The sequence below is a fragment of the Pongo pygmaeus genome, chromosome 3, assembly GCF_028885625.2.
Source record: "Pongo pygmaeus isolate AG05252 chromosome 3, NHGRI_mPonPyg2-v2.0_pri, whole genome shotgun sequence".
In the NCBI taxonomy this organism is placed as follows: Eukaryota; Metazoa; Chordata; class Mammalia; order Primates; family Hominidae; genus Pongo; species Pongo pygmaeus.
Window position 1 is genome coordinate 197,733,980 of NC_072376.2, and position 140,342 is coordinate 197,874,321.

The 140,342-nt window shown below is 44.2% G+C and overlaps 1 protein-coding gene, 1 long non-coding RNA gene and 1 other non-coding gene across 28 annotated transcripts; 1 reads left to right on the forward strand and 2 right to left on the reverse strand.

Annotated features, from left to right (window-relative positions):
* Positions 1–13,069: 13,069 nt before the first annotated feature.
* On the reverse strand, positions 13,070–16,885 carry LOC134739496 (uncharacterized). Its single transcript, XR_010126189.1, has 2 exons — positions 16,638–16,885; positions 13,070–13,648 (listed from the first exon to the last, which is right to left on the reverse strand). It is a non-coding gene; the product is annotated as an uncharacterized LOC134739496 (long non-coding RNA).
* Positions 16,886–22,223: 5,338 nt separating this feature from the next.
* IRF2 (interferon regulatory factor 2) lies at positions 22,224–111,468 on the reverse strand. 26 transcript variants are annotated; one of them, XM_063664344.1, is made up of 12 exons: positions 111,228–111,418; positions 92,881–92,962; positions 89,637–89,712; positions 88,512–88,633; positions 63,323–63,415; positions 53,858–53,957; positions 52,924–53,100; positions 52,559–52,605; positions 42,600–42,717; positions 33,367–33,525; positions 25,190–25,236; positions 22,224–23,546 (listed from the first exon to the last, which is right to left on the reverse strand). In XM_063664344.1, the coding sequence occupies exons 5-12, from the start codon at positions 63,407–63,409 to the stop codon at positions 23,238–23,240; spliced, it is 1,044 nt and encodes a 347-aa protein (XP_063520414.1). In that variant the 5' UTR covers positions 63,410–63,415; positions 88,512–88,633; positions 89,637–89,712; positions 92,881–92,962; positions 111,228–111,418; the 3' UTR covers positions 22,224–23,237. The 26 variants fall into 26 exon arrangements, with proteins under 26 accessions (XP_063520414.1, XP_063520416.1, XP_063520402.1 ...); XM_063664346.1 differs by having other exon boundaries at positions 92,881–92,965; XM_063664332.1 differs by lacking the exon at positions 92,881–92,962 and adding an exon at positions 68,356–68,458 and having other exon boundaries at positions 33,367–33,531; positions 111,228–111,416.
* On the forward strand, positions 66,274–66,357 carry LOC129035959 (small nucleolar RNA SNORD79). Its single transcript, XR_008502436.1, has one exon. It is a non-coding gene; the product is annotated as a small nucleolar RNA SNORD79 (small nucleolar RNA).
* Positions 111,469–140,342: the final 28,874 nt, after the last annotated feature.

Sequence of the window (140,342 nt, forward strand, 5' to 3'; positions counted from 1 at the left end):
CACTGCCACTTCTCAAAGGTGTTACATGAACTAGGGCAGCCTGAATATTTTTATATATTAACAAGTACAATTCTGAAGCATAGGAAACAAAATTAGTGCAAATTGGGGTGACAAGGACTCAAGCCCACTTGAGGTTACTGTTGGGGCAGATTTGAGTGGGGGATGGTCACAGAAGTTTGGGTAGAGGGCAGGACCAAGTGATAAGTCTCCTGTCACAGAAGTGGGAGTGGGGAGACAGATAGACAGATGATAGATAGATATTGTCTTGGTCTATTCCTGTCACTACAAAGGAATACCTGAAAGGCAATAATTTATAAAGAAAAGAGGTTTATTTGGCTCAGAGCTCTACAGGCTGTACATGAAGCGTGGCGCTGGAGCAGTAGGTGAAGGGTAGCCGGTGTGTGCATATCACATGGTAAGACAGGAGGAGAGGGAGCGGAGGATGCTGCTAGACTCTTTTTAGCAACCGAATCTCTCAGGAACTAGTAGATAAAGAACTTGCTCATTACCACAAGGATGGCACCAAGATGGCCATAAGGGATCCGACCCCACAATCCAAACACCTCCCACCAGGCCTCACCTCCAACACTGGGAATCTAGTTTCAACATGAGATTTGGAGGGGTCAAACATCCAAACTGTATCAGATATTCAGTGCCTTCAGCCAGTAATCAGCACTACAGGGTGTCTTGGGTGAGCATCTGCATCTGCATGCCACAGTACCCAAGAGAGCTGACCGCATAGGCGTGGGCAAACAGCAAGGCCTGTGCTGCCTTCTGGAAGCCAAGAAGATCAAAGGACTTCATATACTGATAGACCCTCAAAACTCCCAGACTCCTATGCCTGGGAGTCAAAGCCATACAAATCTGTGACTACTAGTAGGCTCTTATTTCAACCCACCCTCCTTCCCTCCCCCACCATCACCACCAGTAGCATAACCCAGGAAACATGACTTACATCTGGAGTTCTGGTGGAATTTCTTACCAGGACTATAAGTTTCTTGAGTCAAGATCATGCTAACTTCAGACCAGTATCCTCCAGGAACTCCTATAGTGCCTGATATATAATGGCTGCTCAATCTATATTTGTTGAAAGAACAAAGGACAGGGAGTTTCAGGACACAGTCACTGTAAAATTCGGTGCATCATATTCCCTCTGACTGATTTCTGGCTCCATACTAGTGTGTGCCACCCAGTTTGATGCTGTTGCAGGGCTGAGTTGCTCCCAGGGGGCTGAGACATAAGAGAGCTGCCACCACCCTCGACAGTCATCCTGGGACACCTGAGCACTCTTGACTCAATCTCTGCCTGACATAGCCAGTCCCTTTGGTTAAGGAGCTGGGTCTGGGAAGTTTGACAAAATACATGAGACAACCAAGGAGAGGAGAAAGTAGCACAGAAATTTGAATGCCATGGGCTCCATTTGTTTCTTCCGGCCTTGGGTGCAATTCAGTTTGGAGGTAAGTGTGGACTGGGTGATCTCTCTAATTCCTTCATCTCATGAATGATGTGTCAAAGGAGAAGTCACGGTTTGGGGGTTTTGCTGGTAGGCTTGGCCACACACTTTTAATTTCATCTACAAGTTCCAAGAAACCCAGCTGTGAGATCCATAATTTTTAATTAAATGTCTTCTCCCCGTTTAGCCAGGAATTACAAAGTTCTCTTTTTGACATTTATTCTTGGTAGCTGGCTAAATGAAGAGCTAACATTTAAGTGAACTGACATAAATGCCTGTTGATTTACTGTATACGAATTCAGTAAATGTTTGTAAGCAATAGCTATGCTCAGCTCAATGTATCAAGGGACTTTTTAAAAGGTCTAGGATACTAGGGCCTTCCACTAACTATTTAGTTAGAAAAATGGAGCAGAACTCCTTTGGGAAAATATAGAAAAAAGCTAGTCAGGGTCTGATCAGGAGTCCCAAGAGTGGCCCAGTCATGATACCGGTGGGCTGGGCAGGTCCCCAAACACAAGTGGGACCTTGACCCCAGCCGGTGCCCAGGTGCTTGATATCATTGGGAGAAGAAATTCAAGGATGAGTCAGAAAATAGTGAAAGTATAGAGATTTGTTGCAAAGTGAAAGTACACACTCAAGATAGGGGAGGGCAGGCGGACTCCAGAGAAAGTTGTGCACAAGGGTGTTTGGGGCTGCTACTTTTATGAGTTTCTTTAACCAAGGGGTGGAATATTCATGAAAATTCCTCGAAAAAGGTGGAGATTTCTCAGAACTGTGGTGCCACCCACTTTTACACTAAATATGGGTGTTCCTGGAACTGTCACGGCACTGGTGGGTATGTGATTTGTATGTTAATGAATAAATAATGAGGGCCTAAGAGAAATCTCAGTCAAATCCAGCACCATGTTGGGTCTAGTCGGTCTTAGCCAGCTTGGCCTACACCCTAGTTTTTCAGGGTCCTATCAGTCCCTAGCTCCTGTGGCTATTTCAACAGCTTCCTTTTGCTAGTGATGTGAAATGCCTGCCTAGAATTTTCTATTCTTCTGTGACCACCGTGTGTTATTCCTGCCTCATTTCTGATAGAAGAGGCAGGAGGAAGACTGGAAAGGCTGGGTAGATTAAGTGAGAAGAGGAAAAAGGGGAAGGCATTCCAAGCAGGTAGAACAGCATGAGCAAAGGCTTGAAGGTAGCATAGCTGATAACCCCAAAATGTTTCTGTTATGAATAGAAATCAGAAGGAAGTAATATGAAATGAATTGGTTGGAAATAGATGAAATGCTCTCTAGAAGAATATGTGCTTGATCACGTTAGGGAGGAAAAATTTTCTTCTGTCCCGTAAGTTGAATGGCTGGAGCCTGTAAATTTAACTGGCACAAGACAGGTTAACCGGAGAAAAAGAATATAAATGTATTCATATTTTTACATGCATAGGAGTTCACAGAAAAGTAGTGAAATGCAAAGTGATTAGGCTCAGGGACATATATATCATTTTAACAAAGGAAAGGGATGATAAATTGTGGGAAAGTGACTAGGAAATACATGGGAGAGATTAATGGAACAAACTTTAAAAAACAAAAGTTTGTTTATGCAGACTCATCTCAATGCTGACTGTCCATCTTTGATGGTAAGAGCTGCTCTACACTTCCTGGTATGGGAGTCGAGGAACACCTTCCACATAGGGAATGTTATGCCCTGGTTTCAGGTAGAAAAAGAGAGAGCAGAGGATTAATCCTGCATCTGCTCATTTTCAATCGCTTTCAGCCCAAAATAAACCGGATGTCATAGTGGCATATTTTGGTGTGGCATATTCTGGACCCCTTCAATCATGTAGATCAGTATTTGCCAAAATAGCTTCACTGGAATTCTAGCCTTGTAATCTTTACTTGACCATAGAAAAAGAATTCCCATCCATCTGCCCATCAGGCAATTCAGAAAAGCTCTGAGTCCTGCTGCAGTAGAGAAATCTGTTTAACTTGGTTTCAGCCCTATTAAACATGAAAAGATCAACATCATCAGTAATTAAGGAAGTGTAAGTTGAAAATACAAACACCTATGAGAATGGCTAACATTAAAAAGAAAGAACTGGCAATACCAGGTGTGAATGAGGATGCTGAGACCTCAGCTCTCCTGCATTACTGGTTGGAGTGCTGTGGGGAGGTCACCAGGAAACTCAGGGTAGACAAGGGTAAGGTTTGTTATGCAGAATTAAGTCAGCACCTGCTTCATTGACAAGAGTCTCCAGTGACTTCCACGCATCCTTCTTGCCGTGATACTGAGAGGGAGATACTCTTACAAGCAGAGACTTCCTTTATAGATACAGATTTCCCCTGCACAGGGATCTGTTTTCAGATTAGAACTCCTGTGTCTGCAGTTTCTCAAAATAATCAGCTCAAAATAATCCTTATGCCCAAGAAGCATATTTTGGGGTGGCATATTCTGGTCTTCCATAGTCATATTTTAAGATGGGATATTCTGGTCTAAATGGTCAGAGAAGACCTCACTGACAAACTGAAATTTAAGCAAAAACTTGAAGAAGATGACGAAGAAAGCCATGTGGCTATTTAGGGGAAGAATGATCTGGGCAAAGAGAAAAGAGGTGCAAAGGCCCTGAGGCAGGTACATGACTGACTTCTCCAAATGAAAATCCATAGAACAGGGGGCTGGACACCTAGGATCCTGTCCTAGCTCTACAGATCATTTCTGCCATATGAGCCCATTTTCCTCATCCATTAAATTAAGGCATTCAACAAGGAGGTGACCAAGATCTCTTCCAGCTTGAACGTTGGATTCTAAATGCCCTCTTCTTTTGAGACTGCCACTTGCTTTTCTGCCCATATGACCCACTGGTCATACTCACAAACCCAAGATTCACCATTTCTCCATCCATTCAAAATAAGTTGAGGGAACCTGGCCTTTGCTGATCTTTTTTATCTGCGCTTGACTCTGTTATGGTGATTCTATCTCATCAGCACCTTTTAAAAAGAAATCCAGTAATCTCACTGATTTGAAATTACCACCATCCCTTCAACCCTCAGTTGCTAAGTCAAGCAGCCTGACAAACACTCTATTTCCCCAATTCTAAGATACCATCAATTATAAGATACTCTATCAATTTAATAGCAGCATTTCAGTGGGAGAAAGAAAGAAAAGAAGGAAGGAAGAGAGATTAGAAACAAAGAAGGGAGGGGCTGGGTGCGGTGGCTCACGCCTGTAATCCTAGCACTTTGGGAGGCTGAGGCGGGCGGATCACCTGAGGTCAAGAGTTCAAGACCAGCCTGATCAACATGGAGAAACCCCGTCTCTACTAAAAATACAAAATTAGCCGGGCATGGTGGCACATGCCTATAATCCCAGCTACTCAGGAGGCTGAGGCAGGAGAATCACTTGAATCCAGTAGGCAGAGGTTGTGGTGAGCCAAGATCGTGCCATTGAACTCCAGCCTGGGCAACAAGAATGAAACTGTCCCCCGCCAAAAACAAAAGAAAGAAAAAAGGGAGGAAAAGAAAGGAAGAGACAGAGAAAGGGAGAGAGAGAGAGAGAGAGGCACATCTTACTGTGTGTCTTCTTAAATGACTTTAGAATTCACTTATCCATGCCATTATATGCTGCTTTCATTACCAAAGTTTAACTCTGGCCTGTTTCATTATCAGAGACTAAATATATTCTTCCACATGATTTTGGACACCCACAGTTACTCACAGCGGTATGGAGAATGCCACTTTCCAGCCATGCTTATGAGTTTGGCCTCGTCAGCACACTTAAGATTGACAATGTAATTTGAGGGCATCATAGAGAATTCTAGTGGTTTATTGGCATTTCCTCTTCGGCTAAACTTATAATTCTGTTTTTCCTTATTTTAAAGATAAACATTAAGCAGCTTCTTTTGAAAATCACTAGAAGCTTTTAAAGATTTTGGAGCCTGAATAATAGTTTTTTTTTCTAATGGTGCATGGAGTAGTCACACCAATTTCCCCTTGCTTTGAAAAGTGTGTCATTTACTCTGTGCAGTGGGGCAATGCTTAAAGCCTGGCATATGCCAGGCAATCCTTTGCACACATGGTGACTTTTGCTCCAATACAGTAAAGCAGAGTTATCTTTGTGAAAGACACTTTCAGTGGCAATTAGGGACATGAATCTAAGTTAACAGTGTGCTGCACCACCAATGAAAATAACAAAACAAAGTGACAAAATGGATGAACAGATAGTTCCACGAAGCTGGCTAAGGAGGTGTGGCCACAGGCGAGGCAGGCCACGTTGGCGTGTCACTCCTCTAAATGGCTGCTGGAAAATTTTTTTGACAGGGCATACATTACACATCCCAATTTCATAAATGTTCACATGTGAGAAAATATAAAATGAGTCTTCAACTAAAGGAAATACGGCAGTTTTCAAAAATCTCAAGGCCTTGGGAGTTTCAGTTAGCCTGCAAAGCTGGGGCCAAGTCCGTCAGCTAAAAATGGGTGTATTCCTCTTCTCTTTCTGTCCTTACAATTCCGTCTCCAACCCTAACCCTGGAGATAAGAGAGTTCAAATCCCAGCTTGGAGGGAAACCAACCTAAAAAGGAAGAACACAACAGTTAAGCTTATTTTAAGCTTCCTGCCTGAACTGCCATTAGGTTAATTTCTTCTAGCTCAGACGTCATTTTCTGAAGGCTTACAGGAAAATGCGTATTTTCATGGCTGTGCTAAGAGATGGACGATTTCTTTCCCAAGGCCTTGAACTTCCTTTGAATTAGTAATGATGTGGCTATTGTGAAACACCAACTTGAATCTAATCAAGGAATTCGAAATTAATCCTATCCAAGAATTTTGCAGCTTTGTGTGCTCATGTGTGTGGTTATTTTGCTTTTTGGAGGGAGGTTTTCCCCTTCTTTTTAACAGTTATAAAGCAAACAACCTTTTCATTGTGGTTAGAAGTCCCCACGCAAACGCCCTTCCCTTTCTGTTTTACCAGTAAGAGCTGTGCCTTGCCGCTTCTGAAACAATTCCCACCCAGCCAGTCCTTTAAAATGAAGAGTAAATGCCCCACTAGGAAATTCCGGAAATAAATAACAAGAACCTGTACAGGAGGGCAAAGCCAAGCCGCGCCAAGATGCAGATGTCTCTGGAAGAAATTTACTCAAAGCTCTGGAAGAAAGAGTCACCACATCTGGGCTCAGTGTCACCCTCGCTCAGAGCCCCAGGGTGAGAGTGAGCATGACCCGTGTGCGCCTCGGGCAGCCAGATGCCCCCGCCAGCGCTTGCAGCCCTGCACACACACTGAAACCAGAAGATAAAGCAAACAGGACTTCAGGCCTCTGCCCCTTAGCCCTCGCCCTCCCTTCTGGAGCCACTCTGCTTACTGGAGAGTGAAGAACAGCATCCCTGGCCAGGCGCGGGGGCTCACACCTATAATCTCAGCACTTTGGGAGGCCGAGGCGGGTGGACTGATTGAGCCCAGGAATTCAAAATCAGTCTGGTCAACATGGTGAAACCCCGTATCTACAAAAAATACAAAAATTAGCCGGGCATGGTAGCGTGAATCTGTACTCCCAGCTACTCCGGAGGCTGAGGTCGAAGGACTACTTGAGCTTGGGAGGCGAAGGTTGCAGTGAGTCGAGATAGCGCCACTGCACTCCCGCCTGGGTGACAGAGTGAGACCTTGTCCCCTTCCAAAAGAAAACAAGAATACCACCCCCCATCCCCGCCTACTGGGTCAGCTAGAAGCCCTTTCCTCTCATTTCTGGCCGTGAAATCCTCCACCTGTAACCCCTCTCTCAGCACAAAGGCTTTCAGATAAACCTGACTTACCTGGGTTGATTTCCTTTATAGGAAAAGGCCTCATTTTTTACATTGCGGAACATTGCTGCATGGCACACAGAAGGCCTGGGTTTTTCCACCCACCGTCAGGCCCATCAGTACCCGCAGCCCTTCCCTGGCAGCCACTATTGCAAGTGGGAAAAATGCACTTGGAAGAGCGGATGTCTGATTAAATAAGGAGCCGTCACTGCTTCACAGTGACATGCAAATGCACCTTTCGTATCTGTTTGTGTTAAATACCCATCTTCCAGCACAGTCTTCTTAAAATAATGACTAACTTTTGAAATAGATGCTGATACTTCTTTAGCAGATTTTGTCCACAGGTTTTCTTGAGGTCAGTGATATAGCCACAGTCCCTGTTGGATGGCAAACGTCTTCAAACATTTTGTGCAAATTACATATTTATTATGAACTTCTTGAGTGCCAAAAGACAGTAATACTTTTTCATTGAGCATGCATGCATTTTTTTAAAAGCTCATTTTGCCAAAATTGTTTCTCATAAAAGAAAAAAGGAATTACTAAATAACAAAATAAATGGTGTGGGTATATACTGTATTAGCGTTCTCTAGAGGGACAGAACTAATAGGAGATATATATATATATACACACACACCTACATATACATATATGAAGGGGAGTTTATTAAGGAGTATTCACTTACAGGATCACAAGTTCCCACATTATGCCGTCTGCAAGCTGAGGAACAAGGAAGCCAGCCTAAGTCTGAAAGCTGAAGAACTTGGAGTCTGATGTTCGAGGGCAGGAAGCATCCAGCACAGGAGAAAGACGTAGGCTGGGAGGCTAAGCCAGTCTAGTCTTTTCACATTCCTCTGCCTGCTTTTTATTCTGGCAGTGCTGGCAGCTGATTAGATGGTGCCCACCCAGATTAAGGGTGGGTCTGCCTTTCCCAGCCCACTGACTCAAATGTTAATCTCCTTTGGCAACAACCTCACAGACACAACCAGGATCAATACTACGTGTCCTTCAATCCAATCAAGTTGATGCTCAGTATTAACCATTGCATATACTTTATAATAAACGACATAACCGTTGTAGCACAAGCAGCAGTACTTTGTGCATGCTCTGTGGAAGGACTGCTCAGCTTTCCTTTTCTGCACATATTTCATATGCAACTAACCTATCATTTCTCATGTTTCCCACTGACCCTGCTGAATAGCCATGTGATGACATTGTACATCTCACAGGCCATAGCACGGAACACACAGCCCAGCTGACTGGCACACCAAATGGCTTGCAGGAGCAGAAGCATCAAGTATTAATACCTCTCCAACTAGGCCTGCAGACATGAAAGAGTTATCTATCCCTTGAAACATGTGTCTGAAAGCACATTTTATTTGCAATCATCCCACATCCTGTGCTTAAAAAGGAGATACTTGTTATGCTGTGTCTGGAAAAGGTCAGAGAGAAGAACTTGTCAACTTTTGGATTTAATCACACATTGAAGTGAGAACTGTTTCACTTGCGCATGAAAAGACCATGGCAGAAGCTAGAGTAAAAGCAGAGGTCTACCAAGCCTATCCAGGTTAATTTAATGCAACCATAAATACAAATATATGATGAATTTTCTTTTTAAGATAGGGTCTCACTCTGTTGCCCAGGCTAATCATGCAATGCGTGATCACACATCACTGCAGTCTCAACCTCCTGGGCTCAAGCTATCCTCCTACCTCAGCCTCCCGAATAGCTGGGACTGCAGATGCACACCACCACACCTGGGTAATTTTTATATTTTTTTGGTAGAGACAAGGTCCCACTATATTGGCAATCTTGAACTCCTAGGCTTAAGTGATCCTCCTACTTTGGCCTCCCACAGTGCTGGGATTACAGATGTAAGCCACCATACCTGGCCTTATATAGCCAGTTTTTCAAAATGATCAATGTATATTTGAAAAGAAAATACATTCTCTATTATTAGGGCATAGTGTTGAATATGCATAAGGTCTACTTTATTATTGTTATTTAAACAACTTTGTTTATTTTCTTCCCATTCAATCTGTCTTGTACTGGCTGTGATGTTAACGTCTCCTATTAATGTGTTTAATATTCTATTCCTATTCTCACTTTGTGTGATTTCTGTTTTATATTGGTGGTTGCTGTGTTATTTGGTGCATAGATAGTCATAATTATTGTACAGGAACTGTGAAACCTGGTTTTCAGTATTGCATAGTATATTTCATTGTCTCATTTAAGGCTTTTTGGCCTGAATTAACTCATCTGATATAATAATCACTATCCTACCTTCTTATTGTTTTTATTTTTCTGGTATATCTTTGCCAGTTTTTTATATTTTTGGCCTTTTAAATCACCATGTTTGATGTATGTCTATTAAATATAGCATGAGGTCAGGTTTTGCCTTGTGGGCCAGTTTGAGGATTGGCTTATTCATCACTATAACAAGAAAACAGAAGAAACCAGTGAAGCCCAATCCATTTATTGGTATGACTCATATATTTGGTCTCAAGTATCATATTATTTTATAATTACTGCATGTGTCATACTTACCATATTTCCTTCTTTAATTGCCATATTGTATTTGCTATTTATTTTTTTCATTTCTTTTGGCATTTCAGAATGTTTGTATGTTTGTTCCATACAAACATACAAACATTCTGAATGTTTGTATGTTTGTTCCAGTGGTTGTATTTATTCCATTTTAATCCCTTCTAACTTCCTTTTCTTCTAACTGAACATTCTACTGTCTGGTATGACCATTTATACTCTTCTCCTTCACCCATTATCTATGTAACTATTAATCCTACTTCTCTGCTTTCTCCTTTCTTTCTCTCTTCCCCTCTCTTTTCTTTTTGATTGCATAATTTTTGCTTTTCAGAACATATAATATATATATACTACTCTTTAATCCATGTCCTCGCCCGTGTTTTAACTATACAATTAAAAATATTAAATTTTCACCGTGCAATATACTCTACCATATTAGCTCATTTCATGCTGTTATGAAGAAATACTTGAGACTGGGTAATTTATAAAGGAAAGAGGTCTAACTGACTCACCATTCCACATGGCTGGGGAGGCCTCAGGAAACTTACAATCATGGCAGAAGAGGAAGTGAACATGTCCTTCCTGACATGGTGGCAGGAGAGAGAAGTGCCAAGCAAAGTGGGAAAAGCCCCTTATAAAAGCATCAGATCTCATGAGAACTCACTCACTATCATGAGAACAGCATGGGGGAACCGTCCCCACGACCTAATCACCTGCCAGGAGGTCCCTCCCGAAACATGTGGGGATTACAATTTGGATTACAATTCGAGATGAGATTTGGGTGGGACACAGAACCAGGCCATATCAACCACAAAATATATTTTCACCACCAGTCCTTTTGCTAAATTTTTTCTAGTTTTGCTCAAACAAAGCTCAACCTCTAGGAGAGTCCTACTGTACGTGTGTACAGTATCCCTGAGTTATTGCATGTTGAAACTGTTTTACTTTAATCTTGTTACTTGAAAGAGCCTGGCTGGATATAAAAACATTGGCTCACACTCTGTTCATAAGTCCTTTAAAAGGCTGTTCCATTATTGACTTGCTTTGTCTGTTGCTTATGAGAAGTCTGATGCCAGTTTAGTATTCTTACCCTTATAAGTAATTTGAGCTCTTTGCCTGGAGGCCCTGTAGTGGATTGAATAATGGCCTCAAAAAGATACGTTTATGTCTAAGTCCCTGCAACATGTGAATCTTACCTTATTTGATAAACCAGTCTCTGCAGATGTCGTTAAGTTAAGGATCTTGAGATGAGATCATCACAGATTATCCAGGTGGGCCCTAATTTCAATGACAAGTATTCCCATAAGAGAAAGGCACAGGGGGGATTTGAGAGAGACAATAGAGGAAAGAGACAGGGATAAAGAGGAAAAGTGCATGTGAAGACAGAGGTGGCGTTTGGAGTCATGCACTCACAAGCCAAAAGAACACCTGGAGCCACCGGAAGCTGGAAAAGGCAAGAAGGGATCCTCCCCTGGAGGCTTCGGAGGGGACATAGCCCTGCTGACACTTTGATTTTGGACTTCTGGCCAAAAGTGAAATAATACATTTCTGTTCTTTTAAGCCATGAAGTTTGTGGGCATTTGTTACAGCAGCCACAGGAAACTAACATAGGCCCTGAAGATTATCTCTGTGTGTGTGTGTGTGTGTGTGTGTGTGTGTTTACCTTTAAAGCCTCATAGTTTACTAAAAATATCTCAGTTATTCTCTCTAGGTCAGTTTTTCTAGATATACAGTGGGCCTCTTCAATACATACATTATATTTTCTCTTCTTTCTGGAAAGTTTTCTTGAATTACAGTTCCATTCCATGGCTTTGTTTTTCTTCTCCAGGAGCTCCTATTATATGTATGTTGGATCTTATTTGCCCATCCTCATTCCAATCACTTGTGTTTAACCCTGTTTACATCCTTCTTTACTCCCTTTGTTATTTTACTGCCCCTTTTCAATGTTGAAATTCTTCAATGTTCAAATCTGTTATCCTTCAGTACCTTGTAATCCAGCCTTCATTTTTGAAATGATTTTGTATTTTTCTTGAATTTCATTCCATAGCTCAATCAACTCATTGCATGTCTTCCTATTTTGTGCCCATTATGGCCTTAGTTATAAAATTTCTGTTTCCGGGTTTTTTTTTTTTTCTAAATATGTCCCTTTGAAGATAACTACTTCAGTTTGGAATGTTGGGTTACAGTTTTCTTCTGCTCTTTGGTTGGTTTTGGTTAAGAATTCTCATCAGTTAAACTGTAATGATTCTCATTTTTGTGTGTATGTGTTCTTCTAATAGTAGCTCTTTTTGGAATTAGGTTGCTTTTTAAAATTTATTTTAAAAATTTTTGGACAGGTTCTTAATTCAAGAATATCCTTTCCTGTCAGTGCAGTGCAGAAATGGGTAGTAATGGGGTAGTGGGCCATTATGTCTTATTTCTCTCTAATTTCTGCAAGATCCTCCATTTTTCCCTCTTAGTTCCTTCTTCCTCATCACTGTCAAGTCTCTAAGGGGCACTACTGTTTCTTAGTTTATCTGATTCTCCCCAAGAAGCTATGCTTCTTTGAAGCTGCTACTTCTGGTTCTGCTTATTTTCAATCCCCTTCCCTTTAACTGCGCTGTGAATGTGTCACTTAGCAGTGCAACTTTTACTTTCTGGAGCTGATTTTGTTTATGCTATGTCTAAGTTTTCCCTGCCTCTTTCCTCTTTTTTTCCTGGGGATTTTAAGTCTTCTTTCTCCCACTCTCTGCACGCAGCTTACGGTGGGTATAGGTGATGGGAGTTCATATGGAATATGGTGTTTGTTTCTCTACTTATTGCTCACTTAACATTTGTGGTATCCTCCATCTTCCACTAATGCTGAAGGCATGGACCACAGGTGATTATCTTGTGCTCCTGTTGAATTTAAGGGTTTTGTGAGGAGGTTCAAATTCAGATGGCCACAATTATTCTGGAAGCTCCCTTGGATTAGTGTTTCGTAACCTTTGTGAATCCATTTTCTCTTCATCAGCAAAAAAATAACATACATTACTGTTATTTTTATAAAATTCAAAATAGATGAAATATTATAACTAAAAACAAATCAAACCAATGAGACAAAATAACATTTTCTTTCTAGACACACATTCTCCCCTCCACAGATTCTGATGTGTAAACATTTCTTTACCTTCTTCTCCAAATCACTGAACTGAATAATTTTCATAGGCATAATACTGAATCAGTAAAATTTTGCCATAGTTGTTTTGATGCATAAGTATTTCAATACCTCTGAATTTATATCTTTTATAATACCTTTGTCCTTTTTTCTTACTTCACTTTTTACTGTCTGTTCTGTTCATTTTAAGTGGTATAATTTAACTCACACCCAATACCTATAAAATTGTAAACAATATTATTTTACTTTCCCTCTTCTTCCATATTAGTTAGTTGCATTCTTTCTACTTTATGAGAACATATCATATTGACTTAGTATAATTCCAGCCATGTTCCCTGTTTTAGTCTTAGTTATATAATCAAATACAGCAAATTTTCATCAACAGTCCTTTTGCTGAAGTTTCCCGTTATCTTTTGCTGAATGAAGCTAGTCCATTAGGGAAGTCTCTGGAAGGGCATGTAAGGATGGTATTTATTCATTGTAGGGGCTTTGATGTGAGCAAAGGTGAAAGCCTCAGAGAAGCATTGCTTCTTGGAGGAGAATCAGATTCAAAGGAAAGGGTTGGTACTTCTTACAGAGTTGGCAATGAAGGGAAAGATGAAAGCAAGTTGGGGGAAAATTTTAAGAATTTCTTGATGAAATGAAGGAGATACAGCTTTACATCACAGTGGTCACGTCACAAGGAAAAAACTCTGTTTTTATTATCCAGTTGTAACTTCAATGTCCCAGGGCTTCCCAACCTGTAGATACACATGATGTCATATTACTACTATATAAGCTGTCCCAAACATTCAAGTCCTAACCTTGAGAGCCCAGCCTATGAAACCTCAGGAATTCAATAGTAGCACCCCCTGCTGCTACCATTTTTTTTTTTTGAGATGGAGTCTCATTCTGTTGCCCAGGCTGGAGTGCAATGGCGCAATCTCAGTTCACTGCAACATCTGCCTGCTGGGTTCAAGCGAGTCTCCTGCCTCAGCCTCTCAAATAGCTAGGATTACAGGAACCTGCCACCATGCCCAGCTAATTTTTGTATTTTTAGTAGAGACAGGGTTTCACCATGTTGGCCAGGCTGGTCTCAAACTCCTGACCTCAGGTGATCTGCCCGCCTTGGCCTCTCAGAATGTTGGGATTACAGGCATGAGCCACTGCGCCCAGCCTCCACTACCATTTTTGAGGTTCCTTCCACCTTTAGTATCCAGGGTTTTGTGTGTCAATCCACTAAGTACACTTCTGCCATCCCTAGCCCCAGAGCTGCCACTGCCCGGGCCAGCGGCCTACCTACTGCCTTTCTGCCTTTAGGCAATTTTCATTCCTTAGCTAAGGCTTCTGCTTTCCCTACTGTCTCAGTCAGTTTGGGCTGCTATAACAAAATACCTCAGACTTGGTAATTTATAAACAATAGAAATTTATTTCTCACAGTTCTGGTGGCTGGGAAGTCCAAGATCAAGGCATAAGCAGATTCAGTGTCTGGGGAGGACCTGTTCCTCATAAATGGCACCTTCTATCTGTTCTCACATGGTGAAAGGGGCAAACAAGCTTCCTTAGGCCTTTTTAATAAGGGCATTAACCCATTCATAAGGGTGGAGTCCCCATGACCTAATCATCTCTCAAAGGCCCCACCTCTTAATACTATTGCACTGGAGATTGTGTTTCAACATATGAATTTCGAGGGGACATAAATATTCAGACCATAGCATCTACTGATGCAGTCCTATGCCAGAATGTCTAGGAACTTTTACCGGGCCGTATGCCTCTGTCATTACTGGGGAAGTTCTCATCTTCTACTTGATCTGCCACCCAGGCTCAGGCCACTAAGAAATAGCTAGGGAAAACTCTGCTTAATATAGGTGATATGGTTTGGCTCTGTGTCTCCACCCAAATCTCATCTCATATTGTAATCCCCATAATCCCCACTGTTGAGGAAGGGACCTGGTGGGAGATGATTAGATCATGGGGGTGGTTTCTGTGTGTTGTTCTTGAGATAATGAGTGAGTTCTCACAAGATCTGATGGTTTTGTAAGTGTTTGACAGTTCTGCCTTCACAGGCTTCTCTCACCTGCCGCCATGTAAGACATGCCCGCTTCCTCTTCTGCCATGATTGTACGTTTCCTGAGGCCTCCCCAGCCATGCGGAACTATGAGTCAATTAAACCTCTTTCCTTTATAAATTACCCAGTCTTGGGTATTTCTTTACAGTAGTATGAAAACAGGCTAATACAAGGGGTGACTGGGACCTGAAGTGGCAGTTTTACACTCCCAGCCATTCTCTCTTCAAGGTACACACACCCCTTGAAGCAGGCAGGTGTCTTCACGGGTTCAGGCAGCAGTCAAGACACTGTACCAAGAGCACCTCCTACCATCTTCAGAGCCTAATTGGCCCCATCCTCAGGCTAGATTCTTTTCCTGGGATCCATTCTCTGCAAGCTCTTCTAGCTGTTTTCCCAGGAGCCTCCTCAGCCCCTACGTTAATCTGTTTATGCAAACAGATAACACAGAAGGCCTGGCCCTGCCCTCATGCCTGGTACAGGTTAGGTTCTGACAAAGCATCTGCCATGTAAGCTCCCTCATCCTGTCCTGAGTGTGGGTAAGATTCTAGCATAGGGTAGAAAGATACCAAGAAAGCACAAAAGCTTAATGTTTGTGGCTCTGTTTTATGAATATGTTGAAATATTCCCAGCTTCTAAATTGCTGAGTCAAAATGTCATGAATCCCAGGATCTAGCGGGAATTATAATGCAAACTGGTCCACAAGGGAAACTGTGTCAATGGCCAGAATGAAGCAAATTAGAATCACTTCAATAATCAAAAGTTAATGTAATTCCACTGGGTGGCTTTATAAAGCTTAAAAAGTTTGTTTGAATCTATGTTGTTTAAAAAACAAAATTGGCCAGCCACAGTGGCTCACACCTATAATCCCAGCACTTTGTGAGGTTGAGGCGGGTGGATCACTTGAGCTCAGGAGTTTGAGATAAGCCTGGACAACATGGTGAAACTGTGTCTCTACAAAAAACACACAAAAAAATTAGCTTGGCATGGTGGCATGCACCTGTATTCCCAGCTACTACTCAGGAGGCTGAGGTGGGAGGATGGCTTGAGCCCAGGAGGCAGAGGTTGCAGTGAGCCTGCACTCCAGCCTGGGTAACAGAACAAGACCCTGTCTTAAAAAACAAAAATCAAATTAAATTAACTGCCAGCAGGTTTATATCCCCTTCAACTTCTACCAGAAAGGAATAAATTCTCAGCTCCTTCTATGCCACTTGACAAGAGAATTAGGCTTGCTCAAAAAAAGGATAGCTCAGAGAAGGAGAGACTAATTTTAGCTATATAGAAATTGGGGTCACATGTCTGAGCTCTGAGATCCTCAGTGGTCAAATCTTGAATTCATGGAAGTCTGGGAGAAGATGCGTAGTTTGGAATCAGTGCTCCAAAATATGGATCTTAGCTATTTTAGATGCAGATGGTGTGGCTGATATAACTGAGTGCTTCATACTTTACATTATCTTATCTAATTCTCACCTTGCAAGTAAGGTGTTAATACCCCCATTCTATATGTGAAGAGACTTTTTCTCATAGATACAAAGAGATTTGCCCAAAGTCGTCAGCAAATAAGAGCAGACTGAACCCAGGTTTATCTGATTTCAAAAAACGTATTCTCTTCCCACTACATATGTTGCTTTCCCATCTACACTGGAAGGTATGGGATGCAGATTTCATTCTCTGGATATTCTTACCTTGGATTTTTCACTCCCTTTGGTATTCCTGGCAGGTTTCCTGAGGTGTGACAGACATCCTGAAGAGGCACTCAGCACCCATTCTCAACTCCTTCTGGAGTGTCTTCCTCTACTGCAGAGGCGGGAACTCTGAGAGCCATTTTTCCAGTCTCACTTGCAGCTGGGGTTCTAACTGGGAATTAGGTTCAACCAATTATATGCATTTGCAAGAGATTTGGAAGTCAGAATGGAGGCAGAAGCCACTTCCTACTGATTGGCTGTAAACACTGGCAAGCATGATTGTGGTGACACTGGGGCTTTCTGAAGCCATGTCTCAAAGTTCAGCCACTGATTGCATGGGTGTCGAGAGACATTAAAGTGGTGCTGACAGAACTTTCTAACGAACAGATTTCAGCTAAAACAATGTGTCTTCGGGGTCACTATTCCCAGCGACAGGCTCCTGATTTCCTCCGTTTATGGTGATGGCAGATGTGGAAGCACCCACAAGCCGCCTCCTCCTTCCCAACGTTGTAAATACCTGCTTCTCTCTAGACAATGCCTTTCTGCTTAAAATAGCTGGCGTGGTTTTTGTTTCCTGCAACTAAGCCCCATTGATATATGCTGTTTTCCTTCTTTCCCTCTAACTGCTGGTTTTCGCAACCACCAACCCTGCAATCGATCCTTTAAGCTCTAAAATGAAAGGCTTGAATATCTTCATCACTCCATATCCTGCTTTGTTTTTCTCCATAGCATTGTCACCCAAAGATTGTTTTTATTATTTGTTGATTGTCCACCTTACTAGAATTTAAGCTCCATGAGAACAAATACTTTGTTTTGTTCACTTCTGTAACAACCCTCTGACATTTAGAACAGTACTAGAAAATAGCGGGGATTCAGTACATAGGGTTGAATGAATGAAATCTACCTTTCTTAACCAAACACTACATTAAATTCATGCATTAATAGGGTCATCAACAAGATATCCTCAATAACACCTCCTCATGAAACATTTACCTGGGTTTTAAAAATCCTCCAAAAACACAAAATGTCATTCATGCTATGTAATTCAGCATTACATTTAGGTGACATCCCCTCCCAGTTTTCCTGAGACGTTCCTGGTTTTAGCACTAAAAGCCCCATGTCCTGAGAATCCCCTCAGTCTGGGCAAAAAGATGATTGGTTACGCTAATTAAATATGTTAGTTGCTGAGAACGGTGCTGTAATTACATTACTTTAGATCAATTTTGCAAACAAAAGTTTGAAAACACAAATCCACCTGTGGTCTCCTTCCCATATCAGCTGTGTTGCACAGGATCCCTGGAACCATCAGGTAAAAGCCAAGCAATGGCTTTGGGTTGTATTTTATGTTTTTTACTAAAATTTCTATTGCTTGTACCCTGAATATTTCAGAGCTGAGCCTGTGAAATCTTTTCTGCATCTCAGTTACATTCAAAACATGAGCTTCCCAGAGAAAAGATACTGCAGCATAAAGATGTGCTCTAGAGTCACAGCACCGGAGAAGTCCCCTTGGGATTCAGCAGAGTGAACTCTGCAGAGAATATGGATCAATGTTAATTCTGGGGATGAATAAAGGCTTAGTCATCACCTTCCCCCGATTAAGGAACTCACTCCCATCTCGCTGCTAACATTATCCTGAAACTTCAGGCAGTGAGTTCCGGTGCAATGTGTGGATTCGAAATGTCAATGCTTTTGAACTGGCACATTAGAGAAAATTTGGAGAATAAGAGTATTCTCAGACACACAACCCAAGCTGCCAGAACATCTTGGATATCCTCTCCCTGATGATTCATGTGGAGAGACGTTTGGGTGTTTAGATTTTAAAATGTGCTTCTCAACCAAAAGTGAAACTTAAAGATGCTATCACTCTGGAGTTTTTCTGCACCTGAAAAAAAAAAAAAGTTGTGTTTTTAAAATTAACTGTTTTTGTGACACAGGCTGTTGCACATGATATTGGTGTTTCTCCAGCCACACATGTAAGGGGTTAACTGAGCAGCGGTTGCACAATCCCAGCACACTACATTCCACAGCACCAGCAATCTCTGTCTGAACGTGTTTATAAAGCAGATATGGGGAAACTGACCAAACCTCCAAAGGGCAGTGTGCTTACAGGAACAGAAGCACACACACTGCTTTTCTTCTGAAGAAACTTGGTCAGACTCCAGAGCAGGCTCTTTTCAGACTGTGTGAACTCTGAAATGTGCTACATCTTGATCCTACCACAGCACAACCCAGGTTCTTGGACAGACTTAACATTTTTGCTAAAACCAGCTATTAGGCCTGACCACTTCCTTCCTTCCAGGCACTATTTTCGGAAGCAGAGACACAGTGCCTCTGCACCTGTTGTTCGTGTGGCCACAGAAGCAAACCTCTACAAAACCCTCATTTGTCTGCACAGCAGGACCAGTGATGCCCAAGCCCAGACAGGGAATGGGGATGGTACCAGTGTCCCATGGGGCCAGTGGGGACCCAGAGGCCAGGTAGCCTCACGAAAAAGCATGTCCCCCTGACTCCTGCCAGCTTCCTGCACCTCCTGACATGAAGCTTTACACGGCCGGGCTCTCCTCTCCAGGCCTGTGGCTGGACACATTCCTAAGGGGGCGAAGCCAAGAGTCCCAGCCCTGTTCTATTGACACCGGATGGTGGGGCTCAGGGTAGGAGGAGATCCCGGGGATGACAGCCTAGTAGTACCCAACCTCAATTCACATGTTGGGGTGCAATGAGTGAGAAACAGCCTCAAGAAGCTGATGGTGTCACCCAACTGCCCTTGGGAGAGGTCCACTGCAGCCTGGGGACAGAGGGAGGTCAGGGTCATGTCCTACCGGCTCTGGTCACTCTGGCCCCGGGCACATCATTGTACTGCGGGATGGAGTTTCAGGGTGAGGTAGGAGGCTGAACGGCACCATGTAAAAACCAGTTTCTGCCTCCAAACCAAACTGGCACTCAGACATTAGCTGTTTGACCCCTGAATGCCATGTACTCATCTTGGCTATCTGTGTGTAAACCTTTCCCTAGCTTTTGTCTTTTATCAGGAGAAATCTGGCTGAATAGTGGGGGTTCTTTTTTTTTTAACCTTTTATCTGGGCTTATTTGCCCAAAACTACAATAGCAGGGGGCCTTTGAAGCCTAATGAACACAGGTTACAGAGTGGCCTCAAGCAGAAGGAACGTCTCATGTTCCATCTCTCTGAATTAGGGGCAGGAGGTCAGTTGGGGCTTACCATCTTTCCATTCACATGCAAAGCACTTCCAAAAGCACAAGTTTGAAAACTCAGCCTCCTGAAATCAAATCACTCATCTCCTTCACTTCTAAAATCTCTGTCTCAGTAGTGGTTACATGGTAGTATGGTACACTGTGGATTTGGGTGGGGAAAGGGTATTGTTTTAGGGTTTTGATGTCCAAAGAATTTGTATTCCATAGCCATGTGTATTTCTTCTTTTTTACAAATCCTTTGAAATAGACTAAATACCACCTTTGGCAGTGGTTCATCAAAACACGGACAAAACAGTACAGTTGAGGGTGGATTTATTTAGATACACAAATGGCATTCCAGAAGCCCCTTTCATCAAGGTGTGTGGATGTGCTGGGTGCTTGCAACCTCGAGGCTGGGCAGAAATACATGTCCCTGAATTCACAGTTCACAGCTGTACAGTGAGCCCATTATCAAGGGAGTGACCCAGGTACTGGCTGCAGAGAATGGAAACTATTGTTCCAAAGGCAGTTACACTGAACTTGAACTTGCTATTAAATGCACATGTGCACACACACACCCAAGCCCATCATAAAAGCCTATCAGCTCACACAAATACCAACCAGAAGCATGCGTCCCTGGCACTTCCTCTAAGTGACGACAAGGTCTGAGGCTTGGGTCCATGAGCTACCCCACTGCCTTTGTTTTCCTTCCCCATGTCAACCCTAGGCATCCTGAGACTAGCTTGTTTTCCTGCGTTGCTGGCAAGTATCAGTTAGAAACAATACAGGCTTTCTCAGAAGTATTTTAAACATGATTCTGTTTTTCATGGTCTTATTGGCAATGGAGTATCATCTCTGGAACTTAAATGGTGCATTTCCAAGTCCTGAATTTTCTTCCACTTGATGGGGCTTGGGAAGTCTGGTTACACTACAGAAGCAGGGGGAGGGCAGCAGGAATGGCATTCGGGACCTGAGATGCAGGAAGAAGCCCCGAGTCTGTGTTGGGAAGACGGAAGAGGGAGGAGACCTGAGCTACCTTAAACCCTTTGATAACCAGGCCATGTGACTCAGGGCAACCTTCCGTTGCTGTTTTGTTAATTTATTTAAAAACAGGATGACTCAGTAAAAGGTTTTAGATGTAAGTCTCAAAGAACTGAACTTCTCCATTCAGGACCTGGGGGAAGAGCAGGTCTTAACTGAAAAGCAGGGTGCCAAGGAGCCAGGGAGCATCCGTTTCCTCCTGATAACTCCCCTTCCACTAAGAAACTGAGACAGTCAACGAAGGTGCTCCTTCCACAAGCAGCCCCGCCTCTGTGTGTGGCATTTCAACTACAATGCATCTGCCAGGAAAATGCTCCAGTTGATTTCCATTCAGGGCTGGATAACTTTATGACTGCTAATTATATCTACAGCCACACATAGAGACAGGCATAAAAATAGCCTTTTGTCCTTTCATTAAAGGAACCTCTTCAAACGTTAACTTAGCAATCTCCTCCACAACCCCCCAGAGGCAGCAGGCGGGTGGCGAAGTTTTCATATTCTGATTTTACAGAGTAAGATACTGGGGATGCAGGGGAGGCTGGTGCTGTGGCTTTCTCCAGGCCAAGACTATACCTTCAGACACCAAGTGGCTGATAAAGACTGGTGTTCTTGAAGTCACCCCTCTTATTCCACAAGACAGACCCCAAGTTTTGAGGGCAGGGTCTATGTGTAAGGCCTCGGGTCCTAGAAAGACGAGTGACGGACATGGTGTTAGAGCCCAACACATATTTCCTGTTGTGGAAAATGTCTTATCCATGCACCCCTCTAAGTGACATAAACACAAAACGTTCGTCGTACGTGTAAGCCTAAGGATGAAAACAGGAAAGACACAGAGGTGGGTGAACCTCGCTCACAGCAGAGAAGGAAACCAGTGGCGTGGCTAAAATACTCCCCCTCCATAGGGAATGCTCCCAACACAAAGGAAGACAGATGTTTGAGATAACGGATATGCTTACAAGAAAAAAGACCCCCTTCATAGCACAGAGAATTGAGCTCAACTTGTGCCCAACTTGTGCCCTTGCCTCTTAGCGCCACTATGAGCCAAGTAAAGGCATCTTCACATTAAGTCTTCATTTCCTCCACATGAAATGGAGATGAATGCCTATTCTACAGCATAAGTGTGATGAATGAAGACGGGAAGTCACGCAAAACGCTCAGCACGGGCCCCTGGCTCAGGCGAGCACTCAAGAGAAGAAGTCATCTGCAGCCTCACAGTAGGAACCTCCAGGGTTTCTTGTGGTCAACCGGGAAAACACTTTCGTCCCCAAAAAGAAAGAATACTTTGTCAGTCCTATTCCATGATTGTGCTCTTTTAAAGCAGACACAGACAAAGCCAGGAGTGATGCCCCTTAAAAATTTAACTATATATCATATTCATTTATTATCAATCCACAGGATAATCTGATTGCTACATGAGCTCATAAAAGCTTTCTTCACCTTTACAAAATTAAAAAAAAAATGTGCCACAAGGATGTAATAACAACTGCTGATAAACAAGAAAAGGAATCTTAAAATTATAAATTTGCTGTAGAAAAGATAAAAAACAATTATATTTTATTTAGAATTTTACCTTGAATAAAATATTCCCCTGTATAAAAAATAAAAAAGCTTGCTCTGGTTAGAATTAGAGTATTTTTGTCTTCAAATCTGGGAATTTGCATAATATTTCCATGATACTTTTTCCTTTGTACCGCGTGGCATTCAAGCATAGCAGATTAGAAGGATTTTTTTTTAAAGCAGTCTTAAAATGGGACATCTGTAGAGAAATTCATTTCCTTCTTCTCCTCCGGATGTGGAATGGAAGCTTTGAGGGAAGGAAAAGTAGGAAAAGAGCGGGATGGGATGGGACGGGATGGGATAGGAAGAGAGGATGGGGAATGGGCAGAGAAGGGGGTGCTGAGTGTGCTGTGAGATAGAGCAAAATCACAAGAAGGCCTATCTGTAAGTGCTTTAAGATAAGGTGCAGAAGCAGACTGCAATGTCGCTAGTGCTGCCTATGTACATATTCACAAGAATAAAAAATTCCAGCTAGTTCACATTATCTCGTCCGTTCTGAGGCATCCACTCCACCTTGCTGGCCTTGACCGCAGGCAATGCAGCACCTCCACTGCCCTTGTTGGTCCTTGAACTTGAGCAAGTAGCCCTGGGAGATCCAGCAGGCTCTAGAAACACACGTCTACCAATGGGCTGGAGTCCTGAGTTAAAGAGAAGCTCCAGTACTGGAGTTGGACACAGCAATCAATGTTCTATTGTCAAGGCTTTTTCCCTTAGATTTGTCTAAAATAGGTGTCAGAGAGAAAAAAATAAAATACAAACAAACAACAAAACAAAGCCAAGAAGCCCCAACAACCACCGGGGAGAGTCAGAGGCTTAACAGCTCTTGACGCGGGCCTGGGTGATATCCGATGTTTTCTTGATGACACTGGCCCGGGCCTCCCGGTCTGGCCGACTGCTGCTGGATGCTGGGATCACGGAGGAAGGAAGGGGGAGGTCTTGAAAAGGGGGCCAGGAGCTGTTGTAAGGCACCGGATTGCTCTCCTCTTTGATGGTGACCTGGAGGTCCGGTTTGTTGGAAGTGACGAAGGACGCCATGCCGGGCAGCAGGTAGGAGCCTCGAGTCCCCATGTTGCTGAGGTACTGTTTGCCTTCAATATTCCTCTTCCGCCAGTGTGGCCGCCCCTTTCAAGAAAGTAATTAAGATATGTATTTCCTTCTCCTTCTATTGGATGGCTTTTTTAAAAAATGCATCACTGGCCAGGTGTGGTGGCTCATGCCTGTAATCCCGGCACTTTGGGAGGCTGAGGCTGGAGGATCACTTAAGCTCAGGAGTTTGAGACCAGCCTGGGCAATGTAGTGAGTCCTCATCTCTACAAAACGTAAGAATTAGCTAGGCATGGTGGTGCACATCTTTAGCCCCAGCAACTCGGGAGGCTGAGGCGGGAGGATCACTGGAGCGCAGGAAGTCAAGGCTTCGGTGAGCTATGATTGCGCCACTGCACTCCAGCCAGGGCAACAGAATGAGACCTTGTTTCAAAACAACAACCCACAAAAAAAATTTTAAAATGAAAAATGTGTCACTCCCATGTGTTGGTGCTTTAGCTGAATTTTTTAAGAACTGCAGAATGAACAAAGGCTTAGCACCTCTACATCCCTCAACTGAAATCTATTGCACCCAGCTATTCATATGCCAAGTAACGGTTTTCTTCCCTTTTATTTATTTTTTTTTAAATCAATTCCCATTTGCTACCTCCCAAAAATACTTTCCAGACTACTCTATGAAGGCAGGAAAAGAAGGCAGCAGCTTGGTTTCTGGTTCCCTTGTGCTCTGTGGCTCAGCCCGATTATTCGATAGGTTTCAGGTCACCACAGCCAGTGTGGCACAGCGACTCAGTCCCTCAGTGCTGGCCCAGTCAACCTGAGCCAACCTGCATTTTCAGAGAAAAGGCAGTGAGGAACTTAGTGACAGGCAATGAATGCCCCTTGATTGCTTTCAAATGGGGGCGGCTTAGAGCTCCACAGTGTGCAGCAAGCAGCGGCCTCAGGGCTGGCTTCATTCAGAGAAGGGGCTAGAGCTGCAACCTTGAAGAAATCAGGCCAGGGTGTATGTGAGCGTGTACATCTGTCTTTTCAGAATGCCTGCACTTTTTCTGAAAGTGTTTAGTACATGGGAAACCACTAATTCAAACAACCATGAGTTTCCCTCTCTCTTGCTCCCTCCCTCTCTCTCTCTCATTCACTCAAGTGCAGACCCCCAGCAGGTGGCCAGCAGGAATGCTTTCCATCTCCATTCCAGCCACTTTCTGCCATTGTACATGCCCCATCTACGGGAGGGAGGGAGAGGGGATGGGATCCACTCGGAATCAAGATGGGGCACACAACCAGCTCTGGACACGGGTCACAGAGGGAGGGAACCCACGCACACGCGGAAGAGGCTTTTGCTTAGCATTTTCTGACGTGTACTGGTCACTGCTTTTGGCTGGGAAGGCTGTTCTATTTTTGCCGGTGAAGTAGGATGTTTAAGTGGTAAGAGCATCAGCATTTCCCAGCCTCCACTTCAATTCCCTTTTCCTGCCATCACAGCTTCTCTACCTGATGGTAACATTTAACTCCCTTTCCTCCTTTCAGTTCCAACGCCGAATTTTATAACCCCAAACCCAAAAGTATGGTAAATTTTAGGTGACGCATATTTCACCACCCAAGAAAATCCCAAAGTGAAGCTTGTGATCTAAAGGAAAGGTGCGTAACCAGCAGCAAGGAAAGCCCAGAGCTGGTCGGGAGGCTTTTCCTTGGCAGCATCGTGGGCGGGCTGGGCGGCGGCTTACCTCGGCACTCTCTTCATCGCTGGGCACACTATCAGTCGTTTCGCTTTCTGTTCACAGAGAGAAAAACACACGGCCATCATTCCTGTCCCTCAAGCTGTCCCCAGGCTCGGGCAGTGTTTATAAAAAGGAGACTGAGTAACTAAACGCATCACCTCCCTCCCTTTGTAAAGTCAAACATTCTACATGGGAGAAGCTAGAGTGAATTTCAACTCTGTAATCTTCAGAGAAACCGGGCTTGAGAGCTGTGAGGAGGCTCCCTTGGCCAGGGCTGGGCTGCGTCTACACTGGGCACTACCTCCCAGGAAGGGGCGCTGGTCCCTGGGGCCCTCCTCACTGCAGCTCTGTCCACAATGCCCACACGGGTCCTGTCTTCCAATCCATGCCAACCAATTCATTTAATTCCCAATGCAGAGTTGACCATTTCCAAAAGGTTTTCCTACATTATCCCCATCCCACTCAGATCCTTCCTTTACCTCTCACCCCTTTAGGACTTAGATCCTGGATTTCTAGAGTTGCATCTGCCATGTGGGTTACTGTAGGTGGACAGATCTGGGGTGCTCCCCATGATCCTCACCTCTTCGGATTCACTTTCTTTGGGATTGCCTCCCTTGAGTGTGGATGGAATGTGTCTGCTTCTAACAAATAAGATACAGCAAAGGGGATGAAATGGATGTGATCCTGTGTCCATGATCACATTACATAACACAGAAACCTGCTGGGAGAGGAAACACAATGCCTTGCTGGCCTTGCTGAAGCAAGCAACCATGTTGGGAAGGCTCCTATGGCAAAGCACTAAGGACTGCTTCCAGCCAACAGCCAGCAAGAGACTGAGGCCCTTAGTCCAACAACCTGCAAGAAACTTAATTTTGCCAAAACTACATGAGCTTGGAAATGGACCCTTCCCCAGCTGAGCCTCAGATGAGACAGCAGCCCTAGCCAACACCTCCATGGCAGGTTTGCAAGACTCTGCAGCAGAGGACCCAGCTAAGCCACGCCTGGATTCCTGACTCAAAGAAACTGTAAGATCCAAATGTGTGTTGCTTCAAGCCACTAAGTTTGTGGCTGCATGGTTATGGCAGCCAATCAGTCACCATCCCCATTTGGCCTGCCAGCTGTGAGACACTGGGCAAGTTTCTCAACTTTACTGAGCTGCAGTTTTCTCCTCTGTAAAATGAGGGCACTGCCACCAGCTAAGAGGATTACATGGAGAGTGAGTGAGAGGGTACATGGGAAAGGTCTAGCAAGGGCCTGGCACACAGCACACACTCCGTACATCAGCACTGCTTAACACTGGGTTTGCACAACAGGTTGGATTAATGGAATTGAAGTCTAGTGATTACACATGACCTATGCTTATAAAAAGCTTTTTAAACGTACAAACATTTTGATTTTGTAAAATAAAATATCAATGGTGCGCGATTTTTCCAGTGTCCATAACCATTGAGAAATAAAATCACAGCGGGCAGAGCTTGTGCAATATTTAGGCATTTAGAGATCACTTAGCCTGAGCCATTCGTTTTACAGACAAGGCCTAAAGAGTAACTGCAATAGCTTCTCTTCCTGATGGGAACCTTTAACTGCCTTTCCTCCTATTTAGCTCCAATGCTGAATTTAATAACCCCATACCCAAAAGTATGGTAAATTTTAGGTGATGTATATTTCACAACACAAGAAAATCCAAAAGTGAAGCTCGTCTTCTAAAAGAAGCAAACATTTAGGGAGCCCTATGGGTCAGTGCCATGCCAGAGGCTTTGCATGCAGGTCTCACAGGGGTCCTACGTCAGGAAGCAGCTGCTGTCATCCCCCGTTATGCAGAAGAGCTCTTACGCTCCAGTGCCTTCCAGCTTTCCACCCGGTCCCTGCTGAGGGGCTGGCCTCTGTCTCACATCTTCCTGGTGGCAGAGTTGGGATGAGATGGCTTCAGCCCAGACAGAGCCCTTTCTTCCACCGAGAGCATTAGCCCCAGACCAGGCTCTCTATCAATTAAAGGCAAAAGAACACATGGACAAACTGTGCCACAGGTGCATTCCTTAAACAAGGAAAGTAAGAATGTGGACTGCACTGGTCCCAGCCTGGAGTCTCTGGGTCTGTTTCTCAGCCACCGTTCTCCAGTGACTTCACACAAGCCTGACTGATCGCGGTGGGCTGGCCATGAGCATGCGGAAGACAGATCTCTCCACTCCTCGGACTGGGCATGTTTCCCCAAAACATCCCGTGCTGGGAGCCACAGAGGCCCAGAGAAGCCCTCAGCCTCAGCTGACGACGACCCCAGCTATGAAGATGAGCTGACATTGCCGAGCACAAGAACTGTTTCCACTCAGAAACACATGAAAAACAACAGAAAAAGAAAATTCCCCTCCTCAGAGAACCCTCGTGCTGGCTCAGTATCCCAAGGAGGCAGGAATCGGAACAGCCACTCCCAAGAAGAAAAATGAGGAACAGAGATGTTGAGAAACTTGCCAAAGTTGCCAATTGAGACAGCACAGAGGAAAGAAAACAAAACTGTACTTCTGATTCCAGGGCCTGTGCACTGCACACAGCAGCCCTGCTTCCCTGCTGTTCTGGCCTCTGACAAAATTTCAAGATCCGCTTTCCATTTTATGCTTAGCTTTCTTTGTGCTCCAAAGCCAAGGTTTCTCTTCCTTTCATATGGGTTCAGATGCTCTTCAATCCTAATGACTTTCCATAAATATCACTGTCTTCTTTTCCTTTCCCCTCCAAATACAAACAAAGATACGCCACCAAGCATGCTTTGGGGGCTGGGATTCCAGCACAGCCCCAGTCGCAGGTGCAGGAGGGGCTGGAAGTCAGATCCTGGGGTAAGGCTCCCGGGTAAGACCTTGCACAGCCCGTGAATGTGACCGGGATGCTAACTTCCTTTAAGTACCCAGTTTTCAGCTTCAGGGAAATAGCTGCAGATAAGAAAAGATACACACGCTGAACTTATGTTTTCAGCTGACACAAACGCGAGTTAAAGAGCGTCATGTCTAGATTAAGTTCCACAGCATCTGAAGTTGTCAGGAAGATGCGCCATATTAGGACACTGACAGTTTTAAAAAGGGGCCTTGAGTACCTTAGCTTAGGAGCAGAGAACCCTGACCCTCCCCCTGAGGGCAGAAGTTGTCTCTGCGACCCCAGAATCGGTGGCTCAAAGTGCTTTGTTGGATGCACCGCGCCCCATGTCCTCTGTTTCCTTGGTTTGACTCCACCATTGCCACTTCCACGCTGACTTCTGACACAATGGAGCTGACTGCCGCTGGGCCTCCAGATCAGTGTTACTATCGAACTAGCAACATACGTTGTTATTTCATTTTCCCTTTTGATTAGTTTGGATTTGTCTTTGCTTTTCGTTTATTACTTACTTCGAATACAATGGAATAAAGAAGTCTGGAGTTGCTTCTCCAGCAACCCCAAACAAGCTGAAGAAGCTGAAGGTGTTTGCACGGTACCAACAGGCACATGAGTAATTCACTTAACCTTTCTGGTCTCAGTTTTCCTGAAAGCATCTAGGGTGGGAGGGAAGGGGAGGATTTGGATTAGATGATCTCAAAAGCTCTTCCAGTTCTAGGGTGACGCTGGTTGTAGGTTCACTCTCTATCCAGTCCAGTTTTTAACGCCTCCCTGAGAATATACATATTGTCTAACCAGGAACACTGCGGGAAGGGAGAGGATACATTTTCACCTGAAAGGCTTTTTGCACTCTGACATTCTGCTACACTTTCTGGAAGGCTCTTGTTCAGCAAAGTTTGATTTGAATTTCTTTCTATTGATCATATTCTCAATTACTTTCACCAGGAGTAAACTATTTTCAAATCGGAGTCCTCTTAATCTAAAGCTATTGTGTCTTTGCTCCGCCCAACAAAATGCAAGCCTGGTGTGGTTTCCGAAGGATTGAAAGCCTTTACCGATGGCTGCTGGTCAGCAGGCAATCTCCACTCTCTCATTATAGCCAGTGAGTCCTTCAGACGATGTTTTCTCCTCCAGTCTACTCTCCAGCCCCTCTTCCCCATCCTCCCCCATTATTCTACTGTGTAGGGTTTTCTTTTACTAAAACCGTCAACCACCTAATAAAACTCTGACGCCACAGATCAGGCAAGGGGTCACTTTGTAATGGACCTTTAAACATGGCATGTCTCTCCGCCAGAGCTTCCCAAAGTGGCACTTTGAAATGTCCCTCCCTAGCATGAAAGTTTCACAAATCACACTAGAATTTTATGTTGTCTTAAAACATCCAACGCAAGTACTATCTCTTCTCTTTCTCACCATAATATTTAGACCATAGAGGAGAAGACGGACTTGCAAAACTGAATGTGGTTTTGTAATATACTACTGGGATTATAATTCAATGATCAGTAGGGGGAAAAACTAGCAAACAGCAGCCTCCAAATGCCAGTTTCCCAAACAGATGAATAAAGGTGGTCAGAGGAGGCTGGGCGCGGTGGCTCACGCCTGTAATCCCAGCACTCTGGGAGGCTGAGATGGGTGGATCACGAGGTCAGGAGATCGAGACCATCCTGGCTAACACGGTGAAATCCCGTCTCTACTAAAAATACAAAAAAAATTAGCCGGGCGTGGTGGCGGGCGCCTGGAGTCCCAGCTACTCGGGAGGCTGAGGCAGGAGAATGGCGTGAACCCAGGAGGCGGAGCTTGCAGTGAGCCGAGATCGCGCCACTGCAATCCAGCCTGGGCGACAGAGCGAGACTCCATCTCAAAAAAAAAAAAAAAGGTGGTCAGAGGAGGTTGAAATTCAGATGAACAGCCCAAACAACGGAACTCCATCATGAAAAACAGGCAAATGGCCGACTCTATTGGAGAACATAAAGCAAGACAGGTGAATACACGCAGAAAGCTGCCTTTCCTGGCAGCATGTTATACAATTTCTGACGGAGGAACTAAAATTAGCCACAGTCAGTAACAGGGAAATGTTTTACATCACTGTGAGCTCTAGAAAAGCAGCAGCAATGGAACATTTTGCCTCCAACCAGTAAGCCTCCCTCTACGAGGTTCTGGAGAATTCAGACAGCGAAAACAACGGAAAGAACCAAAGGCCAGGCTGAAAAGCCAGGCTCCAGCAAAACCTCCTGTTGACTGCCATCCTGGCACTGAAATCCTTCCTTTCAAATCTATGCAAATGTCCTGAAGAGGGTAATGAAATGTTCATTTCTCTCTGCATGGATCTGCTGTTCTCCGGAATCTTTTGCTTGAGCAAATGCCACTGCTGGCAGAACAGCAAGAAGAGGTCTTTCCAGAATCCCCAAGAAGACCTCAGAAAAGTCTTACTCAACAGATAAACATAGAAGTCTATTCTAAAGCTCCAACCCCCTAAAAAAAGAAGAGAGAAAGAAAACCACATGGAGTGTAACGATGCCTGCAGCAGCAGGATATAGAAGAAAGTCATGGGTTTTTAGCCATAACTATGTAAATATAAGCAAAGTGGCTGAGTGTTTCACGCTTCAGTTAGCTCTACTGTAAAATTAAGGCATAAACATTCTGCTCTGCCTCCTTTGGTGGGTCCTTGTGAAAATCAAATGAGATCACGGTATGTGGCTGTGTTCTGAATGGCAGAGCCCGTGCAGCTGTCCAGGGCAGCAACACGGGGTGGGGGTTAAGGACTGGCCTTTGGCATCAACGGCTCATGGGTTCTAGCTGTGCTCCCAGTTTTTCCTCCCTCAGACACACTGCTTTACCCATGTCAGCCGTAGATCCATATATATATATATATATATATTTTTTTTTTTTAAGACAGGATCTTGCTCTGTCACCCAGGCTGGAGTGCAATCAGGGCTCACTGAAGCCTTGAACTCCTGGGCTCAAGTGGATGCTCCTGCCTCAGCCTTCCAAGTGGCTGGGACTACGGGCACATGCCACCATACCCGGTTAACTTTTTTTATTTTTTGTGGAAGTGGGGCCTCACTATGTTGCCCAGGCTGGTCTCCAATTTCCGGGCTCAAGTGATCCTCCCACTTCAGCCTTCCAGTGCAGGGATTACAGACGTGAGCCACCACACCCAGCCAGATTCATCACTTTTAAAAACGGGATGATGAGATGCCCAGGCTGACAGGGTTACTCTAATTATAATTAAACGAGTCAACTGTATCATACCAGGCATGGCAGCTCATGCCTGTAATCCCAGCACTTTGGGAGGCTGAGGTGAGCAGATCACTTGAGCCCAGGAGTTCTAGAACAGCCTGGGCAACATGGCAGAACCCTATTTCTATTAACAACAACAACAGTCAACTGTACCCAAGCACTGAGCATGGTTCCCAGGGCACAATAAACTTGCAAAAAATAGTAGTTCTTGTGACTGCATACTGGCAAGGACCAAATAGGGACTGGCATGTATAAGAGTTCAAAATGCATTTGCTGAATAAATCACTGATGACAAGCTTATCCTGTTTGACAGATTATAATCCTCCTGTGGCCGAGGTTTATTCTCACATTCCGCTTACGTTCCTAGCATAAATGCACACTAGGACCTACGCTAAGTGAAATAAGCCAGTCCCAAAACAACGAACACTATGATTCCACTCATATGAGGTACCTAGAATAGCCAAATTCATTGAGATAGAAAATCGGCAGGAGGTTGCCAGGGGCCGGGGTGGAGGAGGGAAAAGAGGACTTAGTGTTTAATGCAGACAGAGTTTCCGTTTTGCAAGATGAAAAACGTTCTGGAGGTGGATGCTGGTGATGGCTGCACAACATTAATGCACTTAATGCTACTAAACTGTGCACTTAAAAATGGCTTAAATGGTAAATTTTATGTTAATGTATTTTACCACAATTTTTAAAAGTGAAAAAAAAAAAAGAAAGTTGGCATTCAGGGAAAATGAGATTAGATTTAATGGCTGATAATTCACAAACAACAGTCCTTTGAGTCAACTCTAATTCCAATGCTGGTCGGAGCCAGTGTTGGGGGTGGCACCTACTGGAGGACACCCCATTTGGCAGTGTGTAAAGAGCACAGGGAAGAATCCCTGAACTGTTTACTAGAGCTGAACTGCAGTTTCCTAGGATGGGGCCTCTGCTTTTTATTTTTAATATCTGCAAGCAGTAACACTGACTCAGAATTTATATTTCCTAATTACAACTGATTTCCACAAAATTCAATGGAGATCATCAAGAAGAGAGAAGAAGATGAAGTAATGTTGGCGAACAAGAGGAGCCATCCTTTTACTCTGTAAGAATGGAAGAACCAACTGGATCTGTCCCTCCCGCTGTGACTCTGCCTGGGCCAACTCCTGTCATTATGTAGCCAAGTCCCTGGGGAATTGGAAATGGGCTCAGTCATCTGGCCTAATTAGAACCTGTACTAGATATAAAAAGAAAGAGAAAATATGTGGAAAGGACAAGTACGCTTGGTGGAATGGAATGGATCTAGCAACGAGCTTGGGGTCTGAAGGCGGAGGTCAAGTCCTGGCCCAAACACTTGCTGACTGTACGACCCGGAGCAAGCCCCTTCCCTTTCAGAAATGAAGGAACAGGAAGAGATCATCTCTAAGGTCCTATCCAGCCTGCTCAAACTGAGAATCCATTAAAACACTCTGCCAAATTTCTAATAACTTGGGCTAATAAATTAGACTCTGATGAACTACTGCCCTAAAGAAATCGTATCTGTAACCATATATAAAAATGTTATGGGAGGCCAGGCACTGTGGGTCACACCTATAATTCCAGCACTTTGGGAGGCCAAGGTGGGCAGATCACCTGAGGTCAGGAGCTCGAGACCAGCCTGGCCAACATGGTGAATCCCCATCTCTACTAAAAATACAAAAATTAGCTGGCGTGGTGGTGGGTGCCTGTAATCCCAGCTACTCAGGAGGTTGAGGCAGGAGAATCGCTTGAACCTGGGAGGCGGAGATTACAGTGAGCCGAGATCATCCCACTGCACTCCAGCTTGGGAGACAGAGCGAGACTCTGTCTCAAAAAATAAATAAATAAATAAATAAATAAATAAAAAATGTCATGGCCAACTGAGTAAAGAAATGCTGTGATCCTGTCCTCTACCTGAGAACAAAAGTATCCAAGAAGATGTTGATCAAGATAATTAAAGTATGAAAAACTCCAGGAAGAATAACTCTTAGGACAGAGGAGAGATGCTTCGTGGGGTGGTGAGATGGTAGACCAAAGGACTGCACGGCCGGTTCCCACACCTCCCGGAGCCGCGTGCTGACGCTTACCTGCATAGGAAGACACGGGGGAGATCTGCAGAGGGTAGAGCTCGCTCATGCTGACCGGCTGCTCATCGCTCTCAGTGGTCACCTCTACAACTTGGCAAATGTCTGGCGGATTAGTAACAATCTCTTGATCCTCAATGTTGCTGTCCAGATGGGACTGTCCTACAACTTCAAAGAAAAGAGAGCCATCATGCAAAGTCTGCTGACCTCACAATTCTAGCACACTTTCTCAAGAAAGAAAGTCTTCCCCAAAAGAGCCAGGTCGCCAGGCTCCCATCACCATCTGTCCCCTGCCATGGGGCTGAAGAACACGCCTGAGCTCTGTAGCTCTGGAGTGATGTCTCCCACGGAGCAGCCGGCCAGCACTTGGCTCCCCAGGTCTGTCTCCAGCATGCCTGCCAATGGCACACACAGTGGCCATGTTCTATCCAGCTCAGCAGAATTCCACAGTCAACCCCGTCACAGCCAAGGCTACAGGACCAGAGGCGGCATCCAGCCCCAGCCCCAGGGCCAGACATGACAGTACTTTGAACCTGACCGATTTCTGCTCCCTGCTCTTGCTCCAAAAGAAGGCGCTGTGCTTATTTTCTGGGTTCTACAATCCAGGGAGACATTATCAAACCTTACTGAAGAGGAAGGACCATGAAAGTCTACCCAATTGTGTCACATCTAGCTGTGTGAATGTTTGTGTTCAGGTTTTGTATGAACATAAGTTTCCATTTCTCTGGGATAAATGCCCAAGGTCCCCATCTAGCTGGAGGGTGCTCTGCTTACGCTCCCAGCTCTCTTCCTGCTCTGCAGGCAACATGTCCAACTGGCTGAAATATCAGCACAATGGAATAGAGTCAGATCTCCAATTCTGGCAAACATTAGTAGCATCAGCTCCCCGGAACACTGATAAGATGGATTCTGACCACCCTGGCTCTGAAAACTGCCTCAATTTTTTTTATTATATTGTTTATTTTGAGATTATTGTAAACTCACATACAGTTGTAAGAAATAATACAGAGAGATCCTGTGTGCCTTTTACTCATTTTCTTCCAATGGTTATATGCTGCAAAGCTAGAATACAATATCGCAACCAGAGTATTGACATTAAGAACAATCCACCCATCTTGTTCCGATTTCCTCAGTTTTACTTGCACTCTTTTGTGTGAGTGTGTACCTGCACCAGGACTAAGTGCAATTTTATCACACATGAAGGTTCACGTACCTACCACCACTGTCAAAACACCAAACAGTTCCATCACGATCAATCTCTCTCATGTTACTCTTTGTAACCATAGCCACCTTCCTTCAGTACCTCCCCATCCATCTCTTTGTCCATGACCCCTGGGCAACTATTAATCTGTGCCCCGTTTCATTAATTTGTTCATTTCAAGGATGTTATATTAATGGACTCATACAGTAGACTTTTGGGGCTGGCTTTTTTTTTACTCGGCATAATTCACTGCAGAGTCACCCAAGTTGTTGTGTGTATCAGCCATCGGTTCCTTTTCAACTGCCGAGTAGTATTCCACGGTATAGGTGTACCAGTGTGTTTATTCTCCCCTCTGAAGGATGTCTGAGTTGATACAAGCCTTTGACTATTACAAATAAGGCTGCTATGGATGTTTGTGTTCAGGTTTTGTATGAACATAAGTTTCCATTTCTCTGGGATAAATGCCCAAGAATGCAATTGCTGAGTCATATGGTAATTTCATGTTTAACTTTACAAGAAATTGCCAAACTGCTTCCCGGAGTGACCGTGCCATTTTACATTCCCACCAGCAGTGTCTGAGTGATCAAATTTCTCCACAGCCTCGGCAGCATTTCGTGTTGTCACTGTTTATTTATTTTGGCCATTCTCATAGGTAAGTAATGATGTTTCGTGGCCATTTTAATTTGAAGGTCCCTAAGGTACTGCCCTAATTTTGAACAAAACTGACCGCATACCAGTGTTAGTTGGAAGAAATGTCCCTGAAAATTAGCTTCAATAAATAAGGTGAAGAAATAATTCCCAAGGTCCTCAAAGCACTTTGCCACCATCATCAATGTTTTACTCATACCTGTATCTGTTATTTTAACATTTTAATCCATAAGGATGACAGAGAAAACATCGTTATCCTGTTATAGATGAAGAAACTCAGGCACAGAGAGGGAGAGTGACTTGTCCAAACTCACACAGCTTGGAGTATATGTGGTGCTCTATGTTGCTGTCATTTTCTCACCAATCGGCAAAGTATTCAGGTTAGAATGCATTCCAGTCTCCTTGAGACGCCAGGCGTCATGGAGAGGCTCCTGTTTTAATCACTCCAAGTATTTTATTTTCTGAAGTATTTTTGTTTATAAACAGGTTCCTGTTTTAATTGCTTTCTGTGGAGTGATAAGCACATTATCTGATTTCTATGCAGGGAAGGTTTTAGAGGGCAGTGGCAATTCATAGGTTCTTTAATAAAGAGAGGAAAGGCACAAAAGAGGCTCAGAAAGGGGATTTGGGGCTGTGATAAGAGTCCAAAAGCCACAGCATACAGAATGGAAGGGAAACCGGATCCTGTTTAGGTTTTCCTGGTGAGGATAAAATTTAAAAAAAGGCAGGCAGGCTATATACGGCAGGCAGACTCCCAAGCCCATTTATTTCATCCTTTGGATTATCCTATTTGAGGGTGAGTACATCAATTATGCAGGTCACTAGACACAGACTGACGCTGACCTACACCGACCTCTCTCAAGTTTTCTCTGCCTCTTCTCGCCAAGTAAAATAAAATGGCAGGAAAACAAGATAATGTCCTGCCCTATCCTAAGTCCTAAGAAGCAGCTGGTGGGTGGAGGTAGAAACCAAACGGGGTGTGTGAGTTTGAGGAGGGAGGGCGCAGCGATACCTTGCATACTAAGGCAATGAAGGTCTTAGATAAATGTGACTTAAGTCGAAGCCATTTTAACTTCCAATATTTCAAAACACATCTCTCCTTTGCATGTTGCTCCTAACAGAAAGACAGCAAGCCAGCTGGGACTACAAACAATGGCAACAGCTCAAGTATCCCCCTAGTCAGATCCCTTTGTTCCAACCAGGAATTCTTTCTCTCACTGCTTTTCCCCATGACGCCCTAGTCGGTTATTCAACTAACAAAGATTTATGGAACACCTGCTTTGCACCTCCTAGCCTTCCAGGGCTAGAAGGAGCAGCGGAAGATCGACGCAGTCAAGGACCCGGTTTGTAAGAAGTTCATATACATGGCTATAGGCCAGCGACTAACCATCTAGAGAGCCAGTTTAAGGCTGTGAACACTGAAAAGAAAGAAAAGAAAAAGAAGGGGGCCATACAATGGAAGCTGGAGAAGTGGGGTGTTTTTTCCAGTTTGAGGAATCAAAGGCTTCAATGAGGTAGTGGCACAGGGGTGGGGGTTGAGCAACAGGCAGCATTCACCATGCACCTGACTTCTGGAGCCCCTTCCTGACCCGCCAGCACAGACTGGCCTCTCTCCCCTGGGTGCCTCTCACTCACTGTCCCCATCACTCAGCGGAAACTACGATGGGCCATGACCTTGTGACACTTCTGGCCTCGTGTTGCTGGTTAACTCTATATACCCATATGGAGCTTTGAGTTGGTCAATGGCATCTCTCCTCAACCAAAGTATGAACTTTTTGTGTCCAGTCATGACACATGCTCACAGCTCCCACCGGAGAGGCGCTCAGGGACTCTCCCCTGAATAAATAGACACGTGACGGGGCCGAGGCTCACTGACTGGAGCCAGAGTCAAGTCCTGCAGGGGATTGTGACCATCTGCAAATACGAGACGTGACAATTAATGTTTTCTAGAAAAACCTCAAGACTTCTGGCAAGTGGACTCTTGAAATCTTTGGGAAGTGATAAAGACAGCCGGCTGTGGGTGCGAGGGCTGGGGGCCGGGGAGCAAATGTGTTGGGGTGATGAAAATGTTCTGTCTTGACTATGGTGGTAGTTACATCACTGAGCGCATCTGTCAACATTTATAGGACCGTACGCCTTAAAAGGGGTGAATTTTACCGTATTTTACTTAATATACATGGCTCGGGGAAAAAAGTAGATAAGTATGTCCATGCAGATTTTAGGTGTATCCTGAATGCGGCTGACCAGGACAGAAAAGTCAGTCTTTGCTTTCTGGGCTGTGATCTGGATACCGAGTTAATATAATTATGTTATCTCTCAGGCCAAAGTCCCCCATAGGAGTGTGTTGTTTTATGTCCTGGTAAGGGACAATGGCTTCTCTCCATTCAAACATCGTGGGTACTTTAGAAACTTTCCAGCTCTCGAGTGAAAAGCCCATGAGAGAAGCAGGGAAATCCCAATATCGAAATGCTCTCAGATGAGCATCAACACTCTCACTAACCAGTCTCTATCTGTTTCTCTCTCTCTCGACATGTGAACTGATTTCCCTGAACCACCAAGCGGCAAAACAGACGGCAACACTGACTCCTGACAGGTGAAAAGACACATGAATAACAAACTTACCTGCTACAGCAAACAGTCAGAAGTGGCACTCTTCTGGGTACCAAAGAGTGTCCTGACTGATAATAATGACAAAACCTGACTTTCTGAGCACTGATCTTTGCCTCTCCCTACCACCTCCCAAGACCTCACAACCCATGAGGAAGGCACAATAGTGATCCCCATTCTAGACATGCTGAAACAACCGTACGAGACAGAACTACATAACTAATTCAAGGTCAGACAGACAATCAGCAGCAGAACCGGGATTCAATGTTAGCCTTACCCAACTCCAAATTTCAACTCTTTATAATATGCTCTTCCTAACAGAGAGAGTTAATGAAGTCCAAACTGAGCTACTGAGGGCTTTCTTGGCCCCTCTCAGGATAAAAACCTTTGAATCTCACCTTAGTGAGTCTCCAGGCTCATAACTAATAGTGACATTTCTTTTCAACAGTTCTCTATTGTGTGCCAGGGAAATTCTCAAACAGAAGAACTAGAAATCCACTAAGTTTCTCCAGTTTATTAAAGTCAGCACATCTGAAAAGAGTCACCCACAGGAATGCAATTTTATCTGAATCTAGTTGCTGAGAATTATAACAATATTATTTATGGCTGGTTACTGATGAACCGGTTTGATTCTTTAAAAGGTCATTCTCACTTTATTAGCAATTGTTGACTTAATGTAGGTCTCCACCTGAGAAAGCAACTTGCTCCCACGCCTCAGAGAAAGTGCTTAAAAGCAGATTATTAGAAACAGAGGGGTCCTTGGAGGTGGTTTGGTCCTACCATTTTACAGTTGAAAAAAGCTGAAACCCACAGCTCAAGCAAATTGCTAAGGTCACCCAGGTAGCTGCAGAGTCAAGAATGAAACTTACTAGCAGGCATATAAAATCAGGCCATCAGCAGAGCATCATGCAGGGAAATTTCCCCCAACCCCTCTGAAAGTTTCAGAAGTTAAACTTCACACCAGCCTTGATGACACAGCACAGATGGAGGCTACTTTTCTTAATCAAATATATTTTAACATGATTTTGGTAATATCAGAATCATAACATATCATTTTACCCCCTTCTAGCCCCAGAGTGATTTATCTGTACATTTCACTTCATCCTCACAACAACTCTGTGAGATGGGCAGGATCGGTATGATTATTTCCATTTTCTATATAATTTTAAATATTTCCATTTTATAATTATATATTATCTCCAATCTATACAGAAATTGAATTTCAAAAGATTAAGGAGTTTGCCCAAAATCACATGGTAAATAAAAAACTTCAGAAGTAGGTCTAGAACCCATGTCTTTTGACTTCTAATCTCGTGCTCTTTCGGTATAAAATACAGCCATGATTTGGTTTAGGCACTCAAGAGCCACGGTGAGAGAGCCAGTCACTGCGGGGCCGGTGATTCCAAGACAGGGATCTGCAGGTGCCTGGGCCAGGCTGTCCCTGACTACAGGCTGCATACACCTCACCAGGGTGACAGGGTGCAGGAGGAGGCAAGAGTGGGACGGGGCAGCGTGCACCTTGCACCCCGTGAGAAAACAGCATCTCAGGCTACTACACAAAGGGAAGCACAGGATGTATCTCAGTAAAAACTCAGCAGAGGCCAGGCGTGGTGGCTCACACCTGTAATCCTAGCACTTTGGGAGGCTGAGGCAGGTGGATCATTTGAGGTCAGAAGTTCGAGACCAGCCTTGACCAACATGGTGAAACCCCATCTCTACTAAATACAAAACAAATTACCCAGGCATGGCGGCGCATCCCTGTAATCCCAGCTACTTGGGAGGCTGAGGCAGGAGAATCGTTTGAACCCGGGAGGCGGAGATTGCAGTGAGCCGAGATTGCACCACTGCACCCCAGCCTGGGCAACAGAGTGAAACTTGGTCTCAAAAAAAAAAAAAAAAAACTCAGTAGATGTAACCGATGTCTCAAGGGTCAACGATCTGGGAGCAGAAGTGTGGATGAGACGCGTTGGGCTGGAGCTATACCTCCTGCTGGAACTGCCACATATCCACCTCTCACTGTGCCCTGTGGACAAAGCCTTTGCAGCGGCTCCACCATAAGGAGACCCACCACCAACCTTACTGTCTCTGTGAGCAGCCACAGGGAGCTTAACTTGTTCAGAGTAATTCAAGTTCAAAGACAGGTATGAAAGTGGTGGGCAGGGCCTAGGTCATGCCAGACCCCGGGGACCTGGGGGAACTCAACTCCTTCTCTTAGGGGCAGTGGTGACATGATGACACTGGCATTCTTTATTTTGTGAGAAGAATAAATGGGGAGCAGAATGGAAGCCCCAGGTGACAGCCAAGGCAGGCCCACACACAGTGTCAGAAACAAGGGGATGGACTTGAGAAGTACGGGGAGGGAAGACGGGAGGAGCTGACAGTTCATTATAAATGAGGCAGCGGCAGCCAGGGAGAGAGGGAAGGAGAAGATAATACATAGCCTCACAAAAACATGGCAGCTTTCTTGAGTAAATAAAAACTTCTTAAGGCTGAAAACACAGCAGCCCAACTCCACTGCCCAGGTCTCTCGGTTGGCACCTGGTGACTGAGGAGTGGCCCCACAGTCTCACCTCAGTGCCCAGGCGCTCCAGGTCCAATACAGCCCAAGAATAAAGTATGTTGTTGTGGGTTCTGTGTCTGAGCATACTGCGATGTAAGGGTTCACATCTCATATGGAGTTTCATCTTGCTAAGAGCAGTCTAGGGTTGTGGATAAAATCGAATGCCTTGTCTCAGGCCCCTTCTCGTAAGGGGTGAACAACTCAGCTTCCAGGAAGAAGGCATGGGCACGGCTCACAGCGTGGGTGATCTCCTAAGAGGTGGTGCCTTCCATCTAAAGACTCACCCAGAGCTACTTTTTATCTTTTTTTTTTTGAGGCAGTCTCGCTCTGTCACCCAGGCTGGAGCGCAGTGGTGCCATCTCGGCTCACTGCAACCTCCGCCTCCTGGGTTCAAGCGATTCTCCTGCCTCAACCTCCTGAGTAGCTGGGACTACAGGCACCTGCCACCACGCCCAGCTGATTTTTGTATTTTTAGTAGAGACAGGGTTTCACCATGTTGGCCAGGATGGTCTTGATCTGCTGACCTCGTGAACCACCCACCTCAGCCTCCCAAAGTGCTGGGATTACAGGCATAAGCCACCGCGCCCAGCCCCAGAGCTACTTTTTATCTTATAAATAAAATTTCTATCTGAAGCACAATAAAATATGGCAAAAAGAAGGGGAAACAAAGGATATGGGAAGAGATGAAGACCCAGGGTTCCACAGCCCTGTGTCACCTCTGGCCATCCTGAAACCACGGCAAGTGCTGGGGCCAGAGTCTGCCAACCTTGAGTTCAACTGGGTGGCCCTCGTGGGGACCCTAACACTGGTCAGTAAGCTGTGAGTCTGCTCTCCTGTGCCTTCAGGAGCCCATGTTGATACTTGGGTTTGCAGGCTTGCCTTAAAAAGCCGCTTGAGTTTCACCATAGATAAAGACAGGCAAGTTTGGAAACAATTCCCAAAAAAAGAATATCCTACAGGGGGCACTTTGAGCAGCCAAAATTAAGACAAAAATCCCAACTCCATGACTTCCTAATTGCCGTATGTCTAGTCACCACAGACTGCTCTAGTTACTCCAGAGTAATGAATAGACTCTCTGGTTTCATAGCTATCTTTGCTTTATTAAAGGGTGGGGCTGTGTTTTATCAAGAAACACAACAGGGTTATAGAGCACTGCCGAGGCCGGTCAGACAGAATGTCTGCACCTGCAAACTTTTTACACTGCCCGGGAGATGGTTTCAACACAAAAAAAGCACTGCTAACCTCGGCAAGAGGCCAGCAGAGGCCTGTCAGGACAATTCAGCATGCTGCTGGCTTCTTCCGTTTCCTAAAAACAGAAGTCACCACACACAACAAAAATTCAATGCTAAAAGAAAGTAAAAATAAAAAGGAGTTTTTTCTTCTCCTTCCCCTTAAAGGGAAAGCAGGCTGAGGCCTTTTGGGCACTACACCTGTGCATCTGGCCATACAGGAGAGAAGGAACATCAGAAGACATGTCTTCATTATAAAGACCCTGCCCTCCTCGGGGGTGGGCGCAGCTAGCTACATCTGGAAGTTGTTCAACTGTTACGAAGGAGGGAAAACACTGCTCCTCTGAGACCTCCAATCTAAATTTGGTGCCTTGGTTTTTCTCTCTCCTTTCTTTTCTTTTGCAGTATTTACCACACATGGTAACACTGCAGTTATCTGGGGGTGTCTTTGTTTACTCTCTCTGTCCCCCCATAAAAAAGAAATTGGGCCTCCTCCATCTATTTCCTGCTCCTAGTACTGAGTCTCATATACAGAAGGTGCTCAGAAATATCTGCTGAATCAGAGTGGGCCCTTTGGCAACATGTCTCTGTGCCTCAGTTTCTCTGTCTGCCAGGAAGCAGTTGCTGAGAGGACTCACGAGGACCATCTTCCCTCTCCTTGGTTCCCGAGTTAAATAAATACTCTTTTGTCCATGTGAACCAAATAGTGAAAGACTGGGATCGTTAGCCACGAGCCGCCGGGAAACAAACATTTTTCCTGGGAGGTCACCCCAGCCTTCTTCCACGGAGGCTGACCCGTCTAAGTTCCTTTATCTGATCCTCAAAAGCCTTCGTTTCTCAGCCTTGAAATCTGGGGGCTGGAACTTGCATTCTGAGATGATTCCAAGACCTCCTCCCACGGACTATGTTATTTGAAGTTCACTGTTTTACAAATTTTAGGCCCCAGGGGGCTGCTGGTATGTATAAAAAATGAGACGTCAAAACAGTTTACCTATGATGTTCACCGTACTATCCACTTCATTTTTTATAGCTGAAGTCAGGACCGCATACTCAGGAGAAAGATCACTTACTCCATTACTAAGCCCCAGAGATGACTCAACTGGTTCTTGCTAGGAAGAAGAAAAGAAAAAAGAATTGAGAACACTTCCTTTCCCCTCCCTTCTCTTAGCTGAAATTCGACCCTCTGCCTACTTTCTTTAATGCTAGGGTCATGTTCAGCTGCCGAATACATTCATTCCCTGCTTCTTTAAACTGGCCTGTTTTAAGCACATTTCTGCCCAGGGTACACTGCTGGGTATTCAGCTCCTTCCATTTTCCTTCAAGGAGACGGTACTGGCCCATCTGGCTTGCCTTTAGGAAATGCTTCCACCTGCAGACAATAGCTTTGGGGCTACGCAGAGCTGCATCATTGTCTCTGTAAAATGCTGCACTGCGTGGATTCTACACTCTCCTCCTCTGAGGGGGTGCTCAAAAGAATCAATGCCTGGCTTTCTCCTAAGGGAGGAATCATGCTACCTCTTTCATAATTATTTCTTAGGAAAAGCTCTGCCTCAGTGACTGGCCCAAGAACAGGAGCCCAAAGGAAGTTGTAGATGAATTCTCTGCAGATAAGTTTTGCCATGGCCTCTGGCCACCTGAGGCCCTGCACTGGATGGCTGGCTGATCACGAGGGCCACACCCTGGCCTGAGTGCAGCCGGGCAACCGCACACCATGGGCTTCACATAAATGCCCTTCAGGTGGCTGAATATCTCATCCAGCCCAAGAATTCTGCACGTGCACACTAATGAAATAATGAGAACAAATTCCTTTCCCTTATTGGAGCTCTAAATGTGTGCTTTATTTCAAGTGCACCAGAACCCTCCACTCCCTTGTGCTAAACAGCTCTGCAAAAGCCAGCCCTAAGGTGCCTGTGGACACTCAGCTCTCAAGGTAAGTTTGCATCTGCTGCTACGATAGCAATCAAGTCAGACAAAAGCCACGCAGGACAGCACCCAAGGAATCCAAAGCAGAAGAGGGTGGAGAGCAGAAGGAACACAGGACTGGAAGCAGAGGATCATGCAAGTAGATGTGACTGTGCTTGGAAAAGTCAACAGTGGTCGGCTCTGAAACATGGTGGGTGTTCTTATCAGCTTATTTATACACTACTTGGAATCAATCCCCCCAAAATCCTCAAAAAGTCACTAACGGAAGGAGGGGAAATAACTTCCTCCTTCATAATCCCACCTGGCAAACTCCCACCTTAATGACTTCAAAGGCGTCGCTCCACTGTACAGCTCGGTTTTTAAATAAACCATACACTGCCTGGTTTACCAGATGTCCCGAAGGTCCAACATAAGGTCAGGCCCAGAACATCCATCCCTGTCGGGCACGATTTTTACTCCTTTCTCCCCCAGCATCTTGCACTCTTCTCTCTTACAAGTTCTAAATAAGAAGTCTGCCCTTTCTTGGGCCAAGCACGGTGGCTCACCCTGGAATCTCAGCACTTTGGGAGGCTGAGGCTGGAGGATCGTTTCAGCCCAGGAGTTCGAGACCAGCCTGGGCAACATAGCAAGACCCTGTCTCTACAAAAAATGAAAGCATTAGCCGGGTGTGGTGGTGCACGCCTCTTGTCCTGGATACCTGGGAGGCTGCGGTGTTGGGAGGCTCTCTTGAGCCCAGGAGTTCAAGGATGCAATGAGCTATGATCATGTCACTGCACTCCAGCCTGGGTGACAGAGTGAGAGCCTGATTCTTAAAGAAAAAAAAAAAAAAAGTCTGCCCTTTCTGAAAAAAAAAAAAACCAAAAAAAAAAAAAACACTTGCCTGTGACCTGGGTGAGTCAGCAGGTTTTCCCTTCCTTCACAACCAAACTTCCGACCCGCTGTCTGCCTTTCCAGACTTCGCCTCTCCACCTGGGCCCCCATTAGTTCCTGCGGTCTTGCTTCCTCTCCACCTGCAGAATCAAGCTCCCAGAAGGGTCTTGAGAGCTCGGGCTTTGGAATCAGAAGGGCCTGGAGCAAAGCCTGGCACCTCCACTCCTCACTAGTTGCAGCTCCTTATTTAACCTCTGTAAGCCACCCTAGGGCACCGCGGACAGTTGTAAACTGAGGACAATAATAGGACCCACGTCATAGGGATAAGGTGAAGATTAAATGAGCTAACTACGTACATGGCACTTATTAGTAAATAAGTACTCACCATTACCAAAGGTCACCAACAAAACTGTGCTCTCCCAAATCCAATGGCCTTTTCTCACATCCCTTCCCCCAGCCCCATATTCTGACCTCTGATGGACCATGCTGTCCCTCCATGGCGGCCTGAACTGTCTGACACTGCTGCAATTCTCCACCTCTCCAACAGCAGCCTCCTTTCTCAATGGCGTCCTCAATGACCCCTGGTCAGTTTCCCCACCCCGAGTCATGCCCCACCTTTCACTATTCCACCTCCATTTCTTCAACTCCCTCAAAAAGAACTAAGCACAGGCCTCTGAAGAAGTGACGAGAGAATTGCTCATTTGTATGGGCTTCCTTTGCTGTCTGGCCTTATTTTTTCAGTCATTCTGTTTCTAGGTTTCTTATAAAAGTAATGAGGCAGTCAGGCTTGCATATATTTAAAAAGCTAAATTAATTCTGATTTCTCCATTGAAGACCTCTAAGTGTTACACATGATCTACAGTTTAATTAGTGACAAGTGATACTTTCATCACTTGAGAAAACGATGACTCAGAGACTAAATTAATTTTCCAAGATCACGCTACTTTTAGCCTGTGGAGACACCAGAACTGAACTCTGTCTTTGGTCACGAAATATGGTTCAATTCCAGGAGCTTTCTGTCTTAAGAAGCCCTTGTATCCTGCCCTAATTCCAGTGGAGACTGAGACACTCTTTTGAACACTGTTCTACTCTCTCTCCATACTTTTTTTTTTTTTTTTTTTTTTGACACGGGGTGTCACACTATCACCCAGGCTGGAGTGCAATGGCGTGATCTTGGCTCACTGCAACCTCCACCTCCCAGGTTCAAGAGATTCTCCTGCCTCAGCCTCCCAAGTAGCTGGGATTACAGGTGCCTGCCACCATGCCTGGCTAATTTTTTGTATTTTTAGTAGAGACGGGGTTTCACCATGTTGGCCAGGCTGGTCTTGAACTCCTGACCTCAGGTGATCTGCCCACCTAGGCCTCCCAAAGTGCTGGGATTATAGGCGTGAGCCACCATGCCCAGGCTTCTACTCTCTCCATTCTTACCCTGTATCCTGCACTGACCACTTCTATAATGGCATCATATATTCCACCGATGGAGGCTGGGAGAGACTATTGCAAACACTGTGTTACTCCCCTTACCCCACTTCAAAAGAAACCCTGTCATTTCAGAGCTATCAGTGCCAATCATCTCACTGACACCGTCACTCTGGACAGACAGTACAGTCAATGGCACAGTAAAATGGAGCCAGCACCTCCTGAAACACCTCCATCCAGGGTGCAGAACAGGCCCAGGAGAGAAGGATCTTCCCTAAACTGGGTCAAAATTTTTGAAATGATTAGAAGTAGGAATATCTAAATCTAAGCTATATTAAAAATCCAAGGATCTCAAATGAAGAAAAGGGGTGTGGAGTTCTCTATGTAAAATAAACACAGAGATCCTGCAGGCCCTGAACACTCTTTGCCCGAAGCCTCTCCTGGACCCCCAATGCCCCACTCCTGCCCTCGCTCAACTCCTCCTGCTTTGCTGCACCATAACCTGGCCCGGTTCATCCTGGCCAGGATTCACATCCCCTCTTTCTGCTCCCTTTCTCACTTTAGATAGAGGCTCTTCTGTAAATCAAGTAACCCATAGCTTTCTTGGCTTTTAATTTTCTCCCCTTGCTCCAAAGATAAAAAGACTCTGCTTGGGTCCAGACTCCTCCACGGTGCATGAACTCCACCAAACATTTACGTTCAAAAACCTTTGCTCTAATTATAGAATCCAAGGGTTGGTCTACATGGGTGCATGAACTCCGCCAAACATTGACGCTCAAGAACCTTTGCTATAATTACAGAATCCAAGGTTTGGTCTCTCGTTTAAGGGATTTTAAGCAAAAGCAAACTGGCACAAGAGAGAGTTCAGGGGCAGGAGCACACTTCTTTAGAGTTGTAAAATAATACACCTTTAGCTGGTCTTGAAACTACACTTGCTGAATGGGCTTGGGGATGGACCAGAGTTAGAGGACAGCAGAGGGACTCCCCTCTGCTCTGAGCCCATGCTGTCTCAACCCTGTGCTAATGTACCTTGTCCCTGAAGCCCCATTTAATGGGCCTCCAGCCCACCTCCCACCTTCCAAAATGCTCTAATTCATCTGTGCAAAGCCAGTCTCGTTGAAGCCAGATTTATCAAATTTAAGGGCATCTCTAGGTCTCTGCTAACAGAACGTGTAGGCTGACAGCTGGACTTCACAAGTAGGTCAGGGAACTGGACCTTGGCGAGTGCACACACCCAGCACAGAGGCGCAATGCCACTGAGAACAGAAGCTCTCGTAAGACAGGCTGGGGACTCCTGCCCGGTCCCAGAACCACCTTCCTTCTGCTCCTTGCTTGGAATAAGGCCATCGTCATTCTCTTCCTCCCTTCTCTCACTGCAGCTTCCCTCTTGACTTTTTCCCTTAGCTCACTTTTCTCTGCCTCTTCTCCGCGGGCCTTTGTCTGCATCTCTTAAAGAAGGCATCAGTTTCCAAAGCTACCAACGCCATTCTCAAGTAAATGACCACACATCTGCCAGTTGGGCACTCACTCGAGTGCTATACCCTCCAACTTTCTAGCTGGCATTTACCTTCAGGGCTCTCTGTCACTTCAAAGGCAGCATGTCCAAAGCGAAACACCCTCTCCACAAAACGACCTCCATTCCCAACACTCCCTTCTGAAAGTGCAAAACGCCGGGGCCTCCTCTTCAGGCCACTCTTATCTGCATCCTCCGTACCCTTTTCCACTTTCTGGAGAAATGTCTCCTCCCTCCATGCCACTGGCACCAGCTACCATCTTTCCACAGCATCTCTCCTGCTTCCCGCTCATTCCCCTCCCGCAGAGAAAGGCCTCCCTTACATATCAATTCCCGCCTGCTCTAAGTGTGCTCCAAGGAGTTCAACTGTGTCTCGTTCCGTAAAACTGTCCCTCGAGCTCTTCCACCATGTGGAAGTGAGGATCCCGGGCAGGCAGAATAAGCCTGATAACCTGCTTCACCCAGGGCATCTCTCATCTTACCTGTTTTTCAAGTGAGTTGCTGGCGTGTGTTTTCATTTGATTAAAGTTTAAAAACTGAAGACCTCTTCCAACGAGTGAAGGGATCACTCCAGTAGCAGCCCTGCCAGGGAGTGTGCCGTGTTTTAATCCAGCTCATGTCACTGTTAGAGCCAACAGCTCTATGAGAAAGAGCAGCCAAACCCCTATCTGCTTGTCTATAACTTCTAACCATAGGTCTGTGCTCAGAACGAATACAGACCAGGCCTGATCTTTTCCAAGCGACTTTGGCAGCCCTTCCCAATTCTGTCCCCTTCATAACACTAACACTTTGATCTGGAAGCACTTTACAGTTTCAAGGCACATATGTTTCAGCTGCAAACAACCCTCCGAAGCAGGAAGTACCCATTTCTATTCACCTCACCTACATGCCTGTATTTCCCATTGTCCTCTCACACAAACTCCTACTCTAATTAAGCCAGTTTCCTGTCTCATCCAGGAAAGACAAACCAACTGTAATCTCCAGGCCTTCATTCCTGATGCCCCTAGTGCTGGGGAAGGACCAGTTTGACCCTGTCCACCCCTCAAGGCCTGGCTTAGGCCCCAAAGGCTACAAGGCACCCGGTGGACAAAATTGGATTCAAATCTCAGCTCTGTAAAGCAATGCAGCCTTGGGAAAATGAATCAGCTTCTCTGTGCATCCATTTCCTAAATGTATAAAAGGCAAATGACCTGCCCATCACAGGGAGAACTCAGTGAGACAATAATCATAGCTGGGAACTTGGAATCAGCTCAAAAATATCAGCTAGCACCCCTCTGTTTTAACTACTTCTATTCTTATTGTTCTTGGCCTTGTCTGAAGTCTCACAGAGCAAACCGTTGCATGATATTTTCTGAAACATATACATGCACTGATGATGTAGAATCCAGGATTTCTCATTATAGTTTTTCTTTCTTTTCTGAGGTGGAGAAGGGGTCCTGCTCTGTTGCCCAGGCTGGAGCGCAGTGGTGCAATCACGGCTCACTGCAGCCTCAAACTCCTGGGCTCAAGCCATCCTCCTACACCTCAGCCTCCTGAGTAGCTGGGACAGGCATGTACCACTGTACCCAGCTGTTTTTCTTGTTCTTATTTCCTTAGATACCCAGTTACCACCACACAGGTGGGGCTTAGCTCAAGGAAAACATGGCTCACTGAGTTTGTAGGGATATGCTCACAAAGTGAAATGTCAGAGGATGCGGAGGCCGTTTCTGCACATACCACACGGCCAATGGGCCTTGGTCTTCAGTCTCGGGGAGACTATTTGTTGGGGGACATACAGCATGGAGATAAATCATAAGTGACCCCAAGAAAATTCCAACACTTGGCCTACATGTTGTAAACATTGTTTGCTAATTAAAACTTCAACTTGGGAAAAGCTTGCTTCAACAGCAAATTTTCACACCTAGTTACCATATGAAAGACAAATTTCCTCAGTAGAAGAAACCTACATAGTGTATCCAGTTACATATTTGGATAGACTAAGTAGGTTTAGTATATTTGCACAGGATATATTAACTCAGTGCTTGGGTGTTTTGATATACAATTAAAAAGTAACATATTAATAGCTAGTAATTGTCCTCTGACTTTCCAATTCCAGACGCCCTGGGGAGTTCACTTTTCAAACACTCTACAGAGACACCGAGTCCACACAATAGCTTGAACAGCCAGGAAGCACAGAACTCGGGAAGCCCAATGGCCTCTTCTGAGCTTCCCTGCTACACTGTAAAGCACAATGCAAGTAGATCTAAATTCAAAAGTTAGGCTGTGTTTAGGCCTAATGAATCACCTGCCTTCTGCTGAAGGAATCAGGTCTTTTCAAGAAAAAAGTTTCAGGTATGAATCATATCTTCATAGCACAAGGATTTCATAAAACACACTTGGCTAAGGTAGGTCTTGACCCACACGGCTGCACCTAACGGGATCTCTCACTCACTTCCCCGGGCCAGGATGGTCAAACCCACCCAGGACCGTGCCTTCCACAACCTGCTCATTTTAGGGCCATGTGAAGACACCGCTAGTGCCGATGTGGCTGTAGAGATCCCGGACAAATGGGACCACCACATGGCATGAACTACTAAGATGTACATTTCCTCGCATTGCCACATCCCTGAAAGAGGACATGCCTTTCAATCCATCACGTGTCATGGTTTCATTGGAAGCAGTTTTTCTAAGAGATACATAAAATAACAGTGCATCTTAGCATCATTGGCATCTGGCATTAGATGGAATACAGTGGGTACATGTGAGCAAAGTGTCCTGAAAAGGCAACATCTGTTACTCCATTCTTATTTCTCCATTAACTGCGATTATGAAATTAAAGCTGCATCCTAATGGAAAACCCCTCACTCCCACCCCACATATCCTACTTATTTATACATCTATTTAGTCAACAAATGCAGATGCATCTATTCAGTTATCAAATACGTATTAGTGATCTGTTCTGGGCCAGGCACTGAGCTAGATAATGGGAAAATAGTAGTAAATACGATTCAATCACACTTGAAATTGTAGCACATTCTCACACATGTGTGAGAAAGCTGTGCTTTTCTGACTAAATAACATGAATCAAAATGTAGGCCTTAAAAATGCAAACTCAGCCAGGCTCACACTTGTAATTCCAACATTTTGGGAAGCCGAGGCAAGAGGATTACTTGAGGCCAGGAGTTTGAGACCAGCCTGGGCAACAGAATGAGACCTCACCACTACAAAAAAAAAAAAATTTTTAATTATCCATGGTTGGTGGCACACACCTGTAGACCCAACTACTAGAGGGAGGCTGAGGCAGGAGGATCACCTGAGCCCAGGAGGGTGGGGCTGCAGTGAGCCATGATTGCGTCACTGCACTCCAGCCTGGGTGACAGAGTAAGACCTTGTCTCAAAAAAACAAAAAAAAAACAAAAAAAAAAACAAACGGTGAGAAATGATATGGCTAACAACTAGGTTTGTTCAATTGTAAAAAAAAAAAAAAATTGTTTTAAGAGGTAATATAGGAGAAACATATACTTAAAAAATACTTAAAAGACATTCAAAAATCACATGTGGATTTTATATGGGTCTTAATTTAAGTAAACAAACTACACGAATGTTATAACATATGTGAAACAACTGAAACTCTGACCACTGGCTGGATATTCACTGATATTGAGAAATTACTGTGAACTTTTTCAGGTACAGTAATGACATGGTATTTTTTACAGAGCACTTATCTTTTAAATATATATACTGAACTATTATGGAAGAAATGCTATGAGGTTAGGAATTTGCTTCAAATTCCAAAAAATAGTTCAAAAAAAGCTGAACTATAAAAAATTGTTTTGGGGCCGAGTGCCGTGGCTCACGCCTGTATTCCCAGCACTTTGGGAGACTGAGGTGGGCAACTCACTTAAGGTCAGGAGTTCAAGACCAGCCTGTCCAACATGGTGAAACCCCATCTCTACTAAAAATACAAAAATTAGCTGGGCATGGTGGCACGTGTTTGTAGTCTCAGCTACTCAGGAGGTTGAGGCAGGAGAATCGCTTGAACCCAGGAGGCGGAGGTTGCAATGAGCCAAGATCGCGCCATTGCACTCCAGCCTGTGCCAACAGAGCAAAACTCTGTCTCAATTTTAAAAAAATTAAATAAATAAATGACTTTTGTAAGTCAAAAATGGTTGAAGGGCTGCAATTTCATGTTAGAAGTCAGGAAACGGGAGGGGCTATTGATGAAGCAAAACTGGCCAGGAGCTGATTAAGGTTAAAATTAATCTGAATGATGGCCTATGGGATAAATTTTACTCATCTGTCTCCTTCCTATGTGCATAAAATCTTTCCACAATGCAAAGTTAAAACAAAATTAGGACTTTAATACAGTACGATATTTAAATTTAGTTAAAAATAAAAACTAGTGAAAGTGAAACTGAAAGCATCACTGCAAAAACACCCTCCGCCTAAATTTCTTCATCTGCAAAGGGAGGCCAGGGAGCTCGACAATCTCTCTGAGATCCCTGGGTCTGTGACCGCAGTGTCTGCTCTCTGCTCAGCCACTGAAGCTTGTCCCCAGTTTTGCGGGGCATATTTGGCTCTTCTCTTACTATTTAACAAGGGCCACCTAATCTATGCACCAAGATCCTCAGACTGCAGGGGAGTTCAAACGACACAGCCTAGTGAGAAGCTGACACACACACACGCGGATCCCATGGAAAACCCTTGTGGGGTGTGAGAGATGATTCTACAGTGGACAGAAGGCAGCCATTGAGAGCTGTGCTGATAGAGTGCTGATGTTGACCACTCTGTCCCCCACCGAAGGGCCTGTGACGAAATGTCTGTAACATACAGTTCACACATTTTATAGAGGTCTATAACATTTAATACATATTAAAGTATATTTAATAGCCTGAAAATATACTTAATAGTATGAGACATAAGCTGTTGTGGAGCTTAGCTGGCACAAAATGACCGCTGGCAACGGCTGTGGTGGCCAGATGGAGGCCTCAGCCTGCCGAGCACAGTGAGAATCTGTGACTTCATTCATAAATTTCCCAGAGAAACGGGATGAGGCAGGGCCCTGTGTACCTATGTCTGCAAGTGGATACATGCCGAAGAGCAAACATGTAAAGCACAGAAGACACAAGCAAAGGAAGAAAGATGACACACTCCGCAGAGGTCTTGTGACTTGTCTTTACAAGGCAGAATATGAGTCATTAATAAGATCCCAACTTTGGCTTTCTCTCTGAATCACCCAAGATTACCTTGATGTGCTTAACTTTGTCTTCTTTTTCTGTCTTTGGTTTCTTTCCTGTGGCAACAAAAATGTAGTTTTGGATTAATTCATGAAGGGCCTCCAGAGAAACATTTCCCTCAAATTAAATTCTTTCTGAAACTCTCAATGAACCTGTTGCTTTAATCTGTACATGGTCAAAATTCCACATGTATCTTTTACTGCCTTTGGTGAATTGAAAGTCTTGTTTCCAAGCCAGGTAGAGGCGGAATGATCCCCTACAGCATGAACTGGCTATTCTACCTGCGAAGTGACTGCAGATGTAGAAATGAACAGATCACGAAGGCACGATGACACAAATTGAGTGATCTTATTTTAGTCTGTAAATGCCTTTACCTTTCTTAGAAGGCCGCTCCGATAGGGGCAGCATTCGGTAGACCCTGAAGGCATTGTTTCCTTTCTTGATGCTTTTATCCTTGACTTCTTCAATATCAGGCAAGGAATTCATGGCGCATCTGAAATTCGCCTTCCATGTTTTGGGATCAGGTTTATCTACTCCTGGTTGATGCTTTCCTAACAAAATAGACAAAGATTAAGAAAAAGAGAAAACATTAGATACAGAGGAAGAAATTTCTGGAAACACAGTATTGCTGGCCAGGCAGTATAAGGAAACCTTTTCACTCCAGGCTATACCTCCAGTGACCAATCGTCCTGGTGTGCCTGGGGGTGAGAGGTTTTTGGGATGTGGGAATTTTGTTTTTAAAACCTGAACAGTTCCAGGCAAACTGGAACAAGCTGGTCACCCTGGTTCTACTGAACAGCTTGAGGAAACTATAAATGCTGGAAGAATGGAGCATCAGCGTAAGAAAAATACAGAAGACTGAGAGGCTGCAAAGTCAACAGGAAGAGGGAACCTGAGTGCCTCTTTTTCATCTGATGCTCCAACAAAGTCCATTCCTGTAAACAGCTCCCTACGTAAAGGTTGAAATAAATACACGTATTTCTGACTACCTTTTGGGGGGGAGATAAATTTGATCAAAGTTTATAGCATCAGAACAACTGAGTTTCTATTCCCCTGGTAACACCTAGGGAACTTCTTAGAATACCACATTTATAGGAAATCGAAGGACTAAGAGTCTATAGGATGAGAGGAGCATTACTTCTGAGGGCTGTAGTTTGTACCCCATGTGTCCTGGATGTGCCTAGGGACAAGTCACAGGTTTTTCAGAGCCATCTTCATGAGGTCATAAGCCAGGCTATTTTATGTGTAATAAAAACAAAACTAAGCAAGAGTGCCTTCCTCTATAAATGCCGCAGGGAGTTTTAGTACCTGTATGGATTGCCCAGTTTCTAAAGAGTGGTGCATCTTTTTCCACATCCCACCCATGTCTAGCCGCATGCATCCAGGGGATCTGAAAAATCTTCTTTTCCTGAAAAAAAAAAAAAAAGGTAAAGAAGAACTGCAGTCATGGGTTTTAGCCTACCATTGCAAAAGGTTGTGAAGGTCTAATCAGCAAGATTCCCCACCAAGCATCACTGAATGTGTTGACTGTTGACAAGAAATCTACTGTAAACCAAACCCACTTCCCCTGCTGGATCCCAAATCTTGATAGCCTACCCGGAGTGACAGTCTCGTGAAGTCTTGCAGAGCGGGAATGTTTTCCAAGGTCAAAGGTGATGATTTGGGATATGCCAGTGTATTCCATTATTTGTGCCTCTTTTCTATTTTTCAATATTTTTTTTGGAGACAGAGTCTCACTCTGTTGCCCAGGCTGCAGTGTAGTGGCACGATATCGGCTCACTACAACCTCCATCTCCCAGGTTCAAGAGATTCCCCCACCTCAGCCTCCTGAGTAGCTAGGATTACCGGCATGTGCCACCATGCCTGGCCAAGTTTTGTATTTTTGGTAGAGATGGGGTTTTGTCACGCTGGCCAGGCTGGTCTCGAACTCCTGACCTCAAGTGATCTATCTTCCCGCCTCAGGCTTCCAAACTGCTGGGATTACAGGTGTGAGCCACCACACCTGGCCCTGTGTCTCTTTTTTAATAAAATCACAGAAAAATGGCCACCTACTGAAACTTCTAATGCTTACTCTTACAATTTATTCTCATCGTTTGGTAAATAGTAACTCCAGCTATCTTAGGTAAATTAAAAATTAGACAACTTTCCAAAACCCTTGATGCTACTAAAGAAAAGTCGGGTACATCTGAGGCCACTGTCACAGAAACCAAATATCTCCATTTGCTTGTGCATCCAACAGAAATAGAAAGTAATGTTCGAATCCCTGTGGGTCTACTGCCTGCAGAAAATAGCAAGAAGTGCAAACAAAGAGGTAGAGGTTACGAAATGACACATTTTCTGGAGAAACATCCCTCAATACAATGCTTATATCAGACTATCTCTACATCTCTCTCAATGTTGAGGTTTGTAACTCAAAACCGCCTCAAGCAACCCTGGAAAACACATGACTGGAAACCCATGGTTTAGTAACAAAGCCGTACTCTTAGTAAAGCTACAGATGAGGAACCTGGCCCAAGCAGCTCTTGTGGTGGTACCGGCAGGTACTAAGGTCCCATTGGCACTGTGCATCTGACTACCCACATCCACAGGGACCTCAGCTTTGTTTTCCTCCCACAGCCTACTGAGTGAGGTATATGTTACGATTTCCATTTTATCTGAGGAAACCGAGAAGCAGATTTTAACTATTTAATCAAGGAACTTGCAGGATAATAAGTGTCTAAGTTCAAAACCCAGGTCATGCGACTCCATATGCTATTACTTAATCACCCACTCATTGTCTCCCAGCTCTTAGATTTGGAAGAGTCCCTGTCCTATGACAGACCGGTTGAGACCTGAATTCTGTGGAGATTAAAGTCCAGGAGGTTGTACTCTTTAAAAGCTCTCAAGGCAGTTCTGGTAATTGCTAGGTATGCGGATCCCTGCACTAGACGCTGAGGAAGGAGAGGAAATGTCAGCAGGGAGTTTCCACCACTTCAGTCTCACACAGTGAAACGCAGAAAGGGTCCCAGCTGTCCCCAAAGAGACTCAGCGCCTCTCCACAGAACCAATCACAAAGCCAGAACAAAGACTATTTCGGAACATTGGAGAGTTTCCCAAAACCTGTTAAAAGGAAAACTCTACCATCCTCTAAAAAGTCAGTTATTAAAGGAGAACTGAAAGTGAGAGACTTTTTCATAAATTCCTCGGTGTTCATTCTGTATCATCCACAGAGAGCGCTTCAGGTTAGCCAATTTCAAAAGGACAGTGATCAGAAAGGGGCTGAGTGACATTTTATGCTTTAATGTAGATGGAAATCGACAGCAAAACCAATCACTAAATGCCATTTATTGATGTTCACATGAAAATGAATACAAGTGAAAATTGATTTCAGTGAAAGAGCTTTTCCTGAAGTGCACGCCCAGAATCTAAAGCTTTATGCTTAAACACCGAGATTCTTAAGAATTTGCTGTTGCACTTTTTTCTAGATCAAAGGAGTTCTAGGGTGACACAATCTGAAATCTAACTTGCAAGACACAAAATTGATACAGATAAAGTAGATCTTTTTAAGCATGGCACGCATGCATGCATACACATACACACACACACAACCAAACCTAGTCCCATAGAAACCACAAAAGTCATGCAACTACAAAAGCGCTGACTGAACCTAGCAACATACACTATGGACCCTCTTGAAACGTGCAACAGGCCTGAGTAGACTGGAATAGTTCGGGTGTTTCTCCCCTCAAAATCTCGTGTTAAAATGTGATCGCTAGTGTTGCAGGTGGGGTCTGGTGGACGGTGTTTGGGTCATGGGGCAGGATCCCTCATGAATGGCTTGGTGTCATTCTCGTGGTAATGAGTAAGCTCTCGCTCCATTAGCTCCGGTGAGAGCTGATTATTCAAAACAGCCTGTCGCCTGCACCCTTCTCTCTTCCTCCTTCTCTTGCCATGTAATGTCCTTTGCCTCCCATCCTGAGGCCTTATCAGAGGCAGATGCCAAGGTCATGCTTCTTGTACAGCCTAGAACCCTGACCCAAAGAAACCTCTTTTCTTTATAAATTACCCAGCCCCAAGTAGTCCTTTGTAGCAACATGAAACAGACTAACCCACAGACATGTCTCCAAAAAAAAGATACACAAATAACAAACGTTGGTGAGGATGTGGAGAAACTGGAATCCTCATACATCGCTGTGGGAATGCAAAATGGTGCAGCCACTCTGGAGAAAAAGTTTGGCCATTCCTCAAGAAAGTGAAACACAGAATTACCTGATGATCCAGGAATTTTACACCTGGATATATACCCAAAGAATTCTAAGCCAACATTCAAACCAAAACATAAACGTTCATAGCAGCACTACTTACAAAAGCCAAAAGATAGAAACAACCCGAGTGTCCATCAGCTGATGAATGGGTAAACAAAATGTGGTATATCCATACAATGGAATATTATTCAGCCACAAAAAGGAATAGAGTATTGACACATGCTACCACGTGGACGAACCTTGAAAACATTATGCTGGATGAAAGAAGCCAGACACAAAAGGCCAAATATTGAATGATTCCATTTACATGAAATATCCAGAAAAGGCAAATCCATAGAGACAGAGAGCAGATTACTGGTTGCCACAAGCTAGCGGGGAGAGAAATGGGAAGTGACTGCTTAATGGGTACAGCATTTCCTTTTGGAGGGATAAAAAGTTCTGGAACTGGACAGTGGTGATGGCTGCATGACATCGTGAATGTCACTTTAAAATGGTAAACATTTTTTAAACTACATGTCACCTTTACCTAGTTTTTCATACTTCAGGGAAAAAAAAAGGAAAGACTAATAAACTTATTAGAAATATCTTTAAAATCGTATCACAGATTCTTTTTTTGAAGAAGACCACATGAAAAGGTAACAGAAAGCAAGATTCATTTTAAAACTGAAAGAGATTCTGACCAGTAAACATTCTGGTCACAAGTTGTGTGTTCCATGGGACACGACGGTGTTGCTATGTGTGTGTAGACCCCGTGACGTCAGTATGTGCCAGGTGTCTCATCCCCGAGTGACCAGTCCTGCACACGTGGTGGTGGTACACGCTGTGTATAGATAGACGCCCCATGCCAGGGCCCACCATTGGTATGTGTGTGCACAACTCTGCCCATCTGAAGGAAGGCAGGAGAGATGAGTGCTGCTTGACTTCAGAAAAGCATCTGACATTATTTTGAGCAATGTAGAACAAATGTTCCTTGGCCCCACATGGAAACTAGTTCTGTTATCTCCTCTGCCTCTTCTTCCCCCCAACATTTGCAAGATGTTCCAATTAGTGTGCTATTTTTGTCTGGACTCCTTACCCTGGTCAGAGATAGCCTGATGTTTACACAAACACAAGTCTACTTTCAAAGTGAAAAAAAGGGAAAGGTCTGATGATTCCCCTGCCTTAGTGCATGGATCCAGGAGGAAATAAGAACATCAATAACCCCACCAGTGTTGGGGGTCACACGGAGCTACGAGAGAAACCAGGACCCCGGATGTGACTGCCTCCTTCCTTCCTCAAGAAATGGCCCAGGGAACCACAAGCAAGCACGTGGACAAACCCAAAACTAACCTGGTCTCAACACATCAATGGCAAGAAGGAAAAAAACAGAGGTTACTGCCCATAGTCAGCAGAGACTTAGAGTCATAAACAACAAACACAACCTGTGGACAGTCTTTGAATTCTGATTTGAACAAATCAACTGTAAAAAGATTACTTGGGAATACTCAAGGCATTCTTAACATGAATGGAGCAGTGATGATATTAAACAGTATTAATTTTGTCCAATTAACAATGGTATATTGTGGATATATAAGAAAATGTCCTTATGTCTTACAATGTACACTGTCAGGGAGCTGCTTTAAAATAGCACACAGATAGACACACACACACACACACACACAAAGATAAGGCAAAATATTCATACATCTAGATGCAGGCATATGAAAATTTGCTATCCTATTTTTTTTGTCATTGGGCTACTCAAACATGCTATGCACATTTGCAAATACCCATAACCAAAGGTAAATGGCCCCAGCCAAGGTCTCATTCATAAGCTGGTTATAATGCACTTTTCCAAACTTCCTCGCTGTTCCTTCAGAGGAATCCAAGGGACGCATTCCATTCCCATCCTCCTTCAAATTTATTAAAAGTAGGTGCTATGGTTTGAATATTTGCCCTATGAAACTTATACTGACATTTAATCCCCAATGTGGCAGTACTAAGAGGTGGGGCCTTTAAGAGGTGATTGAGTCATGAGGGCCCTGCCCTGATGAATGGATTAATCCATTCAGGGATTAATGGATTAATGAGTTGTCATGGAGGTAGGACTGTGGCTTTTTAAGAGGAAGAGAGACCTGTGCTAGCACGTGAGCATGCTCATCCCCCACACCAGGTGATACCCTGCACTGCCTCAGGACTCTGCAGAGGGTCCCCACCAGCAAGAAGGCCCTCACCAGATGCAGCCCCTCAACCTTGGACTTCTCAGCCTCCATAACTGTAAGAAATATATTCCTCTTCTTTATAAATTATCCAGAGTCAGGTATTCTGTTATAAGCAACAGGGAATAGACTAAGATAATAGGGGAAGGAAACAAATTTAAGGCATTAATTAACCAACTCTTTCTCTCTTACTAAGAATGGAGTAGGTTGAATGGACTTTCTGAGAGCCATGTGACAACTGCCAAGCCAGTGTCCATAAATCTGATTATCTTAACAGAACAAAAACACCATCAATGTTGCTCCCCTTCAAGTCCATGACATTCATCTGAGTATTCCCAGAACAATTTTTATGAGGGCCTCCCACTTACCAGGCACTAGGCCTGGCCCTGACCATGCAGACACGATGAAGACAGCCAAGGCACCAGTGCATGGGGCTCCCAGCCTGGAGCACTTCATGATAAACATGAACACATCCTGAATGCCGATTGAAGCAGAAGTGAGTCCCACAGCCCCGTGGACAGTGCATTCTAAGAGTTACAACAGTCTTCAGTGGCAAAAGAGATCTTGGAATGACCTCAAACCACTCAAAATATAAACAAGGATTCCCAGGCAGAATGCTTGTGAATGGGAGGGAATAACATTAGGCTCTCAGTTAAGTATTTATATGGACAGACGAATGCCAACAAGCCTAAGTTAGCAGAAACCTATAAAAAGATGCCCTGTGGGAGTGTAGGTATGGAGAGAAGAGATCCTGACCCCAGCCGAGGCCTGCAGTGACAGTGATGGCAGTGCCCATGTGCACGAGCAGCGCCACGTGCCCACTCTGGCTAGGACTCAGCAGGATGCAGCTTGACAGGGCCTTGGGGCCACAGTGCAGGCCTTGGCCTCTGTGCCAGGGCGGTGCTGAGAGGCGGCACGGGCTGGCAGCCACGGGCATGCTCTTCTTCATCAGCCTGGCTCATGTCCAGCTGTAGCGGAGGAGCCCAGTGAGATGACACAGAGGTCTCCTTTCCTTCCATGCCTTGGGAAGAGAACTCTCGAGCCAAGAGCCAGATGAGTGATGCTCAGCAGGTAAGGACTGCCTGAAAGGGGCCAAGTGTTCATTTGCACAAAGGGAAATCCATTTGCCTTCTGGTCCTGCATCAGAAAAACATGGACAAAATAGATGGAAGAAAAGGCATCTCAACCGAGAGTCCCAGTAAGGAGGTGACCCTTAGAGGGTGCATCAATCTCCTAAGACTGTCGTGAAAAATTACACAAACTGGTGGCTTACAGCAACAAAAACATATTCCATCACAGTCCTGAAGGCCAGAAGTCCAAAATCAAGGTGTCTGCAGGGCTCACTCCGTTTTTTTTGTTGTTGTTGTTTGTTTGTTTGTTTGTTTTTGAGATGGAGTCTTGCTCTGTCACCCAGGCTGGAGTGTAGTGGTGCAATCTCAGCTCATTGCAACCTCCACCACTGCAACCTCAACCTCCCAGGTTCAAGTGATTCTCTTGCCTCAGCCTCCCAAGTAGCTGGGATTACAGGCACCTGCCACCACACCCAGCTAATTTTTGTGTTTTTAGTAGAGATGGAGTTTCACCATGTTGGCCAGGCTGGTCTCAAACTCCTGACCTCAGGTGATCTGCCCAACTCGGCCTCCCAAAGTGTGGGGATTACAGGCGTAAGCCACTGCGCCCAGCCAGGGCTCACTCCTTTCCAAGGCTCTGGGAAGGATCCTTCCTCGCCTCTTGGAGTCCCTCAGCTGTGGCTGCCTATTTCCAGTCTCTGCCTCAGTCCTCACATGCCCCTCTCCTCTGTGTGTGTCTTCTCCTCTTCTGTCTCTTATAAAGACACTCCTTATTGGCATCAGGGCCCACCCAGAAAATCCAGGATGATTTCATCTCAAGGTCCTTCACTATATCTGCAAAAACCCTTTTTCCAAATGAGGTGACATCCACAGGTTCTGGGGGTTAGGATGTGGACGTATCTTCTCGGGGAGCCACAGTTCCATCTACTACAGCACCAAGAAGGGACTAATGGTTAGTCTAAACCAATCACAGTGGTCAACATATCAGGCACCTGCTCAACAGGAGAGGTGTGAGACAGTCTGTTCTCCACTGCATCCTGCCAACCAAAACTAGTGGAGGTATTTTTAAAAAAGGAAAAGCAAAAACAGACAACTTACTTCTCTTGAGAACACAGGAGCATTTGCTTTCCTCTCCCACTCCACATCAAACAGTAATGCTACCTTGTTCCTCAAAACAGAATCCCACTTAACCTCTCTGTGCCTCGGTTTCCTTGTCTGTAAAATGGAAAATATTAACTGTACCTACCCCATGGTGGTGGAACGTGAGTTAATGCGCGTACCTTGCTTAGAAGGGTGCCTGGCACACAGTAAGTGCTGAGTACACGTCAGCTTTCATTCAGCGTCATTTGCTACCCTGACTCTCCAGCCCCCCTTTACTCTGGTCCCCCCTTCCTTATACCTCCATGGCACCCCTGCTAACTGAGCTGACCAAGGAGCAACTCCATTTCTTGTTTGTTTCTTTGGAAGAAGCTGATTACATATGTAAATCTCAAACACTATAGATAGAGCAACCCTAAAAAAATACATTGTTTGCAGTAACACCTTGAGATGTGGGACAGGTCACAGGAAATAAGCATATGGTTTCTTCATTTCTATTTACTTAGTGCTCCACCTTGTTTCAGAAAGGCTCAAACAGACATATTCAACACAGTAACATTAAATTCAAAATCAGGCTGGGCACTGTGGCTCATGCCTGTAATCCCAGCAATTTGGAAGGCCAAGGCCGGGCAGATCACTTGAGTCCTGAAGTTCCAGACCAGTCTGGGCAACATAGTGAAACCCCATCTCTACAAAAAATATAAAAATTATCCAGGAGCCCACCTGTGGTCCCAGCTACTTGGGAGACAAAGGTGGGAGGATCGCTTCAGCCCAGAGGCAGAGGTTACAGTGAGCTGAGATCGCGTCACTGCACTCCAGCCTGGGCGACAGAGGGAGACCTTGTCTAAAGAAAAAAAAAATCAAAATAAGTGGATAAAAGGAAGAGAATAAAAAGAAATAAGATTTGAAAGATATCTGAAAAGACCCAATAAGGCCAGGAATGATATTAGTTAAAAAAAATTATACTGCAATATCTTGTTCCCTTGTTGGAAGCAGGCTACAATCTGCAATCTGGCTCTAAGCTCTTGTACCTGATACAAAGATAAAGCCTGGCCAGCTAAATTATTCACTGTGTCCTTAAGATTAAAAAAGAAAAGGGGAGGGAGTGGAGAAGAAGAAAAAGGCATTTACTCAGAACTGTTCCTGGTAGGACAGGAACTTCTCTCCTGGGCCTCCTTAAAGAAGGCATGATATATATTTAGTTGCTTTTCTAGATTATATAGTTCTAGAAGTTTTTCATTTTTGCCAACATTATCTCTTTCTGATTCACCCCTAATAGCTAGGATCAATTAAATTAAGAGTTTTTAGGTTAACAAAGTAAGGGAGTGTTTGCGCATGGAAGGGGCAGGTTGTAAATGATTGGCTGCTTTCTTAGGAAAGGTGGACAAACAGATAGGGCTTCATTACAGAGGTAAAAAGAAGGCTTTTTTTAAAAGACAAAAACAAGCTTTCTTTAAACAGAGAACATTGAAAAGGAAATGCTCCATTCCTAATATAAAACCCTGGAGTTTCCATGTCCTCTAGTCCTAAAAGGCCAGGAGAAGCAAAAAAAGGAATTTGGAGAAGGAAGAGGGTAAGAATCCTCAAAGAACAACACAGCAAGGAGCTTTCCATAGGCAGTCAGCCAAAACACCAAAGGTGAGCAGACACTGGAGACTCCAGGCTGAGGCTACAGTCGGACAGGACACAAATCCTTTTGTGACCGGGTTCAGTGGCTCATGCCTGTAATCCCCACACTTTGGGAGGCTGAGGTCGGGGAATCACTTCAGCCCAGGAGTTCAAGACCAGCCTAGGCAACATGGCGAGACCCCCAGCTCTACAAAAAAATACAAAAATTAGCCAGGTGTGGTGGCGTTTACCTGTAGTTCCAGCTACTCTGGAGGCTGAGGTGGGAGGATCACTTGAACCCAAGAGGTCAAGGCTGCAGTGAGTCGTGATTGCACCACTGCACTCCAGCACGAGCAATATAGTGAGACCCTGTCTCTAAAATAAAAAAAGCCTTTGAGATGATAACTTGATGTTTTATGATCATTTTGGGTTGGCTGGTTTTTGTCATGAATGAGCCTAAGATTTTGAATACAAATGATTTTACTTTCGGCAGTCCGCACGGGCGTGTTTCAGCCAGGACCTCTCTCACACATACACCCACCCGGATCCACTCACCTTGTTAAGCCACTTGAGCCCTGGGATCGTGTTGGAGTTTATCTGCTCCTCCAGCCACGGGCGCATGCGCATCCTTTCCACCGGCATGGTGCCCTTGCGGGAGAGAAACACAGCGTCAGGTGTTGGTGCCACTCAGTGTGGCGTCTGCACTGCAGAGTTCTACACCCCGCCTGACCCTTTCCTTCTCTCCTTTCCTGGGGCTGGGGACCAGGGGGCTGGGGGGTTAGTGTACTCAGGGGCTGTGCCCTAGGGCCACCTGTGCAAGCCCAGCCCTCGCACCGGCCAGGGGGCTATCTGGGGACACAGGATGGTCCAGGCCTGCCCTCCGCTGGGAGGGTCCTATGGACATTGGAGACCAGGACCCACACTCCTCCCCGGGAATTTGCCTAGAGGGAGGCTTTATCCCCACTACACTGGCCGTGTTTTGAGGCTTCGGTTGCTCAGAGGCCCCAGTGCCTTTGGGGATTATCCGTCCAAGAGCCAAGGGTTGGGCAGAGCAAAGCAGTTGTGGGAAAAAATTATGATAGCCAAGCCATTCCTTTTGAGAATCTGGGTTATACAGACGCTTTCAACCCCCAATATTAACATTTAAAGCTCGAAAGGAATCAGTTAATTTGGCTTTCCCAAAGTTTTCCACCAACTACCCGTCCCTCCTGACTTTACTTCCAGAGCCCCTGGAACCCTGCACAGGTATCTCCTTTGCTTTAGCTTGTACCCGAATGCAATCTCTCACCCAAGTGTCTTTCTTCAATGCCAGCCTCCCCGCTGACCTGACATCACCCCCTTTTCCTTTAACTTACTTTCCCTTTGAAAATCATTTTCATAGTCTGACCACCCTTCCTCCGCCAGTCCACACAATGCCTCCCCGCTGCTTCCAGATTCCTTCTAAAATAGACTTCTCCTGGTCCATCGGAATACATCCAGAGGGGAATCACTAACAAAGTACTTTCCACACTGTCCCCCACTCATCTTCACCCTGTCTATGCCTGCATTTACATCTAATCTGGGCTCCAAAAGCAAAGACGGTTCAGGTGCAAGCCTCCATTCTATAGGACCTCACAGACAGTGTGACACTGTAATCCTCTTCTCAATCCTGATTGGTCCCTTCCTTCTTTTGTTCATTTCCTCCAAAACTGAGCTCTGAAAATTCTATTCATTGGCATTTGGGCTGATGTCTCAATAACTCTCCTTTCCAGCTTGCCATGGACTTCCTCTCTCCTCTATTCCCTGCGCCCAGAACAGTCCAGAGTTACAAGCATCTTTCCACCCGCGGGCCTCACCCTGGGCCTGTAGGAGCCCCCAGCCTTTTCCTTGTATGCCTCCCGCAGTCTGGCCCACTGACTGCTGCAGACACCTCCTGCTCCGTGCTCATCCCATGCCCTCTGCTCTTCATTCCCTGGCCTTGCAGGTCCTTACCCGCCCTCTAAGACCCAGCCTCCTCCTCCACAAGGGCTTCCCAGACCACTCCCGCCTAAAGCAGTCCCTCTGCCTCCAGCTCCTGCGATATTCACTGATCTTACACTGCTCCTCTGAAAAATCAAACATTGCTTTAGGGCAGTTGTTTTAAGTAAAGTCTTTCATCTTATCCCTTGCCTTACCTATACACCTCTCAGCTGTGTATAGTCCACTCCCTTTTCCTAACCAAATTTAAGTTCTACCATAGGAAGAGCATCGCCTTTTTTTTCTGGAGGCAGGGTCTCACTCTGTCACCCAGACGGGAGTGCAGTGGCGTGATCACGGCTCACTGCAGCCTCAACCTCCTGGGTTCAAGCGATTTTCCCACCTCAGCCTCCCAGTAGCTGGGACCACAGGTGTGAGCCACCACGCCCAGCTAATTTTTTTTATTTTTTGTAGAGCTGGGGTCTCCCTATGCTGCCCAGGCTGGTCTCAAATTCCTGGGCTCAAGCAGTCCTCCCACCTTGGCCTCCCAAAGTGCTGAGATTACAGACATGAGCTCCCATGCTCCGCCCTCTTCTAGGTCTTTTGCTAGTCCTACAAAGCGCAAATGTTGTCTTCCACACTGGAAACACCCACTACCAGGCCCAGGCCAGCTCTGAAGATGGCTCTGAGGGCCTAGGTGGGGTGCCGTCAGAGGTTGGCCTCCTCCACTCATATGGAGGCTCCAGCCACCATTCTTTGAGACACAAACAGGAACCTTAGAGATATTTCACAAGAACATGGAATGGCCGCAAGGAGTTGCAGATACTGCTGCTCTTGGTCTCATTCATTCATTTGTTCCATTCATTCATTTGTTCACCCACCCATTCAAAGGTCATGTATTGAGAATGATGCTCCAGGAACAGGGAAAGATGACATTCCCTGCCATCTAGGAACTCCCAACCTAACAGGACACTGGAAAGAAGGGAGGTACCATGCCCCATGAGGAGTCCTGGGTACAAGATGATAAAGAGTTTCAGAAAAGACTAGGGAGTGCTGGGGAAAGCTGTGCACAGAGGAGTGCACTGGTGACCCCTCAAAGGCTCACCCTGCAAGAGCTCTGCCCGCCAGGGTGGTGACCACCTGCCCAGCCTGATCTTCCCTCTGGAAAAGACCTCAAGACACAGATTGGAGACCACTAAATCCAGAGCGGCCAAGAAAGTAGAGGGAAGAGCGAGGGAAGAGTAGTTACAGGGTAGGGGTAGGTATAGTGGTCATGAGTAGAGAGCAACAGACGCCAGGTCTCCTGACAGCCTGATGTGCAGAAGCACTGTGCGTGGTCCCTGGTGCTGCAGCTGAGCCTGAGCCTAGCAATATGGAAACATGAGAGGCGTGTGGAAGTGGCCCTGCTTCCAGCTAGTACTCAGAATAATATCATATTTCTTCCATTATGTTTCTCACAAATAACCCAGTAGGGGGAAGAAAAAAAAGGTCACATGTGAAATAGTTCAAAAAGCCATATGGTATGGTTCCTATCAGGTGCCCCCACTCCCAGCCCACCGTGGTTCCTGTTCTTATGTTAGTGATGGCTTTTAAAGTTCACCCAGATGGGAATCTCTCTGAAAGACAATAAAGATCAGTTTTAAACTGAAACAGTAGTTGAAAAAGTCAATTGTCAGGTAAAGCAAAGCACCAAGACAAAAAACCCAACTTTCTGTCTTTAAAACTAAAGCCTGTGTGTGAAGACACATTTGATCCACACTGTTCGCAGATTCTGTATCTGTGAATTTGCCTACTCACTAAAACATATCCACAACCCCCAAATCAATACTCAGATGCATTGGTGGTCACTCGCGGACGTGTGCTGAATTCAAGTCGTCTGATGCACATGTTCCCAGCTGAGGCTGGACAAGGCCACACTCTGCCTTCCCGCTCTTGCTCCCCTATGGCAAACTAGTGTCCTTTTCACAGGCTACGGAGTGAGACATTTTTCACATCGTTGTGCTTTTTGTTGGCGACTTTGCTGTTTAAAATGGCCCCTAGGCATTGTGCTGAAGCACCTTCCCGGGTTCCTAAGAACCAGAAAGCTATGATGTGCCTTACAGGGAAAATTATTAGATAAGCTTTGCTCAGGCATGCATTATAGTGCTGTGAGTTCAATGCTAATCAATCAACAATAAATATTACAGAGGGTGTCTTCAAACAGAAACACATAAGACAAGATTATACAATGATCAGCTGACAGAATATTGTGACCAGTAGCTCGCAGGAACCCGACGTCCTTATAAGAAGAGGGAAGTGTGGACACGGACACACAGAAGAATGTCGCATGAAGACACAGACACAGAGGGGGAATGGGCACGTGAAGCCCAAGGCAGAGACCGCAGTGAGGCTGCTGCAGCCGACCATGCCTGGAGCCACCAGAAGCTGGAAGAGGCAAGGAAGAATTCTCCCCTAGAGCCTTGAGGCAGAGCAGGGCCCTACTGATGCCTTGATCTGAGGCTTCTGGCCTCCAGAATTGTGATGGAATACATTTCTGTTGTGTGAAAGCCGTCTGTTACGGCAGCCCTGAGCAACTAACAGAGAAGGGAGAGCTGCAAAGGCCCTGAGGCAAGGTGGCCTCTGTGGACGGCAGTCAGTGACAGGGAGGGTCCGGAGACGCGGCTCACCCAGAAGACCATGCCTAGGATTTTGGTCATGACCATGATCTAAGACTGAAGAGGAAACCGAAGGATTTTAGCAAAAGAATGATAGGGTCAGTTTAAAGGGAAGAGCTGACTGTGAAATCCAGACCAGCGCTTCACCAACTTGAACATGCACAGGAATCCCAAGTCAGTGGATTCCAGGCAACCGCTGTGGTCTGCATCTCTGACAAGCCCCTAGGTCCTTGGGTCACACTCCGAGAAGCAAAGCTCTAGAGTCCCCTTATTGTTCATGCTCAATGGCCTGGCTCTCCCATGCTCCGGCCGTGTGGTCATTTTGGCCATTCTGATAAGACTCCTCCACTGGTCGGCGTGCCAGGCTTGTCATCCACCGGCTGGGTGCATTCCTCACTTACGCAATGTGCCTGTCTAGTAAGGATGCAGCTCAGCCAAACCTCAAACTTATTAGAAAAGTTCATAATCTTAAATCAGGACTGTTATTAATTATAAGTAACTTTTAGAAAAAGCAAAAAATCGAACAAGTATTTTATCAGAGTAAAAAATAAACTTAAAAAGGGCTACACTTATTTCAGGTTTTGTTTGTTTGGGTTTGTTTGTTTGTTTGTTTGTTTGTTTGTAGCTAGGACATCTCCAATGAGACTCAATGAAAAGCTAACCCAGTCACATGAAGGCCCTTCTCCTTTGTGACTTGATTTTTCTCCCCTGACCCATCTCCCACACCCTGGGCAGGTAGTGCATTACCAGTGCGCTTGCCGTGCGACACGGTACAAAGTTTGCCATTTGACATAGGTTTCTCATGACTAGCCGAGGGTGAGCATACGTCCTTACTTCTGTGAAAAAGAGCAAAGGCAGAATCTACCTCAAGCCTAGCACCAGAAACGGATCATTTAGCTGGACACTAAAAATAGATTAATTATGTTTCCAGAGATTAAAAGACTGAGATGACAGGCACAGAGGGTCAGAGAACTGAGGACTGGAAAGAAAGATGCTTACTCGGTATGTATCATGTAGCTTCCGTTATCGAAAGTCAAGGTGACACGCTGGTCTTTCTGTAAGGCAAGCCTCCCACAGGCACTAACAGCCAGGCCATGTGAACCTCGAACAAAGTTAGAGAAGGCAGGTAACTCAGTGGAGATGACACAGAGCGGTTATGTTTGTCTAAGAACCAAAATGCACAGAAATCAGGACAGTTGTGTCACGGCCTTGACTCTGCCATTGCTGGTGTGTGTCCTTGGGCTAATCCCTCCATCTTCCTCGTCCACACTTTGATCATCTAGAAAAATGGGATGTTTTAAACAGATGATTCCTGGGGTTATCCACGATACGATGAATCATAATCTGATTTTTTTTTGTAAGCTTCTCTTCTTGTACATCAGGTTGTTTTTAAAAGTAAAATGCTAAAATTTTATGGTTCTGCAAACCTAATATATGAGCAACCTGTACTTCAAAGTAAGTAAAAGAGTTGAAGCATCTACCCTGGAGCCTGACGAAAGGCACTTTGTAAAATCACCTATCTTTACACCTTTGAGATTTGAGGCTGGGACTGGCTTCAAAACCGTGGCATCTGGCCATAAGTCAATTCAGCCCATGGTGGGTACTGAGAATATCACTGGTGCCAAGCCTGCTATATAAGGCATGCAAGCTATTCATTGTGATTCGTAAGTCACGAATGATCCCCCATGGAGTTGGCAGTACTATCCATGATTAGTGCTATTAACAGTGAGGTTGAATTTTCACCCAAATAACTGAATTTTGGTTCTTAGAATAGTAAGAGCAACGGTTACCATTTATGGAGGAGCACCTACTATGTGCTGGGAATTAAAACTAGGGTTTTCTTGCTAGGTGTGGTGGGACACACCTGTCGTTTCTGCTCCTTGGGAGGCTAAGGTGGGACAATCACTTGAACCCAGGAGTTCGAGGCTGCAGTGAGCCAGGATCACACCACTGCATTCCAGCCTGGGTGGCAGAAAGAGAGCCCCTCTCGAAAAATAAAAAATAAAAAACCTAGGGTTTTCTACAAATTTTGCCATTTAACCCTTACAACCCTAGGAAATAGGGACTTTATTATCCTTTATTACCTGCTAGTAAGTGGAGAGCCAAAACTGTCATTTAAATTCAGGCCTATCTAACATGAAAAGCCCAGGCTTATCCACTCTAACCTCTGCCTTCATCTTACTTTAGAAAGCACTGAGTCATGATGACCTCTTAATTGTTCTACTTAATGAGACTTTCCAAACTCCTCTCCGTCTTGCATACCACTGACAGTCATCTTCCTAAAATACCATTTAATCATGTTAATTCTCTGTTCCAGAGACTTCTAAAAGTGCCTGCTGGATTTAAGGTAATAAATTCCTTAGCTGAGACGGGGGTGGTGCTTCTGGTAATGGCACAATAGGTAATTCAGACCTGACTCCCAGGCTGAATAACGAAGAAATATGGACAGAATATATTTTTAAAATCCATTTAAATGCATCAGAGAGCTAACAAGCTAGTTAAAAATTAGGGGGGCAAGATCTAGGAGAAAAAGAAACCCAGGAAGGGGAACCTGACATTTAGGGTTGCTGTCATCCTAGGGCAGGGACAGCTGCTCCTTTCTGAAGAGGAGGCTGTGGGGCTTTGAAACTGAGCAGAGCTTTTGACACACTCAGGTGACTGAGAAGACAAAAACTGAAGACCAGGACCCAGCTAGGAAAAGGGGTTCCTGGAAACACCCTCACAAGCTTTGTAAGTAATACAACTAAGTAGAAATAAACTAATATCAAAGGCTGAAGCCCAGCTTTGAATCATCTCCATCCCTGATCAAATGAAAATGACCTGGAACTACCAAAAGTAAATATAAATCAAATCTTGAGGAATGTAACATTATCCTAGGATTCATATTATCTCTGGAGCTTTTCTTTATTCTTTTTTCTTTTTTTTTGAGACAGAGTCTCGCTCTGTCTCCAGGCTGGAGTACAGTGGCTCAATCTCGACTCACTGCAACCTCTGCCTCCCAGATTCAAGCAATTCTCCTGCCTCAGCCTCCGGAGTAGCTGGGACTACAGGTGCACGCCACCATGCCCAGCTAATTTTTGTATTTTCAGTAGAGACAGGGTTTCATCATGTTGGCCAGGATGATCTCAATCTCTTGACCTCGTGATCCGCCCACTTGGGCCTCCCAAAGTGCTGGGATTACAGGTGTGAGCCACCGCGCCTGGCCATGGAACACCTTTTCTTGTTACCCAGTCACCCAATGGATCAGCAAAAATTCATTAAACACACACTGTCACAAGGAACTGTGCTGAATGCTGTGGGGGATTCAAAGATGGGTAAGACAATATCACTAACTACCCTCAAGGAACAAATAAGTTAACTGAGGAGGTGAGAGATAAATCACATAAAGCTAACTAATAATCCTATAATTATAATAATAAAAGACTATGCAATAAAGATCAGAAGGTAGTGTATTAATAATTGCCAACTAAGTTAGCTAGTTCATAAGGAATACATAAATCATTGTTAAATGGGCTTGTAAGAGAAAGCTTTATGGCAAGGGAAAGCTTTATGGTAAAGGAAGACCTTAATGATGAGGAGGTGCTGTCTAGGCAGGGAGAAGGTGGCAGGCAAGCTAGGGGAGGTAAAAGGTTGGTATCGGCGGCCAAAGCAGGACTGAAGATGTGTTTGCTGATGTGAGCAGAGCAACTGTCTTATGCACCAACACGGGTGTCTTCATAAGAGTCACTGGTGTGAGTCTTCATAAGAGTCACTGGTGTGTGAGAAGCAAGCACTGAGTATTTCACACCAATCATCTTTAACTCTCATAACAGCTCTAACCAGTTAAATACTAGTATCCCCATTTTATCTTTTCATTTTATTTTTGAGACAGGTCTCACTCTGTCACCCAGACTAGAGTGCAGTGGTGCAATCCTAGCTCACTGCAGTCCTGACTTCCTGGGTTCAAGAGAGCCTCTCACCTCAGCCTCTCAAGTACCCAGGACTACAGGTGCGTCCACTATGCCCAGCTAATTTTTTGTTTTTTGGTTTTTTTTGAGGTGGAGTCTCGCTCTGTCACCCAGACTAGAGTATAGTCACACAATCTCAGCTCACTGCAACCTCTGCCTCCCGGGTTCAAGCAATTCTCCTGCCTCAGCCTCCTGAGTAGCTGAGATTACAGGCGCACGCCACCACGCCCGGCTAATTTTTTTGTATTTTTAGTCGAGACGAGGTTTCACCATGTTGGTCAGGCTGGTCTTGAACTCCTGACCTCATGATCCGCCTGCTTTGGCCTCCCAAAGTCCTGGGATTACAGGCATGAGCCACCGTGCCAGGCCTAATTTTTAAAATATTTTTGTAGAAACAGGGGTTTCACTGCCTATGTTTCCTGGGTTGGTTCGAACTCCTGGCCTCAAGCGATCCTCCTACTTCAACCTCCCAAACTGCTAAGGTTAGAGACATAAGCCACCATGCCCAGACTATTATCCTCATTTTAGAGATTAGGAAAAGCATAGGCAAAAAGGCAGCCCCCACAAAAAACAAGAAGAAGAAATAAGAAAGAAAAGAAAATATGCAAGTCACCCACGCCTCTAGATGAGGAGGCAGGACTTGAACCCCAGGAGGGTCTCGGATGCCCAGCTAGAGTCTGAGCTTGTTTACGCAGGCTGCTATAACGACTTCTGAGTGCATGACTTGGGAAAAGCCATGCTTCAGTTTCATGAGTTATGCAGCACTCTCTACAGAGCCAAATGGAGGGAAGGAGGTGAGCTAGAACTACTGCTCTGCGTCAGGACAGTGGCTATGGGAATCTACAAAAAAAAAAAAAACAACAACAAACACACACACACACGATGACGCGCGTATAGGAATCTAACAGCAGTGTTTAGTAGTAATTTTTCCTGGGCACACAATAGTCTTTTCCCAAATGCAAGTTCCTCTTGCAAGTTCCTCACAACGACTTCTGTGTGCTTTTTCAGCAAAAGAATTTCCATGAAAGTTATGTAAATTGAGAGAAAGCTGGAGTTAGAAGTTGAACATCATCATCATCATCATCCCCATCATTAATACCATTCCAGCCCTAACTAGGAGCCTGACCTCAGCCCAAATGCCTTGCATGCATTCTTTCATTTAATCTTCCAACAAGCCACATGAGGCAGAGTAGCTACTCTCCTCATTCTACAGATGAGGAAATGAAGCTACTTACAAAGCTCCACTTACAGCCATTAAGTGGTAAAGCAAACATTCAAATCTACATCCGTCTGACTCCAAAGAATATGCCAGAAACCTCTAGACCAGTGTTTTGCAAGTCTCTGCTAACAACCCACCAGAGGGTAGTGGGATCATTTGTTGCATTCAGATCAGCACTTGTAACTTAATTTTAATTTACCATATGATAGAATGGAAAATGAGGGAGCACCCCGAACAAAGTGAAGTAAGCATTGTTTTATGAAACGTTTGCTTCCATTTAATGTCACATCACATTATATTATACTGGTCCTGGGGTCGAAGGGACATTGCACTCGGCTGGACTGCCTCCCGACGGTGTGTGTGAGCATGTGGACGGCGGAGAGAGGGAGGGGGTACTGTGGGAAGCAGAATGCAGGAGAAGAGGATATGTGATTCGCCTGCCTTGGCCTCCCAAGGTCCTAGGATTACAGGCGTGAGCCACCGCGCCTGGCCTAATTTTTGAAATATTTTTGTAGAAACAGGGAAACAAGGAGAAGCAGACCCTAAGAGCTGTACTGACTGCTAAGAGGTAGAAATAGAATGTACAAGAACTTCATGGCATGAAGATAGTATGTTCAGAGCAAAGATAACAGGACCCTGTATATGAGAGAGGTAGCCTGAGATCTTCCTGTGTGGCCATGCTTAGTCCTGCTCTGCCTGCGACATTCAAATCACTCTCCAGACTCTCACGGGACCCTGAAGGCTGAAGTCAGCCATTGCCAGTCCTGAAATCAGAAAGACGTTTAACGTTTGGATGGAGGGCTAGATACAGAAAAAACCATGCCTCTCAGTGTACATATTATCTGCACCAATGCAAAACTGATTTTCATAAGTTTTGTTGAACTTTAGAAAGTCATAGATTCATTTAAGAATGGGAGTCCCCAGCCAGTCTTCCTTATAAGGTTTTAAGCGATTCAACCACCAATTCTCCTACTATGTAGATTTTTCAGGATGAACGATGGGGCAGGACCGCTACTCCAAATACATCATAACCCACCTTTATTCTTTTCTGTTCTGTTCATGCCACTATCCCAAAACTGCCTTGCAACGCTATCACCTTAAAACTTAAAAAAAAAAAAAAAAAAGCGGGGTGGAGGAGGGGTACTTAAAAAAAAAAAAAAAAGGTCCCTGGCCCCACTCTAATGAAATAAGAACCGGGAATTTTTTTTATTATCCTAGAATAATTTTGATAAGCAATTAAGTATGAAAATCACTGTTATTTAGTATCCATTAACCCAATGGACTTCTAGATTCCAGATGTTTAATAAACATCTCCAGTTGAGTCATGGGAAAACAGGAGGCCAGTGGTGAATAGGTTTCATCATTAATGGAATATAAACGTATATGAAATTAAAAGTCTAAAATGCTTTTAAATACCACAAAACTAGTTTTCCAGGCTGAAAATCATCCAGATTACAGTCTTACATATTTGCTGTTCTATGCACAATTTTCCTATTAGGCACGTTTTCTATATCCTTTCGGAAGCTATTCCCATAGCTACTTTATAAAATGTACCTTGTCTCTGACCACAGACTCCTCTGGTACCTGAAATGTGTGCTGCATCAGAACCATAATCGAGCAAACTGACTTGGGGCCCCTATGTGTGTGTGCACAAAAGTCACCTGTCTATCACTGGTTCTTGGTTCTGCAGATGACCCAGTGGTCACTCTAGAAAACAGTTCTCAATGCAGCCTAACAAGAACAGCAGATCTTTATCCAGAGATCAAGCCTTAAAAATACATGCAATGTGTTAACGTTCACCCAGATGTGTACTTTTCTAAGAAAGGTCCCCACAAACTCTCAAAGGGCAGTTCCCTAGGCAGATGTAAGAAACACAGTGCAAGAACACGAATGGGAAAGCAGCTAGACCTCTCTGCTGACACTTTCTTGGCTTTCCCTGGCTCAGTAGCCACGTCCCTGGCCCTCCCACCCATTGCCATGTCAGCCACCAAGGGGTGCAGTCTCCATCCGTCGGACCATCCCCGTTACCCACGGCCTCCTTCCATGCTTCCGCTGCAGCCTGTTCAGGGGCTCTCTGCTCTGCCCCGAGCTGCTGCAGCGTCCCTGTCCTGGCCACGCTCCCTTCAGTCCACTTCCACATTCCACACAGTGGAGCCCTATACTTACTGCGTGTCTGCTGGGTGAGAGTACAAGACTATGTAGGCTTATATATTAACATGGGCAGCAACGTTAACATGGGAGTCCAGCTCCAGAGGCCTCCTGCCCTGCTCCCTAGAATACCCATTCCCCGGCCCCACTCCCCTTCCCACACAGTGGCCTGGCCACTTTCCCACTGCAAATGAGCCTCATGACTCTGTCTTGTTTGCTCACACTGCAAACATCTGTGAGAGGCTGGAGAACCTCGCAGCAGATGGACGGTTGATCGCCTCATCTGAGCTCTCAGAGTCTCTGCAGATCTTTTTTGCTTTCCTCTCCTCAGGTCCTTTTCCCGTTTTCCACAGGTGCAATTTCAGATCCCTCCCTGCCTCCAGCTTCACAGAGAAAAGAGATCTGCGAGGCTCTTCTTTCTGAATGTCTACCTCCCCTCCCTCTTCATACTCACTTGGGTGTGACCTTTTTCCCTTTCTTAGACTAGATAGGTGGGAGGGCCACTCTGCAACAGAAGGTGCGGGATGTTTGAGGAGAGATACTGAGAGTGGTTTGGGGCCTACTGAGTTGGAGATCTTTGGGATACCCAAAAAGAGGTGATGGCTGGGCTATTAGCTGTGCGAGGCTGGAGCTCAGGAGAAAGGCCCAGCCTGGAAACGTCTCACCATACCTTGAAAGATTGTTCAAATGTCTCTTTTCCACAATACTTGGCCTGGCCAACACAAGACACATACATGCCCCCTTCCCTTGAAGTCATAAAACTCACTGCCTCTAATAGTGAGTTAGCACGCATCTTACACTGCCCTAAAGTCACCGGTTCATTGTGATGTGCTTTAATCCACTGAGACCAACGCTCCTTAGGCCTAAATAGGCCTTGTACTCTGCACCCAGCAAACACCCAATGAATGTAGACCAGCACTATCCACTAGATATTTTGCAGCAATTAACTTGTTATTTATCAGGGCAGTCAACAAGGTGGCTCCTGAATACCTGAAATATGGCTACCATGAATGAGGAAAGCTTTGTCATCAAAGATGGAAACATAGTTTCCAGGCCAGTTCTAATCTTTCCAAATCACAGTGAGTGGTCAAGTGTCTGGTAGAAAGAAAATACCTGTAGTGTTCCTGCTACTGAAACGGCTTTGTTTTGAGAAAAGCTTAGTTTTAAAAAGCCTGATGCACACTCTGCAAACTTAATCACCTTTGGAACACAACCTGTTGGTAAGCAAGGGAGCCTCTCTGTGAGTAACTGCCTGATCCAGATCTAGACCTGCAAACCCTTGAAAATGATACCAGCTGGCCAGCAGGGAGTGTCCCACTTATCAGGATGTTGTCAATATCCTCCACCATGCGGGTATTAACAATAGCTAAGGAGTATTAAGCGCTTAACAGTGTTAGGCAAGTTCTAAGCACGTTAAGAGGATAAGCTCACCTGATTCACAGCATCCCAAGAACGTGGTTACTACTGTGGTCCCCATTTTATAGATGAAGAAACTGAGGCATGTAAGGTAAAGTAACTTCCCAAGGTCACAGAGCTACTGAGTGGTAGAACTCATATTTGAACTGGAGTCTTAGGCCCTGACTTAGCCTTTGGATATGAGGCTCGCACAGGCAGGCCAAACTGGGGTTCACATCAAGAGGTAGAGAGGGCCCCACACCTCCGTCTGACCTGGCATCTGCACTGGGAGCCTGTGTGGAAGGGGACACAGCCAGGGGAGCAAGATCCCCACAGCCTGCCAAGCATCGTTCCAGCTCCTGAGCTGGCCCTGGTGCACAGGAAGCAGTTTCCCAGCCTCCTTTATGCAGCCCCTTCCAAAGTCACACGTCCTGCCCCATTTAATACTTTCCTGGCAAGTGGGCATCAACAAAACATGCTGCGTTTCCTGGCCAACCCAAGCTTTCCTTTTGTAGTCTGGACTAGGAAAACACTCCCATACTCCAAAATAAAGATACTCGCCCTCTTTCCACCCCTTCACCTCCATGCTGTCTTTAAGGAAACAAGAGAGAACAAGACGGGCTTTTTCCTTGCTTTGCATCACCCGGATGCAGATGAATCAGTTGTTTCATTTTAGTTGCTGCTTCTGCCATAAAGCAGGGTCACCTGGGTGCTTGCAGGGTCTTTTGAAGGTAGAAGGGGAGGAAAGTGTGCCCTGCCCAGCCCATAACCGATTAACCTGAAGAACTATTTCAGAAGCACAAGTAAGTCCCATAGAAGGCAAACGCACCACTATCTTAATGTTAATTTCACATTGGCATTTATTTAAGGTGCTGAAAACCACTGAAGTATTAAGCATCCTCAATATTCGTCAATTTCCACCTCCTGCCATTTCAGTGCATATGAAGAGCAAACACATCGTTATGGGGCCGTTTTGCTTCCCACTCTAAAAATGACCTCATTTTTAGTATCAGGACCTCTAAGAAGTACAAAACCCCTGTGCCCCAAAACTCCTTTCTCCAACCTACTTAAATCTCTCAGCCCTGTTTGTTTTTTACCACTTGATACCAAGTACTTCTCTCCTGGTCTTCAGAAGATAACTTTGTGTGTGTGGCAGGGATGGAGGCGGCAGGGTGGGAGGGGTTGTTTTGTTTTCCTTGAGACAGAGTCTCACTCTTGTCACCCAGGCTGGAGTGCAATGGCACGATCTCGGCTCACTGCAACCTCCGCCTCCCAGGTTCAAGCGATTCTCCTGCCTCAGCCTCCTGTGTAGCTGGGATTACAGGCATGCGCCACCTTGCCCGGCAAATTTTTGCATTTTTAGTAGAGATGGGGTTTCACCATGTTGGCCAGGCTGGTCTCAAACTCCTGACCTCAGCTGATCCACCCACCTCAGCCTCTCAAAGTGCTGGGATTACAGGTTGTTTTTGTTTTTGCTTTTAGTTTTAAATTCAGGGGGTACATGTGCCGGTTTGTTATATGGGTATATTGCAATGATACTGGGGTTTGGGCTCCTAATGATCCTGCTATCCAAGTAGTGAACATAGTACCCAATAGGTAGTTTTTCAACCCTTGCCCTACTTTCTCTCTCTCCCCTTCTGGAATCCTCACTGTTTCTTATTTCCATCTTCATGTCCATGTATACTCAGTGTTTAGCTCCTTCTTATAAGTGAGAACATGTGGTAGTACTTGGTTTTCTGATTCTGTGTTAATTCATTTAAGATAATGACCTCCAGCTCCATGCTTGTTATTGTGAATGATTTCACTGTTTTTATGGCTGCATAGTATTCCATAGTGTATATATGCCATGTTTTCTTTATCCAATCCACTGCTGATGAGGACCTAGGTTAAGTCCATGTCTTTGCTATTGTGAATAGTGTTGCAATAAACATAAAAGTACAGGTATCTTTTGCTAGAATAATTTCTTTTCCTTTGGGCATATACCCAGTAATGGAATTGCTGGGTTGAATGGCAGTTCTATTTTTAGTTCTTTGAGAAATCCAGGAGACAGTTTTAAATCCACCCATCCCAGAAAGCTTTCCCTAGCCAGCGTAGACTCATCTATGACCACAACTCCTGCTGAGATGACAGCCCTAGGAAATGGTTTGAGTATTAATGGTGATCAATCATGTCTGACCCTTAGCTCATTAATTTGGCAACATGCAACTTCCTAATGAGTGATTAGGCCCTTCACAGGCCTATCCTTATTCATCATGGAGTAGGATGACAGCTGCAATGCAGGACGCAGGATGGCACCCGAGGTCTGACAGCCACATGACTCCAGGACAGCACAGCCCCCTAAGGGCAGGGAAGAGACCAGGGAAGACCTCGGCAGCTCCCATATCCATGACAACTGGGCAGGAGCCAGCCTTGGCTAGTGACACTTTTTTATCACTATACTGTATATGAGATAAGGATAGGGACCTTATCTCATATACAGTATAGTGATAAAAATGAGACCTTAAATGAGAAATCAACAAGCCATTGCCCTAAAAATTCAGAAATCCCCTCGTGCTGGTCACCGTCTCCACAACTGTAGAAGCCATTCAGGTCTCCATCCAGCAACTATAGCCACTTCCCAGGGCATTGCTTCAGGAACCAAACGCACAAGGTAACAGAACCCAAGACCCTATGCCTCAGTTTTCTCCTCTGTCAAACGGGATAACTTCCACACGGTTTGCGGTAAGGATTAAATAAGATGTGTAACGTGCCTAGCCTAGTACCTGATCCATCAATAGTTGATATTTAACAAATAATAGTTTCTGCAGACACAAATTTATGGTCAATCTTGTTCAAAGAGCATTATTTATAATAGCAAAACTAACCCAAATGCCAGAAAGTAGGAAGATGTTTAAAGAAAATGTAATAGAGTCAAATAATAGAGTATTGGGACTACAGCAGATCCCCTCATCTCAACAAAGGGATGATTTATGTCCTGGGCAGGAAGAGGCAGGATGTCACATTCCATCATGCTACTTGCAACAGTGTACAATTTAAAACTTACAAATTGTTTATTTCTGGAATTTCCCATTTAATATTTTCAGACCTCAGTTGACCATGGGTAACTGTAACCACTAAAAGCAAAACCACGGATAAGGGAGAACTACTGTCTAGAATATTTAATTTGTGCAGGAATGCACAGAACATAATGTGAAAAAAGTGGGGGAGCAGGTGGTTTTAACCATCAGGGCAATCAAGGACCATGCACAAACTTCCAGGCCCTGCCGTACCATGGTGGCTTCCCCATGAGTCCCCAGTGGAGTCCACGTGCTGACAGGCTGCTCTCTTCCCCCACAGCACCAATGACAGTCAGAGTTCTCTGTTCACTCACACTTACAGAACTCAGAGCATGCACCGGGCTGACAACATGCACCAAGAGACAGTTGTTTGAGCTGGAACTGGGCCTCTGGGGGACGGGGGTGTGCCCCAACCCCGGGTTGGCACAGAACAGAAGGTAAACATGTTTCCTGAACAGCCCAATGTCATCACACTAAGTGCCATCCTGTGCTCACTCTTAAGTCCTGAGTTTTCCAAGACTGTCCTGATGTCAGCAGGGTACCCTAATTTTAGATGAGAAAATAAGAACAGTAGGCCAGGCACAGTGGCACACGCCTGTAATCCCAGCACTTTGGGAGGCCAAGGCAGGCGGATCACGTGAGCTCAAGAGATCGACACGAGCCTGGTCAACATGGTGAAAGCCCGTCTCTACTAAAATATATATAAATTAGCTGGGCATGGTGGTGGGCGCCTGTAATCTCAGCTACTTGAGAGGCTGAGTCAGGAGAATCGCTTGAACCCTGGAGGCAGAGGTTACAGTGAACTGAGATCATGCCACTGCACTCCAGCCTGGGCGACAGAGTGAGACTCCAACACAAAAAAAAAAGAAGAAGAAGAACAATATAGTAATGGAGAACATTCTTCTCAAAACAACTGAGTTTCCTTCTACTCTTCCTTCCTCCATCCTTCCTTTATGAATGATTTACTCCAAAAGCCCATTTGATGCAACGCAGCAAAGAAGATGTACTGGGTTGAACAGTTGCCCCCCAACATTCGTGTCCACCTGGAGCCTGTGAATGGGACCTTTTCTGCATATGGAGTCTGTGCAGATATCATCAAGTTAAACGAGGTCATACCAGATTACAATGGGCCCTAAATCCAATATGACTGGTGTCCTTTTAAGAAGAGGGAAACTTGGACACAGACACACACAGAAGAAAGGAGAATGCTGTATGAAGACAGAGGCAGGCATTAGAGTGACTCCTCCATAAGCCAAAGAAGGCCAAGGATTGCTAGCAGCCACCAGAAGGTAGGAGACAGGCATGGTGCAGATTCCCGCTCAGGGTCCCCAGTAGGAACCAACCCTGTCCCTGCCTTAATTGCCAACTTTTGGCCTTCAAAACTGTGAGGGAATAAATTTCTGTTGTTTCATGCTTCCCAGTTTGTGGTAATTTGTTATGGCAGCTACAGGAAACTAATAGAGTAGACACTAGGGGTGGAGAGGCAGGTGCAGCCAGGGTAGGTATTGGCAGAAAGAGAGCACCTGTTAGGGTGGCTGGGGCAGCAGCCACCTGGCACACAGAATACAAAAGCCCATGTGGGCAGTGAGGATAGACACAGGAGGGAGACCACAGCCCTGTGCAGGGGCTGGGAGCCAGAGCAGGGAGGTGATGAGGGCATCGTCATTGTGGTGGGGCAGCCGTGGGGACACAAGACCACACACACACAGGCAACTGAGTAAATTATATTATATACCAGGGTAATGGAAGTGAGGCTTTTGACTACTGGAGAAGGAAGTTACAGATACAGAAAGAAAGAAAACTATAATAACCCAGGCTGTGGCACTAGAATAGCAGGACTTGACTTGAATTTGTGCTTTTTCATATATCTCAATAAAGACAGAAATAAATACAGAGGTAAAAAACCATGCATAGGAGGCGGGCGGATCATGAGGTCAGGAGATCAAGACCATCCTGGCTAACAGGGTGAAACCCCCTCTCTACTAAAAATACAAAAAAAAATTAGCCAGGCGTGGTGGCGGGCGACTGTAGTCCCAGCTACTCAGGAGGCTGAGGCAGGGAGAATTGCTTGAACCCAGGAGGTGGAGCTTGCAGTGAGCTGAGATCGTGCCATTGCACTCCAGCAGCCTGGGCGACAGAGCAAGACTCTGTCTCAAAAAAAAAAAAAAAAAAAAAAAGCATGCATATGTGTAAGTATATATGTAACTAATACACATATTCCCTAACCTTGCCACTAAAAGAGCCTGGGAACAGCAAGACCCCAACAGCAGCGAGCACAGGCAGTGCCCAAATCTTGGTTTCCAAACACCATCCTCCACCAAAAGGAATCAGGGCTCCTTGGAGAAATGGCTGACTCCAGACCTGGGGCAGGGAAAGCAAAAGATAAGCCTGGGCCAGAAAATAAGGAAGGGCTCAAAAGATAATAGCAACATGTCAAAAAAAGACACAGAACCCAACCTGATGGGGCTCCCACTGGCCACATCTAAGACAATCTGAGCACCCAAATACATGACTGAAATGTATTTCTGTCATTGAACAAAATTGGAATCTACGAATAAATAAATAGGCGAATGAGAAAGCTTTCCCATAATGTAGAATGCAAACAAATAAATGTAGGAAGAATGATGGACTTAGAAGATCGACATTTGGTAGCTATCAAAGTAGTACTCAGCCAAGAAATACCAATGGATGCTAACCAGTGGGTAAAAGGCTGGTGAAAAATGGGATACTTACATAGCCTCAAAAATACCTCCCACAAAATATTTTTTATGACAAAGGGAAAAAGACTAACTTTATCATGGAGAAGCCTGACTGATGGCTCCTTAATTAAAAGATCAAATGAACGTTACGAATTAAGGGGCAAATCAAAGGCATGTATCACCTGTAAGGATGCAAGAAGAAGAAAGCCTCACCGCCGTGATATTCTTGTAAGAAATGCATAACCTGCAACGTCAACAGGCCCAAACGGATAGACATTCTCTAAGATAATTGCCTTGTCATTGTCAAAAGTGTCAAGTTCATGGAAGTCAAGGAATAATGAAGGAGGCAGGGCACTGAAATTCAACACCTAGCCCTGCATCGGATTCTCCTGCTACAAGGGACATGACTGACACATTCCAACAGGAACGGGGTCTGCGGGTGGGAGGGGACTCACGCAGCGGTGCTAGTTTCCTGATTCTGATGGCCGTGCCGGGGTCTCAATGGAGACTGTCTTTGTTACAGCAAAGACACATTCAAGTACTCAGGAGTTATGGGATATCAGTATTGGCAAGTTACTCTCCAAAGGTGTAGAAAAATAATTCTTTGTACTATTGTTAAACTGTGGTGGAAGTCTGAAATTAGCTCAAAAGAAAACGACTTGGCCAGAAAGACAATACCAAGTAGGTAAGTAATTTCCAGTACAGAGGGAAAGACGATGACAGCCTTTCTGCAAATACAACAAACTCTAGGAAACCCCCTTTGTGGTGCTTAAATGAAGCTGCTGGTGGTTTATTCTTCCTCTGTGCACCGGGATGGTATTAATAATAATAAGCACATGCATCAATCACTTTATCTATCCATCCATAAGGGGCAACTTAATCAAGCAACAATTAGCTGAACAAGGAGGCTCTAAGCTTCATTTCCTGGGGGAGATGAGGAGTGATGGTCTATAATTCATTTAAATTGTTCGGTTGTGTAGAAGAGGAGAAATAAGACCGCCAAAGAGCTCTCGTGCGTATTTGAGGGAAAAGCACTCAGATTTAGGCACCAAAGATTTACCTCCAGCCAAACTTCTGTGCTAATTCAATAGAAGTTATTTATGTTTTATATTTTAAAGTGCAGAATTGGTTTCCAAGTCACACTGTCTCACCTCAAAGTTAAGGTGGAAGAAAAACCGCCAGAAGTGCCATGGCTGGGTCACTGATACATTTGCAAATTGTAGATGTTTGTCCTCCAGAGGCCCCTCCACCACCAGTTCTCTGCGGGACACTTGAGGGTTCCCAGCGCCCCAAAGCTGGCATTCCCAGAATAGTTTCCTTTTCGATCATGCCAACAGTTCCCACTCCCATAGCTTTTCAAGCACTTGGCTCAGGGAAGACCCACTATGAGTAAGGGCTTTGCTTTTTGTTTCTTGTTTACGTTTCCTCGACGTGTGCAAGACGGAAGCCTGAATAACCGTGAGTTCCACTTGCTCGTACTTGGCTGAACACTGCAGTCACTACCCTGGCCTCAGACTCCAGAGAAGAGCACACAGCACTGTCCAAGAACAGCTCCCACACTCAGAACAGAAACCGAAACCAGGGCTGGAGAGCCGCTCCTTCCTTCCTTCCTTCCACAAAGCCTGGACCAGGCAGCCATTCAGACTGCTCTCCTCGGCCCCCAACCCCAACCCAGCTCTGCCCTGCAGCCAGAGCATCCTTCCAAAAGCACAAACAGACTCTCATCATTCCACTGCCTAAAGCCTGTCCTTACCCCACAAGCCTCCAGTGAGGGGTCCATCCCAAGGCTCTGCGAATGTCGCCCCTCAGCCTCAAGAGCATCCCCTCTCACAGGCTAACTCTTACTCATTTTTCAGATTTGGCTTCAAAGTCACTTGACAGCAAGCCTTCTCCATCTCGCCAGGCCAGGCCCCCAAATCCGTAGACAAGAATCTCCATGAGGACCAAAACCAATTCTGTTTATTCAGCATGCTCTTCCCAGGGCCCAGAGTACGGCAAAGGCCAATGCTCAATAAATATGAGTTGACTAAACAATGAACTTGCTATATACGCCGAGCATAGTGATACACAATGATGGATGGAGCTTGCAGCCTAGAAAGAGAAGACAGGGACACAGGCAATCACAGTGAGGAGAAGGATGAACTGTCATCAAAAGAAGCGTGCACCTGCACCAATGCGTGGGAAATGCTGTCTAGACAGGCAGTCGGGGATACCTTATCCATAATGCTTTAAATGACTTTAGGTTTTCAAGATACAATCTGGAATCTTGTTTCTGTAGATCTTGTTTATTTTATACATGGGAATTCACTAGAAATGTGCTGATGTTCACCAACACTGCGCTGGCCGTTACCAAGAACTATGGTATGTGCTCAGTATGGTGACCATGCCAAAATGGAGCACTTCTGAATGCGAATGGGGTCTCATTAATACTGACACCTGAAACAGATATAAAGAGCGACTGTTCCTGGAAACACCAGGATGCAAGAAGCCTCTGGTTGTAGGTGCAGGATCACCATCTTCTATTCAAAACCTTGGGGCCAGATAAAGTCTTCAGAATTCAAAAGTGTGTGGATGTTAGCAAGATAATGCGGTACACATACCATATACCACAAGGAACAAAACACCCCGGAAAGTAATTAGGGCAGAACCCCTTAATCCAACACAGTTAATATTTCTGCAGCGAAACACGAACATTCACACTGATTGGGATAAATAAAAGCTATGAATAGCTTCATGTCAATTCAGGGCAGACTATCCTGCCAAATGAGTCATGATAATAACTTTCAGTTTCAGAGCATTTTGGATTGCAAATAAGGGATTTGGGGCTTGCAGTAGATTTCAAGTTATTTCAATCCTTGGAATATATTATTGTTATCATGCTATACAGAAAAATCAGCATCATTTTCCTTAAACTGTATTTATATTACACATTAACGTGGCACACACTACGCTTAATGTAGTGAATAATAGCACTGTTTAGTCTGAAATGAAAAAAATGTAATGCAAACTATTTCTGCTTATTAGAAAGTAGAAAAATATTTTTCCCGAATATTTTTATAAAATTTGAAATCTTAAGTAGCCATTTAAAAGTATTATTTCCTTTAAATCGGGTTTACCTAACAATACGTATGTGCTTTACCTTACCAATCAAATACATAAAATACTCACTTATAAAATAAGAAAAGCTTTAAACATTTAGATTAAAAATGTCTTTAAAATAGTCTCCCTAAGTTTCCTTTATGATGGCATTTGTAATATCATTGTTCTTTCTCCATGACATTCTAAATATTTGATTTAAAAACTAAAGTTATTATAAAAATACCTTTCCAAGGATCAAGTTAAATGGCATTTGTTTGTTTGTTTGTTGCTGTGCATGCACTATGAATGACATCCACACCATCCACTGAGATGAGTACATAAGCAACTGCTCCATTTCACATGCTCTACTCCTCCGCGGAAGCCTTGGTGCAAACCAAAAAGACTAAATACCCAGAGGCACAAATGCAAAAACATACACAGGAATTGTCTGGCAAGTTTACCTCCTCCATTTCTTTTATCATGTAATTTTGAATCAAATGGCAAATATCATGCAATGTGAGAAGTTTAAAAAGCTCTGAACTGTTTAGGTTCCATGGTACTTGGGGAGAAATTCAGTTGAGAGAGGCACGTACTTCCTCATGAAAGCATGAAGAAAGAAGAAACTCTAATGTTGAGAGAGGCACGTACTTCCTCATGAAAGCGTGAAGAAAGAAGAAACTCTAATGTTGAGAGAGGCACGTACTTCCTCATGAAAGCGTGAAGAAAGAAGAAACTCTAATGTTGAGAGAGGCACGTACTTCCTCATGAAAGCGTGAAGAAAGAAGAAACTCTAATGTTGAGAGAGGCACGTACTTCCTCATGAAAGCGTGAAGAAAGAAGAAACTCTAATGTTGAGAGAGGCACGTACTTCCTCATGAAAGCGTGAAGAAAGAAGAAACTCTAATGTTGAGAGAGGCACGTACTTCCTCATGAAAGCGTGAAGAAAGAAGAAACTCTAATGTTGAGAGAGGCACGTACTTCCTCATGAAAGCGTGAAGAAAGAAGAAACTCTAATGTTGAGAGAGGCACGTACTTCCTCATGAAAGCGTGAAGAAAGAAGAAACTCTAATGTTGAGAGAGGCACGTACTTCCTCATGAAAGCGTGAAGAAAGAAGAAACTAATGTTGAGAGAGGCACGTACTTCCTCATGAAAGCGTGAAGAAAGAAGAAACTCTAATGTTGAGAGGCACGTACTTCCTCATGAAAGCGTGAAGAAAGAAGAAACTCTAATGTTGAGAGAGGCACGTACTTCCTCATGAAAGCGTGAAGAAAGAAGAAACTCTAATGTTGAGAGAGGCACGTACTTCCTCATGAAAGCGTGAAGAAAGAAGAAACTAATGTTGAGAGAGGCACGTACTTCCTCATGAAAGCGTGAAGAAAGAAGAAACTCTAATGTTGAGAGAGGCACGTACTTCCTCATGAAAGCGTGAAGAAAGAAGAAACTCTAATGTTGAGAGAGGCACGTACTTCCTCATGAAAGCGTGAAGAAAGAAGAAACTCTAATGTTGAGAGAGGCACGTACTTCCTCCTGAAAGCGTGAAGAAAGAAGAAACTCTAATGTTGAGAGAGGCACGTACTTCCTCCTGAAAGCGTGAAGAAAGAAGAAACTCTAATGTTGAGAGAGGCACGTACTTCCTCATGAAAGCGTGAAGAAAGAAGAAACTCTAATGTTGAGAGAGGCACGTACTTCCTCATGAAAGCGTGAAGAAAGAAGAAACTCTAATGTTGAGAGAGGCACGTACTTCCTCATGAAAGCGTGAAGAAAGAAGAAACTCTAATGTTGAGAGAGGCACGTACTTCCTCATGAAAGCGTGAAGAAAGAAGAAACTCTAATGTTGAGAGAGGCACGTACTTCCTCCTGAAAGCGTGAAGAAAGAAGAAACTCTAATGTTGAGAGAGGCACGTACTTCCTCCTGAAAGCGTGAAGAAAGAAGAAACTCTAATGTTGAGAGAGGCACGTACTTCCTCATGAAAGCGTGAAGAAAGAAGAAACTCTAATGTTGAGAGAGGCACGTACTTCCTCATGAAAGCGTGAAGAAAGAAGAAACTCTAATGTTGAGAGAGGCACGTACTTCCTCATGAAAGCGTGAAGAAAGAAGAAACTCTAATGTTGAGAGAGGCACGTACTTCCTCCTGAAAGCGTGAAGAAAGAAGAAACTCTAAAGGTAAAGAAGGTCAAGGTGAAGGGGCCCCAGAGACCTTCCTACCAGAAGGGCCAAGGTACTTAAATCAGCTTCTACATTTGCAGGCACTGAATTGTTCATAAATATATACATGCAAAAGTCCAAAGTTGCTTCACAAAATTGTTCTCCTGATGTCTAGGGAGATAATAGTGGTGGTGGGGATTGTGAGAGCAAGGACTATTCACTGGGCACCCACGGTGCACTCAGCATTAAACTCTATACATTATCTCATTTAACCCTCACAGTAACCCCCATGGGGTTGGTCTCATTACTATCCTCATTTTAAAAGGGTGCTCTGGCTTAGCCCATGCCAAAGCTGACTCTAGGTCATCAAACTCCATTTTCATGAGAACTGAGGATCCAAAAATGGGCTTCATCTTCAGGGGTATTCTTGGTAATATAAAACCCCTGGGATATAGTATTTTTCTACATGTGCCATTGATCCTCAAACATAAATGCTGGGAAACTGGTTTGCTTCCCCAGCTGGCATTGGACACCACACTAGTTCCTACGGTTGTCTCCTCCTGTCAGGAAAGTGAACATTGAAGTCCCCCAGGCCCACAGATCAGAAAGAAAACACAAAGCCCGAATGTTCCCTGGGGCCCTTCCCGACACTTTCTGCTTGCTCAGTCTTTGTTCAGAGTGAAAGACAATTAAAAATACAAATCCCCCACAAACAGGGACGGAACAAGAAGATAAGTTAGCAGCTGTCTGGGACTCTTCCTAAAAGAGGAAGCCTTTTGACCCTATATGACCCTAGGGTTGCACCAATGAAAACATACACATTTTTTGCAATCCCTCACACTAAATGCAGCAGCAAAGACAAGCAAGGGTTTAAAGCCTGAAATCCCTACACAAACTCTGTAAAACCTTCACACCTCTATTTGGAGACCCTCCTCAGGTGATGTAGGGACCCAGGCCAGGCCCAAGTACCCCCCAGCACTGCAGTCATGGGAAATGATGCCAGCAGAGGTGACAGGGGCAACGACAGCAGCACAGGGGCACAGGAGAGCTGAGCAAAGGGGCTGGCTCTCCAAAGCGACCATTGCTTCTTTCCAAATTATACCGCTGCACAAAGAATGCAAAGACCATAGGCTTTGGCCTAGGAAAAGCATTCTGCACCTGTCCTACCTGATGAATTAAGAAGGAGAGTGAAAGATGAGGCCATAGCCATATCTAGAGGCTCCCAGAAGGAAGGAGTCTCATCACAGCCTCTCTTTGCTCATGTTCTCATGCCGGCTGCCATGGAAGTGCAGAGCGGGCGCGGCAACAACATGGACCGTGGAGCTCTGCTGCACTGCCTGCTTTCGCCCCCAGCTCTATCATTTAGCTGTGACTTTGGGCAGGTTACTGACCTTCTCTGTTCTCATCAGGCTTTGTGGGGATTAAATGAAGAAGCATGTAAAATAAGGCAACGCGGTGGCTCACACCTGTAATCCCAGCACTTTGGGAGGCCGAAGCAGGAGGTTCACTTGAGCCCAGGAGGTAGAGGCTGCAGTGAGCTATGATCATGCCACTACACTCCAGCATGAGCAACAGAGCAGGACCCTGTCTAAAAAAAAAAAAAAAAAAAAAAAGGGGGAAAGAAAGAAGAAATAGAGAGAGAAGAAAAAAATAAACATGTAAAATATCTAGAATAGTGTTTTGCATCTTACATGCACTATGGGTGGGAGCATAAAATAGGTACAAAATTTCCAAACAGCAGCTTGGCCAAGGTATTAAAAATTTTAAAAACACACCCTTGGATCCAGCCATGTCACTTCTGGGAATGCTTCCCAAGTAATCTAATCATGTGTGAAACATGCTATCTTAAAATTTAAAAAAAAAATCTACAATGATCATTAAATTTGATGCAGATACACATGTAATAATCTTTTCTGTAAAAAACAGATGACATGAGAAAACTGTGAATTGCAGATAAATTACCTTTCAGATACATTTAAATTATGAAAATCTAAGAGTATTTTTTACTCCATCATTTTTTTAAAAGAGCATTTTCTAGAAAAATTTATGCAAGGCCATTAAGACCTAAAAGGGTAGACTGACTTTTAAAAGTATTTTATAAATTTAAACTCATGCTGGGACCCTTAGGTGTGTTTGGCCCTGGGTCGCAGCATCTAGGTGGCATCAGCCTCTGCAATTCAGCAAAGCAAGAATCATGCACAGATTTCGAAGCATATGGACTCGAGCACATACTGCATTTTCAAAGCTTCTTTCCATATGGAAAATGGGAAAAGAAGTGATCCTATATTTCCCTTAATCAGCACGTCCTCTGAGCACTGCCTTTGCAGTACAGAAGTAACGTGACCTCGAGAAGGCACAGCTCCTCCTCCTCGGAGTGCAGCGGGGAGTTCCTTTAAGACTGTGTCAGCCTGCAGTATGCAAGCCGGAAAAGACCTCTCAGTCCTCTGGTGCAGACACTGGAGAGGTAACAGTATAGAGAACAAGTTCAGTAAGAGGAGGCACGTGGGAAAAGGGTAGACATCAAAGTGGATAACTGAGTCATGCTGGCTTGAGGAGGAGAAGCGTGGCAGAAACGGCAGGACCTGAATTACCTGAGCTGTTTGTGTCACCCAGTCACCTTTGACTTCATTTTTGAGCTCCACAGACCTCAAAAGGTGTGTTTTGCCCCTTCAGGAACACAGAAAAGACAAGGGGACAAGAGAGAGGAGATGTCAGTGTGGTCAGTATTTGTGAAAAGTCAAATAACAGAAATTCAAAGAGCCAGCATACTGCAACTGGAACCTAAGAAAATCTATTTGCATAGAGCAACAAAATTGCTGCTTTCTGATTTCAATCACATCACTAGCAGACCACCTTGAAAACCAACGCCTTCCCAAAAACCAGTTGCCTGAAAATAACTTGTTCTGAAAGGTTGACTTGAAGGGCACTATTTTTTCCCCTGGATGAGAATAAATGATTTCCTCCCACACTCCACATCCACAGGCTGGCCCTCAGGGTCTGCTTCTTGCTGCCACTTTTCCTTTGAGGATTTCCTTTAAGCTGTCCCCTCTGCCGGAGAGCTCTCCATAAAGGTTACCAGCTATTCTTGGTGTTATTATTATTATTAATTATTATGAAGACATCCAATTTAAATCTTTATGTTCAAATCTGGTCAAGCTCCAGCACACAAACTATAAACTTATGCACTACAGTTTCCGCTAGTTTGATTCTATTCCTAGGATAAACCATCCCAATTACCAATGAATTCCAACTGGAAAAAGAGCCAAAATTGCTACCACTCTAAGTACAGGAATACCTCCGAAGCAAGAATCCATGTCTCCTCTGCAAGCTGCAGAACTGTCTTCAAATATTTTTGGAAGATACCTACTGCCTCTCACCAGTTTCTGAATGGTAACCAGAGGTTGGAGGGTCGGATCTGGCATCCATTGGATGGTCAGTATTTCCCCTCTCTGCCAACCCCTCCCAGGACCACAATGATTTCTTTTCTTTCCCTCTCCTTGTTAAAGCATAATATGGTAGTGGGAGCTCAGATTTGGCGTCAAGCACACCTGAATTGGAACCTCACCACTCACAACCTTTAACTTCTCCAAGCCACAGTTTCCTCGTCACTAAACAGAGATCTTAATAGCAACTTAGCAGAGCTACCGTGAGAAGAAATAGATAAAGGATAGTTTATGTTAGGAGGAAAAGTATGAGGTGAGATTTCCTTGGTCTCCCCTAAGACTTCCCCAAAGAAATTTCACACAGTAGGGCCCGTGCTCCACCTAACTGCAGTGACTAAGTCAGTGTTCCACAAGGAGCAAGACGATGTCCAGGGTCCACCTGCTGTAATAGAAGCATATTCTCCACCCTGCACATTCTTGGCCAGATTAATCTCCCCAAATGGCTCCTGACCTTGCAGAAAATCCTTCCACGGTTCCATAACGCTCATTGAATAAAATCTGGACTCCTGGCCACCATGATCATCCCCATCCCACCTTTCTAACCCCTTATCCCACTGATTCCCTCTACCTTCTTCTTCTTCTAACCCCTTATCCCACTGATTCCCTCTACCTTCTTCTTCTTCTAACCCCTTATCCCACTGATTCCCTCTACCTTCTTCTTCTTCTAACCCCTTATCCCACTGATTCCCTCTACCTTCTTCTTCTTCTAACCCCTTATCCCACTGATTCCCTCTACCTTCTTCTTCTTCTAACCCCTTATCCCACTGATTCCCTCTACCTTCTTCTTCTAACCCCTTATCCCACTGATTCCCTCTACCTTCTTCTTCTTCTAACCCCTTATCCCACTGATTCCCTCTACCTTCTTCTTCTAACCCCTTATCCCACTGATTCCCTCTACCTTCTTCTTCTTCTAACCCCTTATCCCACTGATTCCCTCTACCTTCTTCTTCTTCTAACCCCTTATCCCACTGATTCCCTCTACCTTCTTCTTCTAACCCCTTATCCCACTGATTCCCTCTACCTTCTTCTTCTTCTAACCCCTTATCCCACTGATTCCCTCTACCTTCTTCTTCTAACCCCTTATCCCACTGATTCCCTCTACCTTCTTCTTCTTCTAACCCCTTATCCCACTGATTCCCTCTACCTTCTTCTTCTTCTAACCCCTTATCCCACTGATTCCCTCTACCTTCTTCTTCTAACCCCTTATCCCACTGATTCCCTCTACCTTCTTCTTCTTCTAACCCCTTATCCCACTGATTCCCTCTACCTTCTTCTTCTAACCCCTTATCCCACTGATTCCCTCTACCTTCTTCTTCTTCTAACCCCTTATCCCACTGATTCCCTCTACCTTCTTCTTCTTCTAACTCCTTATCCCACTGATTCCCTCTACCTTCTTCTTCTTCTAACCCCTTATCCCACTGATTCCCTCTACCTTCTTCTTCTAACTCCTTATCCCACTGATTCCCTCTACCTTCTTCTTCTAACCCCTTATCCCACTGATTCCCTCTACCTTCTTCTTCTTCTAACCCCTTATCCCACTGATTCCCTCTACCTTCTTCTTCTTCTAACCCCTTATCCCACTGATTCCCTCTACCTTCTTCTTCTTCTAACCTCTTATCCCACTGATTCCTTTTTTCTTCCTCCCCTCCCCCTCCCTTCCCTCTTCCCTCTCCCTCCCCTCCCCCCTCCCCTCTTCCTCCCCTCCCCCTCCCTTCCTTCTTCTTTTTTTTTTTTTTTTTTTTTTTGGTAGAGAAAGGAGTCTCCCCATGTTGCCCAGGCTGGTCTCAAACTCCTGGCCACAAGTGATCCTCCCATCTCAGCCTCCCAAAGAGCTGGGATTACAGGCATGAGCCACCGCACTCAGCCTCCTTCCAGCTTCTGATGCAACCAAAACTTACAGCTTCAGGTACTTGGCAACAGGCTTATCTCTGTATAAAGTCCTGTGAGGAGAAGTCCCATCTCACTCATCCCAAAATATCGAGCACAGTAACTTGCACATAATGACATGTAGTTATCAATCACTCAGTGATAAGAAAGTGGATGGATCCCTCCTGGAAAACTCACTGAGGGCAAGGGCTGAGGAGGATAAGGCAGATGATATTAACTATACGTTGTGATGGATAAACTTATGAACAAATGATAAGCAAACGAAACAAAATGACTACAAAAAGCATGCAACCTAAAAAAAAATTTTACTATTTACATGCCATTTTCCGGGTGAATCCAGCTAAGGATGTTAATACACTTTTGAATCATGTTGGTTCAACTTTTCATTCCAAAAACCTTACCCTGAGCCAACCACATGAAAATCGCTGTGTGCCAAGCATTATCTAAAGCTCTGTGGCATATACAAAGATGATGAAGACATGATCTCTGGCCTCAAAGGACTTACCCTGCAAAGATGAAGGCAGGCACGTCAGTATTAAAGCAAGCTTTCAAGCAAGACGTGGTGTCCTGGAGGTGAGACTCGAAGCCTGCTGGGGAACAGCACACTGGAGTGGGCACCTGCCCTGCGGGCGTGCACCCACCATCACTGATCACACTGATCACGGGCGTCGGACACATTTGGTTTGAGTTCCCTCTCTGCATCAGACTCACCCCCATTAGTTCATTCGCCTCACAAAAACGTGACTCTGCACTTCAAATAGATGAATTTTTTCAAAGGCCTATGGGAGACTTTTAATATTTTATGTAAAAACCGAGAAGAAAGGGAGGACTCTGGAAGGCTTCCTAGAAGAGGGGGCATCTGAACTGGGCCTGGAAGCCGAGGGATCCTCAGGTGGAAGGGAAGAAAGAACATTCCCAACAAAAGGAAGAACAATGACAAGGGCAAGAGAGGGGTGACGACCGCATGTTTGAGCCATTGTTGATACAAAGAAGCTGCGCCACAGGCAACGTGAGAGCGGCGGTGGAGAAACTGCTGGAAGGTTTCCCCGAAGCTGCTAGTTCGGAGTCAGCCACGTGTCCTTGCACCTTAGCGAGGGTCCCTGCCGACTGAGCGGAGGAAACCCCTCAGTCCAGCCAGGGCACACACCCGGCTGACGGGCTTTCCTCCTGCTGCCCGGTCCGCCTTCCCCCCCGGGGAAACGGGGTGCCTGAGCCCAGGGGCACCAATGTCGTGCAGGCGTCTCTGTGTCTGGACAGCAAATAACAATTGGAGGACCAAGTCAATCACTGCAACTGAATTCAGCCAACACGTACTGAGGGTACCGAGTCTACGCGAGTCATGTGGCTCGGCCCTCGACAACATACAACCGGTTCAAAAAAGGCAGTTACTGATAATAGAGTGGAGACGGTGAAATACTGAAATAAACCACAGGAATATCTAGGCCTTTGAATAACACCTTCCAATTTATCCCCCCAGGGAAGTGAAGAGTCCGGCAAACATCCAATCAATGCCATCACGACAGCCAGTCACCCCAGCTGTGAGGGCCTTTGCACCTGATGGCCACATCTCCCCAATCACCCTGTAGCTGCGTGGGATGAAGAGTGTGAGGTGGTTTGGTGAAAACATGATACAGGTGGAATAATGCCTTCCAAGTATCCCACACGCTAGCCTCTGCGACCTGTGAATAGACTGTGTTATGTGACAAATGGGAATTAAGGAGGCAAGTGATTTAAAGGTTGTCTGTTGACCTTGACAGAGGGGAATTTTCCTGGATCATCCATGTGGTCCCAATGCAGGGAAGAAGCCTCAATATGGCACGGCCAGCTCCGGGGCTCCCTCCAGTTCCTGAGTCCCGCTGGCTAAGGTTTGCACCTGAGATGTTCGCCCAGCCCTTCCGTGGCCTGGCGTGGTGTCACTCGGAGGACCTGGGGACACTCTGGGCGGATAGGAAGCCCTGTCCTAACTTCTGCCCTATGAAGGCATTGTTTCTGGGGGTTCTTGCCATTATCTTTGATTCTCTAACTTGGATTTCTTACCTGAATTTGAGCCAACTGTCTTTAATTCCTCCTCACTTGAGGATTATAAACTTATTCATAATCACTCTCTTTACAAACCGATTCAAAACAAACAAAAGAGAGTACAAAAAATATTTTTGTACCTATTCATCATTTCCTCTTAGAAACTTATATAAAAGCGCCTCAAAGACAGGCCTGGCTATTATCAAAGGCACAACCCAGTCCTTCCTGCAATGGACCACAGACTACAAATGCACACGCCTCAGAGCTCCTCTCCAACGCTGCAGGTGCACAGCTGCGACACGCCCTGCTGCTAACAGTCATTAGCTATCATTTTCTGAAATGCACAGGGGAAAATGTTCCAAATCCTCAATAACCTTCCAAAAAAAAAGAAAAAAGCTGGCTGTATCCTCAGAACAAAACCCTTCCTTACTGGGAAACAGGAACACATGCACTGAGTGAGATATTTGTGGCCACCAGGAACTGGCTTTGACACTCCCTCCTTCATCTGTTTGTTCCAGCCACCCTGGAGAGTGGTCCATGCACCAGGAGCGGAAGAAACTGTCAATCCTTCATGGCTTTGCTCTTGCTGTTCTTTCAACCAAAAATGCCCTGCTCACCCACTGGCCACCAGATGACATTGCCTCCCTCCTTCCGGCCAGTCAGAAGTCAGTGGTGAGGCACGCCCCAGTTTCTCTGGTCAAAGAGATAACTCTTAGTTCATGATGGGTAGCTCCAGTAAATTAAAAAGAATAAAAAGAAGATACCGCTTCTTCCTCTTCTCTCCCTTAGCCTTTGGCTTGCTGTGCTTCCATGAAGCCCATCTTTCATGCTTTTCATGACCAGGAATGGTTATTTACCTGCTTGTCTCTCTAACCAAATGATAAGCTCTTTGAGAGCATGGATCCAAAATTGTCTGCTGAAGGAATGACTTCCTCTGAGGGTTTTATTTAAGATATTTGTTTGCAGAAGAGAGTCTTCAATTTAATTTCATCATTATCATGTTTGTTTTCACAGTACTTAAAACTAATGTTAAGGATTTTTAAAATCTTTGCCCCAAGCCTAAAGAGAATAAAAATTTTTGCAACTCCTCTTACCACTCTGCTTCACAACACATATATTATGCATCTTCTTCCAGTTATTTACAACTCAGTTATAATTCACACATGACCTTGCCAGGCTATATTATTCAATAAAGTTCAACTTTTCAAAAGGATTGAGCAAAATGAAAAATTTCTGCAGGACATAAAACTAAACCAACAATGAATTTGCTTCCATACAGTTGTGATATTTCACTGAATTTCTTTATCTACTATGGCTGTTGTAAGAACAAATGAATGGCTTCTCATGCTGTCAACAATTCACAATAAATACACAAATGCTTTTATTCATTTTACTTAACAGATCTGTTATTATGGCAATATTTTTTTTTCATCCACTCAGTAATACTATTGAACCATTATTGAATGGATTATATTTGAATTCTTAAGCCCCCAAATGTTACTCTGAGGCTGTTTTTACTAATCTTTATCCTGAAGTACCACAGAAGTGAAGAACCCTAAGGCTTTTTTCATGAGTCCCAAGCAGAGAGGGCAGCCGTGACGATAAATTCACTACCATATTCAAGCACTGCTATTTCTCCTCTCACAAGACATTTCTGGATTCAAAATACAACAGAAAAAAAAATAATTATTTACTGCACAGTTCAACAAAACATACTAAGTACTTAACCTGGCCACAATACACTGAGCAGGTTACTTGATTTTCTCCCGCTGAAAAAATGAAGGGAAGGGGCAGGCAATTGCTGCTACAGAAACTCCAAATTCCAGCATGGTGCAAGATTCTATCTGATTCTTGCTTACCCATGCGCTCTGATTTACTTCACTCCAGCATAAGTTAATTCCTCGAAGTGTGCTTCATCAGCTTTACAGCATCTCAAAATTCTAAAACAGAACTTTTTGCCACATGCTACATATACTGTAATGGGGAGAAGCTTAGTTTTTCAGACTTACCAGTGTGTCATTTTCAAAACCACAAAAGGAATGACTCGAACTTACAGCTCAACAACAACAACAAAATCAAAAATGAAGAAAGCCCTTGAACAGACATTCCTCCTACAAAGATATACAAATGGCGAGGAGCACATGAAAAGTTGCTCAGCATCATTAATTACCGGGGAAATGCAAATCAAAACCATCATGAGCTACCACTTCATACCTATTAGGGTGGGCCTATCAAAGAAAAAATATAATAATAACAAACATTGGTAAAAGGTGGGGAGAAGCTGGAACCAGTGTGCATTGCTGATGGGGATGCAAAATGGTACAGCTATGGAAAACAATTTGGTGGTTCTTCAAATGTTAAACATAGGATTACCGTATGACCCAGCCATTCTACAGAATTGAAATAATTGAAAGCAGGGACTCAAACAGATACTTTTATACCAATGATCACAGCAGCCTTATTCACAACAGCCAAATTAATAAGAATCCCAGTGTCTATCAACAGATGAATGGACTAACACAATGTAGGAATATTACTCAGTCTTACAGAGGAATGAAGCTCTGATGCATGCTACAACATGGATGGACCTGGAAAACATTCTGCTAAGCAAAATAAGCCAGACACAAAAAGACAAAGACTGCATGATTCCACTTACATGAGACACCTCGAGTGGTCAGATTCACAGACCGAAAATGGAATGCTGGCTGCCAGAGGCTGCAGGAAGCAGAGGTATTGTTTAATGGGTATAGAGATTCTGATCCAGATACTGAAAAAGTTCTGGAAATGGATGGTGGTGATGGTTAGGCAACCTTGTGAATGTAATTAACGTCACCAAATTATACACTTTAAGATGATTATAATGGTAAATTTTGTTATGTAAATTTTACCACAGTTTAAAAAAGAATGCTTCAACATGCATTTATGAATTCCCTACTTGTTGCCACTGTTTCCTTCAGTGCTTTTATGGATGATAATTATTCCTTAATTTCAGGCAACTTCAAGTATTCACTATGGCCAAACACACACACGCATGCACGCACACACACACACACACACACACACACGTGAAGAAAGAAAAGGAGGCATTTTCAAAATGAAGTAAGGGCCAGTTTCCCCTTGAAAGCAATGTCTTCGCAAGCCCCGTGAGGAGAGGGTACTAAATGATATCTAAAGTAGGACCTACATAGAAAAAGAGCTACATAAAATCCCTTTTAGATGGATGTGGGGAAGCAAACAAAGGAACTTACAAATATACTCTATTAGGCTGTTATTTTAAATAAGCAACAGTAACTCTAGAGCACTAATGGGAAGCCTTAAAAAAACCTTTTTATTTTGAAATTATTTCAAATCCACATAAAAATTTCAAAAATAGTGCCAAGAGTTCCTGGATATCTTTCATCAGCTTCCTTCACTTTACCGTGGGGGGCAGGAGTACTGATTCTGCAGCTCTGCTGGTTACAGTGTCTCCCCACAAGGGAAGGGGAAGTAGAGAGGGGAGATAATTATCAGGATTTAACCCCATCAGTTTTCCTTAATGACAAAAGACACCAGACCATAGTTCCACGTTCCAAACTAAATGTGGGAGAATTGTGGAAAAACAGAAAGAACAAAACAATACGTTGTTCTATGCCTATTTTACAATCTATTAAGAGTCTGTTTTTTTAAAAAAAAATAAAATGTATACACTTGGCAAAAAGATCTGTCACATTAGCACTGTGGCTTCCCCTACAATCTGAAACAACCCCACAGGGCCCATGGAAGAACTCTAAAAGGGATTCACAGATAAGTAAAATCGTTTCTGGAACTGTCATCTTACTTGCCTAATTGTGTTTTCTCTATCTGGATGTATTAAGCTCCTAACTCTAAGGAATGCAGACCATCTACCTACCCAGCTACCTCAAATCCTAGATGATTACTTTTCTTTCGTTTTATACCTCCCTCTACATATCATTAGCACTGAATAAACACCTGATAAATAAATGACTGAATGGATGAATGATCAAAATAGTCAACGGTTTCAGCTGAGCACTCTCCTACCCACCCCCAACCCCCATCTCCCAAACTGCGACAACTTTCAAGAAAAAAAAAAAATCACAATGCATTAAAAGCACCTGTAAGTTAAGTAAATCCTCTCCTGTAACATTTTCAATTCACCCTGACTTCACCAATCATCAGGATGACCACACCCAAAAGTGGAAAAAACAGGCCATCTACATTCCCTACAGGGGCCTTCCTCGCAGGCTCCCTAAGTTTCCACCCCCCCTACAATGGAGAGAAGAAAGAGAAGCAGCAGTCCTGCCCCACATCCCCAGGCATCCGGCCTCCGTCTGCCTTCTAGGGCCTTACCTTCAAAGGTCAGCTAAACAGTGTGTATGAGTTAAGTTTTCCCATATGAACAAAAATCCCAAGCATCCCAAGAAAGAGCCAATAAAGATTTACCTTCAGGACTATTATTTTAAAGTGAGATTACACTTTGCTGTTCTTCTGTCAGTTGCAAATCCCCAAACCTACTAGAATTCACTTAAAACTAATCTACAGTGTTTTCATTGGAAGAAAGCAATCAGGAAAGCTCTGAGCCACTGAGCAGCTGGGAATTTCGCTGCTGAAGGTTTGGTTTAATCTTTATTTTTCTAGCTGCTGGCCCTGCTAACATGATTCCATGAAGGTCGCATTTAATCTTGCAGAGAAAAGCTACCTAAGCAGTTCTTAGGTAGTCTTCAGTAAAAATAAATTGCCTTGGCTCTCTGGATAAGTCTGTTGCTTCAACCCAACAATTACAGTCAAAGAGAACAAATGAAGGCAACTGTAAAATACTATACTTGATTTCAAAAGAATTTCATTGCCTAGATGTTATGGGCTGTGTTTGTTAATAACAAAGTTATTGTTAACAAAGAACCCATGGAAAAAGTAGCAGCTTTCAAATGTTTATCTCCGGTTCATCACCAAATATAGCTTATTTATCCCTACAAGAAGGTATTAGGATCCTCATTGGAACTTAAACATCAAAAGAATGAACTGATAAGATTTTGTAAAGGTCTGGATACAAAGGAGAAAAACCAAACAATTTTTCACCTTCTGGGTGTGGAACCCCTAATACAAAGTAACAAATCCTAATGCAAAGTGACAAATCCTAATGTTTATGTGTTCAATTCATATACCATTAGGTTTCTACAAACTAGATCTGTGCCATCCTTCCTGAGCTGGAATTCAGCCTTTCAAGCTAACCTTTGCTTTACAGCTGAAAATCAAATAAACTAATATTTATCTAGGTCTTAAAGGCGTCAAACACCGGTGAGGAATGCAAATAAATCGGACTGGATCCTGGCTCTCAAATAACTTACCACATAGATGATACAAATGGAAAAATCCAAATAATCTAAGATTTTCATAACAGTTCAAGAGTCTAGAAAACATTCATCTCATCAAGATGCAGATAGCTAACTACCCTAGGAATGGGACGTAGAGTATGCTGCTTCTATAGAAATTCAGAGCATTTCATTGTTTTAGGCTGAAGAGATCAGGTATGGTTTGTGGGGAGAGGCACAAGGAGATTCATACAGTTATGACCAAAACAACCACTCCAACTCTACTTTCCTTCAGTCCTTTCAGGACTGTACTACAACTTTCCCCTGTATTCTCTTCACACCTTGATTCATTTCCTTATGCTGCACCAACCAAGATGGTAGCCACCAGCCACATGGGTCTACTGTCCACTTGGAATGTGTCTGGGCTGAATTAAGACGTGCTATAGGTGTAAAGGACACATTGGATTTTAAATACTCAGCATGAAAAACGGATACAAAGTATCTCATTAGTATTTTTACATTAACGACATACTGAAATATTTTAGATAAAATTAGTTAAATGAGATATATTATTACAATTAATTTTACCTACTCTTTTTACTTTTCTAAGTGGCTACTAGAAAATTAAAACTATACATGTGGGTCACATTATATTTGTATTGGACAATATCGTGTATATATATGTATATATTTTTTTTTTTTGATGGGCTGTGCTATGGCATTCAGCCTCTGAACTCATAATGGTCACACCCAATCCTACTTCCGTAGCAATCCAAAAACGTCTCCATGTTCGTAAAGAGAGTGAAACTATTCTAATATTTTTTCAGATAAAAATTGGAGATTTGAGGTCTTCAGTTGTGAAAAGTCAGAGGTCACACTCTGATTAAGTTCTACTGTCATTCTCCAACAGGGTCTTGTAAAGGCAGGTGTGAGGGAAAAATAAAACTTCTCAGGCTTCTTTCCAGACTCCTATAAAATGCCTTCACCTCCTGATATACAGAAATGAATATAATATAAAGGGAAAAAATGTATAGGACACGAAGATAGGGAACGCATATGATACGAAGATAGGGACCATTTATGACATGAAGATAGGGAATGTACAGGATATGAAGACAGCGAACATTTAGGATATGATGATAGGGAATGTATAGGATATGAAGATATGAAGATAGGGAATGTACAGGACATGAAGTTGGGGACTATATAGGATATGAAGATGGGGACTGTTAAGAAATGAAGATAGGGAATGTATAGGACATGAAGATAGAGAATGCACAGGATATGAAGACAGGGACCATTTAGGACATGATGATAGGGAATGTATAGCATATGAAGATATGAAGATAGGGAATGTACAGGACATGAAGATGGGGACTGTTAAGAAATGAAGATAGGGAATGTATGGGATATTAAGATGGGGACTGTTTAGGACATGAAGATAAGGAATGTATAGGGTATGAAGATGGGGACCATAAAGGGTCTGAAGATAGGACCATATATGACATGAAGGTAGGGAATGTATGGGATATGAATATAGGAGCCATATAGGATATGAAAATAGTGACTGTATAGCATATGAAGATAGGGAATGTACAGGACATGAAGACAGGGAAAGTATAGGATGTGAAGACAGGGAATGTTCACTCTCACTTCCCCTACAAACATTTTATACTTCACTTACCATGAGAATTAGATCTGTAGCCATTTGTGTACATTAAATGCTCTTTTCCAAAAGGATAATAAAACCTCTAATCTCCTCAAGAGGACCAAATAATTTCAGCCTAGAGTGGTTCCCAAGGTGCTGGGAAGACGTATCTCCCTAGGCATGTATATTTCAAAAAGCATGAAAAACAGACCTTGGAGACATCCCCAGGTTATAAGTGTCTCATATCCTAAAAGGTTAGGATAAGACCCCTGGAACCTTTTCATCCCATGTCAGGGGAGCTAAGGTGTTTGTTTGTTTGTTTGTTTTTCCTCTTTTTTTTTTCTCTCTCTCTCTCCTTTTGGGACAGGAGAGGGACAACTGCTCTGTCCCTGTCAACAAAGTGTAGCCCACATGTACATTCCATTAGTTTTCAGTGTCACTTAAGAGTCAAGGTTTAGGGGCCTGACACAGCAATGTCACTCAGGCTGTTGTCCCAGTTGTAAATATCAACAAGGAACTCTTTTCTCCTACCCAGGGGTTTTGTGTTTCTGCAGTATTCATATGTATAAAGAATGTTAACTTTGAAGTGAGATCATATCTCAAGCCCTTCACAGTTAACTGACAAAATATTATGTCCCAACCTCACCAAAAAGCCACCAATCTAAGTGTCTCCAAGTAGCCACAGCTGTCTGAGGACAAGGGCTTCCAAGAGCCTGGCCAGGAAAGCCCTGGCTCTAGAGCCTGCTCCACACATGGAGGCAGAAAGGCTCAAGAATGGCCCCGTCCACACACAGCCTCCTCCTCAGCAGCACCCAGTGTGTTTTTCCCAACCTTACGTGGACCAGAGGTGAGGGCAGAGATGACATATTAGCACTCTCTTGAGAATATTTTTCTGGTTAAAAGGGTAATTGGTAATTGTGCTTGCTGTTTTAAATTTGGAAAATACAAAAATGTTTCAAAGAGGAAAAAAAAAGCCAAACACCCACAATTCCACCATCAAAAAGATATGTTTTCTTCCAGGTTTTTTAAAATACCCCAATATGCACATATGTTTTTAAAATAAAATTAGAAGCACAATTTCACATCCTTTTTTCCCCACCCAATCAACATAGATCATAAATATTTTCTCATCACTGAACGCTGCTCAAAAACACGAGCTTTATAAGCTACCTATACTCTTGTCTGGATGTGCTGTAATTCATTCAAATGTGTCTCTATTGTTGGATATTTAGTTTATTTCCAAGTTTTTACACAACAAAAGCTAATTCAATAAACATCCGTGTACATAAATCTTTGTTCCCATCTCTGGTTACTTCATGTAAGTAGGTTCCAAGAAGCAGAATTACTGGAACAGAGAGCTTAACATTTTTAAGACTTTAAGTATATAGCACCAAGGTAAATTCCAGAAAGTTTATTTCAATGTAGAATCCTGACTACAGTCACTGTGGAGTACTCAGTGTCCAACTCAGTGACCCACACTACCCAGTTATGGAATTCATAGTTCAGTTTTAACTCGTCCCATCTGTTTTTTTTTTTTTTTTTGAGATGAAGTCTCACTCTTGTCACCCAGGCTGGAGTGCAATGGTGCGATCTCAGCTCACTGCAACCTCCACCCCCTGGGTTCAAGCGATTCTCCTGCCTCAGCCTCCCGAGTAGCTGGGACTACAGGCGCCCACCACCATGCCCAGCTAATTTTTGTATTTTTAGTAGAGATGGGGTTTCACCATGTTGGCCAGGCTGGTCTTGAACTCCTGACCTCAGGCGATCCGCCCGTCTCGGCCTCCCAAAGTGCTGGGATTACAGGCGTGAGCCACCGCACCCGGCCAATCCCATCTGTTCTTTAGGAAAACACATTATCAGCCCATTCTATTTCCCTGATTCCATATTTACCTCCTACAATCTCAATAGCACAATTACGTTGATTTATCATTACAAATTACAAATATGAATGCATTAAATTATTACATGTGCCCTGAAAATACGTACATCTATTATGTATTATTTCAAGAATTTAAAAATAAAACAGTACCACGGAAGATCAGTACGGAGGGAGAAAGGCCTAAGAGAGCTATTACAGTATTTCCGTGGTTGCCTCCAAAGGCAATTTTGGATTGAGTTTGGGGCCTCACATAGTGAGCATCAATCTCCCCATCCCCAAACAATGCATCAACACCAGCACACTTATACATTCTGCGAAATGCACCATTAAGCAATTTTGTCATTGTGTGAACATCACAGAGCGTACTTACACAAACCTAGATGGTGTAACCTCCTACACACCCAGGTTTATGGTATGGCCTATGGCTTCCAGGCTGCAAACATGCACTGCAGGTTACTGTACTGAGGACTGTAGGCAACTGTAGCACAATGGCAAGTATTTGTGTATCTAAACATAGAAAAAGGTACGGTAAAAGTATGATATTATAATCTTACGGGGCCACAGTCATGTATATGGTCCATTGTTGACCTAAATGTCATGATGCAGCAACATAACTGTACCCCTAAGGTGACTTCAGCCATGTCCAAATGACAACCACTCACAACTTCATGTTTCCTGGCAGTATAATGTCAGCAGCTGCCTAGCAGTTTTCCCATCAGCCTTTATCATCCCCAGGATAAAAGGATCTGACCCCAAAGTCAACACTGGAGGGTCCTCCAGTCTTTCAACTGGTCCTTGAGTTATTACTAATTGCCTAACCAACTTCAACTCACCCCTCCAGCCTCTAAAACTCTTTCAGTGACATTTGTGCAAAGACAGAAAATCTCCCTGCCTGATTGTCTCTTCACTCTCTCCCATTCAAGAATCCAGGAGGCACTAGTCACCTATTTTCCTTTTCATCACCCCATCCCCCAACTCTCACTTTCCACCAGCCTCCCATTCCTATCCTATCACCCCACACACCCATCATATCTAGGTGTTAAGACACTCTCTTATCACCACTGTAATTTTTCTCATCTTCTCCAATAGATCTAGGGTAAAAAGGACAAAAGAATTCTTTCAAAAATAACATGGTAGATATTACTTGAAATAAAGCAATCTGTATGCGGTTCCTCCTCATCTGAAAGGTCAATCTCATGAAATAGGAAAATTGATAGGATTCTAAGCTTAGGGGGCCAGGACAGCATATTCTGTCTACAGAGTACTTCTTTGGATCCTCCCAAAATCTGACATTCATAAGAACAATTAAAATGTACGCTCAATAAGAACAAATTAAAGTGTATGCTCATCTCTCCTTTGATGGCATTAGGTGTGTGAGTATCAAATGCCTTCAGCAGATAGCAACAGAGTGTTAAGTATGCCCAAATGAAATTATTTATGAAAATTACACAGCAAATAGTTAATTCTCAAAAATCTTCATTTAATGAAAACAGGACAGGCTTTTATCACACAAAATCCTAAATTAAGGTATTTTGCTGAACTAAATTAGTCTTGCCTTTGGGATAAAAATACTTAGAATCCATCATCAGAAAGAACCTCACACACATGCTTCTCATCTGCAGACATTCTTGGTCAACTCCGCTCTTTCTTGCTTATCAGAAGGGAGTACTAAACTAATAAAGGAGCTATAACCAAAACAGAAACAAAACAAAACCAAACGCCTAATTCTCCATGGCCTTCCTGGACAAAGAGACAAATACATAAAATAAAATAAAGTCCTTCTTGCCTCTTCAAAATGGAAAATTCGGCTGGGCACAGTGGCTCACACCTGTAATCCCAATACTTTGGGAGGCCGAGGCGGGCAGATCACCTGAGGTCAGGAGTTCGAGACCAGCCTGGCCAACATGGCGAAACCTCATCTCTACTAAAAATACAAAAATTAGCCGGGCGTGGTGGCATGTGCCTGTAATCCTAGCTACTCGGGAGGCTGAGGCAGGAGAATCACTTTAATCCAGGAGGCGGAGGTTGCAGTGAGCCGAGATCACACCACTGCACTCCAGCCCAGGAGACAAGATAGACTCTTTCTCAAAAAAAGAAAAAAAAAGGAAAATTCAATGTATCACAAACTTAACATGAGTCCCATTTCTGTATGGCAAGCAACGGCAAGTGGGCAGAGCCAACAGAGTGACCACAGGCCCCTGTCCAAAGTGCTCCTTAAAATGTGGAAAGAGGTTTCATCTGAGCCAAGGAAAAGATCAACTATTTGGCCCTGAGAAGAGATCCTTGATTCAGTGGCTTTCTATTTTTGCTCTGGCCACACACCTGAGGGAGACTGGGGAACAGGGATCCAATGGTGAATAAGAGGCTCGCTATCAAGGCAGGAAGGGGAAGGAAGGGAAAGGGGGCTATAGATAGTCTCAAATCTAAAAGGTCCTGTGTAATTTCTAAAAGTCCCCTCCCCAGGTCATTTTCATAACACACATAGGTTCTGTCTCCTGAGGATGACAGAATTATCCAGTCACATTTTACAGTGAAAACTTCCAAAGGGGGAAGTGATTGGAGAACTAAAAGGCCACTCTAGGCATCTGAGTTCATGCACCTTCCATCGCAGAGCCTTGTACACAGCTGGCTGTCAACAAATATTTAATAAACAAGTGAAATAATAACATAATGTGTGCATTTAAGAAAACTATTGCATGTGTTACTACATTTAACAAAATCAATTATTCATTTAAAATAATTGCATGGGGCCCCTGGATCCCCAAGCAGACCTCGAGTTACTGATGGAGGGTCCCGGCTAGTTTCAGTGCCTCAGAAAGCCTAACGTGATGGTGAGTTTCTCTCACACGGAGCTGGCCAGCCTGTCCACAGGTCTCTACCTTTGGCTATAATGAGATCAACGAGATTTGATTATACCAGTTTTCTCAAGGCAATCAGGAGTTCTGACTGGAAGTCATATGTGTTTCTGAGGAATAAAAATGGGCACAACGGCCGGGTGCAGTGGCTCACGCCTATAATCCCAGCACTTTGGGATGCTGAGGAGGGAGGATCATTTGAGGCCAAGGGTTTGAGACCAGTCTGGGCAACATAGTGAGACCCCGTCTCTACACAAAGATGTATGTCGGGCTTTGGGGTGGCACATGCCTGTTGTCCCAGCTACTCAAGAGACTGAGGCAGGAGGATCACTTGTGCCCAGGAGTTTGAGCCTGCAGTGAGCTATGATCGAGCCACTGCACTCCAGCCTGGTGGACAGAGTGAGACTTTGACTCTAATAAAAGAAAAACAATACATGAAGTCTACTTAAATAAACACAATTTGTTTCAGAGACAGTTTGTCATAAGATGGAGCTTCTGAGGGGGAAAATTATCTTTAGGGGATCTTTGAAGGTCAATGCCAAGACTTCAGGCCTACTGCTTGCTCTGAATCCAAAGAGCCTCAGATGGAGTCCCAGGGACAAAGGGGACCTGTGAGCTGCGTTTCCTGCTTGTGTGTTTTCCTTGGTACTCTGTAAAAAATACCGGCTTCATGTTCAAATTTGGACCCTATATGTTATTCATCATTCTTTGTTCTTTGTTGATAAACTAAAGTTTGATGGAACCTCCCCACCCACTTTTCCATCAGTCATTCCTGCCACCAGAGCCACTCCTCAACTCAGCACACTATGCATTAAGCTGGCATCGTGCACCAACCACTGATTACACTCAGGCCAAACACAGGGGGCCAACGGGGCAGGCAGAGACGGAAGGTCCTGACCTCCTACCCCTGTGCAGAAAGGAACATCGTGTCTCATACTGATGAAAAGAAGAAGTAATTTTTACTAATAATAACTGACATTTCACCGCAGTTTCGTTTATTTGCATTTATTATGTATTTTAATATATGTTATAAATATATACTATCAGTTAATATTTACTTTCATGTACATTGTCACATATAAAGTGTTGGGCACACAGTAAGCATTCAATAAATGCACATGAGCCAAGATGGTAAAGCAGGCCGGCGCGGTGGCTCACGCCTGTAATCCCAGCACTTCAGAAGGCTGAGGTGGGCAGATCACTTGAGGTCAGGAGTTTGAGATAAGCCTGGCCAACATGCTGAAACCCCATCTCTACTAAAAATACAAATATTAGCCAGGCATGGTAGTGCACGCCTGCGCACGCTGTAGTCCCAACTACTCGGGAAGCTGAAGCACAGGAATTGCCTGAACCTGGAAGCAGAGGTTGCGGTGAGCTGAAATTGTGCCACTGTACACCAGTCTGGGCGACAGAGCAAGACTCTGTCTCAAAAAAAAAAAAAAAAAAAAAAGATGGTAAAAGCAAAATACTAAAATCAGCCCAGCGCACACCTGCAATGACAGAAGCTGACAGAAGCTGACACAAGAGTGAAGAAGATTCAGACTAAAGCACAGAGAGGCTTGGGAAGATTTTCTTATCTGACATAAAGAGGGAAAATACATTGGTCCAATCACTGTTATTTCCATATCATTTGGTCTCCATGGATACCATCTAACTTTCCTTCTGACAGGAAAAAATTCACTGACAATATCGGATTTCACTGTTAAATTTTTTTAAATACTTTACATAAAACAGTTATTCCATGTTTAATCTTTTATCATTATTTATATACGCTCAGAAGTAAAATCTCTCCTTGCTGGAAATTCTATGAGAAAGATAGTGTCTAATCCAGTCATGATTATCTGGCCCTTTTACACTAAGAATAATCTGATAGAATCTTGAAAGTTAATGCCTTACACATTTGTAGACTGCTATAATTTATGCAATGTTCTTTCATATACAGTATCTCAATTGTTCATGAAAGCAACACTATGAGATATAGTTAAGAATTATTATTACCCTCCTTACAGCTAACCCCAAAAGGTAATAACTGTATGTATTTTTTGTTGTTAATGGTCAGCTCAGTAACCAGAACACAACCTAGTGTAAAGACGCTGTCTTTCTCGCTGTCAGTTGAGTATACAGAGGCTAGCACTGTGTCTGGCTTATAATAGATGTTCTAAGGATATTTATTGAGTGTGTACATAAATTCTCTTGTCTGTGTTAAGCCCTTTTTGGTATAAGGCAGATAAGGGAACTATAACCCAGATACTCCATTTAGATAGAGTACAGTGGTTTTTCACTATCAAAAGGATATTATGTGAAAATGCTCTAAAAACAACAGTTTTGTACAAGATGATGTTAAGAATAAAAATATAACATCGTTGGTAACATGAGAAAATTGATGCACATCAAATGTGGAGCATCCAAAGTTTCTATTTTTCCAGTAAGTTTAAACATCTTTTGCTCTGGTGCACTATTTGCCTAATAAAGTGTTTCAGAAAGTGGGATAAAAGTGAGACCATTGTTCATAAGGCTGTCAGAACTTCATGGCACGCATGTGTTTGTCATAATTTGCTTCCAGTTTGACTACAAATCCTTACTTTTGATTATGCTGACATTTTTACAGGTAAGTAAATCTGAAATAACTGGAACTTTCTCTAACAAAAAAATGACAACTCACTGAGAATGAAATATGTAAATGTTTAATTTTAACAAGCAGTTACAAATCGTAACAGACAAGAACTCTTGGATCTAAAAGACCAAAATGTAATTTCTTACACAACAGACAAAGTTACAAGTTATAATCGTTCACTAATTACAGTGAAATTCCGGACTTTGACACATCAATCAATAGATGTTCCAACGTTCTCCCTAGAGATCCCAGTTCAAGTCTTAAATATTTCATCTGCTGAAGTTTCCTCAGAAAAGGCTCCTTTTCCCAGGATTTTTTAGGTTTCTATTTTTGCCCCTTCTCCCCCTAAAAGAAGAATAAAGGAAAGTTGGGGAAACCAGAGAATCCTGAATCTGCGTGCGCGGTGAAGTTACACAGAGTCATCCTCTGGGCCTGGTAGGGATAACTGCATCTGCCTGGCATCAAGACTATCCACCGCCTGGTCTAACCCCAGACCCCCTTGTGCACCTGCCCTTAAGCACCAAAAACTGAACTGCTCAAAGAGAACCTGCAGCCGATATGAAAACTAGTAAATGACTGCAGGCTTGACAGCAGTCTCGGTGATTCCTGAAAATCCACAACAGGAAATCTAACTATCCTCCATACCTCCTGGCCATTCATCAAAAGCAGACCGAGTCACAGCCATAAGGAGGCCGGTGGCTGAAGACGAACGCCAGCACCACTTTTCCTCATTTAGAACAACTGAGTTTTTTCCTTCCATAACCAAGGACAAGGAGCAACCGGAGGGAGGAGGTTGAAGAGGGAGGGGGCGGGCAATATGTCCCCAAGTTTCAGACAGTAGCGGGTTAGAAACGAGCGAAAGCCACCTCGCTCTTCTGAGCTGCCTCGGCTGCCAGTCCCCGGGATCACAGCCGCAGCCGATCGCCAAGGGTCCGGCCTACACAGACTGACCCGGGCGTTTCACCCGGTGCCCGACCACGGCCCTGGCGCCCGGCCCAGGCTGCCCGCCTCCTTCCCCTCCCCCGCTTCTTAGGGAACAAGGAGGGGGTGGCAAACGCACCCAGACCGGGGGCCAAGGGGAGACGCCGGCGCGTGCTGGGAGGGGCACGAGTTACAGCCGCGACCCTTGGAACTTGGAACGGCTTCCCCAGCCCCGGCGGGCGCCGGCCCCCAGGCCGTGCCACTGGGAGCAGGCGGGCGCCGCGATTGGCCGCGGCCGGCTCCACTCGGTGGGCGAGCCCTACCGGCGAGGCGGAAAGGAAGTGGCGGCCGCCGCGGCTTCGCACCAACCACGTTCGGCCAGCGGGCGAATGTCACCCGGCGCCCGGAGCCGGGTCGGAGGGCATGGGGCGGGCACTCGCGTCCCCACCCCGCCGCGGCCCGCGCCCCGGGACCCCGAGGGGACGCCGGCCCCCACTGCGCCGCCCGGTCCCCGGAGGCTCCCCGCCCCCACCTCGCCCGCTCCGTAGCCGAGGCGGGTCAGGCCCAGCGCGCGAGGCCGGCCGGGGGCGCCTGCGGGGGACCCGGGGGCGCACGGCGCTAGGCCGCGGCCCGGGCGGCCGACCCCTCGGCGCGGTGCCTTCCTGGGACGCGCCGCCCGAGCCCCTGGCGCGCTGGGACAAGTGCAATGACGAAGCCCCAGGGCCCGACCGGGCGCTGGCCGGCGGGAAGGAGGACGCGGCGTCCCTACCGAGCGGCGGCGGCGGCGGCCCAGCCCCCAGGAAGCAGGGCGCGTCGGCCAGGCCCGGCGCCCGGCCCGGCTCCCAGCCCGCCCTCCCGCCCCGGCCGCTGGCACCCGACGCCCGCGACCCGACCCCGAGCCCGGCAGGCAGGCGAGCCCCTGGACCGCCGCGGGGCGCCCCAGCAAGTTTCCTCTGGCCGTGGCTGGAGGCGCTCTTCCCGGCCGGGGAGCGGGCGCGGGCAGCCGGGCGGGCGGCGGTGCCTGCTTATTTACGCTGGAGGCAGCCTGGAGAGGCGCCGCCGCGGGCACCGAGAAGGACCCGCTCCCCTCCTTCGGATCCGGTGGCGGCGGTGGCTGCACACACACACACACACACACGCGCACACACAAACACGCACATACACACAATTTTGTTTTAAATGAGGCCCGACTCCAGCTGACCTGCACCCCCACACACAACACCTGGGGCGCAGAAGCACACACAGCAGGTCTGTGTCCATGGAGCCACCTCTCCGCATCTGCAAATCCAAAAGTGAAATTAAACCTCCACCAACCTCCTCCTCCTCCTCCCTCTCTACCTCCTCCTCCTCCTCCTCGCAGCCTCAGCAGCCCCAGTAGCAGCAGCAACAGCAGCAGAACCTGCTTCCCCTAAAATCAGATGATCCATAATTGCGCCGACTGTTCCTCCAAAAATCAGTATTAATATTTATGAACCCCGGCATTTTCCGTCTGCAAAACATCGTGTCAAGGCATCAGGACACGCATACACACACGGCCCCCCACAGTCCCCAGAAACATGCCCTCGAGAGAAACACACTCACAGTCACAACTATTATTTGAAAAATGTTACCTCTCAGTGTGCTTTTTTCACGCTACCAATACAATTCCGCAAGGTATAAGTGTTGCTAGGGTGTGTGAAATGGAAATGAAAGCCCGTCAGTTGAATAATCGCAGGAGCAAAACTAAAAGTTACTCCCCGGCTTGCCTGAGAACAGTCCAGATCGAAAGCAAAACAAGGAGAGGAAACTGCGAAGAGCCGCGGCTGGAAATCCCCCCACCCCCCGCCCTCCTCCGGCCGCGCTCCCTCCCTCGCCTCCCCTCTCCGCCCTCCTCCCTCCGCCCTTCCTCCCCAGTGTTTGTTTCAAGCTTGTGCAACCGGGAGGTGGAGGCGGAGGGAGGGCGCGAGCGGCCCGGCCGGGAGGTGCGGAAGTTCGCCGCAGCAGCTCATTGGCGGGCAGCGCCGCTTTCATCATTTCTCGGAAAAGTCAATTTCATTTTCGCTTCCCCAGGTCGCGGCGGCGGGAGCGACAAGCAGCGGCTCGTGAGTCCGTGGCTCGCACCCAGGGGCGCCCGCACGTGCGGCTAGAACGCCCGAGTCGGGGTCCGGGGTGGGGGGCGCAGGCCCGCGGCGGTAGGGGAGGAGAGCGGGCACCCGGGTCTCCATCCTCAGGGTGGCCTGAAGGTTTCAGGAGGGCGTCCGGCGAAGGCACGGGGCTGCGACCATGCAGTTAGCAGGGCTGGTGTGACTGTTTAGAGTAAATGAAAATTCGTTTTGTGATAACTGACCACCTCCAAGGAATGAAAGGAGCAGTCAGCCGAAACTACAGCATTACTTGCGTCCTTACCTAATTGGAACCTTATCCGTGGCTGAGGGTGCCACCATTGGAGGGGCCGCCGCCCCCTCTGACACCACCTGGTGCTCCGCTCCATTTAGGAGCTAGAATGAAAAGGAGGTCCATCCCCCAGTAAGTCACAGCCCACGCCAAGATGAGTTCTGGAGCCTGTGCGACCGAAGTTTCTTCACTGCAGGGCAAGGTGGACAAGGGTGTGAGTTACTTTGACTTCAAGACGTCTCGGTGGCGGCTGGTTCTGGAGAGAGGCTTTGTGCTGGAGCACTTCCAGCAAAGTTCGACTGGGGCCTCCTTAACTCACTGGCTGGTCACCCTTGGCCTGGGTTCTCAACCAAAGCCTAAGGCCTCAGTTTTCAAAGCTGTAAATGGAAATAAATGAGAGAAGAAGGTACAACCCGTGTGACAGGTGCAGCAAGCAATGCAACTTCCTTGGGACCTACCCTTTGTAGTCCCTTGCTTTAAAAGCATAGATTCACATTTAGTTAGACCTGTTTCTTCCTCGCATGCAGTTTCACCAGTCTTTTCCCAGACTTCTGTACCCAACAGAGGAAGTTCCTTCCTGGGAGACCATAGCTGTTTGTATGTAAACAGTTGCCAAAAACAAAAAACAAAAAAACTCCAACACCTCTCTGTCACAGAAGTATTGAATTATATAGACTGGAAAAATGGAAGTATCCAAGTAAACGTGTGTGGTAAGGAAATGGCTAAGGTTCAGGATTCTGTTTTGTGGGTCTGGTCTCAGAAATAGACCTCACATACACATTATTCCTTATGCCCTCTATTATAATACTCACTTTTTTTTTTTTTAAGAGACAGGGTAGGCCAGGCGTGGTGGCTTATGCCTGTAATCCCAGCACTTTGGGAGGCCGAGGCAGGAGGATCACCTGAGGTCGGGAGTTTGTGACCAGCCTGATCAACATGGAGAAACCCTGTCTCTACTAAAAATACAAAATCAGCCAGGCGTGGTGGCACATGCCTGTAATCCCAGCTACTTGGGAGACTGAGGCAGGAGAATTGCTTGAACCCAGGAGGCGCAGGTTGTGGTGAGCCGAGATCGTGCCATTGCACTCCAGCCTGGGCAACAAGAGCAAAACTCTGTCTCAAAAAAAAAAAAAAAAAAAAAAAAAGAGAGGGTCTTGCTCTGTCACCCAGGCTGTGCTATCATAGCTTACTGTAACCTTGAACTCCTGGCCTTAAGCAATCCTCCTGCTTCAACCTCCCAAGTAGCTGGGACTACAGGCCTGTGACAGTGCCTGGCCCAGCCACTGACTTTCTTATATCATATAGCAATGACCACTAAGGGAAAGTCTATACAAACTATAGAATAGTTGTCATTCTTTACCCAACCCAGGGACACAAGTTAAAAACCTAGTATTCATTCTTTTTTTTTTTTTTTTTTTTTCCTGTACCAAAACAATCATCTTCCTTTATTTTCCCTGGAGGGGGAAGAGGAGAGTGGAGAAGAAGGGAAGAATGCAAGGTGTTGCTTTGAATGTCTCATTCACCACACACGTGGGACTCCACTCATGTCAGCAGCCTCCGTGCACAGGCCCCAGTGAAAGAAATAATGAGGTCTAGTTGGACCAGCTAACACTGCCTGCCTTGTGTTTATGAAAGGCAGCTGCCTCTGTGGTGTGATTTCAGGGGAGCCAGACAGGGCTGGGGCCACGAACCTGTATCCTGCATCCTAACCACCTATTGCCATGTATGAGGCTAACTGGAAACTCACTTGCTGGGTGCAGACAGCTTCCAAACTATTGTGATGCTCATGTTTGACTTCCCAAGGAACATGTTTCAGGAAAGGCCATTGTCCTAATTATGGTCTTTGATAAGCAGGAAGAAGTTTGTTGTTCCTTTTTTTACTTAATGTCCTACTTCGTGCAACATAACATCCAATCAGTCATATCCTATTGACACTAACCCTAAATATCTCTGGGCCTGGCCCGTGCTCAGGGCACTGCCTTCATTCAGTTACTGCACTTGCCTGCTGCCTGTGCTCCTGGTCTCCTGCTTGGACTCCCCCAGGCCAGCAGCAGCCACGCTACTGCCAAAATCTAGTAGAAAATTAACTTCAGGTAAAGCACAATTCCAAACCTAACACTGCCCCCTCAAAAGCCTCTCTGTAGCCTTCAGAATAAAGACCATATTATTTGACAAGACACATAAAGTCCATTGTAATCTGGCACCAAACGACCTTTCCAGCCTCATCTCCTGCCATTGTGCCCCACAAGCACTACATCCCTCCCTTGCCAAACCAGCCTCCGTTCCTTTTTGTCAAACAACAGAGCCGTCTTCTTGTTCATTGTTTTATCTTTAGCATGGTGCCCAGCACACAGGCACTGAAATATTTATGAATTAATAATTACTTGCTCTTTTCATCAGGCTCTCATAAAATATTTTAGACTTGATCAGAGCTTTGTTTTATATTTTAATAGCTTTTTAATATAAATGTAATTAATGTTTTTTGTACAGAATTTGGAAGATGCAAGAATGGTGAGAGAAGAACATAAACCACCTGACATCTCACTAGTCAGGAATAGACCTGTGGATATTTTTATGTATTTCCTTCTAGTGATCTTTCTAAGGGACCGTTTCCAATCCGCATCTCCTCCGTCTCTGTGTAGGATTTAAGAATGCTGACTGTGCAGCCTGCTCTCCGCGATGCCCATGTGACAGCCTGCTGTCCTATTCTAGTTCTTGGCCGGCTCCTCGTCTGCTGCCAGCCCCCTAAATTATGGTGTTTCCAGGCATTCTATCCTCAACCCTCTTATTTTCTCATTCTACATGCTTTATCTTTGGGTGTTCTCCTCCACGCCCAGGGCTTCAGATATCACTATTTGCTGATGACTCCAAAATCTGTAACTTCTGAGCTCTGAACACATTAACTCCCACACGTGCCTCAGATGCAACAAATTATACATGTCCCAAATCAGAGAGAACATCTTTTCCACAACCTTGCACTGTTCACTTCATTGATTAGCTGGGAAACTGGGAGAACTCACAGACTGCCCCCTTTCCTGAGTCCCGGGGCCTGAAGCATGGGCGTTGCTTGCAATTTTCCAGGCCCCTAGACTCATAAAACATAGAATGAATTTCTGTTCTTAGGCCCTTGATGACATGTCACTGCAAACCAAAAATGTACAAATGAACCAAAACAGCCACATGGTACTGATATACACAGTCAAGAAGTATCTTAGCCCTTTGATGAGATGCATATAGTAATAAATCTCTGTGGAAACTCCAGCCTTTTTGGAAGCCTGGGTAAAAAAAGTAGGCGCAGTGGCTCACGCCTGTAATCCCAGCACTTTGGGAGGCGAGGCGGGTGGATCATGAGGTCAGGAGACCGAGACCATCCTTGCTAACACGGTGAAACCCCGTCTCTGCTAAAAATACAAAAAATTAGCCGGGCGTGGTGCGGGCGCCTGTAGTCCCAGCTACTCAGGAAGCTGAGGCAGGAGAATGACGTGAACCCAGGAGGCGGAGCTTGCAGTGAGTCGAGATCGCGCCACTGCACTCCAGCCTGGGCGACAGAGCCAGAGCAAGACTCCGTCTCAAAAAAAAAAAAAAAAGAAAGAAAAAAGAGTAACCTTTGCCATACTGAGGAAATCTGACCAAACACTTCAGTCTAATGTGAAAAAAGTTGAAGGGTCTTATATAGTGAAACTAGAGTCATCTCCTGGATGAAGCATGTTTATATTTCACCTGTGGGATGGAATATGCTAAAAGATCTGCCTGGCCGCCTCACGACTCATTTCTTTTCAGGGTAGTCGGGTACAGACAATATTACTTGAGCACAATAGTGCCGGATCTCTCCCTGAGTGGAGCTTAACTAAGGAAGAAATGTAAAGACACATTCAAAGTTGACCCCTTTCAAATGGGTTTTTAACTTAGTTTCCTAAAATTGAAACAAAGTTTCATAAAATAATCATTCAAATAACATTTGTTGAGTGCTCAGGAACATTTCCCAGCACTAGGGATACAGCAGCGAACCAAATGAATGAAAGTCCCAGCCTTCTAAGACGTTTTCTTACAGTCTCGTAGGTTGACATGTTGATTTCCACTGTGGCATCCCAGTAATGGCACCAACATCATCTCCACCTGTAATCACAGCCTTTAGAACTGTACATGCAACTTAGGAATGCATAACGTGAAGGCATATAAATGAAAACCTAAGTATTTATAGCTATGATTAAATCAGGAGCCCCAGGTCTGCAAGCAGATGCTCAGGTTTCTCCCCAGGATCACTGGGACCACTTCTGTCTTGGCCACTGGAGCTCCCCTCCAAGGTGCTGCAATTCAGGAGGTTAGAAAGTCATGGAAAACGAGGGTTCCACGCTTGCCAGAACAGTTGCCAATACAAAAGCCACAGATTACAGTCCTGCGTTGCAAAGAACATTATTGTGAAGTCCAAGTTGAATAAACACACAGCCAAGTTAAATTTTTTGTGGCAATAGAACAGCGATGGGATTGAAAGAACCATCAGTCAAAGTTCAAAGGTCATTGGCCTCAAGTTGAAAAATTCTTGAGCATGTTTGACTCTTACTCTATGTAATGGTTCCTTCCATTTTACAAGAAACTAGGAAGTGGGGGTCATTTTGTTGCAACTATTTTCTGAAAATCATGAGTTTACATTGAGTAATATATTGCTCAGTTTTGGGTGATACTCATTCTGCCCTGTTCTGAAGGGAAAACACATTCTCTAAAATTGCCTGGATTTCTGTGTGTGTGTGTGTGTGTGTGTGTCTGTGTGTGTCTGTGTGTGTGCGTGTGTGTGTGCGTGCGTGTGTGTGTTTTTCCTTTCCCAAAGGAAGGCTTTCAACTTTGAAAACTTCATGAAGTGTTTTTTGGCATAATTTCCCAAATGGCTGTGAAATATGCGAAATATTCCTTATTTCTCTATGGTGACAAACTATAAAGTAGTCCTTTTACCTTTAAAGACAGAGGGACACGGTGTCTATAGCTTTGCCCTGACGTTCTGCAGAGCAATTACTATAATAGTTTCGGGTATTGAAGATATTTTAAAGAATAAATTTCAAATTTGTAACCTAAATTTAGGAGACTACTTGGTTCACTGGTCATCTGTATATTTGAAGAAATTTTTAATAGTGTTTATATTTATTTTCTTATTTTAAAATATTTAATTGTCAGCCAGGCATGGTGGCTCATTCCTGTAATCTCAGAGCTTTGGGAGGTCAAGGCAGGAGGATCACTTGGGGACAGGATTTCAAAACCAGCCTGGGAAATATAGTGAGACTGTCTACACACACACACACACACACAAAAAAAAAAAAAATTAAGAGGGTGTGGTAGCGTGCACCTATAGTCCTAGCTACTTGAAAGGCTGAGGCAGGAGGTTCCCTTGAGACCAGGTGTTCAAGTCTGCAGTGAGCTATAATCATGCCACTGAACTCCAGACTGGGTGACAGAAGGAGGCCCTATCTGTAAATAAATAAATAAATAAATTTAAAGTAAGTAAAAATAAAATATGTAATTGTCAAATAAAGATTGAACATATTCAAAGTAAACAACATGATTATTTGATATACATATATTGTGTAACAATTACCACAAATGAATTAAAACATCCGCCACCCTCTCTGCTGTGATTAGCTCCTGGAACATACTGATATTATACATAACTAAACGTTTTGTATCTTTTGACTAACATCTCTCCATTCCACTTCCAGTCCCTGGCAACCACCATTTTACTTTCTGCTTCTATGAGTTTAACATTTGTAGATTCCACATATAAGTGAAACCACACAATATTTGTCTTTCTGTGTCTGGCTTATTTTACTTAGCATAATGTCTCCCAAGTTCATCCATGTTGCAAATGAGATAGGATTTCTTTCTCTTTTTAGGGTTGAATAATATTCCATTGTATATATGAACCACAGTTTCTTTATCTATTCATCTACTGGTGGACGCTTGGGCTGTTTCCACATCTTGGCTATTGGAAATAACACTGCAGTGAACATAAGGGAGCAGACATCTCCTCAGGATATTGATTTTATTTCCTTTCGATATGCACCCAGAAGTGGGATTGCTGGATCGCATCATGGTTCCATTTGGTAATCTCATTCAAATGGTAATTCCATTTTAATTTTTTGAGGCACCTCCATACTGTTTTCCATAATGGCTGCAACAGTCTATATTCCCACCAAGTGTGCAAAGGTTCCCTTTTATAGCCCTTCTAACAGGAGAGAGATATATCTCATTGTGATTTTGATTTGCATTTCTCTGATGATTCATGATGTTGAGCACTTTTGCATACACCTGTTGACCATTTGTATGTCTTGTATGGAAAATGTCTATTCAGGTTCTTTGCTCATTTGCTACAACTTTCACTATTTCTCTGTAAGCCTTTGGTCTCAGCATATGAAGCGTGATGATGTTCAGTGTCTTCTCTTCTTTCCCAAACTTCATAGCATTCTGAATAATACAGCTTTATTCTATTAGAAAATGTTTGGAAATTTGCCAATCAGAAAGACAGAAGAGTGTCATAAAACAAAGGATTGAGAGCATTTAAAAATGTTCTCACTTCCTTAAAAAACTTTATCTCTGCTAAATACCAAATGTACATGGCAATTCACATACACAGCTCTTGGCGCATTCTCCTTAACCTTTGATGCATCTTGGCGTCATTTACCATCCATGTTTATTGAACACTGGGATGCTCCAGGCACTCTGAGAGCTGCTGTGAAGACAGCAAGAGCCAGACAAGACCCCTGCACCCATGCCCTTGATGCTCTAGTGAAGGTGAAGGCAACAGACAAATAAACAAGCAAACCAACACAATAGTCACAGGTTTGTCTCAGTGCTCTGAAGGAAATCAACAGGAGCTTTGGTAGAAAATACTGTGTCAACTAGGTGGTCAAGAAGCTTGCTGTGAGGAAATGAGATTTAAGCCAAGATGTGAAGAATGATGTGGTCTTGTATTAGTTTGCAGAGGCTGCCATAAGAAAGTCCCACAACTGAGTGGCCTAAATAACCAAAATTTATTGTCTTATAGTTATGGAGGCTGGAAGTCTGAGAACAAGGCATCTACAGAGTTGGTTCCTTCTCAAGGCTGTGGGGGAGACTTCCACACCTCCTGGTTTCTGGTGGTTTGCCAGCAAGCTTGGGCATTCTTTGGCTTGTAAATGCGTCACCCCGATCTCTGTCCTGATGGTTATGTGGTGTTCTCCCTGCACATGTGTCTGTGTCCACATTTCCTTTTTTTTTTTTTTTTTTTGAGACTGAATCTTGCTCTGTCGCCCAGGCTGGAGTGCAGTGGCCCGATCTTGGCTCACTGCAAGCTCCGCCTCCCGGGTTCACGCCATTCTCCTGCCTCAGCCTCCCGAGTAGCTGGGACTACAGGCGCCCGCCACCACGCCTGGCTAATTTTTGTATTTTTAGTAGAGACGGGGTTTCACCATGTTAGCAAGGATGGTCTCGATCTCCTGACCTCATGATCTGCCCACCTCGGCCTCCCAGAGTGCCAGAATTATAGGCGTGAGGCACCGCGCCCGGCCCACATTTCCTTTTTTTATAAGGACGCTTATATTGATCATATTGGATAAGGAGCCCACCTTGTTCCCACAGGACCTCATTTTAACTAATTGTATCTCCAACTACCCTATGTCCAAATAAGGCCATGTTCTGAGGTACTGGGAGTTAGGACTTCAGCATATGAATTTGCAGGAGGAGAATACAATTCGACCCTACACAGGTACCAACTGCACCCAAGCAGAGGAAAGAGTGGGGACAGAGGTCTGGGAAGCAAGATTGTCTGGCAATATTCTGGGAACAGACAGGAAATGACTGATTTCAGAGTTGTGTGACAGAAAGAGGACAGGGATGTGGTGAACAGGTGGAAGAGACCAGAATAAGGGGTTTGCATTTTATTTTAAGAGCAATAGGAAGATTTTGAAGGGTTCTAAATAAGATCGACTTGTGGTTTTAAAAATTGACGCTATACATTTCCCAATTGTCTCTGCAACATCAATGAAAGGCAAGAATTTCTTCAGTTGTTGATTTTTTTTAAAGTTTTTTAGAGTCAGGGTCTTTCCCTGTCACCCAGGCTGGAGTGCAATGGCACAATCACAGCTCACTGCAGGCTTTAACTCCTGGGTTCAAGCAATCCTCCTGCCTCAACCACCTGAGTAGCTGGAACCACAGGTGCACACCACCATGCCCGGATAATTTTCTTATTTTTTGTAGGGACAGAGTCTCATTATGTTGTCCAGGCTGGTTTCAGACTTCTGGCCTTAAACGATCCTCCTGCCTCAGCCTCCCAAGAGGTTGGGATTACAGGTGTGAGCCACTGCACCTGCCAAGTCATTGATTTCTTAGAGGAATTTTCAACTGTTCTTTATTGCCCTCTCAGTCTATTGCATGACACATTTATAACACTCTAAAACAATTCAGTCTTTTTAATTCTATTTTTGAATTCCTAAGTCAAAATATTTATTCCCCTTTAACTTTCTCTCCAATTTCCATTTCCACAAATAAATAAAATTAATTAATGTTCTTTTACCAAAAACACCCACACAAATACATAACAACTTTAAAACAAAAAAAAAACAAGCTAAGCCAGGCCAGGTGTGTATGGTGGTTCACGTGTATAATCCCAGCACTTGGAAGGCCAAGGCAAGAGGATTGCTTGAGCCCAGGAGTTCAAGACCAGCCTGAGCAACACAGATAGACCCCCGTCTCTACAAAAAAATTACAAAAATCAGCTGGGCATGGTGGCTCGAGCCTATGGTCTCAGCTACTTGGGAGGCTTAGATGGGAGGATTTATTGAGCCCAGGAATTCAAAGCTGCAGTGAGCCGTGACCATGTCCCCAAAATGCCAGGGGTTCAGTCTAGGTCCCGCTGCTCACCTCACAGAAAGCCAATCACCAATCACTAGACAACAATTATTGCCAAGGAAGAAGGCTTTCATCGGGTGTTGCAGCCAAGGAGATGGGAGATCAGTCTTAAATCCATCTCCTGACCACTAAAATTCGGGGTTCATGTAGCAGGGAAGGTGTGTAATAATGTGTAAGAAAGCAGGAACTAGGGAGGGGCAAGGAAGCAATCATGATGAATGAGGGCCTGGCATCTCATTGTCTGGATATGATTATCTGGTAAGTTTCAGTTCTTAGGTACTTTTTGCCAGACCTGGAGGTCCTTTCCGGAGGAAGAAGCTCAGATAAAACAAATGTAAATTTCAAGCTTTAAGACCAGAAGAACCAACTGATATGGTTTTCCAAGAAAAAAAACTGTCTATGGAACTATTTGGTCGGTTTCAATGGTGTCACAGTACTCTAGCCTGGGCAACAGAGCAAGACCTTGTCTCAAAAAAAAAGAAGAAGAAGTATATTCAACTGTGGATTTCAGGCACACACTGTTTTCCTCATTCCACCTTGAATGAACAGTAATAATTTTCAGAGATTGTGTCACCACAAAACCAACATTCATTTCAAACTTGTAATGGTTTCAAATGTATTCACTTTTTTTTTTTGAGATGGAGTCTTGCTCTGTTGCCCAGGCTGGAGTGCAGTGGCGCTATCTCAGCTCACTGCAAGCTCCACCTGCCGGGTTCATGCTATTCTCCTGCCTCAGCCTCCCAAGTAGCTGGGACTACAGGCGCATGCCACTATGCCCGGCTAATTTTTTGTATTTGTAATAGAGACAGGTTTCACCATGGTCTCGATCTCCTGACCTCATGATCCGCCCACCTTGGCCTCCCAAAGTGCCGCGATTACAGGCGTGAGCCACTGCGCCTGGCCAGCAGTTTTTTGATTTCTAAAAATTTTCAGATTTTTCCATCAGAAACTCCTTATGTGATAAATGGTTTCTGCAAAACTGAATTTTTGTTGGCAAAACAATCAGCATAAGTAAAATTTGAATGTGCTGTAATTTGAAAGAAAATACTGGTTTCAACAGCCCGTCATATATTTTCTCAACCTGAAACTGTGGATTCTGGCTTTAGGCACCTCTCCTTTCCAAACAAAGAAGGTCTGCTTTTTTCTGTCTTACATATTGAAGTTCTGGGTAGGATGTCATTTAGGAAAAAGATCATGTTGCTTAAAAAAATAGGAAAAAAATCAAAGTCATTAATATCAACTATTAGTTTTACTTCATTTCAAATAATTGGAGAGAAGAAAGAAAACGCAGCCAAACATGACTGAAATGCTGTAAGACTGAAGGAGAGAAGAAACAGTACTGCAAACAGGAGAAGGCTTGCCAGCATCACCTTAGTTAGCAAGATTGTGTTGGGCAGCCTGGCAGAGCCAGCCACTTGTGAGATACCCACATTACAGGGCCATCATCGTCAAATTATGCTCAAAATGCCTCCATTTTTCTTTAGTTTTATTTCCTATCTTGATAAGATCTTTTGGTCTTTCCAATGATGTAGAATGTGTCATGGGTGCTACTAGCCAGGGCAGGCTTCACAGTTGGTAAAGGATTTACCAGGATAGTTGTAGGTAAAAAAAAAAAAAAAAAAAAAAAGCAGATTTATTAGAGAAAATATGAAAATATGTTGCAAGGTTGCAACAGGCAGCACAGCAGAGAAGGGGCTCTCTGCAAAGAAATAGTCTGGAGGGAAGTCTAATAGGGCTGGGCTGGAGGGGCTACATGCAAAACAGATGTCGTTGTGCCCACAGATGTTTGTGATTAGCCATCTCTCGCAACTGTTCATTGTTCTTCTCCACTTGGGGCCCTCCCCAACATGGGGCCCCTTCCAAGTTGTTGCTTACTTATCCAGACTCCACACAACCAACAGCATTATGGCCACTGCACACATCCACAACGTGTGCAGTGGATGTCACACTGTTATGACAGTTTCTGACAAACCTTTTTTGCTGATGGAGAAATTGGAGGAACGTTATCCCTTATTCTATCATCTCTCACAATGCTTAGAAATATCTTACCACATAGATATCTTTTCATTTGTTGATAGTTTTGCTGATTATGAACTTAAGCATGTTAGTTGGAAATATTTCTGCTATACATTGAGAGTAAAAGGAAAAGAGTATGACCACCGTAAAGATGGGCACATACATGAAACCACAGGGAAGTACATCAAAACATTAACAGTAGGTTTCTCTGAGTGATGGGCTATGGGTGATTCTTTTTCCTATTGGAAAGTTAACATTTTTGAGAACAGATTTGACTTTTATTAAGACAAAATGCTGGCCGGGTGCAGTGGCTCATGCCTGTAGTCCCAGCACTTTGGGAGGCCAAGGAGGGCAGATCACGAGGTCAGGAGTTTGAGACCAGCCTGGCCAACAGTGAAACCCTGTCTTGGCTGGGCACAGTGGCTCACTCCTGTAATCCCAGCACTTTGGGAGGCCGAGGCAGGCGGATCACGAGGTCAGGAGATCAAGACCATGGTGAAACCCCGTCTCTACTAAAAATACAAAAAAAAATTAGCCAGGCATGGTGGCGGGCGCCTGTAGTCCCAGCTACTCAGGAGGCTGAGGCAGGAGAATGGCGTGAACCCGGGAGGCAGAGCTTTCAGTGAGCCGAGATAGCGCTACTACACTCTAGCCTGGGCGACAGAGCGAGATTTCGTCTCAAAAAAAAAAAAAAAAAAAAAAAAGAAACCCCGTCTCTACTAAAAATACAAAAATACAAAAAATTAGCTGGGCATAGTGGTGGATGCCTGTAATCCCAGCTACTTGGGAGGCTGAGGCAGGAGAATCACTCGAACCTGGGAGGTGGAGGTTGCAGTAAGCCGAGATTGCACCACTGCACTCCAGCCTGGGCGACAGTGCAAGACTTGTCTCAAAAAAAAAAAAAAAAAGACAAAATATTACATAATTTTATAGGTGATTTCAGAACCTATTTCCTGATATGCTTATGATTTTTGATATTCACTGGCTGTAATGCTTAGCTGGTTTTTCTACCATGCTTCAAAACAGAAAGCACTGATTAACACGTCTTTTAAGAATTTTTAAATCTATGTGTATATTCAAGTTACATAGATGATAATTTTTTCCTACAAATGCTGTATAGTTTCTCCCAGTCTTTCATTCCATCAAAATGCTTCCTTTTTAGAAGTATTTGTTTTTATTTTAGCAGTTCAAATATTGACTCTCCAAAGGAACTTATAATAACATATAAGAACAAACTTTCTGGGATTCAGTGCTCCCAAAGTATAAAAATAATGTATCAATGGACCAGCTCAATAGCAATTAATAAATGATACATCCCATGCTCATCATGAATATCTAAATATTTTGTTTTTATGAATATCATGTTTTAAATATGCTTAAGAATTCTGAGAAATCTGTAACAACTAAAGTGTCTTTTCTAATTGTAAATTTCATTTCACTTACATTAAATTTCAATTACTATATTCTTAGCAATCAAATTCAAATTCTTAAATCTCAAAAATTAATGAGGACTCAAAAAAAAATATCAGACATCTATGTTAAATTTGTTCTTCGACTTTCTTTCTGGCACTTTCATATTTACTCATCATATTGTCTATTTCACTTGCTCAATGTCCATACCCAGCCAGATCGGCAGAAGAGGAAAGACAAGAACATCTTGTTTGAGGGCAATGAGGGAAAGGATCTCTCGCCTTCTCTGTCTCTCACACACACGCAGACACACACACACAGACACACATGAGACACACACACACACACACACAGAGTAGAGGAGGGCTCCTCTGCCCAGATCCTCATTTGGAATTCAGAACATTTTTTTCCCACAGAAATAATAAGAAACTATAATATTATAAGTACATAGTTCAGCTTCATTATGGGTTAAAAGAAGGGTTTGTGGGCTGGCATGAGAATACACCAGTTTATAACATTGTATACTTGGGAAAATTTCATTCTGAAGTCTAAATTGCTATTTTTTAGAAGAAAGTGTTAGAGCACCCTGGGATGTGTGGGCATGGGACTGTTTGCCTTTGGCAAGGCTATGCTCAGAGCTTTGGAGGAGCCAACCAAGAAAGGCCTGGTTCCTGATCTTAAGGTCTTTGCAGTGTGCATTGGGAGACACAGACTGCAATGGAAAGATCATTATTGCAAGAGAGAAATGGCATGGAGCCACATTCCCAGGTAACGTTTTAATACATTCATCTATGTATTCATTCAAAATCATTGACTGTATAGTGTTATATGGTATAGTGTTTCCCAGCTTCATAGTATAATTATCTTTCTTTTAATCTCTTTTTCATTAATATATTTTAAATGTTTTTCTAAAATAAATAATACATAATTATAGTAGAACATTAGAGCACTACAGACTTATTTGTAGTGACAAAATTACTAGAAAAAATTTGAATGTCTGTTTACAATTAAATGATTGAATTAACTGTGGTTGATCCATTCTCTGGAATGTTATGCACCAACAAAAATGAACAAATTGAGAATATCTGTTGACTGGGTGTGGTGGCTCACACCTGTAATCCCAGCACTTTGGGAGGCCAAGCTGGGTGGACGGCTTGAGCTCAGGAGTTTGAGACCAGCCTGGGCAACATGGTGAAATCCCGTCCCTACAAAAATACAAAAAAAAAAAAAAAATTAGCTGTGTTGGTGGCGTGCACCTGTAGTCCCAACTACTTAGGAGGCTGAGTTGGGGGGATCACTTGAACCCGGGAAACAGAGGTTGCAGTAAGCCAACAGTGCACCATTGCACTTCGGCTTATGTGACAGAGTGAGATCTTGTCTCAAAAAGAAACAAAAAATCTGTTGATCTAGAAAGAAAACAGGATGTATTGTAAAGAATGAAAGTCAAGATGCAAAGAAATGTTCATATTATAATCTCTTTTTTGCAAAGGCAACAGTGACACCCCCCCAAAAAGTTTGAATTAAAAAAAAATAGAAAGGTGGACATGCCAAGCTATTAATATTGGTTACCTTGATGACAGGTCGGTTATTAATTCTTTTTATATTGAAAAAAGTAAAATTTTTAAAACAAAATGAAAATGTGAAAATGAAAAAAATTAAAGAGAAAATAAAATCACTAGTTTCTGATTTGTGTTTTATTAGGTTGTGTGTGTGTGTGTGTGTGTATTTGTGTGTATGACCTGCCCTGGGTAATTAATTGTAAATATTTTTTTACTGCCAACTATGTTTATATCACTCCAAGGGACTTCTGGCAGAAGTCCCTTTTTTTGTTTGTTTTTTCGAGACAGAGCCTGGCTCTGTTGCTCAGGCCGGAGTTCAGTGGTGCAGTCTGAGGTCACTGCAGCCTCGACTTCCCAGGCTCAAGTGATCCTCCCACTTCAGCCTCCCGAGCAGCTGAGACCACAGGCGTGTGCCACCACACCTGGCTAATTTTTTGTATTTTTTGTAGAGACAGAGTTTCACCATGTTGTCCAGGCTGGTCTCAAACTCCTGAGCTCAAGCCATCACCACCTCGGCTTCCCAAAGTGCTGGGATTACAGGCGTGAGCCACCGCATCTGGCCGCGGGAGTCCTTTTACCCAAAGCCACCCAATAGACCCACGTGGAGACTTTTAACTGGCAATCGTCTCAGTTCCCTCCGAGGCTGCTGGCTCTCCCTGTGACAGCGGCCCATCTTAGCCCTTCCTGTGTATCTCTGCTGCCTAAAGGATGAGAGTTTCCTAAAGTGTAGAACTGTGAGGGGTGGAAGGACATTCCTCTCATGCTGGCCTGAGTCCTGCACCTGCTCTGGAGGTCCTTTGCCTTGTACCATGGAGTTCGCCTACATCACCCTGGAGAACCGACTCAGCACCTTCCAGGCCGGTTGCATGCATTCCCAGGAAGGGAGCCGCTGGTGGGGCCGATCGCACTGAGTGTGCTTGGATAACAAAGTGCTGTGTACATTTCTGCTCAACACTAAGCCCACAGCGCCAGTTCAGAGGCTTCGAGAAGAGCAAGTGCCTTCATCCAGTTTCCACTGTACCTCTTCTGAGGTACAGGAGGTAGAGGTCCCTCATTTCAAGGTGACACTGGCATCAGTCAAGCACAGAGCTAACCAACTGCCAATCATAAACAAGGAAGCCAGTGAGGACGCCCAAGGAAAGGCGCAGAAAGCTTCCTGCAGGGAGTGGGATTTGAGCTCTACCTTACAGAACAGGTTGAAAATAAACAGCAGAGTAATCAAAAATAGATTTATGTGTGTTTATGTATCTGTTGCTAATATCCAGCCTTAAAAACCCTTGACAGTGGCCTTCAGACTTAAACATCTTCTCACTCCACCGAGGGCACCAATCTGACAAACGCATTTGGTCTTCTAGTCCAATCCAGCTCAGTTTTCAAGCCAAGGGGATTTTGCTGAATTATATATTCAAGATATCAGTACAGTTATAAAAGATGGGTTGTTTCCCAGTTAAATTAGGGATGGTAGGAGGAATCCTAGATCCAATATGTGGAAGAAATATGTGCATTTAATCAGATCTCTAGGGCAGCTCTTCAGCCTCTGAAAGCATAGATGGAAAACTATCTCCTTGTGATACTTTAACAGATTCCTTAGGAATGAAAGAGAAAAGTTAGTCACCAGATCAGTGCCCACAGACATGAATTCCTTGGCCCCTCTTATAGCATTCATCAGTGGATGGGCTGACGTAATGACAGGCTCACTCATTCATGGTCATTCTGTACATTCAGGATGTACAGAAGAGTAGCTTCAAGTTATTTGTTTTTTGTTGTTTTTTTTTTTTTTGAGACGGAGTCTCGCTCTGTTGCCCAGGCTGGAATGCAATGGTGCCATCTCGGCTCACTGCAAGCTCCATCTCCCGGGTTCACGCCATTCTCCTGCCTCAGCCTCCCGAGTAGCTGGTACTACAGGCACCCGCCACCGCGCCTGGCTAATTTTTTGTATTTTCAGTAGAGACGGGGTTTCACCGTGTTAGCCAGGATGGTCTCGATCTCCTGACCTCGTGATCCGCCTGCCTCGGCCTCCCGAAGTGCTGGGATTCCAGGCGTAAGCCACCGCACCCGGTTATTTGTTAACTCAGTGTTTCACTCACAAGTTAATTTAATTACATGGCTATGTCTATTCCATAACACCAAACATCTGGTGAAAACTAACGAAGACAATGTCTAATATCCAGATGTTTACCTTGTGGTCATACAGGCAGAACACCTGTGCACTAAAGTAGTATTCTACCCAGATGCTTGGTGGTATGTGTCCATAGCCCTTTTTCTATAGAATTCATCTCTTCCAGTTAGCCAATGTAAAGCCCAAAGTAGATTACAAGTTTGTTTATCTCTAATTTTAGGCTTTGAACTTTAAAAAACAAAGGAACTATAGAAATCCATGATATGGTAAGCCATGTTTTCTGCTATAAAAATGTAAGAGACCTGGTTTCAGAATGGCAGAGTAAAGACATACTCACCGGCTGCCTTCTCTCAAAAATAACTCAGAAACAGCAAGGAGAACAAGTCACGGAAATACACCCATCCTTAGGAAACTAAGAAATATCTATAAACATGAAATGGGAAGACATAATTTTGGAAGAAGGATAAATATTTAAGGTCATGGATATCCCAGTTACCCTGATTTGATCTTTACACAATGTATGAATGCAACAAATTATCACATGTACCCCCCAAAATATGTACATCTATTATGTGTCAATGAGAAAAAAAGAATTTGGAAAAGGGAATGACAAATGACTTAGCAGAGAGAAAGAAAGTCAAACCTCATTCCCCACAAAGGGAGTTGAGGGGCTTTCTATGAGAAGTGAGCTAATTTTCCATATAGAATCTTCAAAGGCAAGGCACAGGAATAGGGGAAACTAAACAGAAGGACAGCAGGATTAAGCTAATAGGGAACAGTTAGGTCACTCCAATTCTCAACCTCCACCCAGTTATCAAGTGGCTGGTTGACTCCTCTCCCTGCAGATACTGAAGAGGACAAAAATGGAGTTTTTTCCAGGCAAAAGAATTGAGGAACAGTCAGCTTAGTAAATAGTGAGATATCTCCATCCCCCTCCCACTGCTCAGACCCAGAAAAGCAACCAGAGTAAAATCCTCAGAAAAGAAATTGCAGGATGCTATGCCAGAGAAAATACTTGCAAACTCATGATATTTGGAGACCCTCAATTTTCCTCAGTGGAGCTGGTCCCTCAATTTTCCTCAACGAAGGCCACCAGTGTCATAAGCCCAACAGACGTATGCAGAGCTTTCTGGTCAGCCTTTTTGATTCCTTCTTCTTCTTCTTCTTCTTCTTCTTCTTCTTATTATTATTATTATTACTATTAAGACAGGGTCTTACTCTGTCACGCAGGCTAGAGTGCAGTGCCATGACCACAGCTCACTGCAGCCCCAGCCTCCTGGGCTCCAGTGATCCTCCCACCTCAGCCTCCCAAATTGCTGGGATTACAGGCATGAGCCACTGCACTGGCCCTTGGTGCCTTACTTTTAAAAAGTGACCCCTCCACCCCCGGGTGAAGAGACACTCAAGGAAAAACTCTTACATGACCAAGATGAAAACAAACAGAATAGAAGAAGCAGAAAAAAGCAAGATGATACAAGGAAAAAGACTGCAAAAAAACTTTAATTAATATCATTAGTGATATGAGAGAACATATTGCATCTGTGAAATAAGAGCAAAGTAATATAAAAATGAATAAGTAGAGAACAAAGAAAAGCTCTTAGAAATAAAAATATGATAGAAATTTAAAATTCAATGGAATAATTGGAAGATGATGTGGTTTGGCTCCGTGTCCCCACCCACATCTCATCTCAAACTGTGATCCCCACGTGTCGAGGGAGGGACCTGGTAGGAGGTGATTAGATCATGGGGGTGGTTTCCCACATGCTGTTCTTGTCATAGTGACGGAGTTCTCACAAGATCTGATGGTTTAAAAGGGTGGCACTTCTCCCTTTGTTCTCTCTCTCTCCTGCTGCCATGTAAGGCCTGCCTTGCTTCCCCTTCGCCTTCCACCAGAATTGTAAGTTTCCTGAGGTCTCCCCAGCCATGCATAACTGTGAGTCAAATAAACCTCTTTCATTCATAAATTACCCAGTCTCAGGTAGTTATTTATGGCAATGTGAAAACGGACTCGTACAGAAGGTAAGGTCAAGTATATCTCATATAAGATATAAGGAAATAATAAAGAAATGGGCAGTATCCAAAACAAACAAACGAAAGAAAGAACCAAGGAAAATGGAGGCTCAATCCAAGGGATCCAATATTTAATGGAAATTCCAGAAAATGAAAATTTAGATGGCAATAGACAGGAAGTTAGCAAAGACATAATATAGGAACGTTTCCTAAAAAATGTCCAAGAGCATGATTTTCCAAATGTAAAAGGCATCCCAATGTATAGCACAACATTTGAATGAAGATCAGATGTGGAGATTAAGACCATCATCACAATAAAAACTAAAGGGACTGTTGGCCATGAGAGGGTAAAAGCACTGGACTTGAAATCCTGGAGAAAACAACTAGAAAACTGGACAAAACAATTATTTTCAGGCATTAAGTAATAAGCAGCACAAGACTATGATCCTTGAGAAGAAAGAAACAAACGAAGTAAGCCCTATGATCATCTAGGACAGAGGCAATTTTCGTACTGCAGTTGCAATGATGAGAGGACTCAAAGAGAGCCAGGACAGGGAGTTGAGAAAACAAACATCAGAGATCAGATAGGCTGAGGCAGCTGGAAGTTGTGAAGCAGAGTTCTGGAAGGGAAGTGATTATACAGAGTATGTCCACTTGAGCGTTTGCTGAGTATCGGGCCGTGGTTATACAGAGTATGTCTACTTGAGTGTTTGCTGAGTATCGGGCCGTGATTATACAGAGTATGTCCACTTGAGCGTTTGCTGAGTATCGGGCCGTGGTTATACAGAGTATGTCTACTTGAGCGTTTGCTGAGTATTGGGCCATGTATGTGGACAACAATATTCCACTCTGCTGGACAAAGAATGACTAAAACATGCTAAACTAAACATTCCCAGAGCTCGCATGGGCCTTAGAATTGATTGAGCTCCTGAGAGCCAGAATGGAGAGGCCTTACTGCTTATTCAAGGTATTCATGTCTCTCTGGTAAGGCTGAACAATCTTTGGACTGAAAGCTATTTTAGCCTTGCCTGAGCAAAGCTGAAAAACAGGTCTCAAGGGATGACTGATCTGCAAGTATAACTGCCTGTCTAAACAAAACCAAAATATTATGAAGACAAAAAAACAAGTAAACAGAAATCCAGACACCCAACAATGTAAAATTCACAACGTCTAAAATCCAATAAAAAAATTACCAAACATGTCAAAAAGTAAGAAAATGTGACCCATAATCGAGAGAAAAAAATCAATCAATAAGGACAATCACAGATAAAAGCCAGAGATGATAGAACTAGTAGATAAGAATATTTTTAAAGAGCTATTATAATTGTGAATGCATATCTCAAGGAAAATATGAAGCTAATGAGGAAATAAATGGAAGATTTTCAAAAAAGAACCAAATGAAATTTCTAAGATAGAAGTACACCATCTGGGCCGGGCGCGGTGGCTCATGCCTGTAATCCCAGCACTATGGGAGGCCGAGGTGGGTGGATCACGAGATCAGGAGTTCGAGACCAGCCTGACCAACATAGTGAAACCCCGTCTCTACTAAAAAAAAAAAAAATAGAAAAATTACCCAGGTGTGGTGATGGGCGCCTGTAATCCCAGCTACTCAGGAGGCTGAGGCAGGAGAATGGTGTGAACCTGGGAGGTGGAGCTTGCAGTGAGCCGAGATCACACCACTGTACTCCAGCCTGGGCAATAGAGTGAGACTCCATCTCAAAAAAAAAAAAAAAAAAAAAAAAAAAGTACACCATCTGAAATGAAAATTTCACTTAGTAGAGCCAGTGCTCAGATCTTGGTTTCTAAAACCATTCTCCAACAAAAGGAACCAGGCCTCCTTGGATATATGACTGATTTTAGGACTGGGGCAGGAAATATACAAGATGAGCCTGGAGCATCTTATAGTGCCAGAAGTTAAAAAGTGCTAATAAAAAATGGTAGTATGTAAGAAAGTTCTAAAAAGTAAAATGTCAGAGGAACACAGTAGCAAACTAAGGAAAGTCAATGCTGTAAAATTTTGAGCATTAAAATAAATAAAGTACAGTCATCCCTCAGTATCTATGGGCAATTAGTTTGAGGACCCCATGGATGATGAAATTCACAGATATTCAAGTCCCTTACATAAAACAGAGCAGTATTTGTATATAACTTATGTGCATCCTCCTGTATACAGTAAATCATCTCTAGATTACTTATAGTACCTAATGCAATGTAAATTCTATGTAAATAGTTGTTATACTGTATTTTTATTTGTATTATTTTATTGTTATTTTTTATTTTTATCTTTTTAAAAAATATGTTCAATCTGCAAAAATCACAAGCATTCTTTATACCAACAACAGGCAAGCAGAGAGGCAAATCATGAATGAACTCCCATTCACAACTGCCACAAAAAGAATAAAATACCTAGGAATACAGCTAACAAGGGAAGTGAAGGACCTCTTCAAGGAGAACTACCAACCACTGCTCAAGGAAATCAGAGAGGACACAAACAAATGGAAAAAATTCCATGCTCATGGATAAGAAGAATCACTATCGTGAAAATGGCCATACTGCCCAAAGCAATTTATAGATTCATTGCTATCCCCATTAAACTACCATTGACATTCTTCACATAATTAGAAAAAAACTATTTTAAAATTCACATGGAACCAAAAAAGAACCTGTATAGCCAAGACAATCCTAAGGAAAAAGAACAAAGCTGGAGGCATCACACTACCTGACTTCAAACCATGCTACAAGGCTAAATTAACCAAAACAGCATGGTACTGGTATAAAAACAAGACACATAGACTGATGGAACAGAATAGAGATCTCAGAACTAAGACTGCATATCTACAACCATCTGATCTTCAACAAACCTGACAAAAACAAGCAATGGGGAAAGAATTCCCTATTTAATAAATGGCGCTGGGAAAACTGGCTGGCCGTATGCAGAAAATTGAAACTGGGTTGGGATGATATGGTTTGGATCTGTGTTCCCACCCAAATCTCATTTTGAATTGTAATCCCCAAAGTTGGAGGTGGGGCTTGGTAGGAGATGATTGGCTCATGGGGGTGGCTTCTCCTGGCTTAACACATCCCCCTTGGTGCTGTCCTGGCAATAGTGGTTGAGTGAGTTATTGTGAGATCTGGTCATTTAAAAATGTGTAGAACCTTTCCCCTCTCTCTCTTCCTCCTACTCCGGCCATGTAAGATGTACTGCCTGCTTCCCCATTGCCTTCCACCACGATTGAAAGTTTCCTGAGACCTCCCTAGAAGCCAAACAGATACCAGATTCATGCTTCTTGTACAGCTTACAGAACCGTAAGCCAATTAAACCTCTCTTCTTTATAAATTACCCAGTCTCTGGCATTTCTTTGTAGCAAAGCGGATATACAGAGTACATCTTCACAATTTTTCTATAAATCTGTGACTATTCTAAAATAAAACTTTATTCTTCATGATTCACTGGATAGGATTAGCAGAAAATTAGACAGAAAAGACACAGGGACAGAAACTCATAGTAATCGAATGTATCCAAAATAAAGCACAGAACTTTTTTTAAAAGACTGAAAGAAAAAATGCACAGAGACTGAGTGACTCTCGGGACAATGCAAAGCTGTCTGAAAAATATATATAACTGAAGTCTCAGAATGAGAAACAGAGGCCAGAGAAAAATATTTGAAGAAATAATGAACAAAATTTTTCCAAGTCTGATGAAAGTAATAAGATCACAGACCCAAGAAACTCAACACACCCTAAGCAAGGTAATCAAACAAATAAAAAACACAATAAGGCATATTGTAACCAAATTTCTGAAAACTCATGATAAAGAGAAAAATTTTTAAAGCAGCCAGAGAAGAAAATAACGTATTATATACAAGGAACAAAAATAAAGTTGACAGCAAATTTATCGGAATCTTGCAAGCCAAGACAATGGGATGACACTAGTTCATAATTAGATCGAGGAATTCAATTTTAAAAGCCCTGGACATACAACTTAGAACTTAATCAAAGAGGTAAGATTCGCATACTGGAAGCAATTAGGAAATGATTCCAGGGCAATGCATCAACTTGCATCTTATATGTAGACAAATTATGCCACTGATTTCCTAAAGTAACCTTTTGTCCAAGACAGAGTCCCTAGTTGTAGCAGGTTGAATGGTGACCCCCCAAAATATATGTCCATGTCCTAACACCCAAAACCTGTGAATGCAATCGTGTATGGAAAGAAAAAAAAAGAGTCTTTGCAGATATAATTCAATTAAGGATGTTGAGATGAGAAGATCATCCTGGATTACATGGGTGGGGGCCCTAAATCTAAGGACATTATGAGATAGAAGACAAGACGCATACCCAGAGGAGAAGTCCATGTAAAGATGGAGTCAGGGATTGGAGTGATGCAGCCACAAGCCAAGGAACTGCAAGAGGCACCAGAAGCTGGACGAGGCAAGGAAGGATTCTCCCTAGAACTTTTGCAAGGATTAGGGCCTTTTACTGGCACCCTGATTTCAGATTTCTGGTCTCCAGAAAGGTGAGAGAATAAATTCCTGTTTGTTTGTTTGTTTTAACCACCAAATTTGTGGTAATCTTTTACAGCAGCCCTAGAAAACAAATACAATCAGTCATTCACCCTGAATCTCCCTGAATCTATGACCCCATAAGAAATTCAGCAAGTTAGATCAGGTTTGAAGCCAAGAATAAAGGTCATATTTATGCTTTTGCTGTGTACTTAACATTAATAACTAATGATTAAATGCTTTTATCTTTGTAAGTACACAAAATGAAGTAGGTATAGAACCTATAAAGGGGTAAAGATCTCGCAGCACAAGTCCCAGAGTCTGATGAGCGAGCAGACCAGGCCTCTCTGCAGGGTGTTCACTCTACTTGGACTTAGGACATATCACTTTCCCCTCTTGACCTCCACATTCAGATCTGGGCATAAGAGGAAGTGGGTAAAGGCCCCTCTAGCTTTAACACCCCTCCAATACAGACAGAACTCTGAAACCAGAACCAGAAGCTGAGGAATGGTGAATGGAGCATTCTCGCTGACATGATGGAGGGACCTGCAGATCTGGCTATTAGGGTGGCGTCTCACCATTTCAATGCCTCTGCAGAATTGGATCCTAGCTTTCAAATCAGACTCAAAACTGATCTTTAGTGTTGGTGGGTTTGTGGGGTTTTTGTTGTTGTTGTTGATTTTTTTTTTTTTTTTTTGAGACTGTTACTGACACAACAGCTTCTGGCTGGAACTCTTTCATGGAGAGTATGGGGGCTTCTTTGGCCAAACTGGCCGAGTGCAGGTTCCATCTGCTTGGCAGCCTCTGTCTGGGCCACAGTGCGTCCACAGCATCCTGCTCTTCTACAGAGGTTTCTTCAGACATTGCAGTGTGTCTGGCCATGTCATTTGTCACCAGTGTAAAAACAACAGAGCCTGCAGCTGCTGGCTGAGTGCCTGCAGTGGAATCCTGCTCCTCACAGGCACAGCTACAAGGCGCCCCTGCTCTTTCCAAGAAGACAGGCACAGGGACGGCCAGGATCCTACTCTCTCAGCCATGGCAGTCTGTGTGGGCAGCAGGCCTGAGCTCTACCCTAGGACCTTCTTCTCAACTTCCCTTCCCCCAATTCCCACCAGGAGGCAGCGCGGCTTCTCTGGCACGACTGGGGACTGGGCGCAGGGAGGGGAGGGGTGGCCAAGGGTCTGAGGCAGGTGGGCGGCCTGTGGCCCCCGAAGGACACCTGCTTTGGCTAAGACGCCTCCTAGGGCTGCCCCAGCCTGGCTCCAGGCCTCAGCCTCTGCTGCCTCCAGGAGCCCCAAAAGGTTGTTTCAAGAAGGGATGAGACAATGCTGAAGATGAAGCCCACGGCAGTAGATCATTCACATCAATTTGCAAGGAAAAAAAAAATCTTGTTCATGCCCCCAATTAAAGGGGACTGACAATTAACAGCAGAAACAATAGCCAACACTACAGACATCACAATTGGTTCAGCTTACACAATTCTGACTACAAAATTAAGTTGAGCGAACTTTCCCCTTAATGGGTGCCAAAACTGTTGCTCCAAGATCAGCTGCAAAGAAAAGCAGAGTTTTCCATGGAAATTTTAAACAAGAGGGATCAATAATCTGAAGCGTTTGTTCAAAGAATTGTAACAGGAGAGGAAACATGGCTTTACCGGTACAATCCTGAAGACAAAGCACAATCAAAGCCATGGCTACCAAGAGGTGGAAGTGGTCCAGTCAGAGCAAAAGAGGACTGGTCAAGAGCAAAGGTGACCATTTTGGGGAATGCTCTAGGCATTTTGCTTGTTGACCTTCTGGATTCCCAAAGAACAATAACATCTGGTTATTATGATGAGAGTATTTTGAGAAAGTCAGCCAGAGCTTTAGCAGAAAATTGCCCAGGAAACTTCACCAGAGACTCCTTCTCCACCCGGACAATGCTCCTGCTCATTCTGCTCATCAAACAAGGGCATTTTTGCAAGAGTTTTAAAGGGAATCATCAGGCATCCACCTTACAGTCCTGATTTGACTCCTTCTGACTTATTTTTGTTCCCTAATCTTAAAAAATCATTAAAAGGCCGCATTTTTCTTCAGTTAGTAATGTAAAAAAAGCCTCCATTGACATGGTTAGATTCCCATGACCCTCAGGGGTATTTAAACTATTGGTTCTATTTCTATAGAGAACCCTAATATCATATATCAATAGGTATGTGTGTCTGTGTACACACACACACACACATACACCATATATATGTGTGTATATATCTACCATATATATGTGTGTATACACACATATATATATACCACAGAAAGAGAGAGAGAGAGAGCAATTTATTACATGAATTGGTCCATGTGTTTATGGAGGCCAACAAGTCGCACCACCATGTATAAGCTGGAGAAGCAGGCAAACCAGTGGTATAATTCAGTTCAAGTCTGAAGGCCTAACAACCAGGAGAGCTGATGATGTAAGTCCTGGTTCAAGTCTGAAGGTCCAAGGACCAGGAGCACTGATGGCTAAGGGCAGGAGAAGATGGCTGTTCTCATTCAAACAAAGAATATTTGACCACCCTTCCTTTGGCTTTATGTTCTATTCTGGCACTTCCTCAACAGAGTGGATGATGCCTGCCCACATGGATGAGGGAATATCTTCTTTATTCAGCCTACAGACTCAAATGCTAACCTCTTCCTAAAATACAGTCACAGACACACCCAAAAATAATGTTTTACCAGGTATCCGGGTATCCTTTAGCCTAGTCACTGACACCTAAAGTTAATATATATGTGTGTGTGTGTGTGTGTGTGTGTGTGTGTGGCTGTATTCTGTCACAGAGTCATTAACAGAACTTAAACATATGTCTACTTTTAATGCTTTTAATGACATTATCTCACCTGCTTTAAGTAGAACGACCCATTTTAGAGATTTGGACAAAGCCAAGTATCCTTAGCTTTTTCCACCAAAGAAAGAAAAAAAAGCACATGGCGTTAACATTCTGAGTGTAAAGCATGTGCCGGGCACTCTTGGATACTTAAACACTCTCTCACCCTGAGAGGTCATCCCTTTTGAGGCTAGGGATGGAATTCCCAATGTCGTGTTTTATCATCTTTGCCTGGTCAGCTGGAGCAGGCTCCTCACCAGTATCTCTGCTTCTACTTTTTTTTTTTCCCAATAGTTCAGTCTGCTCAGAGGCACCAGAGTGTGATTCAAATATATCATGTCACCTTCCTGCCTAAAGTTCTTCACACATTTCCCAAAGCAATTAGAATAAAATTCACACTCCCTTCAATGGCTTAAAACCTCTCTCTGCATATGGTCTGGCTTTGCCTAACTTTCTAATTTCATCTGCAACTATTCTTTTCCCTGCTAACTATGCTTAGCATAGAGGTCTCCACACGACAGCCCACAGGCAAAAGCCAACCTACTGCCTGTTTTTGTACAGCCTCTGAACCAAGAATGATTTTTACATTTTTAAATGGCTAGAAAAAAGAAAAAAGGAAAGCAATATTTTGTGACACATGAAAATGAGATGCAATCCAAATTTCAGTGTTGATAAATAAAGTTTTGTTGCAACATAGCCATGCCCATTCATTTATGTATTGTCCAGGGTTGCTTTTAGGCTAAAGAAGCAGCTCTTATTTTTTAGAGCTCAGTTGTTGCAACCAAGGCTAAATGGACCACAAAGCTTGAAATATTTGCCAGCTGGCCCACTACAAAAGAAGTTTGCCAACTTCTGCTTTAGCCACACTGAAGACCTTTCTGTTGCTGAAACTCACTCTGTGCATTCCTTCCTCAGGGCTCCCTGTTTCCTAGTCTCTGTTCCTGGTATGTTCTTCTCTAGCTTTTCACGTGGCTGGTTTGTTCTCATGAAGTCTGGCTTCACTTGGACAAAACCAGCAGAAGGTCATATACTGTCAGACTATATCTCCTTCCATAGTGACCAGTTTCCAAACCCTGCATAGACAGATTTGGTTTCAGATTCTCTCATTTTTATCTGGCAGTAGCGAGGGAATGAGAGCTTTCTTGAGGCCACGATTGGTTCTGAACTCCATCAACCTAGTGATTTCTCCTGCAATTGGCGTAAGTCAAGCTTGTCCAACCTCACAGCCCATGGGCTGCAAGAGGCCCAGGACAGCTTTGAATGTGGCCCAACACAGATTCGTAAACTTTCTTAAAACATCATGAGATTTTTTGTGTATGTGTTTTTTAGCTCATCAGCTATCGTTAGTGTGTTTTATGTGTGACCCAAGACAATTCTTCTTCTTCCCAGGGAAGAAGAAGCCAAAAGATTGGACACCCCTGATATAAATGGATGTTCCTCCCCTCTCGCACCCAGGAGACCAAGAAGCTGAAGGAAGAGACTGCGTGTTCCGTATCCCAGACTCGGGAAAAAACGAGATGTCGCTGAAACTCTCCCCGTGGTCATTTCAACCACATCTCCATCACATTATAGCCAGCAAGGGCGCAAGCACAGGCCAGAATTCTTAACGGAATTGTGGACATGGAACTTCCAACAGAGGATAAGGTTTGCTTTTTATTACAGGGCACTGGTCCACCAAACAGGGCGTCAGTAGGCCCTCTGGATAAAAGCTACATTTATCCATGATGTGGAGAGAGGTCTTCTGAGCTAAAGTCAGTGCACATTGTCTACACCACATGTAGTGCAGTGTGGTGTAGACAATGTGCACGGACCTTAGCTCAGAAGACCTCCCTCCACATCAGCTGCGGGGTGCTCCAAGTCACCCACCCACTCTGAGCCTATTTCCTCGTCTGTAAAATACCAACCAGCCTAATCCTCTTAGAGATTGTTTAAGGATCTGGTGAGAAAATATTTTTACAGCGCTTTTTAAACTAAGTCTTAAAGAAATACACAATATTTTACTAGCCCTTTCTCGATGGCATGAACACAAAATTCTGCTTAAGAAGTGCACCACGGGGCTGGGTGTGGCGGCTCATGCCTATAATCCCAGCGCTTTTGGAGGCCAAGGCAGGTGGATCACCTGAGGTCAGGAGTTCCAGACCAGCCTGGCTAACATGGTGAAACCCCATCTCTACTAAAAATACAAAAATTAGCTGGGCATGGTGGTGGGCACCTGTAATCCCAGCTACTCGGGAGGCTGAGGTAAGAGAATCACTTGAACCCAGGAGGCAGAGGTTGCAGTGAGCCGAGATCACACCACTGTGACAGAGCTAGACTCTATCTCAAGAAAAAAAAGAAGAAATGCCACCATGGACAACTCCCATGATTTTGTGAGTATCTCAAGAGTATTTAATTAAGTTGGCACATCCTTAAATGTATTACTTTTAAATATATATACGATAAAAAGACATGTGTGAGGTTTGAAGGGATGTTGCTTAGAATGCAAATACATTCTGTGAGATGTGGGGTGGGGGCCGACTGTGGAGGCAGAGACGAGAGAGGGAGATTCTGAAAAAGGAAGACGCAAGGATAACAGATCAAGGCCAAACCAGGAGAGAAACACATCCAGACCTCCTGGGTAAGCATAACTCTCACATTGATGTGACAGCTTTAATTTAGAAAGTGTATGTTTCCCAAAGTAATTCAGTGAATGGGGTTCACTGTAGGAATTGTTTCAGGGTTACCGAGTGCAGTGAATACCAAGGGGAGTATTATGACAGAGACTACTGAGGGACTTTTTTTTTTTTTTTGAGACAGAGTCTCGGAGTCTCGCTCTGTCACCCAGGCTAGAGTGCAGTGGTACGGCCACAGCTCACTGCAGCCTTGACCTCCTAGGCTCAAGCAATTCTCCTGCCTCAGCTTCCCAAGGAGCTGGGACTACAGGTATGTGCCACCATGCTCAGCTAATTTTTTATTTCTTTTGTTTTTTAGAGACAGGGTCTCTCTCTGTCACCCAGGCTAGAGTGCTA

Coding starts and splice junctions, on each gene's coding strand:
- IRF2 (XM_054484786.2), bottom strand. CDS start 63,409: ATGCCGGTGGAAAGGATGCGCATGCGCCCGTGGCTGGAGGAGCAGATA. Junction 53,958..63,322: donor GGCTCAAGTGGCTTAACAAG/GTGAGTGGATCC, acceptor TTTTTTTTTCAG/GAAAAGAAGATTTTTCAGAT. Junction 25,237..33,366: donor CCCCGTGTCTTCCTATGCAG/GTAAGCGTCAGC, acceptor CTCTGTGAACAG/AAAGCGAAACGACTGATAGT.